We start from the raw sequence: 125,696 nt of genomic DNA, 5'->3' as shown, positions 1-125,696 counted from the left end.
TGAGGTTCCCTGAGGTTCGCTGAGGTTCCCTGAGGTTTGCTGAGGTTCACAGACGTTAGCTGAGGTTAGCTGAGGTTCACAGAGGTTAGCTGAGGTTTGCTGGGGTTAGCTGAGGTTAGCTGAGGTTCACAGAGGTTAGCTGAGGTTAGCTGAGGTTCACAAAGGTTAGCTGAGGTTAGCTGAGGTTCCCTGAGGCTAGCTGAGGTTAGCTGAGGTTCACAGAGGTTAGCTGAGGTTCACAGAGGTTCACAGAGGTTAGCTGAGGTTAGCTGAGGTTAGCTGAGGTTCGCTGAGGTTCGCTGAGGTTAGCTGAGGTTAGCTGAGGTTCCCTGAGGTTAGCTGAGGTTCGCTGAGGTTCGCTGAGGTTCCCTGAGAGACGTTTCTGTACGTCTCCTGAGCCTCAGCAGTGCAAAGAGGAACAGAAACACCTTCAGTGTGATAACGTGCAGCTCAGCAGCGTCACTGCTTTGAACGATGTGACACATCATCACAGCGAGGTTATGCAAAGAGGACCCAAATGCAGGACATTTTACAGATGAGGTCCAAAACAGAGTTTATGATGAGGCAGAGGAGTTACAGACGAGAAAAAAACTAAAAGAGGAAAACAGGAATATCAGAGAGGAGGCGTAATGGAGAAGGGCCGGATGAAATACACCAACCAAGAACACCAGGAGAATGACCACAGTGCGAAATACTGAGGTGAGTGATGACTAACGGGACGTAATCATTCAGAACACAGGACAGATGTGAAGCAGATGGCACCAGATTCTGGGTCCAGTTTGCAGAACAGCATTGAACCAGCAGACTTTGGGGGGTTACAGGAGGTCAGAGATGTGTTTAAGTCATGATGAGTGGAAAACAAACCCTCTGAATGCAGTGGGCAACCTCGGTGACTCTCTGTCCTCCGTTGGTGTCCCACAGGGCTCAGTTCTGGCCCCCCTTCTCTCCTCTCTCTACTTGCTTCCGCTTGGCTCCGTATTTCGGAAGTATTTTCATCATATATTAACTCTGCATTTATTAATTCTACCGTAGACTTTATCTAGCCTGACTTCGTCATACTCACGATTCTAGTCAGAATGTGAATCTGATACCGCTCGATAGAGTTTTGAGTATGGGGCGTGTTTCAACCGAACCAGGAGAAAAAATGCCTCTTCGCTCAATTGGATAGACCTTCAACCAATCAGAGCAACGTTAGGGCTGTCGCAATAACCGCAAAAATGAAATATCGCGATATGATGACGCCCACCGCGCTTCATGATGGGTCACCACGATCACCGCACGTATTTTCGATAGCGTCTGTGCAGGTTTCAATCTACATGCGCACGGTCCTATTAGCAACATTAAACGTTCGTTTTGCAAAGCTTTGAAACTTACCGAGTGGTCACTGTTGTTCATAGATGTTCCACAAAAAAAAATAGAGCAAAATATGCTTTCCAGCAGAAGTTTGACGATCGTTTTGACAAACTACTTTTTCATCACCGCACGTGACCTGATCTCGCCACAACTTAACGCACTTTAGAAAGAGAAAATGGAAGCCGCACTAGTATGGAAAGCAAATGTTACTTCGCCCCTTTGGGAGCATTTCGGCTTTCAACCAAATGAAAAGGGTGAACCAGCCAACTTAAACGAGGCGATTTGTAAAATCTGCCGAAAAACTGTTCAAGTGAAACGAGGGAACACAACTAATTTAAAGGCTCACCTAGGAAGCTATCATCCGGCTATTGCGGCACGGTTGCCGCCGCCTCCTGCCACACAGAGTCGCGGAGCAGCTCATGTTGGGGCGAGCCGACAACTTGGAGTCGGCGAAGCCTTTGCTCGAGTCGCCAAATACAGCAGAGACAGTGACAGACATAAACGCCTAACAGGTGCTGTTACACGGTATCTGGTTGAGGAGATGGTGCCGTTTGCTACTGTGGAGAAACCTGCATTCAAGTCACTGCTGCAGAAATTTGACAAGCAATATGAGTTGCCAGGGAAAACCTACTTCTCAGAAACTGCTGTGCCGAAAATGTACAATACAGTTAGAGCATCGGTTCAGAGTGAGCTCAAAAGTGTGGACTTTTTCTCTGCCACCACTGACATGTGGTCCAGTGTGAATATGACTCCTTACATGAGTCTAACTGTACATTACCTGACCCCCGACTGGACTCTTAAATCACGCTGCCTCGAAACAGTGTTTATGCCCCAGAATCACACATCCGACAACATCGCAGAGGCTCTACGCAGCGCTTTTGATGAGTGGTCCCTGGATGAGAAGAAGCTGGCGTGCATAACAACCGACAACGGGGCAAACATCGCCGCAGCAGTAAGAAGACTGAACTGGACGTGGCTGAACTGCTTCGGTCACAATTTACATTTAGCAGTCACAAACGCAATGGGAAGCGTGAAAGACCGCACATCCCGTGCAATGGGTCTCTGCCACAGCTTAGTGGCTGCGTTCTCCCAGAGCTGGTTGAAGAGGAGGGATCTGGCGAAAGCGCAAGCTGAGCTCGAAATCCCGCAGCACGGGCTCATAACGGACTACCCAACAAGATGGGGCTCCAAACAGAAAATGGTGGACCGAGTGTTGGAGCAAATCCCCGCTATAAAAAGAGTCCTGGATGATCGGCGGCACCAACATCTCATCCCCAGCTGGCAGGACATTGCAGTTTTGGAGTCGGTGAACGCGGCGTTACAACCAGCGGCTGAATTTACGGATCTGCTGTCTGGCGAGAACTATGTCACGGTGTCATCCATTAAACCTGTCCTGAAACTCTTCGCTGAAGATGTTTTAAAACCATCAGACGAGGACACCACTGACCTCGGACATCAAGCGGAAGATGTGCAGTGTTCTCGAGGAGAAGTACAGACCAGCTGCTCTACAAAAAACGTTGGCAAAGTCCTGCTTGCTGGACCCAAGATATCGGGGCAACAATTTTGATGATGATGCGAGGAGGAGACAAAGTGTGCACTGATCGAGGAGATCAGCGGGGGCAGGGCCAGCGCCAGACCAGCGATTTCTTCTCCTGCCTGGGGTTGAACGGAGGTTGATTTTACTCTATATCGCCACCTCCTGGCCAGAAAAACTGCCGGTCCGGCGCTATCAGTTAGCCTGCTAATTCTGCAGTAAAACTCAGCTATGCTGCGTATAAACTTTGGTTAGGACATGCCAGTAGGATTATTTCTGCACACTCTTATGGTATGTATAGGTGTTTTTTGTATGCAATACACTTCAAAATGACATAAAAATCGCACATTGTGCCTTTAATAGGAGGGTTTCACTTGACGTCACTTCCGTATTTTTCTACCCAGGTGGTGGGCAGCCTGAGCTGGAGCCCATTGAAAACACTGTGTTTTGTCTGCCACTTTTTGCCCAAAATACCTCAGTTTTGTGCCGTTTTTGGATGTAGCAATCGGTCTAACCGAGAGAAGGGAAAGGGTTACTATCGGGTACCGAAGGTAATCACCCATAGAGGTGAGAAATGGAAAAAAACTCACAGAACAACGCCGCAAAAAGTGGATAGTTAACCTACGTTTACAGACTGGAGGAGCTGAATCTGCAAATGCTCGTGTCTGCGGTGACCACTTTTCAAAGGTATGTGCGAAATCTAACTGTTTAGTAGTAGTGCAGTAAAGTATTATGTTGCTAAATGCCAATCAACAGTAATGTAATACGGGCTACGTTTGGGCTTTGTTTTGAAGGCTGCCCCAGCGCGTTGTTAGCTACTGAGTCAGTGGACTGGGCTCCGACGGTCAAGCTGGGTTACCAAAACACAAAGCTAACACACCGCCATCTGTGTTTCATGCGATCTCTGAGAGTGGTTGATCTAAACAAAACAAATTTGTCACGTCGTCACAATCTTCACGTTTCAGTAGTATCCACGAAGTGCTTAAGTGCTAACAGCGCACATTAGCTCCCAGGTTCTTGACAACAGAATCGCTCTCTCTCTCTCTCTTGTGCATTAGGCTAACAAAGACACAATGTCAGCATTTGGATATATGGATCTCGGCATTTTATCAAAACATGAATGCCAACATTCACAGCTCGGCATTCAACATGTTAAGCAGCTGGTCATGAACTGTGTTAAATTTTCATTTTAACACCCCCTTTTTTTTTTAAAAATCCCGGGGGAAAAACCCCCTGACCCCCGTTAAAAATTATTTTCATGTCTGGGCTACAGCCCCGAATGTTTGCTCAAGCTACAGACGCCCCTGCCTTGCGCGTATCAAGGACATGACCGAGGTATAATTTTTTGTGTGTGTGAAATTGTAGTGTCTGGTACATCTCACTTTGTATACTTAATTTAAAAAAACAAAACAAAACAGGCACTTGTTTTTTAGTTCATTGGGGGCCTAACAGCGAAGCTGCGAAGGCACCAATCAAGAATTTTCATGCCCCAAGAGCTTACTCTCTAGCGCCACCAACACGCCAAAGTTCAAAGTGCATTCAGCCTAATAACTTTGGACTACTTGGTCCAAATTTCACAAATGAGGCATCGTTGGAATCCTTGGATCATGACGAGTCCAACGCACCCTATGACGTCAATTTGCGTATGCCTAGAATTTCCGCCATTTTGAATTTTATCAAAAAGTTTAAAAAAGCATTTCAGGTCACAGAGATTGTTCAATTTTTACGAAACTTGGCACATAGACTCTTAAGACCAAGCCGCAAAAAAAGTTATCGTGTGGAATTTTTAATTAGGCTTCCGTTTTTCCATAAAAGCCAATCAAACTCGAGGTTGACGCCCCCAAACCGGAAGTGAGGCCATATCTTGGCAACCATTTGATGTTATGACGTCAAACTTCTAACACAGACTCAAAACCACTCCGGTAGGAGGCCCAAGAAGTTTGGTGACGTTTCGCCAATAGGTGGCGCTATATGTAGCCAAAATGCCTTTTTGCTCATATCTTTGGACCCCTTGGTCCAAATGTCACAAATGGGGTACCGTTGGAATCACTGGATAAAGACGGGGATAATGCACCTCATGACGTCATCTGCGCCATCGTGGATTGTTCGCCATTTTGAATTTAATTGAAAACCTTCAAAAAGCATTTCAGGCCACTGAGATTGTCCAATCTCGACGGAACTTGGCACATAGAATCTTCAGACCAAGCCGCACATAAGTTATCATGTGGATTTTTTTATTTCACTTCCGTTTAACCGCGACAGCCAATCAAACTCTACGCCGATGCGCAAACCGGACATTTGGCCGTATCTCTGCGATGCATTGATGTATCGATGCCAAACTTGTTGCATGGACTCACAACGGATTCCTGAGCAGCCCAAGCCTTCCCTATTGTGCCATACTGCTAGGACCCCCACATCGCTGCTTGCAGCTATATTTTCATATTTTATTTGCATTTAAAAGTTCAGCCTTCTCCTGAATTCTGTTTTTAAGTTCAATCAGTAGGAGAAACAACTTGCATCTCGCATCTGTGCCGTTACCGCCCTTTGTTCTGCTTTCAATAAAATAAAGTGTTATAAAGTTGCCATGTCTTTTTATAACCTTTTTTAAATGTGTAAGTGCTATGTTTCAGAGATAATATTGCAATGAGTTTAGTAATTTAGTAATTAACAAACGAACTTGCTAGATAGATAGATGAAAAAAAAAAAAAAAAAAGATATCGCATATCGCAATATTGAGCCGCCCTGACTCACCGCAGGGGGAATTCCTCAACCGCGACAGCCCTAAGCAACGTAGTGTGTGACGTAGATTAAGCGACACACACTTGTTGTAGGAAGGACGGCAAAAACATATTTTGTATCGATAAAAGCCTTTATCGCGTTCCTCTGTTCTTCTTTCAAAATGAATGCAATGTGGAGATCCTGTAGAACAGACTCGATGGCAGAATCTACACACCCTAGCTCTCCAGCGGCAGCCATGTTTGTTTCAAACGAATTCAAACCAAGCGCTCTTTAGTGACGTAGTCGATAATGTCCCTGTTGATCATCTGTCCATCATCGTATAAAGCCCGCCCTGGCAATCTGATTGGGTCGACTGTTTTGATGTTGAGCATAGAGATTTCCCAACTGAGCAGAGCCAGACCGAACTTCCCGACCAAAAATTTTATGGGTGGGGCTAAGTTCGGCTGGCACCCAGGCTAGACTTTATCTGCACGTTCAATAAAAATCCTCCAAATGGTGTTCTGACTCACTCTGTGTTCTGTGGTTTCTTGTGTCCTTTCTATGGTTTTATGTTTTTGGTGCAGCTGGCTGAAGGCTTCATGATACTTCAGAGAATTGAATCATAGTTTGTTCAACCATATATACAGTAGATGTGGTAGACCCCAGCCTCTACTGTTCTTGAGCTGCCATTATTAGTGCCTCTACTGTCTGTAAGAACAGTCTTTTTTAGCCACTGAGAGGACCACTTCTTCAATCTGCCGTTAGTATAAACTGTGCAGAGGCTTATCCTTCCTTCCATGATGGTTCCTCCACTTCCTCCTTGCCTCCCCAGGGTTTCAGCTGCCTGAGACATTCAGTAAGCTGTTCATCTTAAAAAAAACAATTAAAATAGTTATGCTTAATAAATATTTATTAAGCATTTTAGAAATATAAAATGGTAATTGGTCACTGAATGTCAGCTCCTCCTATTTTACATGAACATGCAACATATCCAGAGTCAGAGAACCTGGTTTCACTCACTGAGCTGTTAACCACTGTTTTAGCACCACTTAGGCCTTGTCCACACGTAGCCGGGTATTTTTAAAACCGAATGTTTCCCCCCCTCCGTTTATAAAATAATTTGTATCCACATTACCTCGTTTTCGAAAAAAACACCTTCCACACATAACCGAACATCTGCGTTTTCACCTGTCTTGACAACCCAAATGCATTTGCTGTTTTATGCAATCTGCCCTCGTCAGCTAAATAATAAAGTGTGCACGCCACTTTTTTGAGCACACGGACAGGTGATCGCATGACAGTGGACTGCCCCTCGATATGAGGACGTAATAATTCCGACAGCGACAGGAGTGAGGAGTACGACTTGGGCGTGTAAAATCAAGGCTGTAAACAGCGCCTGCACAATAACCACCACAGTTCTCAAGACATCCATGCTTCTTCAGTAAACAAAGGTCGCACTTTAGACTTTAAAGTAGATTTGTTGCTGTTTTGGCGCATATTGTGACGTTCGAAAACGCAAAACTCCGGTTATCTCTGTCTACACGCAGCTGCATAAACGGAGTTTTCAAAAATCTTCACTTTGCCCGGAGTTTTTAAAAACATTCGTTTACGATGCGTTTTTATGCGTTTTCATGTGGATGACAGGTCCAAACGTAGAAAAATATATTCGTTTTAGCAGATACCCGGCTACGTGTGGATGGGGCCTTAGTGAGATCTCCAAGTCAGATAACCCAAGTAGGAAAGAGATAATAACATTTAATTTAGCTCTTTCTGATGGAGCAGCAATCGGGGAGGGCACGTTTCAGCTGTCAACGCCAAGTTGAAGCGCTGTGGTCATACATGGCACTGAAAAAAGTGACTTTTTGGTGAAGTAAACTCTATTAGAGTAACTGTAAATCATTTCTACCTTGTATTTTTAAGATTCAGTAAGAACTAGAGCTTCTTAAGTAAAATTAAACATTTTATTAACGTAATATATGAATTATGGAGGAAGAGTAAGTTTTACTTAGGTTTCCTCATACAAGTTAAATGTTAAATGGTTGTATGTACATAAACCTAGGAATACTACATAAACTTTACTCTGAAAGTGGATCGTTAAAATCTACTAAGTTACTTCATAACAGCAAATACTACGGATATATAAAATTTACTTAAATTTTTAAAATGATGTTCCTGCCTATGAAAAACAAGTAGACTTTACTTAATTTGTTTAAATAAATATAACTTAAAACTTAGATGTAATTAAGTAAATGTTACTTAATATCTTCAAAACTGTTGTGTTTTATGGTAAGTAAAATTTTCTTGATATTGTAGCATTAAATATTACTTAAATCATTTGAGTGCAACTACTTACAAAGGGTTTTATTTACAAAGTAAATCTTTTGAGTTGTTTTTTTCAGTGGGTGATGAAATTACTTTAAATTGAATTTAGTCACTTCTCATTGAAAAATATTCAGGGGTCCACATAAATCCTGAACTAAACACAATTTAATGACCGAAATTATCATATTCAAAAAGTAATTCAAGTCGTGATATAATTTAAATAATTATCTGACTTATAAAATCGAAAGTATTAGGAAGTGGTGCACTTTTCCTTTGCATAATTTATGCAAACCGTTATCTTAATAGTTTATTAAATTATGAATACGTTGTTATGCAGTAACGTGTCGTCAAGTACAAGCCCTTTTTCATCGTTTCCTCTCCTTTCTGCTTCCTTTTACCGCTCGACAGAAAGCTGAAGCGGGTTTCTTGAACAGCACCGCCGCAGAACCGGATCAACAGTTTGGCCCGAGACGGGACAGCCGCAGTTATGCTTTCGCGCATGCGCCGTTCAGTCATCACACTAAGTGCAGCTCAGAAGTGGCTCCAGAGGTAAACAAGCTTTTATGTTACTTATTTACACGTCTAACGTCCAAAATTAACCTTTAAGCAGGGGGCAATAGCTTCATGAAAGCTTCCGGCTCCAGAGCAGCTCACTGCACCACGCGGAGCATGTAAGCTTGTGCAGCTGTCACTGTGACACTTCAGCCTGAAGCTAGTTCACCCTCAGCTGAGGCTAACTGTTAGCTGCGTTAGCTTAGCTAAGGCTAAGTGTTAGCTGCGTTAGCTTCAGACTGAGCTAGTTCACCCTCTTAGCTGCGTTAGCTTATCTATAGCTGAGGCTAACTGTTAGCTGCGTTAGCTTATCTATTCACTGTCAATGGAGACTCAACTCCGTTCAACTGCACGACCGACTGAGAAATTTTGAACATGTGGTTGTTGTCCGCCTTTAAACTGAAGTGTAGTTTAAGTTTAAGTGTTTCGCGCTTCGTCCCGTGTCACTTGCTTTCTGCTTTTTTTGAGGCTAACACTGTCACACAGCATTAGCATGTTAGCCGCTGTCAAATATGTGAGCGGATCCAGAGGGGCGGGGCTACTACTTTAGCTGACAGCCGAGGCGTCCAATGAGAAAGCGCCTTGGCTTTTCAGCGGCCAATCAGCTTCTGTCAAATAGAAGACCGACAAAATTTGCAGGAGTGTCAAACATACTTGAGCTGAGTTTCTGTAATTGATTTAACAGCGTTTCTAATGTTTGCTCTCTTATGATCAATACATGAAAATTTAGGAGAAACAAGCGAAAAAAGCTCGGCTGGACCAGTTATTGGAGACAGTGGGGATGTAATTGTACCGTTTGTGTATGCTGTGTACACGTAACACAACGTAGAGCGGACGTAACCGTAACGTCATTGCAACAGCTTTTTTTTTTTTGGGAGAAAAGAAGTCATGCTTTTGTACTTTTTTATGCGTGAAAGTCAAATCCCACAGTTTGTGATGTGGGGAATGAGAATTTATGGATATGTTTTACATCTCTTTTTAATGTCTTATTACTCAGAAATGAATATATATCAACATGTTAGACGTATAATCAGTTTAGGATCATTTCAATTTGAAACACATCTAAATCTTAAATGTAGTGGAGAAATATTTACCCCAAAATACAAATAAAAAAAGGGAAGTCTGCGTCAAGAAAACTACTTTCAGGTCGTCTGATTTCTAATGATGAGGCCATGGCAAATGGAACCTTTTTTTTTTTTAAAGCACTTTATTTATAGACCTTTTACAATTTACAGAACACAAAACAATACACTAATCCCACCCACCCACTCCCACAAGGCCAAAAAAACAACAAACAAACAAACAAACAAAACAAACAAACAAAAAAATGCGTATATCTTCTTAAACAAGTAAACTCACATATACAATATGTGTACTTTCAATCCAAAAACAAAACAAAAAACATGTTCGTACACCTGCACATTCCTAGTTACATTGATGCACTCTTAAGCCCTATTCGGACGGGACTAGTTTAATGGGGGGACCTGGGGTAAAGTAATAATAACCGGGAAATCTAGTCCCGTCCGAACGCGCCATGTCAGTAAAGATAGCGGAGTATGTCGGTAAACTTTGCCGAGAATTCTACCTCCTGTGAAACGGTCCGGAGTATCTACCATAGGTAATACTAATCCCGTGCGAATGCGACCTTCGGTAATAAGTACGGAATATATCGTCACATCCTTTTAAAGAGAGAAACAAATGGGTGTAAAATAGAAAATGACACTTAAGTTTTGTTGTGCAATCCTTTTTTTAAACTATACTTTACATTCAGGTAAAATAAGTATCCTGAGCAAAACTTTTGGTGAACAGTACTTTATATTAAGGTAAAAAATGAATAAATCTTCTGTTCTGTTATACTGTACAATACGTTTTAGTAATACTTATCATTCAGGTAAACAAACAAAAAAGTCTTCTGCGTTTGTATACAATAATTTTGGAGCAGAATGCTTTACATTCAAGAAAACTCCTCCCATGTTAGATGAATATTACAGGGATTTCTTGTCCCGTCCGAATTGGTCGTTTCTTCTCCCTGGCGTCGTCTGGTTAACCAACATTACCATACGTCCCCCCATTGAACTAGTCCCGTCCGAATAGGGCTTTACTCAAGCACATATAACCATACATGTGCACACAAGCACACATAAATATATCCATGCTTATACATACGAAAGTATACAGACACATGTACCCATATATAAGTGCATATCACTCCCTCCAGGAAATAAGCAACACCGGTCCTTCATACTGATGGATTTATTTCTCTCCCTCTCGTCAACTTCACCTCCTGATTATCAATCCACCGTCAAACTGTATTATACAATAATACAAATAAACACGTAATCATTAAATACAAAATTGACATGTTAAAACCAAACAGCACGACGAGAAACAAAACACACATACCTCGCTGGCTGCACATAAACCAGGGGGAATGAATTTTTCTTATCAAAAACCAAAAATTATCTTCCAAAAAAATCAAATATGGAAAAAAACCTGGCTTATACCTTTATAACTTAGCGTGAACTTCTTAAATCTTTCGTTTTCTTCCTTTTGTAAATTGCGTCCCCTGCGCAATTTACAAAAATTGCGCAGGGGACGCAAAAAAAAACAGGTAACTAACATTGGTTCCTACCCAGTACACAACACAAATAACTCTTTACAAAAAATAAACCACATAAATAAAATATATAAACAAACACAAATAACATACACAGCAGTTATAGTGCATACTCGCAAGTACATATGCGTCCGATCCACCCAAAAGGAGAAAATAGATAAATAAATAAACACCTAGCTTATGTAGGCTCTCATAAAGTACATTCCTTCACAGAAGACATGACAGGGAAATCCTATCTGTTACATAGATCCAGCTGGTTATTCTATATGAGCAAAGGCTGGCACGTTAGAGCGATGTCAGGTGAAAGATATGTTCTCAATAAACTCTATAATGGGAGTCCAGGTTTGAATAAATCTGTCTTTGTTACTGTTACGGCTATATTTCAGTTAGCATTGTCCCAAAGATGGTGATTACTGGGTCAGGGTCTACATTAACACCACGTACAGTATGTAAGATTTAGCTTCAAAATGTTTTTGTCCAGAAGCTGTTCAGAGACCTGCATGACCAAAACATGTGGCCCACTGTAGCTGGATTGTTGCTGCATCTTGGACATTCAGGATTGATGTTGGGGTATATTCTGGCCAGTTTCTCATTTGAATAGTGCAGTCTATGTCCAACTTTAAATTGGATAAGACCATGCTGTATGCAAAGAGATGTGGTGTGTATACGCTTTAAACTTTTTTGCCATGTCTCCTCGGGTAGTGCAATGTCTAAGTCCTTTTCCCATAAATGGAACATTTTTTATCAGAAACAACCCTGAAATAATTCAAACTCGTGTCTACAGCATCAACCTAAAGTATTGTGAAGTATCCAGGAGAGCTTCTGTTGCTCCTCCCGCTTCACATCTGTGGTACCGTCCGATTCACAGCTGACCTTCTGTTGAAAGGTTTTATTCTTTTCTGGGTGTTTTAGAGACAAAACGCACCTAAAATGTTCCTGAAAATGTGTTGAAGATGACAAGATAAATCTGCAAATGTGGGGAAGTTCAGACATTTTGTTCAGGCACTCTGCTGTTGAGAGGTTGTTGGCTCTGGTTATAAATACCCAGAGATGGGGACTCGAGTCACTGTGACTTGGACTCAAATCGACTCGGGTCGCTGTTTTGATGACTAGTGACTTGACAAAAAATAAAAGACTTGAGACTCAACTCGGACTTGGAAGTTAAAGACTCGGCACTTGACTTGAGACACGATGACTTCAATGACTTGAGTGTTAAGCATCTAGCATAACTTTGAACTTTGTTCGTCATTTGAAGATCCATTCTGACCAGTAAGTGCTTGTCAAATTAGCTAATATTATCCTGTTAGCCTAGTCGGTAGTTAGCTAACGTTAGCTTGATATGATACGGGGTGGACAGGTTGGACACATTGGCCAATGATGTTTACTGACAGTTACTTATATCTTTGTGTTTTCACTTTATTAAGATCAGATTCTGCAGGTGAAACTGCAATAATAAGGTGACTTGACTTTGACTTGACCAAGAAAAAATGACTTGGGACTTGCACGTGTGACTTGGTCCCATCTCTGTAAATACCCGACCTGGACAAATAAAGAGCCACCCAAATACCTGATTAAATGAGAAGATGAGAATGTAGAATCAATCAATTATTTTATCTGTAAAAAGAAAATACTTTAACTTTTCGTCTTTTTCCGGCAGATGAAGACTCCACCCGACAGGATGGGAATCACCTTTGAGGTCGGAGCTCAACTAGAAGCCCGAGATCGACACAAGAACTGGTCTGCATCACACACACACACACACACACACACACACACACACACACACACACACACACTAAAACAACAACATAATTTATACAAACAAACCTTTCAAAACTTCCCCACACTTTCTAAAAGCAGCTGCAGCCATTAATAATCTGCCTGTTCGGGGGTTAATAAGAATAGTTATCTGTTTGGTGATCTGTTAATAGTTAGCTGGTTAACAGTTGGTTTAAGGGACAGCCAGACAGACTGAAGTCAGTTTGGCTCTAAACCCGCAGACTGAGTCTAACTGTGTAACATGGAGGGAGAGTTTGAAGCTAAGAGGCAGTTTATCCACCAATGGTGAACATTTAACTGAGTATCAGGGAGCTTTGGTGGGTACTGACACGATTTTACTATTTTTAACTTGAATGAGTGACTGGAGCAGCTGATACATTTTATGGTTGCTTTCACAGACCTTCTTGGATTGTTCTGTAATTTACAGCTAAACTGGCTACTTTTAAATTTTGATATGAAGTTTTTCAGGAAATTAGCAGAAGAAGCCACCAAGTGTGAAATAAAATGTGATTTAAACAGAAAAATGCACCCATTACGAGTCCATTGATTTATTTATTTATTCTTTTAGGTAATCGAGTATTTCTTCAAGTAATTGGATAAAAAATATTTTTGCCCTCTTAAATCCCGAAGGCTTTCCCTGCACCTGCTGACACTACTCGGTGAAATCAAATCAGATTTACAGTAATATAAACCTTTACAAGGTCTTTACACCGGCTGCCTGTCCATCAGAGGATAGACTTTAAAGTTCTGATGCTGCTCTATAAAGCTCTGAATGGTCCAGGACCAGAATGCATCAGTGACCTCCTGACCCAGTATGAACCTTCCAGACCCCTCAGCTCATCTGGATCCGGTCTTCTATCAGTTCCCAGAGTCAGAACCAGACATGGAGAAGCTGCATTCAGCTTCTATGCTCCACATGTCTGGAGCAAACTCCCAGAAAGCCTCAGATCAGCTGAAACACTCAGTGTGTTTAAGTCCAGGCTGAAGACACACCTATTTTCAGCTGAATAAAGCTCCAAATCTGAAGCTTGAGTTTCAAAACTTAATCACATTTTAACTCCTGATTTGATCAATTGTTCTTATTTCTTTCTTTTTTGTTTAAAACTTAAATCGTGCTTTTTATTTTCACTGTTTTAATGTATCTGTAAAGCACTTTGAATCGCCTTGTTGTTGAATTGTGCTGTACAGATAAACTCAACTTTATTTAACCTCTTGAGGTTAGTTTTTCTCCGCTGAGCAGAGCACGCTGGCGGGCGTTAAACGAAGCATCGAAGCTGATCGTCTGTATCTGGGATTTTTTTTTTACGTGTTTTCAGTTTTAACCTGAAAGAGATTTCTGCGTTTGTCCTCCCGTCAGGTACGCAGCCACCATCGAGAAGATGGACTACGACAAGGAACGCCTCCTGATTCACTACCGTCAGTGGAGCCGGCGCCACGACGAATGGTTCCACTGGAGCTCGCCGTACCTGCGGCCGCTGGAGCGGGTCAGCCTGAGGAGGCAGGGCCTGAGCCCGTCTCAGGAGCAGCCGGTACGCAGAACACACACTGACAGCAGATCTGTGGAGTAACCACAGAATAACCACCCAATAACCGCAGAATAACCACCCAATAACCACAGAATAACCACCCAATAACCACAGAATAACCACCCAATAACCACAGAATAACCACCCAATAACCACAGAATAACCACCCAATAACCACAGAATAACCACCCAATAACCACAGAATAACCACCCAATAACCACAGAATAACCACTGAATAACCACCCAATAACCACAGAATAACCACAGAATAACCACAGAATAACCACAGAATAACCACTGAATAACCACCCAATAACCACTGAATAACCACTGAATAACCACTGAATAACCACAGAATAACCACCCAATAACCACTGAATAACCACTGAATAACCACCCAATAACCACAGAATAACCACAGAATAACCACTGAATAACCACTGAATAACCACCCAATAACCACTGAATAACCACTGAATAACCACAGAATAACCACAGAATAACCACAGAATAACCACCCAATAACCACAGAATAACCGCAGAATAACCACAGAATAACCGCAGAATAACCACCCAATAACCACAGAATAACCACAGAATAACAACCCAATAACCACAGAATAACCACTGAATAACCACAGAATAACCACTGAATAACCACCCAATAACCACAGAATAACCACTGAATAACCACAGAATAACCGCAGAATAACCACCCAATAACCACAGAATAACCACTGAATAACCACCCAATAACCACAGAATAACCACTGAATAACCACAGAATAACCGCAGAATAACCGCAGAATAACCACAGAATAACCACCCAATAACCACAGAATAACCACAGAATAACCACAGAATAACCGCAGAATAACCACAGAATAACCACAGAATAACCACCCAATAACCACTGAATAACCACTGAATAACCACCCAATAACCACTGAATAACCACCCAATAACCACAGAATAACCACAGAATAACCACCCAATAACCACAGAATAACCACAGAATAACCACAGAATAACCACCCAATAACCACCCAATAACCACAGAATAACCACTGAATAACCACCCAATAACCACAGAATAACCACTGAATAACCACTGAATAACCACAGAATAACCGCAGAATAACCGCAGAATAACCACAGAATAACCACTGAATAACCACAGAATAACCGCAGAATAACCACTGAATAACCACAGAATAACCGCAGAATAACCGCAGAATAACCACAGAATAACCACAGAATAACCACTGAATAACCACAGAATAACCACAGAATAACCACTGAATAACCACTGAATAACCACAGAATAACCACTGAATAACCACAGAATAACCGCAGAATAACCACAGAATAACCACTGAATAACCACAGAATAACCGCAGAATAACCGCAGAATAACCACAGAATAACCACCCAATAACCACTGAATAACCACAGAATAACCACTGAATAACCACAGAATAACCGCAGAATAACCGCAGAATAACCACAGAATAACCACCCAATAACCACAGAATAACCACAGAATAACCACCCAATAACCACAGAATAACCACAGAATAACCACAGAATAACCACCCAATAACCACCCAATAACCACAGAATAACCACTGAATAACCACCCAATAACCACAGAATAACCACTGAATAACCACAGAATAACCACTGAATAACCACAGAATAACCGCAGAATAACCGCAGAATAACCACAGAATAACCACCCAATAACCACAGAATAACCACAGAATAACCACCCAATAACCACAGAATAACCACAGAATAACCACCCAATAACCACAGAATAACCACAGAATAACCACCCAATAACCACAGAATAACCACAGAATAACCACAGAATAACCACCCAATAACCACCCAATAACCACAGAATAACCACTGAATAACCACCCAATAACCACAGAATAACCACTGAATAACCACAGAATAACCACTGAATAACCGCAGAATAACCACAGAATAACCACCCAATAACCACAGAATAACCACAGAATAACCACCCAATAACCACCCAATAACCACCCAATAACCACAGAATAACCACTGAATAACCACTGAATAACCGCAGAATAACCACAGAATAACCACTGAATAACCGCAGAATAACCACTGAATAACCACTGAATAACCACAGAATAACCACAGAATAACCGCAGAATAACCACCCAATAACCACTGAATAACCACTGAATAACCACTGAATAACCACAGAATAACCACTGAATAACCACAGAATAACCACTGAATAACCGCAGAATAACCACTGAATAACCACTGAATAACCACAGAATAACCGCAGAATAACCACCCAATAACCACTGAATAACCACTGAATAACCACAGAATAACCACAGAATAACCGCAGAATAACCACAGAATAACCACCCAATAACCACCCAATAACCACTGAATAACCACTGAATAACCGCAGAATAACCACCCAATAACCACAGAGTAACCACTGAATAACCACTGAATAACCACTGAATAACCACTGAATAACCGCAGAATAACCACCCAATAACCACTGAATAACCACAGAATAACCACTGAATAACCACTGAATAACCGCAGAATAACCACCCAATAACCACCCAATAACCACCGAATAACCACTGAATAACCACAGAATAACCACAGAATAACCACTGAATAACCACTGAATAACCACTGAATAACCGCAGAATAACCACCCAATAACCACAGAATAACCACAGAATAACCACAGAATAACCACAGAATAACCACTGAATAACCACAGAATAACCAAAGAATAACCACTGAATAACCACTGAATAACCGCAGAATAACCACCCAATAACCACCCAATAACCACAGAATAACCACAGAATAACCACTGAATAACCACTGAATAACCACTGAATAACCACTGAATAACCACCCAATAACCACAGAATAACCACAGAATAACCACAGAATAACCACAGAATAACCACTGAATAACCACTGAATAACCACCCAATAACCACCCAATAACCACAGAATAACCACAGAATAACCGCAGAATAACCACCCAATAACCACCCAATAACCACAGAATAACCACAGAATAACCACTGAATAACCACAGAATAACCACTGAATAACACCCAATAACCACAGAATAACCACAGAATAACCGCAGAATAACCACCCAATAACCACAGAATAACCACAGAATAACCGCAGAATAACCACCCAATAACCACAGAATAACCACCCAATAACCACCCAATAACCACAGAATAACCACAGAATAACCACAGAATAACCACTGAATAACCACAGAATAACCACTGAATAACCACCCAATAACCACAGAATAACCACAGAATAACCGCAGAATAACCACCCAATAACCACAGAATAACCACTGAATAACCACCCAATAACCACAGAATAACCACAGAATAACCGCAGAATAACCACCCAATAACCACCCAATAACCACAGAATAACCACAGAATAACCACCCAATAACCACAGAATAACCACAGAATAACCGCAGAATAACCACTGAATAACCACCCAATAACCACCCAATAACCACAGAATAACCACAGAATAACCACAGAATAACCACTGAATAACCACAGAATAACCACTGAATAACCACCCAATAACCACAGAATAACCACAGAATAACCGCAGAATAACCACCCAATAACCACAGAATAACCACTGAATAACCACCCAATAACCACAGAATAACCACAGAATAACCGCAGAATAACCACCCAATAACCACCCAATAACCACAGAATAACCACAGAATAACCACCCAATAACCACAGAATAACCACAGAATAACCGCAGAATAACCACAGAATAACCACAGAATAACCACAGAATAACCGCAGAATAACCACTGAATAACCACCCAATAACCACAGAATAACCACTGAATAACCACCCAATAACCACAGAATAACCACAGAATAACCACAGAATAACCACTGAATAACCACTGAATAACCACTGAATAACCACCCAATAACCACAGAATAACCACAGAATAACCACAGAATAACCACTGAATAACCACAGAATAACCACTGAATAACCACCCAATAACCACAGAATAACCACAGAATAACCGCAGAATAACCACCCAATAACCACCCAATAACCACAGAATAACCACAGAATAACCACTGAATAACCACTGAATAACCACAGAATAACCACTGAATAACCACCCAATAACCACAGAATAACCACAGAATAACCACAGAATAACCACTGAATAACCACAGAATAACCACTGAATAACCACCCAATAACCACAGAATAACCACAGAATAACCGCAGAATAACCACCCAATAACCACCCAATAACCACAGAATAACCACCCAATAACCACAGAATAACCACAGAATAACCGCAGAATAACCACAGAATAACCACAGAATAACCACAGAATAACCGCAGAATAACCGCAGAATAACCACTGAATAACCACCCAATAACCACCCAATAACCACAGAATAACCACAGAATAACCACAGAATAACCACTGAATAACCACAGAATAACCACTGAATAACCACCCAATAACCACAGAATAACCACTGAATAACCACCCAATAACCACAGAATAACCACAGAATAACCACTGAATAACCACCCAATAACCACAGAATAACCACAGAATAACCGCAGAATAACCACTGAATAACCACCCAATAACCACAGAATAACCACAGAATAACCACCCAATAACCACAGAATAACCACCCAATAACATCAGAATAACCACCCAATAACCACAGAATAACCACCCAATAACCACAGAATAACCACCCAATAACCACAGAATAACCGCAGAATAACCACCCAATAACCACAGAATAACCGCAGAATAACCGCAGAATAACCACCCAATAACCACAGAATAACCGCAGAATAACCACCCAATAACCACAGAATAACCGCAGAATAACCGCAGAATAACCACCCAATAACCACAGAATAACCGCAGAATAACCACCCAATAACCACAGAATAACCGCAGAATAACCACAGAATAACCACTGAATAACCACCCAATAACCACTGAATAACCACCCAATAACCACAGAATAACCGCAGAATAACCACAGAATAACCGCAGAATAACCACTGAATAACCGCAGAATAACCACAGAATAACCACAGAATAACCACAGAATAACCACCCAATAACTAACCACAGAATAACCACCCAATAACCACAGAATAACCACAGAATAACCGCAGAATAACCACAGAATAACCACAGAATAACCACAGAATAACCGCAGAATAACCACTGAATAACCACCCAATAACCACAGAATAACCGCAGAATAACCACTGAATAACCACCCAATAACCACAGAATAACCGCAGAATAACCACCCAATAACCACAGAATAACCACTGAATAACCACCCAATAACCACAGAATAACCGCAGAATAACCACCCAATAACCGCAGAATAACCACTGAATAACCACCCAATAACCACAGAATAACCGCAGAATAACCACCCAATAACCACAGAATAACCACAGAATAACCGCAGAATAACCACTGAATAACCACCCAATAACCACAGAATAACCGCAGAATAACCGCAGAATAACCACCCAATAACCACAGAATAACCGCAGAATAACCACAGAATAACCACTGAATAACCACCCAATAACCACTGAATAACCACCCAATAACCACAGAATAACCGCAGAATAACCACAGAATAACCGCAGAATAACCACTGAATAACCGCAGAATAACCACTGAATAACCGCAGAATAACCGCAGAATAACCACCCAATAACCGCAGAATAACCGCAGAATAACCACTGAATAACCACAGAATAACCACTGAATAACCACTGAATAACCACAGAATAACCGCAGAATAACCGCAGAATAACCGCAGAATAACCACTGAATAACCACCCAATAACCACTGAATAACCACAGAATAACCACTGAATAACCGCAGAATAACCACTGAATAACCACTGAATAACCACAGAATAACCACTGAATAACCACAGAATAACCACAGAATAACCACTGAATAACCGCAGAATAACCGCAGAATAACCACTGAATAACCACCCAATAACCACAGAATAACCACCCAATAACCACAGAATAACCACAGAATAACCACTGAATAACCACAGAATAACCACAGAATAACCACTGAATAACCGCAGAATAACCGCAGAATAACCACTGAATAACCACCCAATAACCACTGAATAACCACAGAATAACCGCAGAATAACCACAGAATAACCGCAGAATAACCACTGAATAACCGCAGAATAACCACAGAATAACCGCAGAATAACCACTGAATAACCACAGAATAACCACTGAATAACCACAGAATAACCACCCAATAACCACAGAATAACCGCAGAATAACCACCAATAACCACAGAATAACCACTGAATAACCACTGAATAACCACAGAATAACCGCAGAATAACCACCCAATAACCACAGAATAACCGCAGAATAACCACCCAATAACCACAGAATAACCACCCAATAACCACAGAATAACCGCAGAATAACCACCCAATAACCACAGAATAACCGCAGAATAACCACCCAATAACCACAGAATAACCGCAGAATAACCACAGAATAACCGCAGAATAACCACTGAATAACCACAGAATAACCACAGAATAACCACTGAATAACCACAGAATAACCACAGAATAACCACAGAATAACCACAGAATAACCACCCAATAACCACAGAATAACCGCAGAATAACCACCCAATAACCACAGAATAACCGCAGAATAACCGCAGAATAACCACCCAATAACCACAGAATAACCACAGAATAACCGCAGAATAACCACCCAATAACCACAGAATAACCACAGAATAACCGCAGAATAACCACTGAATAACCGCAGAATAACCGCAGAATAACCACCCAATAACCACAGAATAACCACCCAATAACCACAGAATAACCACCCAATAACCACAGAATAACCACCCAATAACCACAGAATAACCACAGAATAACCACCCAATAACCACAGAATAACCACAGAATAACCACCCAATAACCACAGAATAACCACCCAATAACCACAGAATAACCACCCAATAACCACAGAATAACCACAGAATAACCACTGAATAACCACAGAATAACCACAGAATAACCACAGAATAACCACAGAATAACCACCCAATAACCACAGAATAACCGCAGAATAACCACCCAATAACCACAGAATAACCGCAGAATAACCACAGAATAACCGCAGAATAACCACTGAATAACCGCAGAATAACCGCAGAATAACCACCCAATAACCACAGAATAACCACCCAATAACCACAGAATAACCACCCAATAACCACAGAATAACCACCCAATAACCACCCAATAACCACAGAATAACCACCCAATAACCACAGAATAACCACAGAATAACCACAGAATAACCACCCAATAACCACCCAATAACCACAGAATAACCACCCAATAACCACAGAATAACCACAGAATAACCACAGAATAACCACAGAATAACCACAGAATAACCACTGAATAACCACAGAATAACCACTGAATAACCGCAGAATAACCACAGAATAACCACCCAATAACCACAGAATAACCACCCAATAACCACAGAATAACCACAGAATAACCACCCAATAACCACAGAATAACCACAGAATAACCACCCAATAACCACAGAATAACCACAGAATAACCACCCAATAACCACAGAATAACCACAGAATAACCACCCAATAACCACAGAATAACCACCCAATAACCACAGAATAACCACCCAATAACCACAGAATAACCACAGAATAACCACCCAATAACCACAGAATAACCACAGAATAACCACCCAATAACCGCAGAATAACCACAGAATAACCACCCAATAACCACAGAATAACCACAGAATAACCACCCAATAACCACAGAATAACCACAGAATAACCACCCAATAACCCACAGAATAACCACAGAATAACCACCCAATAACCACAGAATAACCACAGAATAACCACCCAATAACCACAGAATAACCACCCAATAACCACAGAATAACCACCCAATAACCACAGAATAACCACAGAATAACCACTGAATAACCACAGAATAACCACCCAATAACCACAGAATAACCACAGAATAACCACCCAATAACCGCAGAATAACCACAGAATAACCACCCAATAACCACAGAATAACCACAGAATAACCACCCAATAACCACAGAATAACCACAGAATAACCACCCAATAACCACAGAATAACCACAGAATAACCACCCAATAACGCAGAATAACCACAGAATAACCACCCAATAACCACAGAATAACCACCCAATAACCACAGAATAACCACCCAATAACCACCCAATAACCACAGAATAACCACCCAATAACACCAATAACCACAGAATAACCACCCAATAACCACAGAATAACCACAGAATAACCACAGAATAACCACAGAATAACCACAGAATAACCACTGAATAACCACTGAATAACCACTGAATAACCACAGAATAACCACTGAATAACCACAGAATAACCACTGAATAACCGCAGAATAACCACTGAATAACCACTGAATAACCACAGAATAACCACAGAATAACCGCAGAATAACCACCCAATAACCACTGAATAACCACTGAATAACCACAGAATAACCGCAGAATAACCACAGAATAACCACCCAATAACCACCCAATAACCACTGAATAACCACTGAATAACCGCAGAATAACCACAGAATAACCACAGAGTAACCACTGAATAACCACTGAATAACCACTGAATAACCACTGAATAACCGCAGAATAACCACCCAATAACCACTGAATAACCACAGAATAACCACTGAATAACCGCAGAATAACCACCCAATAACCACCCAATAACCACCGAATAACCACTGAATAACCACAGAATAACCACTGAATAACCACTGAATAACCACTGAATAACCGCAGAATAACCACCCAATAACCACAGAATAACCACAGAATAACCACAGAATAACCACAGAATAACCACAGAATAACCACTGAATAACCACTGAATAACCACCCAATAACCACCCAATAACCACAGAATAACCACAGAATAACCGCAGAATAACCACCCAATAACCACCCAATAACCACAGAATAACCACAGAATAACCACTGAATAACCACAGAATAACCACTGAATAACCACCCAATAACCACAGAATAACCACAGAATAACCGCAGAATAACCACCCAATAACCACAGAATAACCACAGAATAACCGCAGAATAACCACCCAATAACCACAGAATAACCACTGAATAACCACCCAATAACCACCCAATAACCACAGAATAACCACAGAATAACCACAGAATAACCACTGAATAACCACAGAATAACCACTGAATAACCACCCAATAACCACAGAATAACCACAGAATAACCGCAGAATAACCACCCAATAACCACAGAATAACCACTGAATAACCACCCAATAACCACAGAATAACCACAGAATAACCGCAGAATAACCACCCAATAACCACCCAATAACCACAGAATAACCACAGAATAACCACCCAATAACCACAGAATAACCACAGAATAACCGCAGAATAACCACAGAATAACCACAGAATAACCACAGAATAACCGCAGAATAACCACTGAATAACCACCCAATAACCACAGAATAACCGCAGAATAACCACTGAATAACACCCAATAACCACAGAATAACCACAGAATAACCACAGAATAACCACAGAATAACCACTGAATAACCACTGAATAACCACTGAATAACCACCCAATAACCACAGAATAACCACAGAATAACCACAGAATAACCACAGAATAACCACTGAATAACCACAGAATAACCACTGAATAACCACCCAATAACCACAGAATAACCACAGAATAACCGCAGAATAACCACCCAATAACCACCCAATAACCACAGAATAACCACAGAATAACCACTGAATAACCACTGAATAACCACAGAATAACCACTGAATAACCACCCAATAACCACAGAATAACCACAGAATAACCACAGAATAACCACAGAATAACCACAGAATAACCACTGAATAACCACCCAATAACCACAGAATAACCACAGAATAACCGCAGAATAACCACCCAATAACCACCCAATAACCACAGAATAACCACAGAATAACCACAGAATAACCACCCAATAACCACAGAATAACCACAGAATAACCGCAGAATAACCACAGAATAACCACAGAATAACCACAGAATAACCACAGAATAACCGCAGAATAACCGCAGAATAACCACTGAATAACCACAGAATAACCACTGAATAACCACTGAATAACCACCCAATAACCACCCAATAACCACAGAATAACCACAGAATAACCACAGAATAACCACTGAATAACCACCCAATAACCACAGAATAACCACAGAATAACCACAGAATAACCACTGAATAACCACAGAATAACCACTGAATAACCACCCAATAACCACAGAATAACCACAGAATAACCGCAGAATAACCACTGAATAACCACCCAATAACCACAGAATAACCACAGAATAACCACCCAATAACCACAGAATAACCACCCAATAACATCAGAATAACCACCCAATAACCACAGAATAACCACCCAATAACCACAGAATAACCACCCAATAACCACAGAATAACCGCAGAATAACCACCCAATAACCACAGAATAACCGCAGAATAACCGCAGAATAACCACCCAATAACCACAGAATAACCGCAGAATAACCACAGAATAACCACTGAATAACCACCCAATAACCACTGAATAACCACCCAATAACCACAGAATAACCGCAGAATAACCACAGAATAACCGCAGAATAACCACTGAATAACCGCAGAATAACCGCAGAATAACCACAGAATAACCACAGAATAACCACAGAATAACCACCCAATAACCACAGAATAACCACAGAATAACCGCAGAATAACCACAGAATAACCACAGAATAACCACAGAATAACCGCAGAATAACCACTGAATAACCACCCAATAACCACAGAATAACCGCAGAATAACCACTGAATAACCACCCAATAACCACAGAATAACCGCAGAATAACCACCCAATAACCACAGAATAACCGCAGAATAACCGCAGAATAACCACCCAATAACCACAGAATAACCGCAGAATAACCACAGAATAACCACTGAATAACCACCCAATAACCACTGAATAACCACCCAATAACCACAGAATAACCGCAGAATAACCACAGAATAACCGCAGAATAACCACTGAATAACCGCAGAATAACCACTGAATAACCGCAGAATAACCGCAGAATAACCACCCAATAACCGCAGAATAACCGCAGAATAACCACTGAATAACCACAGAATAACCACTGAATAACCACTGAATAACCACAGAATAACCACTGAATAACCACCCAATAACCACTGAATAACCACAGAATAACCGCAGAATAACCGCAGAATAACCACCCAATAACCACAGAATAACCGCAGAATAACCGCAGAATAACCGCAGAATAACCACTGAATAACCACCCAATAACCACTGAATAACCACAGAATAACCACTGAATAACCGCAGAATAACCACTGAATAACCACTGAATAACCACAGAATAACCACTGAATAACCACAGAATAACCACAGAATAACCACTGAATAACCGCAGAATAACCGCAGAATAACCACTGAATAACCACCCAATAACCACAGAATAACCACCCAATAACCACAGAATAACCACAGAATAACCACTGAATAACCACAGAATAACCACAGAATAACCACTGAATAACCGCAGAATAACCGCAGAATAACCACTGAATAACCACCCAATAACCACTGAATAACCACAGAATAACCGCAGAATAACCACAGAATAACCGCAGAATAACCACTGAATAACCGCAGAATAACCACAGAATAACCGCAGAATAACCACTGAATAACCACAGAATAACCACTGAATAACCACAGAATAACCACCCAATAACCACAGAATAACCGCAGAATAACCACCCAATAACCACAGAATAACCACTGAATAACCACTGAATAACCACTGAATAACCACTGAATAACCACAGAATAACCGCAGAATAACCACAGAATAACCGCAGAATAACCACCCAATAACCACAGAATAACCACCCAATAACCACAGAATAACCGCAGAATAACCACCCAATAACCACAGAATAACCGCAGAATAACCACCCAATAACCACAGAATAACCGCAGAATAACCACAGAATAACCACAGAATAACCACTGAATAACCACAGAATAACCACAGAATAACCACAGAATAACCACAGAATAACCACCCAATAACCACAGAATAACCGCAGAATAACCACCCAATAACCACAGAATAACCACAGAATAACCACTGAATAACCACCCAATAACCACAGAATAACCACCCAATAACCACAGAATAACCACAGAATAACCACTGAATAACCACAGAATAACCACAGAATAACCACTGAATAACCGCAGAATAACCGCAGAATAACCACTGAATAACCACCCAATAACCACTGAATAACCACAGAATAACCGCAGAATAACCACAGAATAACCGCAGAATAACCACTGAATAACCGCAGAATAACCACAGAATAACCGCAGAATAACCACTGAATAACCACAGAATAACCACTGAATAACCACAGAATAACCACTGAATAACCACCCAATAACCACAGAATAACCACAGAATAACCACAGAATAACCACCCAATAACCACAGAATAACCACTGAATAACCACTGAATAACCACAGAATAACCGCAGAATAACCACCCAATAACCACAGAATAACCGCAGAATAACCACCCAATAACCACAGAATAACCACCCAATAACCACAGAATAACCGCAGAATAACCACCCAATAACCACAGAATAACCGCAGAATAACCACCCAATAACCACAGAATAACCGCAGAATAACCACTGAATAACCACAGAATAACCACTGAATAACCACAGAATAACCACAGAATAACCACAGAATAACCACAGAATAACCACCCAATAACCACAGAATAACCGCAGAATAACCACCCAATAACCACAGAATAACCACTGAATAACCGCAGAATAACCACAGAATAACCACAGAATAACCACAGAATAACCACAGAATAACCACCCAATAACCACAGAATAACCGCAGAATAACCACCCAATAACCACAGAATAACCACTGAATAACCACTGAATAACCACAGAATAACCGCAGAATAACCACCCAATAACCACAGAATAACCGCAGAATAACCACCCAATAACCACAGAATAACCACCCAATAACCACAGAATAACCGCAGAATAACCACCCAATAACCACAGAATAACCGCAGAATAACCACCCAATAACCACAGAATAACCGCAGAATAACCACTGAATAACCACAGAATAACCACTGAATAACCACTGAATAACCACTGAATAACCACAGAATAACCGCAGAATAACCACCCAATAACCACAGAATAACCGCAGAATAACCACCCAATAACCACAGAATAACCACCCAATAACCACAGAATAACCGCAGAATAACCACCCAATAACCACAGAATAACCACTGAATAACCACAGAATAACCGCAGAATAACCACAGAATAACCGCAGAATAACCACTGAATAACCGCAGAATAACCACTGAATAACCACAGAATAACCGCAGAATAACCACAGAATAACCGCAGAATAACCACTGAATAACCGCAGAATAACCACTGAATAACCACAGAATAACCACCCAATAACCACAGAATAACCACTGAATAACCACAGAATAACCGCAGAATAACCACTGAATAACCGCAGAATAACCACCCAATAACCACAGAATAACCACTGAATAACCACAGAATAACCGCAGAATAACCACAGAATAACCGCAGAATAACCACAGAATAACCACTGAATAACCACAGAATAACCACAGAATAACCACAGAATAACCGCAGAATAACCACTGAATAACCACAGAATAACCACTGAATAACCACAGAATAACCGCAGAATAACCACAGAATAACCGCAGAATAACCACTGAATAACCGCAGAATAACCGCAGAATAACCACCCAATAACCACAGAATAACCACCCAATAACCACAGAATAACCACCCAATAACCACAGAATAACCACAGAATAACCACTGAATAACCACAGAATAAATCCAGAGTGACACAGGAGGAAAGACTGAAATCTCTGCTCCAGGTTTAAAGGGACAGTTCGCCTCTTTTGACATGAAGCTGTATGACATCCCATATCAGCAACATCATTTCTGAACATCTTCTTACCCCCTGCTGCGTCCTGTGAGCAGAGTTCCAGCCTCGTTTTGGTGTTGATGAAGGTAGTCCAGCTAGTTGGCTGGGGTTTAAAAAATAAAGCGTTTTGCTTCTCAGAACAATATGCGTTCAACAGAGTAATACATTTGCATCACAAAATCGTTCTCCAGGAAAAAGTCAGACCTCACAATCGCTTGGCCCTATTTTCTCTCCCTTCGTATCACTGCCTGCTGCCGCCTGCCGACAGCCGCGCCTGTTACGGTGTTTGCTGCTCGGTCTGCACAGCAGGCAGTGATACGAAGGGCTAGAAAATAGGGCCAAGAGATTGTGAGGTCTGACTTTTTCCAGGAGAACCATTTTGTGATGCAAATGTATTACTCTGTTGAACGCATATTGTTCAGAGAAGCAAAACGCTTTATTTTTTAAACCCCAGCCAACTAGCCGGACTACCTTCATCAACACCAAAACGAGGCTGGAACTCTGCTCACAGGACGCAGCAGGGGGTAAGAAGATGTTCAGAAATGATGTTGCTGATATGGGATGTCATACAGCTTCATGTCAAAAGAGGCGAACTGTCCCTTTAAAGAGGCGAACTGTCCCTTTAAGGTGTCTGTGTTTGACAGGTAAGACAAACAGAGGCTGTTACTGGACCAGAAACTCTGAAACATTTGGGAATATTCTTTCTGTGTGATCTCAGGAAAGTGTTTAATGGAGCTTTCAGTGTTTTATTTCCACCTCTGCGGCTCCGTTATCTCAGGTTTGGTTTCCACATTTAGCTTTTGAGTCGTGCTGCGTTGCTCTTTTTAAACACAAAACTGAAACATGGCGGTGGTTTATCGAGCTCCAGAATAAACTGGCCATCTGAGCAACTAGATGTTCATCTCTAACACATTTTGAGTTAATTTATCCGAGGCACACTTCCTGCTCAGACTGATGGTGCTTTCAGTCTGAGTAGTTTACATTTCCTGTAGTTTACATTTAAATAGAAATAAATCATTGGAGCTTCTGTCTCAGCCCATTTTGTGTGTAAATCATGTAATGTCAGTTTTTTGTTTGTCTCAGGTGTTTGTGTCGGGGATGAAGGTTCTGGCCTGTTGGACGGACTGTCGCTTCTACCCGGCCAAAATCCTCCGGGTCAACAGGGACGGTGAGGCTCAACTTTGATCTTTCACCCCAGTTTTATCTTTCTGTGCGTCACAGCTGAAGCCATCGGTGGGTTTACTGACCAGCAGTCGTGCTTTTCTTCCTGCTGTTTCTCTGTTTATGGTGGCAATAAATCTGCTGAAAGCTGAAATTTCCACAGATTTTGGATTTTATAAACAGAATGAAATTAATCTGATGAGTATTTTTATGTGTCTCTGATTATGCCCGGATCTCGGGAGCTCAGATTCCTCTAAAAAATATAAGCCTGTTCTTAAAATAACCCCCCAAAAATCTCTAATTAAAGGTTAGTCCTGAATCTTTCAGGAGGATAGAGTTTTAGTTGCTGCAGGTTGCCTTTAGTTGTGTGTTTCCATCCATTCGTCATACAAATTTAAAGTAAAATAATCCAAAAATGTTCCTCGGGCCAGTTTCCATCAGCTGTTTGGAACGTGTTGCAGCCCTGAAACACACAAAGTGGATGTTTGTTAAGAATTTAATAAGATTTATGAGACAAAACATGAAATATTTTGGGTTCATTCTGTTTGCAATGATGTAATAATCAAATTAAACGTAGGAAACGACGCACGTTCTGTCTTTTCTGTGACACCACAGCTTTTCTTCCTCTTTTAGACTCCTGCACGGTGCGTTTCTTCGACGGCGTGGTTCGGACCGTGAAGCCCACCAAGGTCAAACCCTTCCAGAAGGTACGGAGAGCTGCTCTCTGATTGGTCACCTGGCTGTTTGACCAACCTGCTGCAGCCGTAAGTGTGTGAACATGTGTGTGTGTGTTTCAGAGGTCCAGATCTGAGAAGAGTGCGGTGGGAAGTGAGGGATGGGAGGAGGGCGAGAGTGAGGAGGAAGGAGGTCAAGGAGGAGAGGAAGAGGAGAAGGAGCCAAAGGAAGAAGAGGAGGCGGAGGAGACGATGACGTCAGAGGAGAAAGAAGGAGCCCAGGAGGATGAAGATGATGAGGAAGATGATGAGGATGAGGAGGAGAGGAAGGCAGAGCCCTCATCCTCTCATCTACCAGCGAAGAAGAAAACAGATGAAAGTAAGTCAGATGACCTCTGACCCCGGCAGATTGTTAATATTAGTCATTCTTTTTCACCTTTTTTAAGCGAAAACCTTTTATTTTCTGTCTTTCAGGCAGAGGAAATGGAGTTCAGAATCAGCCAATCACAGCTGACTCCGCCCTGGGAGCTCTTCCTAACCCCCCCCACATCGACAGAGGTACCCAGAATTTAAGCTGCTACTACACCTGAACTCCACCTGCTGACACGATAAATCACGATGATATCACAGTGAATAATAACTGAAAACCAGTAACTCTTAATCAGCTCCCAATCAGGACTTTGCAGAGATCAGAAACGTCATTTTTAATCCAGTCTGTTCAACAATCCGTCATAAGCTCAGCTGATACTTTATGTTTGATGGTCCCAAAACAACAAGAAAAGTGCTGACTCATGTACAAACCATGAGTTAACTATATTGAAATTGAAAGAAATGCCCATTTGGGTCGTTTTTTCTGAAACTTACTGCTTAAGTCTTGAGGAAAAGGTTAATTTTTAATCTCATACGGACCCCGTTCATGGCTGTCCGCCCTCCTCTCGTTGGTGTATCTTCACAAAGACACTTTTTCGGTCATTTTAACTTTTAGCTTTCTTTGTGGCCTCTAGTGTTGGACGGTATAGTGATACTAGAAAGGTATCACGATACCCTGACGCAAAAAAAGATGCGATACGTTCTTTTTTTTGGTATCGATACTGCTCTTAAAATAACGTTCTGTGCCCGTGCAGCGAGCTGCGCCAAGTCGTGGCACATACCATGTAGTGGCATGTTTTGTTTTGTTTAAAATAAAATAGTATTTTAAATGTGTAAGTCAGTCATTAATGTGTTCACTGTTCAAACGTTGACATTAGACAGAAAAGTAGCTTGTTAAGCAATATGCAAACAGAAGAGATTGTGCTCATACTCGCTCTGTAGTAATTTGCTCAAACAGCAGGAAAGGAGAAGCTGCTGAAAATGAAACCAAAGTGAGACCCAGCTGGACCATTATTCTTCTCTGTTCCAGATTTTTTTAGATTTTCGCCGTGGTATCGGTTCAGTATCGAGTATCGAGGTATTTATGGCAGGTATCGTATCGAAGTCAAAATTTTGGTATTGGAACAACACTTGGCAAGGCAAGGCAATTTTATTTATAGAACACAATTCGTACAGAAGGTAATTCAAAGTGCTTCACAGCTACATAAAATCACAAAAGGCAATAAAATCATTAAAAAAAATTATTATTTTTTTTATAAAAATAAAAAAAACATTAAAAATAATCATTAATTAATGAATTTAAAAGTGAAGAGTGCAGATAAAATACTTTCAGGTGTCATATTCACAGCTAAAAACTGTTTTCAGCCTGGATTTAAACATTGTCAGAGTTGAGGCCTGTCTCACATCTTCTGGAAGACTGTTCCAGATGTTAGGAGCATAAAACTGAAACGCTGCCTCACCTTGTTCAGTCCTGACTCTGGGCCCCAGCAGGAGACCCCTCCCTGAGGCAGGAGACCCCTCCCTGAGGCAGGAGACCCCTCCCTGAGGTTCTCAGAGCCCGAGTTGGTTCATAGATAAAATTCATGTGTACGGCTGCACGTGTGCAGGGCTCATTCAGAGGTTTGTTTTTATGTCAGCGATCCCACAACTGTAGGCGGAGCCAAATTCTCTAGTTTTACTTTAAATTAAGTTTTTAATTATTGTGTCAGATACAGGCTGTGTTTCATCAACCCTTGGCTGAAGGGTTTGAGCTCTCTGAGGGTGAAATGCAGAGTTTTGAGGACTTGGATTAAGGTTGAGCTCATGAATGTTTGCTAACGCTTCCTGTGTTGTTAAACAGTCTTGCATAGCAGCTGATTGTGCCACTCTGTTCCTCAGATGTCCTGTTGGAGCGTCAGGCTCACCTGCCGACCACACACAAGTTCAGCAGAGAGCCGCGTAAGTACCGTCAAGCTCCACGCTAACGCTAACCCGGCCGGGGCTTTTCTGTTTGCACAACCGGACCTTCTTACAAGCTTTTTTAGTTTGAACACCTTGTTTCAGGGTCATCCTTTAACATCCAGAAACCCATTCCATGCTCCTCTATGTTTTCTGTTTTCTCTGCAGCGTTAAAGCTTTGTTTTAGTATTTTAATCCAGGAGTTTCGAACTCTTGCTCGCTGTTTTTTTTTCCACACTCTTGTCACCATCACCAGGTCCCATAATTGCTGATGGTTGCTAGAATGTGCACGTGTATTCAACACGGCCATTTTAAAAGTGGACGTTATTGTGCTACAACAAACGAGTGATCACTGATCCAACATTTAAAGTCTGAACTTAAAGATGTGAGTGAAACTGTCAAAACGCTCTAAACTATGATGATAAACTTAATAAATGTCCGTTAAAGTTAATGAAAACCGAATCTTTATTTGGGCTTATCATGAAAGGTTAAAAACTAACTTTTGTGCTCGTAACGGCACAGCGGATGGCATATGTGGCTTTTTTTCTGTTGAAAAATGGAATTTGCATAAAACTTTGTACGACTACAGAAGAAACAGCATCACATCTGAGGTAGCTGGCACCGTCATCTTTAATGAGACGGTGTCAGCTAGCTTACATGTAGCATGTGTAGTTTCTGTCCCCCCTTTTAAATCTTTAACCTCGGTGTTAAATTAAAGCAATACTATGTAACATTTCTACCTTGAAATAACAGCTTGAAAAAAATTGTGCGGCTAGAATGAGTTTTAATACAGTGGAAACCGCTTATAGTGGTCACGGATATATATATATATATATATATATATATATATCTATGTATATAGACGGATATAGTAATCAAACGCTTATATAGATCAAAAGGCTTGGGACAGAATCATTTCTATACAAATGCTGTTTAAATAATTTGTAATATAGTAATCAAGAAATCCGCTTATAAAGTTCATTTTTGGCCATTTTATGAATGTAAACATCTGCAAAAATAACTACGTTTGTTTATGCGAAATGCTTCACTTTCTGAACAAACGAGTGGTGCGCGCTCGCTCCCGCGAGGGGGTGCATCTGACAGCAGGGGTACCGAATTCGGCACAAAACCGGAATGCCACACTTAGCCGCAGCAACTCGTTGGCTCGTTTTTGGTCATTTGTCATACGCCTCGAGGAGACTACGTTTTTCATTCAGAGAAAATGACTTCCTTTTTCCAGCCATGATTCGCGCGCTTGCTGCCCGGTGTCAACTTGTTACGTTGGCTAGCGAGGCAGAAGCAGACGTCCAGAAAGGAAACAAGGGAGGAAAAAATAAAATGGGAAAAAAAATAAAATAATACAAATTCGGTTTTAGTAATCAACCGCTTATAGTGTTCAAATTGGCTCTGGACCAACGTGGTCACTATAAGCGGTTTCCACTGTATTACGATTGGCCTGTCTCCTATGCCCTTCGGGGGTCTGAGTTGGAAAAACTGCGCTATGTAACTTTGCTGGAGCGGCCCGGGAGCTGAGCGGAAGTACTTCTGGCACACCTACCGCAAAAACAAATAGACCCCTCTCACGCTCCCAGGTACATTTGATTACTCTTACCTTCTCGGTCGACATAGCTTGCACCTTCTGACTCCTCGCCGGTTCATTAACAAACGTGAAACGTGAAAGCGAAAGGGTGTTGTATTTACGACAGTGTAACCGTACATTACCTCCAAGCCTGTAGGGGGAGCTCCATAGTGGGCTTTTTGAGAAGTTACATTGTATCGCTTTAAATGCTGGGATAAAAAGTCTCCATTAAAACACTTTTTTTCAGGATTGCCAGCCTTTAAGCCACAGCTGCAAGTCGGCCATCTTGATTGATTTTTCGATGACTCCCACCCCTACTTTAGTGCTTTCCCTCCAAAGAACATATCTGCTCTCGCGGGCTCCTGGTTGTAAACTGAAATAACAGAGCAAATTCTGAAAAAAAAAACATGTTGGTGGAGATTTAGGGAAACAGAAACACAGTTAACTTCCTGTTTGCCACTTTCATGGCATGAAAGGAGAAGGGAAAAGCATCAGTGGTGCTGGAGAGGAGCCACTGACTGGATTACTTTGAGCTGTTTGCAGGGAATAAATGACATAAATTACAACCAAATAGATTTGTGGGTATTTCTCACTTTCCACTCCAAGTGGTTTGAATTTGAATTTGCAACTTGCAGCTGCTCCGTTGTGCTGTCCATATGCTGACATCATCAACACTATTATCAATTAGGAATAGTTTGTTTCACTGCCTCGGCAAATGTGTAGATCTCCCAATGGGGGAAATTCAAATTAGTCAAGTAGCTCAAAAAATTATTAATATTTACAATGATTGTATATTAACAACAACAATAATACCAATTCTAATAAAAATACTACTACTAACTAATAATAATAATAATAATAAATGACTAAATAAATAATTAAAAAAAAAAATCTATTAATTTGAGAAGAACTCAGGAACAAAGGACCTCTTGAACCTCTCAGTCCTGCAGCCTCTCACTATTGTAATAGTACAATGGTGCAATATCACACATAGACCCATGAAGTTTATATTGAAAAAACAAACTAACAAAAGAAAAAACACATATAAAATGACTCCTTTTATATTAGTTGGCTGTAACTCCTGAAGCTAACAGTGTTTTAATGTGTGAAATGGGAGTAATGTGAGCTTGTGGAGCCTCAAGAGGAGCTTCCATCACAGTCTCTTTCCTGTTGGCGTTTAAAAACCGTCACTAATCTGGGTTAGACTGTGGACAAATACAGCTGAATGTCCTTCTCTCCTCTCTCAGTGTACCGGGTCATAAAGAACCAGCCTCCTCCGATTCTCTCCATCGAGCTGGACCACAACCCCTTCAAGTGTCCGGCGCCGGGCTGCTCCAAGTCGTTCAGGAAGGCGAGTCTGCTGCACTACCACATCAAGTACTACCACTCTGACCAGCAGCTGGACGGGGGCAGCGAGCCGGAGACCCCCAGGTGAGTTCTGATCCAACAGCTGGAGCCGTGCAGCGTGGGCGCTGAGTCCAACACTGACCCGGGTCCGTGTTGTTGCAGGAGGAAGCGGCCGTCCACCGAGGGGGCCGACTGCATGTCGGGCAAGAGGACGGAGAACAGCAGCTGTCACCGTGGCGACAGAGAGCAGAGCATCATGGGAGCAGGTGGGGCAACAGTCATGTCTGATAGAATTAAAGGTTTTCTCTCCCAAAATGACCAGGAGAAACTCATCCATGCATTCATCTCCAGTAGACTCCATCACTGTAAAGAGCATCAAACATCTGCAGCTCATCCAGAACGCTGCTGCTGGAGTTTTAAACAGGACTAAGGCTGTGTTCCATACCGCATACTGCATACTGCATACTACATACTACATACTACATACTACATACTACATACTACATACTACATTCTACATACTGCATACTACATACTGCATACTGCATACTACATACTACATACTACATACTACATACTGCATACTGCATACTACATACTACATACCGCATACTGCATACTGCATACTGCATACTGCATACTGCATACTGCATACTACATACTACATACTACATTCTACATACTGCATACTACATACTGCATACTGCATACTGCATACTGCATACTACATACTACATTCTACATACTACATACTACATACTGCATACTACATACTACATACTTCCATACTACATACTACATACTATATACTGCATACTACATACTTCCATACTACATACTACACACTGCATACTACATACTTCCATACTACATACTACATACTACATACCACTTACTACATACTACACACTACATACTTCCATACTGCATACTACATACTACATACTTCCATATTGCATACTCATCTATCAGACAGTATGCAGAGCGTTTACCCACAATGCATTTCGCTCCTGCCCGAGCCGAAATCAGCCGGCCTGAAGCTGATTTCTCTTAAGCTCTAAACTCTGTAAACTTTAGCAACATTTGAAACATTTTCAGGCGAGAAAGTAGTCGTTTAGATCCCCAACGTGTTGAAAACCTGACAAAATACCGGCTGTTTACAATTTTGTTCCCACGAATTTGGCGCTACTAAAGCTAGCCGCAGTGAGCAACGCACTTCCGGTTATTTTCACAAAATAAAATACCCGTTGCCTTTTATCACAGGGAAAGCCATTACGATACAATTGGTGCTTTTGTTTTGAAAACAGGAAGTGAACCTACCCTCGTTGTAGCTAGCTTGAAACTGCCGTTTTGAAAGGAAATGACGATCGGCGACGTCACGTTACGTTGCATCTTGGGTAGTTTGAGTATGAGTAGTAACCTCATGATGCATACCCAACATTTCGGAGAATCTAGTATGCATCCGGGAACTTCTGGCTTACTCAAACTCGCATACTAACTCAAAAAGTTAGTAGGAGTAGTAGGAGAAGTATGCAGTTTCGAACACAGCCTAACTGATCTGAACACATCACAGCAGCTTTAAAATCTTTACTCTGGCTTCCAGTCAGTCACAGAATAGATTTTAAAAGCCTGCTGATGGTTTACAATCTGTGATCTGTTCAGAGAATATAAACCCAGCAGAGCTCTTAGATCCAAGGACTCAGGTCAGCTGGTCCAGTCCAGAGTCCAGACTAAACATGGAGAAGCAGCATTTAGCTGTTATGCTGCAAACAAGTGGAACAAACTGCCAGTGGAGATTAAACTTTCACCAAATGGAGACATTTTTAAATCCAGGTTAAAAACATTTATTTTCTCATGTGTCTATGCATGAAATCTGCACGCTATCTTTGAACTTATCTGGACTGTTGCTTTTTTTTAAATTAATTTAAATGATTTTATTTGTTTCTCTTTATATTCTTTTATGTATTTTTAATGCTTCTTCCACTCCCTGCTGCAATGCTTTTATTTTATGTGAAGCACTTTGAATTGTTTTGTACATGAAATGTACTACAAATAAACTCGACTTTGACTTTGATGACCACAGCGATCGATGTGAAACACAGTCCGACCGTCTGACTTCTTTTTGCAGGGATGAAGAAGGAGGGAGGGCGGGAGAAACCAGGAGGGCAGGACAGAAAGGAGAGGAAGCACTTCCTGAGAGTCAAACTAAAGAAGAAGAAAAAGAAGAAGAAGAAGAAGAAAAGCCAGTCAGGTAGGAGTCGGTGTCCTCATCGCTGTTCTGTGACTTCTTCCTTACAAAATGAAAATAAAAATCAATATTCATGAAGAAGAAACCTTCATTTAGGGGATAATTGAAGGTTATTATAATTTTATTATTGTTTTATTATTATTATAATATAATATTATTATTATATTAATATATTAATATAATATATATATTATAATATTATTATTATTATAATTGAAGGAGACAATTTGAATCAAATCTGCTGTGGGCGTGTAGCTCCTCCAGGGATAGGCATGAGGCAAGATATTCTTTATCAAAATACTTGGCTTTATTGATGGTCAACCCGTGAGAACTGGGTAAAAGAAAGAAAAAATAATGCCGTATGCATGTCTCATACATCTTTCATCATAACATAGGATAGATTAAGCTAAACACTTTACAGCTTGCTTGAATGACTTCAAAATGGCGGATGTAAACACGATAATATTCACACAAATTACACCTTCACTGCAGATAAATATAAACATCAGCTAACCTGATCACAAAAAGTGCTAAATGTCTTTGGAATCCTCCGTCTTTTCTTCTATCTTCTGTCTATTTCTGCTTCTTATTCCATGTTCCAAAACCACAACAGACAGAAATTATCACGCTTTCGCCGTGGTTCGTGACGGTGCGTCGCTAAAATACGCTCGGGTGAAACACACTCGGAGGAACAAATAATAAGTTCCGTCCACCTGGAGACATACGATCAGAGCATGTGAACGGAGCGGAGCGCAATTCCCGCTCCCCGCTCAGGAGGATGTTCGCTCATTCGCTCCCCGCTCAAAGTTGTGCCAGGAAGCTCCGCTCAAAACTCCGCGCTCACCTTAATTTTCCTGCTGCTCAGGTGAAATCGCTCCACGCTCGCTCAAATTTTCAGGAGAAGGAATTTTCTGACATTTTTACTTTACGTAATTATGACAGGGCCCTGGGACACACGGCGTTTGATTTAATGATGTGACCGGTGTATTGTCTTATTTAACTGGCTGTTAAATTATCGCCACTGTAACGGTGGCTCTGACGTACAAAAAATAATGTTTAGAAAATGTTGGGCACCAGGTAGGGTTAGAACTAGCACCTGAGCAGTCAGCTTAATTCAGACAATCAGAAAGGGGAACATGTCTTCACGGTACCTGACCTGTTCCGAGCGTTCCCGTGTCCCAAAACTCCAGACGAAATACACAATCCACGCTCGATAGCGTTTGTAGGCCCTACAGTTCGGGCGTTTCCCTGTTTATTATCCGCACTCTCTCTGTAACTAATGCTAGTTCCGCCACACATAGAACACACCATTGCGCCCTCGACTTGAATTGCTCACTTCCTCATTTACTACGGGTAACAAGGCCCGCGTGGCTGCTTGTCCCCAGCTGTGAACGTAACATCTCGCTCCATTCATGTTGCCCCACGTTTCCTATTTAATTATTAATTTATTACACTAGCCTACATTAAATCAAAAATGTTATTTTACAAATTTTATAATCCGACATTTTTAATTGACGTTGTGAGCGCATCGGAGTGAACTGGAGCGGAGCGAAATCCTCGCTCCGGCTTTTGAATGGAAAACCGCTCTCCGCTCTGACCATATTTCACCGCTCCGCTCCGTTCACATGCTCTGCATACGATAGAGAATAAACTAAATAACAAAGTGCTGATACAGAAAATAAACTGGAGACAGGGGCAGTTATACAGGGCGGTTCGAATGAAAGCTGAATAACCTGTTTGGGAGCTTTTCAGCAACCCTTTTTGGTCAGTTTCTCAGATATTTGTCATATTTTTCTCTCGTGGACATGAAATCTCAGAAAAACCTTTGGCATCACGTCAGCTTTGGCACAAACACACATTGAAGGGTTCAAGAATAAAAGTAAAGTTTTATCATTCGTCTTCTTTCTTATCAGCAGGACTTGGCAGCAGCGACGATGAGAACTCTGACAGACCTCCCATCACTCTGAAGCTTTCACATCCACATGGTGGGAACTCACACACACTTATACAATACAGTGCTGTGAAAGAAAGTACACCCCCCTTCGCATCTAAGGTTTTACATATGAGAAATGGGAAATTAGCAGAAAACCTCAGATTAACAACACATGACATATTACACTGTGCCACTGTGTTCTGTCTCAGTTTTTCTTCAGTAAATAAAAATCTTTTCCTCCTTCAGTTGACGATGGCAGTGATTGGTCAACGCTGACAGCAGAGAGTGGAGAGGACACGCCCTCTTGGCTGGCTGCCATGGAGACGGATGAGTGTGAGGTGGTGAGGTGTGTGTGTGAGGTGGATGAAGAGAACGACTTCATGATCCAGGTGAGACACAAACTCATAAGTTCTGAGCCGTCTTCATGTCCGAGTGTGTCCGTGTGCAATGAATATGAAATAAAGATTCAATATAATGAAAATAAGAAAAATAAATAAGAAAATAAACACACATATAAATAAAAATAATAATAAATAAATAATAATAAATATATAAATAAATAAAAAATAAATATATAAATAAATACATAAAAATAATAATAATAAATAAATTTTAAAAAGTATCCAAATTGGCTTCAGCAGCTTTACTGTGGAGCATCAGCAGTGATGTTTGGAGCTGCGTTCATGGCTCTGTCCTGTTCTGTGTGTCTCTGCAGTGCGAGTCCTGTCTGTGCTGGCAGCATGGCACCTGCATGGGTCTATATGAAGACAACGTTCCACACAACTACATCTGCTACTACTGCAGACAGACCTCAGGTAACACCTGCACTTTGTTGCTTTCACACCTGTGACTGTTCTGTTTATTTCTTTATATTTTCCTTCCAAGCATCTTCACAGGAATGTGTTTTTTCTTTGTTAAGCCACTTTAACTCTGAGCTGTGAACCATTCAGGCAGGAAAAAGGCTCCTAACTCAAGGGATGAACCAGTGTTGTGTCCACACAGAACAGACAACTTAGCAAAGAAGCCGTTTTAAACTGGATCTTTAGGCACTTTGTTCCCAGCAGCCTGTCACAGAGACACATCATTTGTTCCCATTTCTTTAGTTGCATCTGTAAAAACAGCTTCATAGTTTCAACTTTTTTGTACATTTACGTTTAAAACTGCTTTCAGTTACCAAAAGAGTCAAATTAATATATGAAATAATGGACGTTAATAATCACGTCGATTTTATAAGGGGTCGGCGTCATCGCTGGACGGAGCGACATCGCTCGCGGCATGTCAGGACAGGCTGATTGAAAAGTAGCATTCTGATCACTTTTTATCAATCGCTCGCTCGTGTTCAGTCAGGATGAGGTGTGAGACATCAGAAAAATGTGGAAAAGGGTTTGTTGTAAAGCCCCAGATGATTGGCCGTCACAGCTGGAACGAGCCAATGTTTTGTCCATTTCTTCTTCTGCGCAGCGCTGAAGCTAAAGTGAAGCCGGAGAAAAATCAGCGCTTAGCTAGCTGACAAATGTTCGGTGTGTTCGGTGTCTCTCAAACTGTTTCCTCTCCCCTCAGGTTGGAGGCGAGCTCAGCGCTTCATGTCTGAGCCGGACGTGCTGATCTCCGGTCACATGTTCGGCCTGTCCTGCGTGAAGGAGAACTACTCGGAGATCAACGCCTCAAAGATTTCCCACACCAGCCACCTGTTGGCGCAAACTCACGGCCTCAGTCAGGTCCTCAGGGGCCTGCAGCTGAAAATCAGCCTGTTACAGTGAGTATACGGCCTGTTACAGTGAGTATACGGCCTGTTACAGTGAGTATACATCCTGTTACAGTGAGCATACGGCCTGTTACAGTGAGCATACGGCCTGTTACAGTGAGCATACGGCCTGTTACAGTGAGCATACGGCCTGTTACAGTGAGTATACAGCCTGTTACAGTGAGTATACGGCCTGTTACAGTGAGTATACGGCCTGTTACAGTGAGTATACAGCCTGTTACAGTGAGCATACGGCCTGTTACAGTGAGCATACAGCCTGTTACAGTGAGTATACGACCTGTTACAGTGAGTATACATCCTGTTACAGTGAGCATACAGCCTGTTACAGTGAGTATACGACCTGTTACAGTGAGTATACATCCTGTTACAGTGAGCATACGGCCTGTTACAGTGAGCATACGGCCTGTTACAGTGAGTTTATGGCCTGTTACAATGAGCATACGGCCTGTTACAGTGAGCATATGGCCTGTTACAGTGAGCATACGGCCTGTTACAGTGAGTATACGGCCTGTTACAGTGAGTATACATCCTGTTACAGTGAGCATACGGCCTGTTACAGTGAGCATACGGCCTGTTACAGTGAGTATACGGCCTGTTACAGTGAGTATACATCCTGTTACAGTGAGTATACAGCCTGTTACAGTGAGTATACAGGCTGTTACAGTGAGCATACGGCCTGTTACAGTGAGTTTATGGCCTGTTACAGTGAGTATACGGCCTGTTACAGTGAGTTTATGGCCTGTTACAGTGAGTATACGGCCTGTTACAGTGAGTATACGGCCTGTTACAGTGAGTATACATCCTGTTACAGTGAGTATACATCCTGTTACAGTGAGTTTATGGCCTGTTACAGTGAGTATACGGCCTGTTACAGTGAGTATACGGCCTGTTACAGTGAGTATACATCCTGTTACAGTGAGTATACAGCCTGTTACAGTGAGTATACATCCTGTTACAGTGAGTATACATCCTGTTACAGTGAGCATACGGCCTGTTACAGTGAGTATACGGCCTGTTACAGTGAGTATACGGCCTGTTACAGTGAGTATACGGCCTGTTACAGTGAGTATACATCCTGTTACAGTAGGTATACAGCCTGTTACAGTGAGTATACAGGCTGTTACAGTGAGTATACGGCCTGTTACAGTGAGTATACGGCCTGTTACAGTGAGTATACGGCCTGTTACAGTGAGTATACGGCCTGTTACAGTGAGTATACATCCTGTTACAGTGAGCATACGGCCTGTTACAGTGAGCATACGGCCTGTTACAGTGAGTTTATGGCCTGTTACAGTGAGCATACGGCCTGTTACAGTGAGCATACGGCCTGTTACAGTGAGCATACGGCCTGTTACAGTGAGCATACGGCCTGTTACAGTGAGTTTATGGCCTGTTACAGTGAGCATACGGCCTGTTACGGTGAGCATACGGCCTGTTACAGTGAGCATACGGCCTGTTACAGTGAGTATACGGCCTGTTACAGTGAGCATACGGCCTGTTACGGTGAGCATACGGCCTGTTACGGTGAGCATACGGCCTGTTACAGTGAGCATACGGCCTGTTACAGTGAGCATACGGCCTGTTACAGTGAGTTTATGGCCTGTTACAGTGAGCATACGGCCTGTTACAGTGAGCATACGGCCTGTTACAGTGAGCATACGGCCTGTTACAGTGAGTTTATGGCCTGTTACAGTGAGCATACGGCCTGTTACGGTGAGCATACGGCCTGTTACAGTGAGCATACGGCCTGTTACAGTGAGTATACGGCCTGTTACAGTGAGTATACGGCCTGTTACAGTGAGTATACGGCCTGTTACAGTGAGTTTATGGCCTGTTACAGTGAGCATACGGCCTGTTACGGTGAGCATACGGCCTGTTACGGTGAGCATACGGCCTGTTACGGTGAGCATACGGCCTGTTACGGTGAGCATACGGCCTGTTACGGTGAGCATACGGCCTGTTACAGTGAGTATACGGCCTGTTACAGTGAGTATACGGCCTGTTACAGTGAGTATACATCCTGTTACAGTGAGTTTATGGCCTGTTACAGTGAGTATACGGCCTGTTACAGTGAGGATACGGCCTGTTACAGTGAGTTTATGGCCTGTTACAGTGAGCATACGGCCTGTTACGGTGAGCATACGGCCTGTTACGGTGAGCATACGGCCTGTTACAGTGAGTTTATGGCCTGTTACAGTGAGTATACGGCCTGTTACAGTGAGTATACGGCCTGTTACAGTGAGTTTATGGCCTGTTACAGTGAGTATACGGCCTGTTACAGTGAGTTTATGGCCTGTTACAGTGAGTATACGGCCTGTTACAGTGAGTATACGGCCTGTTACAGTGAGTTTATGGCCTGTTACAGTGAGCATACGGCCTGTTACGGTGAGCATACGGCCTGTTACGGTGAGCATACGGCCTGTTACGGTGAGCATACGGCCTGTTACGGTGAGCATACGGCCTGTTACGGTGAGCATACGGCCTGTTACGGTGAGCATACGGCCTGTTACGGTGAGCATACGGCCTGTTACGGTGAGCATACGACCAGTTACAGTGAGCATACGGCCTGTTACGGTGAGCATACGGCCTGTTACAGTGAGCATACGACCAGTTACAGTGAGTATACGGTTTCAGCTCGCCTGTCTGAGTCTGCAGGGACGTGTGTTCAGTCTGTACCTCTGTCCGTCCGCACAGCTCTCCATCCCACCCCGACCTGCAGCTGTGGAGGTTGCCGTGGAGACAGGAGGAGGGTCTCAGATTGACGTCCGGCCCGCGAGGAGAGCCGCCCATCTGTTACGTCAGCAGCGAGCACTGCTATCAGAAGCCCGGGGCATCGTGGGTAAAAGACGAGGAGAAAGACGAGGAGAGGCCGATGGCCGCGGTGAAGCTGGAGGCCGACACCGAGGAGAAGGTAGAGACACGCAGACCGGAAGTGTCCGAGTCTCAGGACGTTCTGTTCATGACAGCCTTTAAAGCAGCGGCGTCAGTCAGATAAACACACCGTCATAATGTGCGTGATTTATATGAGTCACATGCACAGTTTATTCATTAACAGGACAGTGCATGTTAATAACAGTACATCTGCAACATGCCAGAGTTAGCCAAAGGCTAGTTTTCATCTGTAGTCCTGGTTGTACAATGGCACCCTAAAAAAAAACGTGGAATGTTGAACAATAAAGTCATCAACAATAAAGAACGACATATTAAAACAGTGTTAGTTCATAACAGAGAGAGAAGGTAGGAAGATGGTAGGAAACAGTGAGATACAAGTAGAAGTAGTTCTGAGGATCAGCTGTTCTTTAAGCACATGTAGCAGCAGCAAAGCGTTTAAAGGTGATAGAGAATGGTTGAATGGGGCATTAATCCTTGTTGTGTGATGTGATATGTAGCCCAAAAAAAATTGGTTGGGTCTGTAATGGCTCAGAACCTCCCTAAAAGGCTCTCTGAAACAGCTATGCTGGGTTTAGAATGCGTCTTTTTCCGTCGTTTCAGAGCTTATCTGGCAACCTCATTATGAAATGCAGGTAGGTGTTGGCGCTATTCGGTTGCCGATGCTTGATTGGCTGCCCTTGCTCTCACTGAAAACAGAGCTATAGAGAAATACACTGACTGAAAAGAAAGCTCATAAGAATCAGAATTCGTTTTATTGCCATTGTTAGTGAACAGTGTTCACTAACTAGGAATTTGCTGCGGCGTAAGGTGCAAACATGTAACATAGGATATTATAATGAAAAATAAAGAATAAAAATGTATGAATATAAAATGTACAAGGTGTGTACAACAATACACAGTATCCAATATACAGAGCAACAACAGTGCAGCTTCATTAGTGTAATTTTAATAATGGTAAAGTGACTGGGGCAGGTTATGAGGTGATTACGAAGTGTTCATAAGTCCAACTGCAAGGGGGAAAAAACTGTTTTTGTGACGGGAGGTTCTGGTCCGAAGGGACCGAAGCCTCCTGCCCGAGGGGAGTGGTGCAAATAGAGAAGGGTCAGCTGTGATCCGACCTGCTCGCCCCATAGTCCTGGAGACGTGCAGCCGATCACCTTCTCAGCGGAGCGCACAGCTTGCTGCAGTCTGTCTGTCCCTGTTTGAACTGACCATCTACTGAGCAAAATTCCGACTGAAGCCTGCTCGGAATCGTGCAAGCTTTGTGAAACTTTACTCCGTGAAATGCGCAGAGCAAAGGAAAAGTCGGCGGTTTGGGATGCTGTTAAAAATAAATAAAAGCCATTGATCGCGAACATTGCTTTCCGGGGGAAGAATATATAACGATCGTAGTCCGCTTTCACAGCCTTGGAAGGCTCACCTGTTCCTGTTTCTCGCCGAAGGGGCGTGTCTGAAATGGAGTGGCTGTGGACTTGGGTGCGGGGGGGGGGTGATTGCTGAAAAAGTGACGTCACTTTTTCACAAAAACGGATTGGGGGATATATATTAAAAAGGGGAGTACTTGAAACAGAGGTTCTGACACTTGCTGGCACTTCGTGTGTACTCCCCACAGCGGGGAGACTCAGAACTAACACCAAAAACGGGAAAAAGGCGATTTTGATTCTCTATCCCCTTTTAAAGGGATAGTTCGCCTCTTTTGATATGAAGCTGTATGACATCCCATATCAGCAACATCATTTATTTTTTAAACCCCAGCCAACTAGCCGGACTACCTTCATCAACACCAAAACGAGGCTGGAACTCTGCTCACAGGACGCAGCAGGGGGTAAGAAGATGTTCATAAATGATATTGCTAATATGGGATGTCATACAGCTTCATGTCAAAAGAGGCAAACTATCCCTTTAATAAGAGCATAAAATCATCACTGAGTATGAAGCATTGATAAAACCGATTAAAAGATTTGGTAGATGCGTGATAATTTAACAAACAGTGCTGATAAAATCATAAAAACAAGAGGTTTGGGTGACAAGAGAATCACACATTCACAAGTAAAACACGTTGTGTCAGCAGCAGCAGGGTTTAATGTTTAAGTCTGACTACTGATTATTTGGCGACTTTAAAGTCGCTGACTGACTAAAATCACTTTTCCTTAATGGAATAATACAGTCAGATGTTCTTAGACTGATAAAATCCCTAAGAGGAGGTGGGGCCATCCCATGTAGGATTCTGTATGTCTGACAGACATTCGTGTACTTATTAATAAGATTGTCCCAACTTAAAAGACTGTATTTTGATAAAATGAAGCAGTGATGACAGTGTTTTGGTTTCTTGTCGAGTGCTTTCAGTGTCTGCTTGTATAAAGACTGTAACGGTTTCAGAGAGGTGGGGTCAGTCTGAGACCAGCTTGTTAGACAATATGTGAAATGAGAAAGAATCATTGAGTGCACGAACATTTTGGCAGCTTGAAAGGACATAGAATTTTTTGTAAATCTGAAGTTACGTTCACCAAAGCAAACCTAAGATCAGTTTCCAAGAGTTTGGGCTCAAAGTGCAGACTGCTCGCCTCACTGAGTAAAACAGGCTGAAAGCTCTCAGATCTGGTTTCTGCTCACCACCACTAGATGGCAGACATGTTTTATTTGGAGTTAAACCACCATGTGGAAACAAGTTGTGGACTCAAAGGGTAAAACCCACTTTTTCCGTGGATCCAGAAGCTGTTTCATGTGCAGGTGTGCTCTACTCCTCCTTTGTTTGCTCGTTAATTAAGGTTTGGAGTTAGTTTCAGGTGTTTTTCAGGTGTTTTTCTGTGTGGAAGCTGCTGGTGTTTACCTGATACTTAGTGACTGGGGTCCACAGAACGGGACACCCCTTAATGAACAGAATCTAAAGAATCTAACAGAACTGGTGTCCAGATGGATGTTTTTAAACCCAGGTAATCCCCCTAACGGGCCAATGAAATGATGTCCTGTATTTACTGTTTACTGTCCTCCGTTAACAAACTGTTAACAAAATAATTAGTTACAGCTCGTAGAACATGAACTCCACCTTTCCCAGTATCTTGTATGTTGCTCAATCTTAAGGAGAATGTTAGTTTTTGAATTTCATCAACAATTGTGAAGCAGTCATTTCTTGATGGTAGCTTTGTCTTTAGCCATTTGTGTAATGGCCTTGCTTGCAGTACGTTATAAAGGTAGTTGTACTGAGCTATAAGTCCAACCAGGATTCTACCAAGGTACAGTGCAACTAAAGAAAAATCCAGTTCTATTCCAAAGATTGTTCGTATTTCTCCGGCAAATTCTTGCTAATATGGTTGTATAAGGGGGCACGCCCAGAATATTTTAAAATAATCAGCCATTGATTGTCCATACTGTCACCAGAATTGATCCTGTCCCTGGAAACCTTGCTGTTTAAATTTCACAAATAATCTAATGTTCCTCCAGCAGCCTTTTTAAAACATCTGGCAACATGTCTGAGGTGGGGGATCTGACAAAGTCCCTCCGACTGGACGCATTGACGTGTCCTCGGAGAGGGCGTGGACGGCGTGTCCGACCGTTCCAGCTGCAGGGCGTCTGCGCTTTAAGCCTGTGGCCCTTATCTGTAAAATAAGAACATGTTACGGTGTCCAAATGTTTCTGGCCCCAAACAACACCTGATAACTTGGTTAAAAAATTACACATTGAGCTCATCCTCATGTGGAGTCCAAGCTCGTTTGAGCTTTAAACCACAGTTTCAGTTCCACAGAGCTGCTTCTGCTCTTTTTGTTAAAGCAAAATTTAGATTTATGTCGTTTGCAGCCTCCCTTGAATGAGTAATAAACGCTCTCCGAAGTAACAACGGAAGCCAAAGGAAAGCCAAAGTGAAGAAAAGAACAAATCTTGGCCCAAACCTTCAGTAGAGGCAGCTCATAACAGCAGCTCGGAGCTCCTTCTGTTGCTATGAGACCACTGGCAACCAGTTTGAGCTTTATTCTGGTTGATGTGGAACTATTTTTGCTTTCTGCCGCTCTGAGCGTGTGAGGGTGATGGAGAGAGCTTCAGGGGACTGTGTGTGATGATGTTAAAACACAAAACTGCGGAAAACATCCCGAATCCCGAGATCAGACTGAAATTCGTTGTTTCCCGGTTTATTTACGAGTTTATTTACGAGTTTATCTACGAGTTTATTTACGAGTTTATCTACGAGTTTATTTACAAGTTTATTTACAAGTTTATTTACGAGTTTATTTACGAGTTTATTTATGAGTTTATTTACGAGTTTATTTACGAGTTTATTTTCGGGTTTATTTTCGAGTTTATTTTCAGGTTTATTTTCGAGTTTATTTACGAGTTTATTTTCGAGTTTATTTACGAGTTTATTTTCGAGTTTATTTACGAGTTTATTTACGAGTTTATTTTCGAGTTTATTTACGAGTTTATTTACGAGTTATTTTTCGAGTTTATTTACGAGTTTTTTTATGAGTTTATTTACGAGTTTATTTACGAGTTTATTTTCGGGTTTATTTTCGAGTTTATTTACGAGTTTTTTTATGAGTTTATTTACGAGTTTATTTTCGGGTTTATTTACGAGTTTATTTTCGAGTTTATTTACGAGTTTATTTACGAGTTTATTTACGAGTTTATTTTCGAGTTTATTTACGAGTTTATTTACGAGTTTTTTTCCGAGTTTATTTACGAGTTTTTTTATGAGTTTATTTACGAGTTTATTTACGAGTTTATTTTCGGGTTTATTTTCGAGTTCATTTTCAGGTTTATTTACGAGTTTATTTACGAGTTTTTTATTCGAGTTTATTTACGAGTTTTTTTTCGAGTTTATTTATGAGTTTATTTACGAGTTTATTTACGAGTTTATTTACGAGTTTATTTTCGGGTTTATTTTCGAGTTTATTTTCAGGTTTATTTTCGAGTTTATTTACGAGTTTATTTTCGAGTTTATTTACGAGTTTATTTTCGAGTTTATTTACGAGTTTATTTACGAGTTTATTTACGAGTTTATTTTCGAGTTTATTTACGAGTTTATTTACGAGTTATTTTTCGAGTTTATTTACGAGTTTATTTACGAGTTTTTTTATGAGTTTATTTACGAGTTTATTTACGAGTTTATTTTTGAGTTTATTTACGAGTTTATTTACGAGTTTTTTTTCGAATTTATTTACGAGTTTTTTTATGAGTTTTTTTATGAGTTTATTTACGAGTTTATTTACGAGTTTTTTTTCGAATTTATTTACGAGTTTTTTTATGAGTTTATTTACGAGTTTATTTTCGGGTTTATTTACGAGTTTATTTTCGAGTTTATTTACGAGTTTATTTACGAGTTTATTTACGAGTTTATTTTCGAGTTTATTTTCGAGTTTATTTTCAGGTTTATTTACGAGTTTATTTACGAGTTTATTTACGAGTTTATTTTTGAGTTTATTTACGAGTTTATTTACGAGTTTTTTTTCGAATTTATTTACGAGTTTTTTTATGAGTTTATTTACGAGTTTATTTTCGGGTTTATTTACGAGTTTATTTTCGAGTTTATTTACGAGTTTATTTACGAGTTTATTTACGAGTTTATTTACGAGTTTATTTTCGAGTTTATTTACGAGTTTATTTACGAGTTTTTTTCCGAGTTTATTTACGAGTTTTTTTACGAGTTTATTTACGAGTTTATTTTCGGGTTTATTTTCGAGTTCATTTTCAGGTTTATTTACGAGTTTATTTACGAGTTTATTTACGAGTTTATTTTTGAGTTTATTTACGAGTTTATTTACGAGTTTTTTTTCGAATTTATTTACGAGTTTTTTTATGAGTTTATTTACGAGTTTATTTTCGGGTTTATTTACGAGTTTATTTTCGAGTTTATTTACGAGTTTATTTACGAGTTTATTTACGAGTTTATTTTCGAGTTTATTTACGAGTTTTTTTCCGAGTTTATTTACGAGTTTTTTTATGAGTTTATTTACGAGTTTATTTACGAGTTTATTTTCGGGTTTATTTTCGAGTTCATTTTCAGGTTTATTTAAGAGTTTATTTACGAGTTTATTTACGAGTTTATTTTCGAGTTTATCTACGAGTTTATTTACAAGTTTATTTACGAGTTTATTTACGAGTTTATTTATGAGTTTATTTACGAGTTTATTTTCGGGTTTATTTTCGAGTTTATTTTCAGGTTTATTTACGAGTTTATTTACGAGTTTTTTTTCGAGTTTATTTACGAGTTTTTTATTCGAGTTTATTTACGAGTTTTTTTTCGAGTTTATTTACACGTTTATTTAGTCACTGATTCGGTGGAATGAAAAACCTATGAATACCCTCTAATTTTCAGAATAATATGGGAAAGGATTTCACCAGTTTTAGGTCAGCAGTGTTTGCAGATATTTATCGGCTCCACCCCCGATCGTCATTGATGGGAACACAACATCAGGCGTACATTTTGATTTCCCTGATGACGCGGATATATTCCAAGATGACAATCTCAGGGTTCAGGGAGCTTTAGACGTCCTTTTCACTCATGAATCAGACCTGAACCCCCACTGAGAATCTGTGGGAGGGGTCTTTGAAGATCTTGTAATCTGAGCTTTTTTTTTTTAGCTCTGAAGGAAAATGATCATCGTGACATGACATTTCGTATGAATTAACGCCGTAATCAAAGCTAAAGGTGGTCCAACAAATGTGTGTGAGTGACTTGATGTTGTTTTACACTCGTTGTGCTTCTGTGGACGGTTTATATTTCTAATAGCGGTAAATAACCTGATGGCGTCCGTCTGTTTCTGCAGGAGATAAAACACGAAGATGTCGACGAGCAGCCAGCCGACGCCACCGCGGGTACGAACGCCGTGATGCACCTCGACATAAAGGAGGAAAACTGCGACCTGGCGCACTCACTGACGCACACGGCGTCGGTGGCCGAGTGTCAGCTGAACCTGCTGGAGCACGTGGAAACGCTTCACCACCAGATCAGCGCCAGGATGGACCTGATCGAGAGGGAGCTGGACGGTAACACACACACATGAGCGTTATGCTAACAGAAGGGGGCGTGAATCTGAAACTGTTTTATTTATGCTGCACCAAATCACAACAGATGTCATCAGAGATGGAATCCAACCGGAACGCAATCACGATCCAATCAAATCTAAGATCACAAAATGGTCAAAAACCCCGCAGAACTCCAGAAGCCGCTCTGGTTTTGGGAGGAAGATTCTTCGTTTTTTACAAGAACAAACTGGAATCTGTCAGATAAATCCGACTTAAACCAGCCTAATGCAGCTCCTTTAATCCCAGTAACACAACTCACCAGCTCACCACAGCTGCCGCGCTAGTTTCCTGTTAGGACTTCTTCTTCTACTGAATTACAACTCAGCCTATAGCGCCCCCCTGTGGCGACTTTACACAGCCGGGTTTATTCAGTCCAAAGCAGGTAATGAATCCACAGCACTAATCACAAGAATTCTGGACAGAACTCATTTCTCCCTCCTCTCTTCCTGTAGTGTTAGAGTCCTGGTTGGACCACTCGGGCGAGCTCGAGCCTCCGGACCCTTTGTCCCGCCTCCCGCAGCTCAAACAGCGAATCAGGCGGCTGCTGAGTGACCTGTGTGTCGTGAGACGCCTGTCGGTCTGCCGCTGACTCCTCCCAAACCCGCGGCGGGCCCGAAGGACTTCACCGACACCGAGAAAACCGGGTTGTTTCCGTTCGGTTTCGGGACAGCGGCGCCCTCTGGTGGAGAAAAGGTGCGCCGCAACACAGAGTGACTAAAACGCGCATCACGAGCCGCCACCAGCAGGACTCCCCACTGTGTGGTGGTGACAGGGCTGATTACGGCTCTCTGTCCGCTCCTGTCCTCCATGTTTGTTTGTTTGAGCCGACACGGACTGCTCAACAGTGTCGTGATATTTTCTAGCATCAAATTGTAGCAAAATGCACAAAAAGCTGAGTTGGATAAATGAGGTTAGTTTAGTTCAAAGCAGTAACAGAGAGATAGTTTTATAAGTCGGATATTTCAAAAGGCAGAGATTTTTGTAATTGCACTAATGTCAATACTAACTTACTATTTTCCTTTTGTAATTTAAAACAAAAAAAGATTTTTAAGGTTTGTTCAGACCAGAAAGTGTTTATTTCACTAAAGATATTTCTACAAACCAACAGCTTTGCTTTTGCATTGTCCACTTCTCTAGGATATTTGTTTGTTTTTGTTTAAGCTTAGTTTCATTCTTTGAACAGAAGAGAAGCTTTAGACACACCGGTGCAGAAGTGCCTTAAATCTGCTTTATTTCTGATGGACAGCAGGGGGCGATACGTGGGAAACGTATGACAAAAATACCCAATTACGATTCCTCCCCTCGATGCTATCCCTCCATTTTTGGGATGAAAGAGTAGTGACCACATAGCCCATCAGGAGGAAGGAACTGGGCTTTTTTAATTTTTACCTCCTCAAACAATTCCTCTGAAGTGTAATCTTCTCGTCTCGTGTTTGTTTGTACAGATCGATGCTCGTTTTTCTTCATTTTGGTCCAATTTAGATCGTATATGTTCAACTTCTGAGGCTTGTGTTTATAGGACTGACAGTTCGAGCTGTGTTATGAGAAAAGATGAAGGTTAACTCCGTTTAACTCCTTAAATCACTGTGAGCTGAAAATGAACAAAACACTTTGAGTGTTTTTTAGATGCATAAACTGCATTTTCCTTTCCTGATTTATTTGTATATTTATACTTTCTTAAGATTCTGATTATTTTTCTAAGAACTATAATCAACTATATGCGTTCTAAGTTTAGTATTTTTTATTATTATAACCTTTTCTTAACGGGAGGATTCCCCTGAACACGATGGTAGCATCGCATCATTGTTTAACTGTGAAAATAACATCATCCATTAAAAATAAATATATAATTAGATATTTAATCTTCTCCAAACTCCACCAGCAGTCTTTGTCCCCCTTTATGCACCAAAATCTTTTTCCCTTTTTTTACTCATCTTGCAGGACAATCGTTTTCTAAAAACCTTCGACTCAAAGTATAAATTAAAGAACGTAATAAAGTTATTTTTGAAAAGTTGTTCATATTTGGTTCAGACCAAAGTCTGCAGAGAAGAGGCGGAAGCAGCCGACATGATGATCCCGACCACGGCTGGACAGAAACGTGCAGCTGGACAGTGATTCTTAAAGGGATAGTTCGCCTCTTTTGACATGAAGCTGTATGACATCCCATATCAGCAACATCATTTATGAACATCTTCTTACCCCCTGCTGCGTCCTGTGAGCAGAGTTCCAGCCTCGTTTTGGTGTTGATGAAGGTAGTTCGGCTAGTTGGCTGGGGTTTAAAAAATAAAGCGTTTTTCTCCTCAAAACAATATGCGTTCAAAAGAGTAAAACATTTGCATCACAAAATCGTTCTCCAGGAAAAAGTCAGACCTCTCAATCGCTTGGCCCTATTTTCTCTCCCTTCGTATCACTGCCTGCTGCCGCCTGCCGACAGAATAAGAATCAGAAAAGGTTTTATTGCCAAGGAATTTGGCCTGGTCTGTTTGGTGCCATAAAAACAAAAAATATAATAATAATAAAATAAAGTAATAAATGTAAATAAATTAATCAGCCGCGCCTGTTACGGTGTTTGCTGCTCGGTCTGCACAGCAGGCAGTGATATGAAGGGAGAGAAAATAGGGCCAAGCGATTGTGAGGTCTGACTTTTTCCTGGAGAACCATTTTGTGATGCAAATGTATTACTCTGTTGAACGCATATTGTTCTGAGAAGCAAAACGCTTTATTTTTTAAACCCCAGCCAACTAGCCGGACTACCTTCATCAACACCAAAACGAGGCTGGAACTCTGCTCACAGGACGCAGCAGGGGGTAAGAAGATGTTCAGAAATGATGTTGCTGATATGGGATGTCATACAGCTTCATGTCAAAAGAGGCGAACTGTCCCTTTAAAGGAATCGGCCATCGCTCGTATTGCACTTTAAGGCACTTCTGCAGCTGCTTTACGTCTGATGGGACACATCTTTAACATCTTTAACATGCTTGTATGATATTTATCTTCTCTTCTGGGCTCCTCTCGGTCCTCTTTGACTGAATCTCACACTTTCGGGCCTCTTTCAGCAGACCGAAGCAGGTCTGAGTTTGGTGTCCACACATTTGAACCGGAGCGTCCTGTAATGTTTTCAGTCTGTGTGTACAGAATGTGTTCGTCGTTGGCGTGGCGTTCTGAGTCCGGCGCCGTTTTTTCCCGTTACACGAACAGACTGGTGACGTGAACAGCTTTATTGTGTATATACGTCTAACTGAATGTTTCAAACACTTGTACGAGAAGCTGACTGTGTAAAGCCGACTTATTTTGATAGAGATTGTTTTGAATCTACGACGGAGAGAAAAAAACAGCAAATGTGTCGAACTTTTTATTCATTTATTCCACTTTTTCTGTTCCTCACAGCAGCAGTCTTAACTCCGGATCAAAGCTGATATGTTTTAGAACCTTTCTGTTGCTTCTCGTCTCTCATTTGTTGGATTTTTTCCCGCTGTAGTCCAGTCCAGATGTTCCTCATCAGCTCAGACCAGCATGTTACAGTTTTTCTACCCAACAGGGGGTCACAGGCTCACCTCCACCTGAGTCCCAACATGTGATCGGGTGGTGTCAGCTGGTCTCTTTTTTATGTTCATGCTGTTTAGAGTTCAAGGAAAGGTTTTTTCTGAGGAATTTCAGCTTTGAATAAAAATGTCAAATTTCAGTGCATGTTGGTGTCGTATGTTAATGAGTCCTGATTCTTCACCAGAACCTGAAAACATACCAATCAAACTATTTATTTAAACATTTTAAATAGCGCTGGGCGAGTTAACTCGTTATTATTGCGTTAACGCATTAGTTATTTAACGCCGATAAATATTTTATCGCGCATTATTGCATGTTTTTTTAAATTAGGGCTATTGTGCCTTTAATGGATAAGACAGTTCAGAGAGACAGGAAGCAGGGGGCAGAGAGAGGGGGAACAACACGCAGCACAGGACCAGCTGCAGCGAGGACTATAGCCTCTGTACATGGGGCGCCTGCTCAACCCACTACGCCACGGACCACCCCTGTTTTATTATTTATTTTATTATTGTAAAAGTCTGTTGCTCACAGGCTTTTATTTTGTAAAAGTCTGCTGCTGAACAGGAAAAGAAAGTAATCGGCGGATCCACCAAACATGGAGAAGGGTACGGAACTTTTACTCGGCCATTTTCATTTTAAAGTTCTTCCAGACGGCGGAGTCGACAGAACCAAAGTCATCTGTAAACACTGCCAAGTTGAATTGTCTTCTCAGCGTAGTAGTTCCAGTCTAAAATATCACTTAAAGGCAAAACACACAACTGATAGCAGCAAGTCATTCAAGGAAACAGACAGTGGAGCGAGGCTTCTACATAAAAACTACAGAAAGATGCTGATGTTAAAAGTGTGTTTGCACAACAAATGTTATGGCACTTTCATTCATATGGCAGCACATTTAAAATAAAGCTAAATGCTAAAAGCTATACACTACTTTTGGATTCATTTTTGGATTTTACGTACAAATGCGATTAATCGTGATTAATCAGGGAAATCATGTGATTAAAAGTTTTCATCGTTGCCCAGTCCTTGTTTTAAACATTTACAGAACTGTGCAAAAGTCTCCAAAAGCTCCCATTTCTGTATTACATTTATTGAAACTTCAACACAGCCTGAACCCTCTTCGACGAGCTTACTTGTCATTTCTGTAACTAGTCTTCAGGAAAAGGTTCTACGAGGCAGGATTAGTGTCTCAGAGATGGAGATCCTCCCACAGTGCTTTGCACATCTGGATCTCTGACAGCGTTGGGCATCATCTGGGTTGATATTGGCTCTTGGTATGACACCAAGAGCCTGGGTAACCTGGGTTACAGATGTTTCCCAGATGTAAAAGCGTGGCTTTAATCTGGGTTCTGGTAAGTGTTGTGAGGGCCAGACCCAAAGTCTGAAAGGAAATACAGATGTGGGTCATTTCTGATGGGCATGTGGCCGAGCCACGGTCATCCTGAGTCCATGCTGCCCATCAAAGCCAAACATGGCACGGAGAAATCTGCAGATGTGGGAGTAATTTAGGCCAAATCTTCTTTGTGCAGCCCCGAGAGGGACCGGTGACCCATTCAGGGTCTGGGCTCCAGCCCCCCGGGTGTAGAAGATATCAGATGATGTCCGTATGTTCTTGTTCAAACACATCCACCTTCTAAAAGCTTTTTTATTTAGCATTTTATTTGATTTATTTATTTTTAACTTTTTATTTATTTACAAGGAACATGGGGTCATCGTGGGTGATACAGAAAATATTATTTTACACATTCATACATACAGGGCCGCTGACAGGTTTGGCTGGGCCCGGGACAAAATTCTCTGAATGCACCCCCCCCCCCCCCCTCCCCGTAGCAACCCACCCACACCCACCTCTACTTTCCCAGTCTCTCATTTATTGCGGATAAACCAAATGGATTATTTAACACTTTGCCTGGATATGGATATGGACTGAGTGAAGTTATGGCTTTCAAAATCCTACCAGAATAAAACTCACGCTATTTTATTCATTTAGAGCTCATAAACTGCACATTTCATCAACCATTTTTCACTTGACCAAGGGAATCATGTTAAGGGTACTTTTATGTGTATGTCCGCTGAACTTTCTGAGAATGTTCGGGGAACAAGGCGGAGCCCATTCATCTGGCGAGTGTCAAGTTAAATCAGTCTAAACGAATTCGTTACATTCCACTCTATCTAAATGGCAATTTCACACATTGCCATGTCTATACTGGCTTATTTTAAGCAAAGTAAGGTTAAACCAGAGCCGCGTTACACTGGCTGTCATTCAGCTGACCGGGGATGATTCTCAAATCAATTCAGCCTGATTGGCGTGTGTGCCTGAAACATTTGGACATATTTGCGGACTAATGCGCATATTCCTTTTTTTTTTTTTTTTTTTTGGGCCCCCCCCATTCCTGGGCCCGGAACAAAATACCCGTTTGTCCCCCCCTATCGGTGGCCCTGCATACATACATATATACACATACATCATAGCCGAATGTCTCACTATTCAAGGTGCATACCGGATCCATTTTTCCCAGCGTGCCATGCCATGCTCAAACTGAAGTCTGAAAACAAAAGCAAGACTCTCCATACAGTAAATTTCTTGAATGATCCCATGCCGCTGGTTCAATGTTGGAGGATCTGGTTGCAACCACCTTCTGGTTATGGCTTTCCTACCACTTGCCAGAAGAATTTTCAACAGGTACCCGTCCTTGTGCAGGACTGTTTCCGAGATTTTACCGAGCCTGCCGACAGCAGCGCCTGTTACGGTGTTTGCTGCTCGGTCTGCACTTCGGTCTGCACAGCAGGCAGTGATACGAAGGGAGAGAAAATAGGGCCAAGCGATTGTGAGGTCTGACTTTTTCCTGGAGATCCATTTTGTGATGCAAATGTATTACTCTGTTGAACACATATTGTTTTGAGAAGCAAAACGCTTTATTTTTTAAACCCCAGCCAACTAGCCGAACTACCTTCATCAACACCAAAACGAGGCTGGAACTCTGCTCACAGGACGCAGCAGGGGGAAAGAAGATGTTCATAAATGATGTTGCTGATATGGGATGTTATACAGCTTCATGTCAAAAGAGGCGAACTGTCCCTTTATGTTCTCTGCTACTAAAATTGGGAATTATTAAGTCTCTAAAGCTGTAAGGTGAATGTAGCGGAGCAAAGAGAGTTATTTTCCCCTCTGAAATGTTGAACAAAAGTCTAAATGCTCCAGGCGTTACACTGGTCCCGCAGTGGTTGCTGGGTGAGCGAGTCGGTGTGGGGTTGTAAGCTACGCCTGAGATCTCTGTACCGTGATGTAACGCGGTGTTGTTGGGTCCAGTCGAGCAGATGGTCCCGCTGCGTGTTCACTGGTACATTTCCTGCTGGCTCAAAGTGTGTCACATGGTGCGGTCCACTGAACAATACCCTGAAAGTATGTTGTTACTGTATCAGAGAGGCTGAGGAACAAAGGCGGCAAACAGACTGAGAAGTCTGGGTCTGAGATTGCTGTTGCTGTTGCAACTTAAAGGGATAGTTCGCTTCTTTTGACATGAAGCTGTATGACATCCCATATCAGCAACATCATTTATGAACATCTTCTTACCCCCTGCTGCGTCCTGTGAGCAGAGTTCCAGCCTCGTTTTGGTAGTCCGGCTAGTTGGCTGGGGTTTAAAAAATAAAGCGTTTTGCTTCTCTAAACAATATGCGTTCAACAGAGTAATACATTTGCATCACAAAATGGTTCTCCAGGAAAAAGTCAGACCTCACAATCGCTTGGCCCTATTTTCTCTCCCTTCGTATCACTGCCTGCTGCCGCCTGCCGACAGCCGCGCCTGTTACGGTGTTTGCTGCTCGGTCTGCACTTCGGTCTGCGCAGCAGGCAGTGATACGTTGTACTGTATACTGTTGTAACCGAGGGTCTTCTTCTGATTATATTGAGGTATATTAAAGAACCACACGTGGCGTTTCACATTCGCTGGCTCGAATGGCAGCCACCACTTTATTCCCACCTTGAGTTACAGGTTAACACCGGAACTATTTCCTGTCTTGTATACTAAATAAAAGCTTTTAACATTAATACCGGATGTTATGTTTCCCTGCTCAAACATGCCTCCATCCAGGGCTCATAACAATAGCGTACACTGTATACAAAGGGTATATATAAAGAGGTCATGTGACACTAAGATTGCACACAGGTGGAACCTATGTTATGACTTCTGAAGGTATTTTGCTCCATTTTTTGTAGATTTTTTTTGTTTGTTTACAAAAAATTCCCCCTAGAATGCATTCAAATTACAAGGTGTAACGCAAAAAAATAGGAAAAACACCAAATGAGGTGAATTATTTATTATAATTATTTTGTAATTTGCTGTATTAAGTTTAATTAAACTTGCGGTTTGTCTGTAAACGCAATAAAAGTCAAACTCCTGTTGTGATTCGGCGGCTGACCTCGTGACCAACTGTTGTTTACGCTGACGTAGCTCCGCCCCCTGACCGTCCGCGTGCTGCTGACAGTCTTCAGTAGAGGAGCCTCGCGACCAGGTCTGCTGCATTCTGCTCCCAACGGTCATCTTTTAAACCTGCGAACCAGTTGGATTAAACGGATCATTTCAGTTGGGTTCAGAGATAACGACTGACGGTGAGTAGCGGAAAAACGGCTGGAAAAAAATCCGGTTCGGTTCGGTTTCCAATGAAGCGGGTGCGAAGCTTGTAACGGCTCGTTTGCTACTTAGTCAGCTAACGGTCAAGTTAGCCGGTAGGCTAATGTGTCGTGTGTTTGTAACGGTAACAAACGGTTCTGTCCTCTACACCTAACGGTCGCCAACATGGTGATGACATATCTGGTTACAGGTGTGTGTGTGTGTTTGTGTGCGTGCGCGCGCGCGTGTGTCTCATAGTAACGGTCCGTTGCTAGGGCTGTGTGTCAGTCTGTCTGTGCTGAGGTCATATTATCATCCAAACCCATTAATTAGGGAGCGTTTAACGTCGGCTCTCCTCTTTTTTTTTTTCTTTATTGAAAACTACAATGTTACAACAACAACAATCTACATTGCCATACAAAACTTGAATTCTCAATATACAAGTGCTTATATCAATAAATAGGCAATAAGAAAGAAGAAAGAGAGGAAAGAAAGAGAGTATGCTTTCTGAGTTCGAAACATGTTCCGATAGCTCTTATGGCTTTGGGTTTCTTTGAGTTCTTGATTGAAAGGATGTACTGTTTAAATGTATTATAAAATGCTATAAAGCTTGGCTTCTTCCCTGAGTACTTGCAACAATGAATATAAAATTTAGAAAGTATAATCAAAAGGTTAATCAGGTACAATGCATCACTTTTGATTTGGCTCTTCTTGTGTATACCAAACAGTACATCCTTCGAGAAAATAACAAAGTTTTCCGCAATATTATTAACAACAAAGTCTCTGCCAAAAGTCTTTCACAGCAGGGCAATGCCAGAATAAATGTACATCAATTTCAGGACAGTCATTACAGAAGGTACAGTTTACATCAATGTCCTTGTTAAATCTAGATTTAATATACATTTTGGTTGGATAGAATCCATGTATAAGCTTAAAATAGTTTTCTCTAACCTTGTTAGTAATCATATATTTATTTGGAAATAGCCAGACCTTTTTCCATGGTATCCCAACTTCTAGGTTGTCCCAATAATTTTGAACATAAGGTAAAGACGTGATGTCTTTTTGAATAACGTCAGCTCTCCTCTTTCTGTGTGTGCATGTGCGCACGTCGGAGGACAGCTGAGCTGGGAGCATCGCACATCCGGTTCAGTGTTAAATCGGTCCTTAGATCCTTTGATCGTTTAACCGTGCTTTATTTATAAATTAAATTCACTTTCCGCTCGCTTTATTTGCCTTGACTTGCTTTTTCAAAATGGAAAACACAAGCTGAAATTAAATTACAGGTAATTACAGGTGAATTATTTATAAAACATACATTGGCTGTGATCATTTGTAAGTTATAAGTTTTTTAATTGGATTTTAAAGGTGACTTATTGTGTAAAAATCCCTTCTTCCTGTTCCTGGAAGACTCCCCCAAAACACAACCATGTTTTTTTTTTTTTTTTTTAAAGTTCCTCTTTGAAAGTTCCTCATTTAACGAGCAGCTCTGATTTTCATTTCTAAAGTACGTCTGCTGTTCCAGCAGAGTTAGCTAAAGACTGTGGATAAACTCTATCTGAGGCTAATGTTCCAGCAGAGTTAGCTAAAGACTGTGGATAAACTCTATCTGAGGCTAATGTTCCAGCAGAGTTAGCTAAAGACTGTGGATAAACTCTATCTGAGGCTAATGTTCCAGCAGAGTTAGCTAAAGACTGTGGGTAAACTCTATCTGAGGCTAATGTTCCAGCAGAGTTAGCTAAAGACTGTGGATAAACTCTATCTGAGGCTAATGTTCCAGCAGAGTTAGCTAAAGACTGTGGGTAAACTCGATCTGAGGCTAATGTTCCAGCAGAGTTAGCTAAAGACTGTGGATAAACTCTATCTGAGGCTAATGTTCCAGCAGAGTTAGCTAAAGACTGTGGATAAACTCTATCTGAGGCTAATGTTCCAGCAGAGTTAGCTAAAGACTGTGGGTAAACTCGATCTGAGGCTAATGTTCCAGCAGAGTTAGCTAAAGACTGTGGATAAACTCGATCTGAGGCTAATGTTCCAGCAGAGTTAGCTAAAGACTGTGGATAAACTCTATCTGAGGCTAATGTTCCAGCAGAGTTAGCTAAAGACTGTGAATGAACTCTATCTGAGGCTAATGTTCCAGCAGAGTTAGCTAAAGACTGTGGATAAACTCTATCTGAGGCTAATGTTCCAGCAGTTAGGGCCATTTCAGACCAGGGCAGCAAAGCGTGGCGGAACGGAAGCGATTTTCACCGGCGGAGGCGAAAATACATGGAAACAGATCTGTCCTTGCACACCGACGCGGCGGTAGTCAGGCGGTAGTCGGGCGGTAACGGCGCGGGAGACGCCTCCGTCCCGCGCTGCTTTTGGAAAATAGAACTCGAGCGGAATTTGGACGGCAGCGGCCGGCGGTGTCCCGTTGAAATGAATGGGGAATGCAGACAGGGCTGGAGCGGAACTACCGCGGCCGCGGCCTGTCCGGTGTGAAAAGCCAAGTAGAACACACCGCCTGATAACCGGCGTTAAGACTGCCGTCGTCTCGCTGCCGCCACGCCACACTCTAGTCTGAAATCGGCCTTAGCTAAAGACTGGATAAACTCTATCTGAGGCTAATGTTCCAGCAGAGTTAGCTAAAGACTGTGGATAAACTCTATCTGAGGCTAATGTTCCAGCAGAGTTAGCTAAAGACTGTGGATAAACTATATCTGAGGCTAATGTTCCAGCAGAGTTAGCTAAAGACTGTGGATAAACTCTATCTGAGGCTAATGTTCCAGCAGAGTTAGCTAAAGACTGTGGATAAACTCTATCTGAGGCTAATGTTCCAGCAGAGTTAGCTAAAGACTGTGGATAAACTCTATCTGAGGCTAATGTTCCAGCAGAGTTAGCTAAAGACTGTGGATAAACTATATCTGAGGCTAATGTTCCAGCAGAGTTAGCTAAAGACTGTGGATAAACTATATCTGAGGCTAATGTTCCAGCAGAGTTAGCTAAAGACTGTGGATAAACTCTATCTGAGGCTAATGTTCCAGCAGAGTTAGCTAAAGACTGTGAATGAACTCTATCTGAGGCTAATGTTCCAGCAGAGTTAGCTAAAGACTGTGGATAAACTCTATCTGAGGCTAATGTTCCAGCAGAGTTAGCTAAAGACTGTGAATGAACTCTATCTGAGGCTAATGTTCCAGCAGAGTTAGCTAAAGACTGTGAATGAACTCTATCTGAGGCTAATGTTCCAGCAGAGTTAGCTAAAGACTGGATAAACTCTATCTGAGGCTAATGTTCCAGCAGAGTTAGCTAAAGACTGTGGATAAACTATATCTGAGGCTAATGTTCCAGCAGAGTTAGCTAAAGACTGTGGATAAACTCTATCTGAGGCTAATGTTCCAACAGAGTTAGCTAAAGACTGTGGATAAACTCTATCTGAGGCTAATGTTCCAGCAGAGTTAGCTAAAGACTGTGGATAAACTCTATCTGAGGCTAATGTTCCAGCAGAGTTAGCTAAAGACTGTGAATGAACTCTATCTGAGGCTAATGTTCCAGCAGAGTTAGCTAAAGACTGGATAAACTCTATCTGAGGCTAATGTTCCAGCAGAGTTAGCTAAAGACTGTGGATAAACTATATCTGAGGCTAATGTTCCAGCAGAGTTAGCTAAAGACTTTTCATCCCACTGTTTTAACAACTTGGTCCAGTTCAGCGCTGGCCTGAAGACGCTGAGACGCAAAGAGGGATCAGCTCCAACTGTTCCAGCATGTAGAGGTGGTCAGGACGACTCGCTGAAGTTCAAACCGAGCACCAGAATGGGGAAGAACGGGGATTTAAGGGACTTGGCATGGTTGTTGGTGCCAGACGGGCTGGTCTGAGTATGTCAGAAACTCAAATAAGTTCCACTCGTTCCAACCAAGGAACGCAGAACACGTGGAACCTTGAAGAAGATGGGCTGCAGACCACCCCGGGGGCCGCTCCTGTCAGCTAACAGCAGGAAACTGAGACTACAATTCACTCAGTCTCACCAGAACTGGACCATAGAAGGTTGGAAAAACGCTGCTTGGTATGACGGGTCGATGGTCGGGTCAGAATTTGGCGTAAACAAATCAAATCAAATTTATTTGTAGCACATTTCATGTCCAAAACAATTCAAAGTGCTTTACATAAAATAAAAGCATTGCAGCAGGGAGTGGAAGAAGCATTAAAAATACATCAAAGAATATATAAAGAGAAACAAATAAGATAATTTAAATGAATTCAAAAACAAGCAACAGTCCAGATAAGTTCAAAGATATCGTGCAGATTTCATGCATAGACACACGAGAACAGAAATGTTTTTAACCTGGATTTAAAAATGTCTCCATTTGGTGAAAGTTTAATCTCCACTGGCAGTTTGTTCCACTTGTTTGCAGCATAACAGCTAAATGCTGCTTCTCCATGTTTAGTCTGGACTCTGGACTGGACCAGCTGACCTGAGTCCTTGGATCTAAGAGCTCTGCTGGCTTTATATTCTCTGAACAGATCACAGATTGTAAACCATCAGCATTCTTGGTGGGGGGGATATTTTCTTGGCACACTTTGGGCCCCTCAGTACCAACTGAGCATCGTTTAAAAGCCGCAGCCCACCTGAGTGTTGTTGCTGACCACGTCCATCCCTTTATGACCACAGTACCCATCTTCTGATGGCTGCTTCCAGCAGGATTACGCACCATGTCACAGCGCTCCAAAGGAGGGGCAATCTTTTACTTGTACGGTGTTTACAGTTTACAGTTCCACAGTAGCTTATCCATCGCTACGTTACACAACACTTATGTCCTCTATTGTTTTTGTCTTTGAAGAGCATCTGAGGCAGAATCTTCTTGTAATTTGAATGGTAATGCTTCAAGTTTTTATTAGCATCAAGCACAAAAACAGGAATAAGCAAGACACATTTGGGACAGCTGGATTGGTCTCAACATGAGCTCAGCAGAGTGTCGCTTCTTTATTTAATGTCTTATACCGACGACAGAGAGAAAATTAACATTTTTATCAATAATTCAATCCAATTAGGAACCGTTATTGTTATATTTAGAATCAATCAAATGAATCAATCAAACTTTATTTATATAGCCCTTTACAATAGCCAACTGGTACTCAAAGTGCTTTACAACAGGATAAAAACAACAATACATAAAACAAAACATAAAACAAAACATAAAACACGATTCAGATATGGTAAAAGTGCTGCAAGGCATTAAAAGCCTTCCACAAGTGCAATAATATTAATTGAATAAAATTTGTATGAAATTAGAATAATTAAAAAAGAGAATGGATGCATAGTGGCCCTAATCAGAGTTCGAACGCCAGTCTAAAAAGGTGGGTCTTAAGCTTCGATTTAAAAAGGCCGAGAATCCCATCATGGCTTCTAGTTTTTGCCTCGCATTCGTTTTGTGTTCCTAACCAAAGCCTGATCAGAGTCAGGTTGCCCACAGGAAGCTCAACATCCATCCAAACCGTTCTGCTGAAACACCGTGCGCCCAATCTGGCCGCCCACACACACACACACACACACACGTAACTGGATGGCCTCCTGCCAGAGAGAGATCAGTATTTCCATTAGATCCACACAGTTGGATAACACTGTGAGCTGCCACACAGGCTGAGTGAGACTTTTTACTTTTATTAAGACATGTTCTTAATCTTCAGGATGTAATGGATTTAAAGTGGAGTCCATGAAGTTCCTTTATGCTGATTTAATGTTAATACTAGGGCTGGGTAAGATTAAAATGTTTAATCTAATTAATCACATGATTTCCCTGATTAATCGCATTTGTACGTTAAAATCCAAAAATGAATCCAAAAGTAGTGTATAGCCTTTAGCATTTAGCTTTATTTTAAATGTGCTGCCATATGAATGAAAGTGCCATAACATTTGTTGTGCAAACACACTTTTAACATCAGCATCTTTCTGTAGTTTTTATGTAGAAGCCTCGCTCCACTGTCTGTTTCCTTGAATGACTTGCTGCTATCAGTTGTGTGTTTTGCCTTTAAGTGATATTTTAGACTGGAACTACTACGCTGAGAAGACAATTCAACTTGGCTGTGTTTACAGATGACTTTGGTTCTGTCGACTCCGCCGTCTGGAAGAACTTTAAAATGAAAATGGCCGAGTAAAAGTTCCGTACCCTTCTCCATGTTTGGTGGATCCGCCGATTACTTTCTTTTCCTGTTCCACAGCAGACAGCAGCAGACTTTTACAGAATAAAAGCCTGTGAGCAGCAGACTTTTACAAAATAAAAGCCTGTGAGCAACACTTTTACAATAATAAGAAAATAAATAATAATATTTATCGGCGTTAAATAATTAATGAGTTAACTCGCCCAGCCCTAGTTAATACTATTTATATTTATGTGGCAGCCATCATTCAGAACAAAAGCAACTGAAATGGTTGCAGATGATCCAGATTTAGTCAGGAATCACCAGTTAAAATGTGAATTAGTGTGGAACCAGCTGCTAAAACCTCCAACCACACGGGTGGTGGAGAAAAGCACCGCATAATGGAGATGGCTGAGGCAGTGGGACCTTTAACGAGTCCAGCTGCAGTAAACACAGGAACAGAAACTTAAATCTAAATCACTCTCATGTCTGGACCATATTCTCTGTTGCAAACGTATTTAACACATTTCACTGGAGACAGAAGAAGTCATAAAATCTACAGAACTACTGTGTGAAGAGTGGTGGTGCAACGGATCAATAGCTTCGGTTCGGCCCGCACATGATCCGCGGATTGATTTAAAGAAAAAAATGTTCAGTCCACTCACGGCGAGCGGCGGAACGCATCATTTGAATCGCCTGTATGGGAGCATTTTGGCTTCCCTGTCAAATATAATGATGAAGGAAAGAGGTTGGATGTGGGATGGGATCAACCGTGACGGTGTGTCGGCACTGTGGCACAAGAAAGCCACATGACAGTGGAAACACATCATGTTTATGCTTATGTTTATTTCTCTTGTCTTGTCCTTTTTTTTTTTTTTGCTGATCCGAAAAAATGAGTTTTTTGATCCGTTGCACCCCGAGTGAAGAGGCAGAATGTGATTATAAATGTCATCTACAGCATAACTATGGATGGACTGAGACTTTTGGCGTGTTTCCACTATGCAGTCCGGTATGGGTCGGTTCAGAACGGTTGCTTATTTCAGTGTTTCCACCACCACCAAAGCATACCGGTCCCATGGAACCCGTTACCATGGTACCCGTTACCATGGAACCCGTTCCCATGTCTGTAACCCTTCTGCTTGGGGTACCGAGCACACAGGACCGGTTCCAGGCTCTGCTCTCCGGTGTTGGTGAGGAGGCTGTGCAGCGGGAGCTCGATGGCGCTGTGCCAAACCAAAAAGTTTTCCAGCTGATTGCCGCAAAAATGTAGCCTGGTAATTCCCATGCTGCTTTGCGCGCGATTTCATTCTCACTGCAAAGGCAGCCTGGAAACCACTGCCCTTATTTTTGCCTGAGTTAGGGAACCAATCACAGAACGGGGGGGGGCAGCAAGACGATGACGACGTCTATGCGCTACACCGAAGCTTGTAGAGTGTTAATCCAACAAGGCAGCGGACACAACGTTACCGTTCGATGCAGCCTTAGAAAGTGTTTTAAGTAGCTTAGAACGCAAGTTTACTTTTAAAAAAGCGCAACGTTTGGCGTTGAAAGATTTCATTGCCAAGAAGGATGTATTTGCTCGTCGAATTTCTGTCGCTCTACGTACGTCATCTGGTATAAGTGATACAATTGGCTATGAATCGCGCGCAAAGCAGCATGGGAAGAACCAGACGCCATTTGATAGACATTCATAGCGCCCAATAAACGGCTCTAGGCAATCGTAAACCACGCCTCAAATACGAGAAAATGCACACCTAGTTCCCAGACCACCATCTCATCGAGATGTGGATGCGTCAGCCAGGCTAGCAAAAATGTCAGAGAGTGATTTCAACCGGACTGCGAGCCGGTGTGGCATTAAGCTGAAGAAGCTCGGAGGTGGTTCCACGTTATGGATGTTATTTGTTATTCTGAACCGACCCGTACCGTACTGCATAGTGGGAACGAGGCTTAAACCACAAGTTGTGTGGATGGGTAACTGTGACGTGCTTTGATCAGCGGTTATGGAAAAATATATAAATTTAGTCTGTTTGCCATCCTCACATTTCTGTAAAGACTTATTCAGACTGAAACCTGCCAGCTTCAGAAGGAGCGCCCTGTATTCACACCTCTGTGGTCAGGCTGGAATAACCAAAGACAAAGACATGGTTCAGTTATTAGAATGACTTTTATATCCTACATGCATATACAGACGGATGAAGAGGCCGTGTATTTGATTCATGGAGGGATGGATGTAGTCGTAGGTTCTTCAGACATTATCCCTGTGGTGGCTTTCAGTTACCAAGATGCTCTCACAGCATCTTCCTCGGGTGTTCTGTCGGGCTGCTTTCATTCACTTCAGATCACAGAGCTGCGGAGCTCACTGGATTTATGAGGAAAAAGAGATCCAGTGGCTGTGATTCCTTTAGAGCAGAGATACTCACTATTTTTTTCACAAGAGCCACATTGGCAGCAAAATCAAGGGAAGACCACTTTTACCACAACATACTGAAGTCCCCTTTTGCAAATTCTTACATTCTACATATAAAACATCCCACAAAAAAGAAACAACACAGCCAATACATTTTCAATTCAGACCACATTTATCTTAATACTGGGCTGAGCTGAAGCTGGCGTGCATGTGCTCGACTTTCTTCATGTTGTATTTGTAGTTTGTTGTTGTAATCACAGTGAGACATTCAGGATGAGCATGGTTTTTGTGCTGGTTTTTGCCCTTTTTTAATTAAAAACCGATCCATTGTGCCTGCATCTCGCGCTGGCTAAAGGAGCTAGCTGCTCTGAGGTCAAGTGTGATGGTGGTTTAAGCGGGCTGCGTTGCCAGGTTTAACAGTTCCCCCTTTAGGAAACACCATTAATACTTAGTAAAAACACTTAATACTGTGCAGTATTCGCTGTGTGTTATTTGAGAAAATGTATTGTTAGTAGGGGTGGGCGATATGGGCAAAAAAAAATATCTCGATATTTTTTAGGATTTTCACGATAAAGATATTTTGACGATATTAAAAAAAAAAATTAAAACTTGCGTTAAGATCACAATAAAATGAACACAAGCATGCAAGTCTAAGCACACACGGCCGGTACAGTGAAACTGCGAATGGCTCATTAAATCAGTTATGGTTCCTTTGATCGCTCTACCGTTACTTGGATAACTGTGGCAATTCTAGAGCTAATACATGCAAAACGAGCGCTGACCTTTGGGGATGCGTGCATTTATCAGACCCAAAACCCATGCAGGGTGCCCCGGCCGCTTTGGTGACTGATAACCTCGAGCCATTTCTCTTCTTCGTTGTTCTCGGCGCAGCCAAGTTACAAAAATCGACTGGTGCACGACAACGCGCTGCGCCGTCTTTTCAAGTGAAGCGCCATGCCTGAAACGTCATTTTGACGTCACGGTGCGACACCGCCGTGACAGACGCGGCAACCATGCTAGCGCCTTCAGGCTACTTCTCCCTCCGGAGAGGGAGCCTGAGAAACGGCTACCACATCCAAGGAAGGCAGCAGGCGCGCAAATTACCCACTCCCGACTCGGGGAGGTAGTGGCGAAAAATAACAATACAGGACTCTTTAAATCCTTTAACGGGGATCAATTGAAGGGAAAGTCTGGTGCCAGCAGCCGCGGTAATTCCAGCTCCAATAGCGTATCTTAAAGTTGCTGCAGTTAAAAAGCTCGTAGTTGGATCTCGGGATCGAGCTGACGGTCCGCCGCGAGGCGAGCTGCCGTCTGTCCCAGCCCCGGCCTCTCGGCGCCCCCTCGATGCTCTTAGCTGAGTGTCCCGCGGGGTCCGTAGCATTTACTTTGAAAACAATAGAGTGTTCAAAGCAGGACGTGGCGCCATGGTAAGGGCAGAGGACCACTGGCACCGCACTTTATAGATTTTTGGTGATTTGAAAAAAATAATATATATATATATATATATATATATATATATATATATATAGCCTATATCTCGATATTGCAAAATTACTCATCGTCAAAACAACATTCACGATAATTTCACAAACGATACATATCGCCCACCCCTAATTGTTATGTTAGCATATTGTATCTCTGGTTTAGAGGCTGAAATGCCTTCCACAGCGGCTCAGTCTTAGTACATAAATCCCAACTCTCATCACACCTCTAGACAATATTAAAGCGATCATCCAGTTATTATCCGCATTGTGAGAAGTGAATATCGGGTATTTTTGCTCTGGATGTCCAACTTGTGGCTGTGAACAACAGCAATGTGTCACATCTATGGAAGTGGTGCCTTTATTCCACAAGCTGTTTACTTCTTAAATCTTGTTTTAATTCACCTTTAAGTCACTGACCGTGACCGTAATAAAGTCAGCTGGTTATGAGCTCTTTTCCTCCTTACAGCGACCGCTGCTAACCCGAACTGTACTGTCTTCCCTCAGGCTGTGTCGGTGGTAAAACGGTCCGATTATGGAGGAGCTTCATGACGTCCAGCTCACTGAGATCAAACCCCTGCTCACAGGACAGGTGAGGGGGCGGGGCTTAACCCAGGTCATGACCTACATTCACTCGCAGCTCAGAAAGTCAGATGTGCAGCACAGTTTTACAGTTATAATCACATTTTAACTACTGATTTGTATCTATTGTTCTTATTTCTTTCTTTTTTGTTTAAAATTTAAATCGTGCTTTTTATTTCTACTGTTTTAAAGCATTTTGAATCGCCCTGTAGTTGAATTGTGCTGTACAAATAAACTTGCCTTGCCTTGATAATTAAGTTAATAACAGCAGTTTCTTATGTGTTTCTGCAGAATGGCAGAAATCTCCAGGACTTTGATTGTCAGGTAAGTTATTATATTATATATACGCAACACAAAAGCTGGAAAAAATGACTCTGTAAGTGGTTTTAAGGAAAAGTTGTGTACAGAAAGTCCAGTTCAGTCATCCAGCACGAAGCATGAAGCTGGATAATCATCATCCGACGCTCCAAACACTGAATTATCAACTTCTTTTGTCTTTACGTCCAGGATTTTCTTTTCATTTTGGAACATTTGCTTTGATTTCTCTGTTGAATTGGATGCGTTGGTGAGAGGAGGAATAAAGGAGGAGATGAATGAAAGCAGGCGGAAGTAAAATTAAGCCTGAGAGACAGAATGTAAGAAGCAGTTAAGACATTAAGACTTTCCACCTCTCTCAGCCAATGACTCTCCAGATTATTCCTGTTGATCCAATCACACCACCTCCACTGTCCGTGTCTCTGTTCCCTTGGCAGAAGGCTAAAGGACAGCAGCACACCAAACTTGTGTTTCTCCCGGCTGTTTTCTAAGCCTTTTTCCTCTTGTGTGTGACACCATCTGAGACTGAAACTCTCTTACACTCCTCCTTGCCTTCCTCCCGTCCTCTCAGGATGAGTGACATTCTGGATTTGCACCAGATCTCCTGTTCTTTAGGAGTTGGGGTGGTGAGTTAGCCAGTTAGCTGTTCATTAACCCTCCTGAGTCATGCTTCACCAGCTGCTAGCTTAAAGGAGTCCAGCTTTTAGACGTAGCCTGCTCAGCTCTTTCCTGCGTCCCGTTAGCTGGAAGGAGCTCGGCTGCTTTTACCTGCTGTGATATCACTCGTTGCACAGGCTACGTGTCATACGCCATGAACTGAAGTTTAGCAGTTTAAAAGCATCTACATCCAACCTCCTCCTCCTTTTTGGCAGGTATGTTGGAGAACCTGCTGTTCTTCTGTGGATTTAGCCTGAATGTGTCTTTTCACATTATCCCAGACTGACCTGATGATGTTAAGCTCACAGACCTGTGGGGACCGCGTCATTTGGTGCCTGAATAATCGTTCTTCCTCTTTTCATTTTAACGACACACACAGAGATGTTTCAGCTGACATCCTGTCACAATAACAAATTTTGCTGGACGATAAATTGTTAAATTATTGCAATAAGCGATAATATTGTCGTTCTGAGATCATTTTCATCTAGATTAGATTAGATTGTACTTTATTTATCCCACAACCGGGAAATTCAGTTGTCACAGCAGCAACAGACATGAAACAAGAAATTAAAAAAGGAGATTTTTTTAAAATTTTTTTAAAAAAAAGAGAAAAAGCAAGTACTAAAAAGTAAAAAAAAAAAAAGTAAGTACTAAAAAGTAAAGTGACCAAAAAGTAAAGTGACCTAGTATGAATAATATTGTACGTTGTGAAGTTGAAATGAATAAAATATAAATAATACGGATAAAGAAAAATCTTTATATGATCATGGGAAAGGCAACAACATGATCAGTGTGTGCATGTGTTGAAAATGATACTGGTATAATAATGCAGGTACACCTTTTCAAAGAGAAATAAACTTTTATTTTTAAAGAATATTTAACACTAGAACACAATAAATGAACAAACAACCAAAAACGATAAATAAAATGGACTACAGTCTGTCAAATGTTTGCAGCATTCGTTGAAATGCCGGCTTTTCGACGACGCTAAAGGTTAGCATCTCTTTAGCAATGAAGCGAACTACACTGTCTGTGAGTGGAATCCATTTCGCTCTGTTCTGTTTGTACTCCGTTTGTCGACTAAACGCCCCGGTGACTGCGCTCTGTCGGGAAGAGGAAGACGGCCCACTTGTGTTTTTTTTTTCCCCAACTGGGAAAACTGCAGTGGATGATTGTGTTTCAGACGCATGTTTGTTGTGTTGCCGCTTTTAATTGCGACTGTTTTCCAACAAATGCGACACACCGACTCGCACACGTTCAGTGGTTCACCACCGGCATTCGGTTTAAATCCCAAACGCTCCCACACTGCAGCTGTCGCGTTTGGCTTAGAAACCAATTCCATCTTTTTTGTCTTTATTAGGTGTAGCAACTCGAACTCGAAGCTAGCTTTCTCTCTGCCCAGTGCCTACCGGTATACTTCGAACACAGCCTCTGTGGTCGGCTACGCCAGTAGTCCCGCCTCCCCACACACCATGCGACTGACATGAGGGTTCCCTCATCATTACTCTTAACGACCCGAGAGAGACGATGAAAACAAACAAGCATGCAAATGGCATTTATCGCGGCCAGAAAAATGATCGAGCTAATTTTAATTATCATGTGATTAATTGATTTATTGAATATCGCGACAGGCTTACTGACATCTAACCTGTCATCTATCACTGCAGCCTTTCAGTTCCTCCTGTTACAGCCAGTAACAGAGTCTGAACTAATCTTGACTCCTCAATCCTAACCACACCTCTGTATCAGTGTCCCAGGGGTTTAGGTCAGTTTGAACCGGCTGCACCACCAGGCGTGTTATTTTTCTGCTCACTCCTGCCATGCTGTGAGATTTATTTTGGACAAAACAGCAACTTATCAAGCAGCTTCCCCCTTTTTTTTGTGTTGCTGTCCCACACCCAGTTTTATCCTTTTTTCCGTTCAACCTTAATGTTACATTCGGGTTCTCTCTCACTTCCTGTAACAGAAGCAAATGGGTTTCAGTGAGTCTTTTTTTAATAATATGCAGCTGAACCAACTCTTTATGCAAATTAATTTTAAATTAATGTCAGTGACACTTAGATTTAAGTGCCTGGGGAGACATTTGGGTTCTCTCTCACTTCCTGTAAGAGAAGCAAATGGGTTTCAGTGAGTCTTTTTTTAAATAATATGCACATAAATGTCAGTGACACTTAGATTTAAGTGCTCGGGGAGACAGTGCAGTGTAAACAAACAACCAGAATAACACACACTATGGCAGAGAATGTTTCCATCTCCGGTTAATTAATCAGATTACTTTACATTGACAGCTCAGCTTCTGAATCTGAACATATGAAGTCGTTCATCTGTCAGAGATCCACAGACGACTGTGCGGTTTTACTTTAAATCCTATAATTCCACACTGATTCCTCAACAGTCGATTTTAAATGCATAAAGTTTGGATTTATGAGCGAATAAATGTTGTTTGATATCCAGATGTTTGAAAATGAAAGCTGGGGGTCGGAGGAACTCCTCACTGGGTGTTTCTTTTACTGATGGTTGAGTTTGAGTTGAATCTGTTCACCCCTGAGGCTCCTGCTGCTGCTGTTGTTGTTCAGGAGCACGATGTGGAGACGGCCCACGGCGTGCTGCACGTCACCATGAGGGGGGTTGCCAAGGGCAACCGACCAACCATCCTCACCTACCATGACATTGGACTCAACCGTCAGTAAAGCACGCATGTCATCACCACCGTCCAGTACAAACAGAAACACGCAGAACTGAAACTTATTGTGTGATTTTTATCTGTTTGTGTGTGCAGATAAGTCTTGTTTCAACAGCCTGTTTAACTACGAGGACATGCAGGAAGTGACTCAGCACTTCTCAGTTCTCCACGTTGATGCTCCCGGACAACAGGAGAACGCTCCCATATTCCCCACAGGGTAACACACACACACACACACACACACACACACCTCTGCTGTTTTCCACCGTTTAACACACACAACGTTTCTGTATTGTTGTTCTTCAGCATCGATCTGTTAACGTTCAAAAGATTTTTGTGTGCCTCTGATGTCATGTATTAAAGTTAAAAAGATGAAGAAAATGTTAATAACAACGTCTCCTCTGCTGTAAACAGGGTCGTAAGTAAAGTATAACTTTTAAATGGAAACAAACTGTGAGTCGATAAATACGTTTATTCAGCACGACGACATCTTTATACGTTTTGGTTCATACACGAACACAGTGAGTGGGGTCACATGGCACTGAAAGGATTGGATTATTGGCTAAACTACAATCAGACTGAGTTATTAAGTGCATGTAGACACCTTAATCTGACTAAGAATTGGATCGGATCGGATTCAGACCCCGAGATAACTGGGTTGAAAGTCACTCTAAACCTGCTTGTAGACGCTGAAGCACGTGGTGAATCAGACTTTGCGTTCTGCTAGGCGTGGGCGATATGGAAAAAATGTTGTATCACGATTTTTTTTGCATAAAATCACGATTTCGATTTTTTTTTTTATCACGATCTTCCATCCAAAAAAAAAAAAAAAAAGACCAATTACAGTAGAGTTAAGTCGACATGCTGAACCACAGAAGAGCTAAGGAGTAAAAGAAAGAATTTGGCAGTCAACACATTGTAATTCAACTGTAACCCAATTCAAGATGAAAAATAATGATCCAATTGATGACATCTGACACAGTGAGAGTGAAGCAACCGGAAATAGAAAAACGAACCACTGATGACGACTTGACTCCACCTCATGATGCCATTTAGCAACAGATGAGCAACACTGCATGTTCATTTACTGCAGTCACAGTCACGCACTGCCATCACCAGAGCGCCCTAAAGGAATACTTTTCAACTGTGTAATGTTTGTCACGGTCGCGGTGCATCCCTTTTCTCTTGCACCGTAGTTAGCTTACGAGCTAGCGGTTTCCTCATCCGACCCGAGAGTGCTGCTGCTGGCCGTGAGTTTCTCCCGTGCGCCGCTATGTGCTGTGCATGGTGCCGCTGCTGCTGTTCCCATTCCTCTTCGCTATGATTGGTCGGTTAGGTTAAGGACGCCCTACGTCTGCCACTGGAACCAGCATTAAAAAAATAAATAAATCATTGCGCTGATTGGCAAAGGCGATCTATACGGTTTCTCTAATTTGGTAGATCGCCTGCGATTCTCCACTCTTCCTCGCCAGTCACGATTTTATATCGTCAGATCGCGCACCCCTACGTTCTGCGCATGCTCCAGATGTTTTCCCGGGGTCGTGACCCGGAAGTCAAAGGAGACGATATTCCTGTTGTTGTCGCCGTCAGAAAGAAACAAACAACGCGATGGAGAATGCTCCGTTGGGCATCGAGTTTGTGCAACAAGCAGCTCATCACAGACCAAATGTAGAGGGACGTAGCTTCATCTGGCTCTGCGTTCTCCATCTTTCTCCAATGCCTGAGTTTGTTGTTGTTGTTGGTGGTGAAGAGGTCAACAGGAAGTGGCTCTATTAGCAACAGCTGGAATGGGTACAGCGCCACCTATCATACCGGGGTATGACACGCTTTGTGCCTCTGATCCCATTCATTCACCGCCATATTTCCAAGGAGAATTACCCTCGCTCAGCTCATTCTGATTGTAATTTAGCCAATAATCCGATCCTTTCGGTGCCATGTGACCCCACTGAGTGTCTGTAGGTGGAGTCCCTGGGTTTGGGTGTAGCCATAACTCCCAGGTGCTTCAGTTAATGACGTGTCTGTGTCTGTGTGCAGGTACCAGTATCCCACCATGGATGAACTGGCGGAGATGCTTCCATCTGTCCTGACGCAGCTTCAGTAAGTCTTCCTCCTTCTTTGCTGTGAGGTGAATGATTGTCGGCTGCCGGTCCACTCTGACGTGTGTTTTTGTGCGTCGTCAGGGTGAAGAGTGTGATCGGCATCGGCGTCGGGGCCGGAGCCTGCATTCTCACCAAACTGGCTGTGAGTAAATTCACGTCACCGGTTTAAAAACGATCGAATGTCCTCTGTGCGGATCGCTGATCATTGTTGTCGTTTCAGCTAAATGAGCCCAGTTTGGTGGAGGGTTTAGTTCTGATCAACATCGACCCCTGTGCCAAGGGCTGGGTGGACTGGGCTGCCTCCAAGGTAACACACACACACGTGATCCTTTTAACATGCATTTACATGTGATCAATGACGGAAGAGCTGGCTCTGCTGCCATTATGCCCTCATTTAAAGTCACGAGTGTAACAAAAAGTCAGTTAAAAAGACTTTCATGTCAACTGTCGGGCAGTTTATGAACTGTTCCAGCTGCTGAAATCCTCTATAAACTCTAAAGGAGGCTGAGTACAGAGGCTGCAGTTCCTCCATGCAGCCGGCCCGGGTTGGAAACCCAGCCTGAGGCCCTTTGCTGCATGTCGTCCCCTCTCCTGTTCCCCTAATTTCAAATAAGGGCCACTCGGGCCCTTACAATCACTGACCAAGTTGGTAACCTCGGAGTGTTGATAGACTCAGATCTGACTTTCAGCAGCCACATCAAAGCTGTCACCAAGGCAGCTTTTTACCACCTCAGAAACATCAACAGAATTAAAGGTTTCCTCTCCCAAAAAGACCAGGAGAAACTCCTCCATGCATTCATCTCCAGCAGACTCCATCACTGTAACGCTCTTTTAACTGGACTTCCCAAAAAGAGCATTAAACATCTGCAGCTCATCCAGAACGCTGCTGCTGGAGTTTTAACCCGGACTAAGAGATCTGAACACATCACAGCAGCTTTAAAATCTTTACTCTGGCTTCCAGTCAGTCACAGAATAGATTTTAAAAGCCTGCTGATGGTTTACAATCTGTGATGTGTTCAGAGAATATAAAGCCAGCAGAGCTCTTAGATCCAAGGACTCAGGTCAGCTGGTCCAGTCCAGAGTCCAGACTAAACATGGAGAAGCAGCATTTAGCTGTTATGCTGCAAACAAGTGGAACAAACTGCCAGTGGAGATTAAACTTTCACCAAATGGAGACATTTTTAAATCCAGGTTAAAAACATTTTTGTTCTCATGTGTCTATGCATGAAATCTGCACGATATCTTTGAATTTATCTGGACTGTTGCTTATTTTTAAATTCATTTAAATGATTTTATTTGTTTCTCTATATATTCTTTGATGTATTTTTAATGCTTCTGCCACTCCCTGCTGCAATGCTTTTATTTTATGTAAAGCACTTTGAATTGTTTGTACATGAAATGAATAAAGTTGATTTGATTTGATTTGAAAAACCCTTTTAAAAAACCGACTTATTAATTGATGAGTTTATGTTGAGGTGTCATATTAAAAGCAGATTTTGGTCCCTGCAGCTGAGCGGCTGGACGAGCAACCTGGTGGACGACATCATGGGACACCTCTTCAGCACTGTAAGGACGGCAGAGACCATTATCATCACCTCTCATTGGAGCCACAGCCTCGTATTTGTGTGACACCCGCTGTTAATGTGTGCTGCAGGAGGAGTTAACGGACAACAAGGAGATCATCCAGACCTACAGACTGCACGTCTCTCAGGACATACCGCAGGATAACCTGGCCATGTTCTTCAGCAGCTACGACAGGTGAGCCTCTGCTGACCGTGGCGTCAGAGCTGATTACAACGAGTCGGATATATTCTGCATTTACACGTGTGACTGTGTGTCCGTCAGCCGTGCTGAGCTGCAGATGGAGCGGCCCGTCCCCGGTCTGAATGAAAACACCGTCAACACCCTCAGGTAACGCCTCGGCGCCGTCACATGGTCACATGACTCGTCCTCCTGTCACTCGCTCTGATTCTGCGTCCGCGTTTGTTTGTCAGGTGTCCCGCTCTGCTGGTGGTCGGAGACACGTCGCCCGCCGTGGACGCCGTGGTGAGGCTCTGCTTTGTTCCCATGACAACAGACAGTCTGTGATGTCACATTGTGGTAATGACGGTATGTGCGCTGCTCCGCAGGTGGAGTGCAACTCCAGACTGAATCCCACCAAGACCACCCTGCTCAAGGTCTGTGTCCCATCCAGATAAACTCAATGTAGCGTTTAGTTTTACTTTGTTTATATTGTTTTTATTTATGTTTTATTTTCAGTGTCAGCGGGGAAAAGGTTTTTATTAGAAACTGATGGAATATAAAGACGAGTGTACGTTTAAAGAAAATAGAAAAAGGAATTTATGATTAAAAAAAAAAGATGTAGTAGAAAAGATTAAATCTGTAACAAAATTTAAAATGTAGTAGAAAAGATTAAATCTGTAACAAAATTTAAAGATGTAGTAGAAAAGATTAAATCTGTAAAAAATGTTAAAGATGTTATAGATGAGATTAAATCTATAAAAAATGTTAAAGATGTTATAGATAAGATTAAATCTGTAAAAAATGTTAAAGATGTTGTAGATGAGATTAAATCTATAAAAAATGTTATAGATAAGATTAAATCTATAACAAAATTTAAAGATGTAGTAGAAAAGATTAAATCTGTAAAAAATGTTAAAGATGTAGTAGAAAAGATTAAATCTGTAAAAAATGTTAAAGATGTTGTAGATGAGATTAAATCTATAAAAAATGTTATAGATAAGATTAAATCTATAAAAAATGTTAAATATGTTATAGATGAGATTAAATCTATAAAAAATGTTAAATATGTAGATGAGATTAAATCTATAAAAAATGTTAAAGATGTTATAGATAAGATTAAATCTATAAAAATTTTTAAAGATGTTATAGATAAGATTAAATCTATAAAAAATGTTAAAGATGTTATAGAAAAGATTAAATCTGTAAAAAAAAATTTAAAAATTATAAATCGATTAAGAATAATCTTAAAAATCAACAATGACAAAAATATTAATTAAAAGCCGGACGATGAATGTGTCTCAAATGATCAATAATATATGATGATACTTTTAAAATATGCATGTGGTCAGTAGTTGGCCTCCTTAGATAAATGACCAGCACAGGCAGCAGATGTTCTTATTTGGGTTCCAGTTGAGGTCCAACTGTGACGTCCGGCTCACTCAGAGAAGATGTTTATTTTTTATACTGCTTTCATTTAGCAGACACTTTTATCTAGGGCTGGGCAACGATTAAAATGTTTAATCTAATTAATCACATGATTTCCCTGATTAATCGCGATTAATCGCATTTGTACGCAGAATCCAAAAATGAATCCAAAAGTAGCGTATAGCTTTTAGCATTTAGTTTTATTTTAAATGTGCTGCCATATGAATGAAAGTGCCATAACATTTGTTGTGCAAACACACTTTTAACATCAGCATCTTTCTGTAGTTTTTATGTAGAAGCCTCGCTCCACTGTCTGTTTCCTTGAATGACTTGCTGCTATCAGTTGTGTGTTTTGCCTTTAAGTGATATTTTAGACTGGAACTACTACGCTGAGAAGACAATTCAACTTGGCAGTGTTTACAGATGACTTTGGTTCTGTCCACTCCGCCGTCTGGAAGAACTTTAAAATGAAAATGGCCGAGTAAAAGTTCCGTACCCTTCTCCATGTTTGGTGGATCCGCCGATTACTTTCTTTTCCTGTTCCACAGCAGACAGCAGCAGACTTTTACAAAATAAAAGCCTGTGAGCGACAGACTTTTACAAAATAAAAGCCAAAATAAAAACCCAGTTTGAGTCCCGCATCGGACAGCCCTGTGCTGCGTGTCGTTCCCCCTCTGTCTGCCCCCTGCTTCCTGTCTCTCTGAACTTTCCTATCCATTAAAGGCACAAAAGCCCCCAAAAATAATCATAATAATTATATATAAAAAAATTTTAAACTGCGTTAATGCGCGATAAAATATTTATCGGCGTAAAATAATTAACGAGTTAACGCGATGATAACAAGTCAAGATTCGAACCCCGGTCGTCCACATGAAAGGCAGCAGCCGCTGAATATTCCTGTAACGTTATTTGCAGTTTTGTGGCTGTGAGTTTGTGCAGCATGAAACTCTGATATGCAGGTTTACGGTGTTATTCCTTCTCTCTCCTCTAGATGGCAGACTGTGGAGCACTTCCTCAGGTGGTTCAGGTGAGGGCCTAAAACAGCTCAAATCGGATTATTCTCAGACTCTTTTCCATCCTGAAAGATGCCTATCAGACGTTTCTAAATCACTCATGTGAACTCTTCTCTTTAGCCTGGAAAACTTGCAGAGGCCTTCAAGTACTTTGTCCAGGGGATGGGCTACAGTGAGTATATCCTCTGTGATCTTCTCCATGAATCTAAATGCAGTTCTCACTCGTTTCTGTCATGTTCTGACCTCTGAAATAACTCATTTTCATTGGTTCGATCAGTTTTAGTGGAGCTTTTAGTTCAGTTTTATCCGATTAGAAGTTGTTTCTTTGCCTTCGTCAAATGTTAAAGATGCTCAGAGTCAGTGATGGAAAAAGAAATGAAAACTACAGAGCTGTAGCTACTAAAGTTTATGAAGGTTGTAGATTTAATCACCTCAGTAACATGTGACATCACTGATGACATCACTGCATGGTGGCGCCTTGGGTTCCACAACTTGTAGTGAAGATTGGATTTTAAACACATTTCCACTTGGTTTTCTTTTTTTTTTTTTTTAATCCTTTTTGATCATTTTATGGACTCACGAACAAAACTATTCAAAGTTCTGATATTTTTCATGTTTTTTTTTGTCATTTTATCCACATAAATTTATTTTTATTATTATCATTTTATTTATTGTGTTTTTAATGTGTTGTAAAGAGTCCTTGAGTGTTGAGAAAGGTGCTTTTTTTATTTTATTAAATGTATTATTATTATAAAAACAACAGAAAATCAGTTAAAAGAGTGTGAGTCAGGGTGAGGGTGTTGGCGAACTCTGAGCCTGACGTTGGGGTCTTTATGTCACGGCTCCTCAACCAAAACGCTGTAGAAAGTAATAACTGCTCCTAACTTTGGTTAGAAAAGGTTTAACGGTGAATCAGTGTTGTCATGCAGCTTGTTTACTTTGGTGCTCCGTTAAAATCTGTGTCTGTGCGTCTGTTCGTAGCTCTGCGCTCTAGTTGTTGTGTAACTGTAAGTATGAGTCTGCAGTTTCTTACACTACACAGCATGACCTGCCTCAGGATGTCCTCAGCACACCTCCTGGTTTTTGTTTTGTGTGTCTGGTTGAGCTGCACTTCCTCTGTTTCTCAACCTGTCCTCCCTTCTTTCTGCTCCCGTTTCCTCCTCCTTCTTCTGTTGTTCCCTCCAGTCCCTCATGTTGTATTAAACCCTGTGAGCGGCCAATCAGGTATCATCTGAACCCCTCTCCTCCTTGCTTTACTTCATCTCCAGCTTTATTCCTTTGTTGTGTCTGCATGTCGTTTGTCACCTGAACACGATGATGCTCTTCTTCTTCTTCTGCAGTAAAGTGAGCAGCAGGCTGTCCTGCATGCCGGTGCTGCCACTTTGTTCACAGGCTCAGTTCTGACCTGCTGCTTTTTATCTGTTTGAGCCTGTTCGTGTCTACTTTGGGATGGAATTCATTTTCCATGCTCTTATGAACTGAAAGCCACCAGAAGAGTAAATCAGCAATGATTGACTCATAAAGAAGCTGTAAGGCTTAAACTTCTGTACACCGTGCATCGCTAACCATATTTGTTCTGGTAGGCAGAGGTGGGCAGAGCAGCCAAAAATGTACTCAAGTAAAAGTACTGTTACTTCAGAATAATATGACTCAAGTAAAAGTAAAAAGTAGTCATCCAAATAATTACTTGAGTAAGAGTAAAAAAGTGCTCGGTGAAAAAACTACTCAAGTACTGAGTAACTGTTGAGTAACGTCTGATTTATTTGTTAACACAAGCATTCAATCAGACAGACAAAAATACTAAATAATCATCTTTAGGCAAATTAGAGTTCATCCAACTGATAAAATAAATTAAAATGAATTAATTAACAACAAAATAGCTTAAATTAAAATAATACAGGTAAATTCAAGTATTTCAATAAAAGAGACTTAGGAAATGTTTAAAACATATGTAACCCATATGTAACCTGAAAAACAAACATTCACCTATCCATGGGGGAAAAACGAGTTTAGGAAACTTACCGCTACATGTTTCCTCAAGTTAGATGTTGAGTTTCTGCTGAAATGTGCGTTTGTTTTGGTTTACACAGAAGACACATAATGTAGCTGCTGTTTCTCACTCTTTGTAAGGTAAACATGCTTTCAGTATGAGGCCTCGTCTGCGTCTTCATTTCCCACTGTTGGTTCTGACATTTTTCATCTGTTTCTTTGTTTGTTTGCTACGACTGCTAATGCTAAAGCTAACCCGTCCCGCCGCTGAGATTGAATACGGTCACGTGACCAGACTGCACGGCTGCGTCTGATTGGTGGAACACAGTCAGGTGGTAGAGCCTTTGGTGGAAGTCTCTCTCTCTGTCAGAATAAAACATTAAAATGAGGCGTACGCGGGGGGATAAAAATAATGAGGCGTAGAATACCAAAGAGGTAAGAAGAAAAGTAACCAGCTCATTGTAGCCTAATGTAGCGGAGTAAGAGGACAGTTTCTGCTGCACAGATCTACTCAAGTAAAGGTAAAAAGTATTTAAAACTACTCCTAGAAGTATAATGTTTTCAAAAACTTACTCAAGTAAATGTAACTCGTTACTACCCACCTCTGCTGGTGGATTATATAGTGTTACACCTGTGCACCGTTTAGTAAGAAGCAAACGTCTAACAGATGCAAACACATATGAACCGTTCAGAAGTCGAACAGACCTCAGATCTTATCTTCCACTCACACAGAAGCTTTTGGAGGATTTTATCCAACAAAGTAAAGCATGTGGTTTCAAGAGCCGTCTGAACATCCAACGAGCAGTTTGAAAGGAGTCTAAATTAGACGCCAAAGACTTAAAGCCATGATTGGAACTGAGAAAGTAACCAATGGACTGAACTCAGACACTCCTTTCTTCATTTTATAGTTCAGCTTTATGAAGCTTTTTAAGTGTAAATTACGCTGCGGATGGTTTTTAAATCGCTTCCCTTTATGCTCTCTACAGTAAACACTTTGAGTTTCCAGAACAAACCGGTTCTGAGAGCCCACACACCTGCCCATCCTTTACAAACTGTGAATGTTACACAGAACTGAAGTTAAACTGCTGATGAACACCTGCTTTACTTCAGGACGTTGGCCTCCGTGTCCGTGGCAGCGCAGGGACTTTGGATCCGGCATCACCTGCTGAAAGATTCAGTTCCTTCAGAGCGAACGGAGAACAGTGGAGACTGAAGCAGAACCTCTGAGGTTACCCAGAAGGCCTGAAAGTTCTGTTCCGTCTGCACTGTGTGTCTCGTGTTACTTAAAGGGATAGTTCGCCTCTTTTGACATGAAGCTGTATGACATCCCATATCAGCAACATCATTTATGAACATCTTCTTACCCCCTGCTGCGTCCTGTGAGCAGAGTTCCAGCCTCGTTTTGACGTCTAGAGGAGTGTGTTCAGTGGCAGACTGCCGTCTCAATCCTGCTCCACCAACAGACTGAAAAACACTTTTGTTCCTCCGGCCGTCAGGCTGTACAACAGCTCTCAGTGATGGCACTTCTGAATTTCACTTTGCATTTCACTTTCATCTTACTTCACTGTTCACTTTATATTTTTTAAATGTGTAGCCCTTCCTATTACCGTTCAGATAAATAAGTGGACAAAGTGGGTTCGTGCTGAGCTATAGTAAGTATGTGTACCTGGTAATCCAGTTACCCTAAAGTGAGTGGAGTCTGACAAGTTATACAATGAAATTCCAAAAGAAAATATTTATTTAAGCACCACTTATATCTTCAATAGAAAAAATAAAACTATGTAATAGGTCAAACAAAAAATGTACAAATGGGTAATCTCCCACTCTCAACTACTATGTTGCCCCCTTATAAGCTCACAAAATGAAAAAACAATAAAGCAAAGGTACTCAATAGTACACTTCAAATTATATGTCACTATATTCACTGCTTTTACCGACCACACCTCTAAACCGTGGCCACACTCCCGAAAGTAAAACGTGAGGCTTACGTCACCCTTTCAGTTACAACACTCGTACAAAAATGCACCGGTGCACCAAATAAAAGAAACAAAAAAGCCGGCTATGAAAAACAACAAACGTTGCAGGCCTGTTAATTCTCTCAAGTTTGTTCCCGTCAAAGTCTGTCTTTACTCACGACCCCAGCGAGCTGCAGCGGGTTGTCTGTGGTGTCGCACGTCTCCCATGCAAACGTGGAGACACGAAGCGCGAGCCTCCCTCGGTGCCCGGAGGAACCACTGACTTTATCCTGGTCGCCAGTGGCGCTATCCGGGGCGCGTTGATCCCTCGATGGTTAACCTGGTGGAACCTCAGACGTCCCTGGTAGTCTGAGGCGCTAACCAAGCAACATTTGTCCTGCTATCAAAATAACCAGCAACACTGCCCGCGCTGGTGTACACTTCTTTTACTTTGGCTAGCTAGCATGCACCACTCTGTCATGTGCGTTGCCTTATGGCGGTGTCTACACTTGTAGTACTTCACCAATAGTAAAAACCATGTAATAAATCAAATCCACAAACCCGGATTGAGCTTGCGCCATAAAACACAAAGTGTCACAATAAATGATAAGTGACGGCTTAACAGAGGAAAATAATCGTGTAACTCTCCAACACTTCTCCTAGCAAACCTGCCTGCAGCTTCTTCCTCCCGTGGTCTCTCTCTTTTTTCTTTTTCAATTCCCGCGATACCCTCATGAACTCGCGTATATTTCACAGTTATGTTATGTTCCAATTCAATATTTCACATTATATCCTATATAGTGTAACTATTCATTTATTACTGAGAATAAATTGACATACTGAACTGAAGTCACGTGACTCGGGGATACCTCCGGGTTACAAATGTTTTTTAAATTGTTTTTTAAATTCTTAGATTGTTTATAATTGTAGAAACATTTTTATTGCTTTATTATGTCTGCTACTGGATGCTTGAATTTCCTTCGGGATCAATAAAGTATCTTATCTATCTTGACGAAAAGTAGTCCGGCTAGTTGGGTGGGGTTTAAAAAATAAAGTGTTTTGCTTCTCAAAACAATATGCGTTCAACAGAGTAATACATTTGCATCACAAAATCGTTCTCCAGGAAAAAGTCAACCTCACAATCGCTTGGCCCTATTTTCTCTCCCTTCGTATCACTGCCTGCTGCCGCCTGCCGACAGCCGCGCCTGTTACGGTGTTTGCTGCTCGGTCTGCACTTCGGTCTGCACGGTCTACACAGCAGGCAGTGATACGAAGGGAGAGAAAATAGGGCCAAGCGATTGTGAGGTCTGACTTTTTCCTGGAGAACCATTTTGTGATGCAAATGTATTACTCTGTTGAACGCATATTGTTTTGAGAAGCAAAACGCTTTATTTTTTAAACCCCAGCCAACTAGCCGGACTACCTTCATCAACACCAAAACGAGGCTGGAACTCTGCTCACAGGACGCAGCAGGGGGTAAGAAGATGTTCATAAATGATGTTGCTGATATGGGATGTTACACAGCTTCATGTCAAAAGAGGCGAACTGTCCCTTTAAAGAACCTGAAATCAACCCGGTTCTGATTTGATGCCACAGATTCACATTTTTCTGTGTTTGTTCTTCCTCACGAGTTCTTAAAAATGTGACTCAGACAGAAAATCAGACATGTTTGAACCACCTTCATCCGATTTGAATCCGGCTGCTCGTCGGTGTGCACGATTCAAATCAGCGCACGCTGCTGATCTGCCGTCACACGGCCCGGTTCCGCTCTCACGTGTCCCCCTTTCGCCCTGCAGTGCCCACGGCAGGAATGACCCGGCTGGTTCGCTCCAGGACCCACTCGGCCTCCAGCGTGGGCTCCACCGACGGCGCCCGGAGCCGCAGTACCACCAACTCACACCCAGAGGGCGCCAGCTGCCCCGAGCACGCCGTCGTGCGCACCATAGAGATGACGGCGTAGGACCCCCCCCCCCCCACACTCTGCTTTCTGTCTTCACACTCGGATGTTTCCGCCGTCAACATTCTTCCTAAAGAGCCGAAGCTTCCCGTAGAGTTAAAGGTCGTCTGAAACCCCCCCAACACAACTGCCCCCCCACACACACAACTGCCCCCACACACACACACACACATACAACTGCCCCCCACACACACACCTGCCCCCCTGCTGAGTTTAGGGTTTAGATCTGAGTGGTGTCCTAAATGTTTTGGTGATGGCTTTTTCTCATCTGGTACTTCTTTAGACGCTGACGTCGGTTTGTTGTTTTTAACTCGCGCCTCCACCGAGCCATGCTGTTGCCATGGTGACCCTTTTAGCTGTAACCGTACATGGAGTTTGGTTTGTTTCATATTTATAGGCCGTGGTGGTGATCCCCTCTACAGATTTTTACCTTTTCTCTTCCTTTTTATTGTGATCTTGATCCCCCTTGTTTTTATATTACTCTTATTATCATCATTATTTTATGTTGGTTAATACGGAATAAACCTTTTTTCTGACCATTTAAGGGAATATTTCACCACAGACACGCGCAGATGTACTTGATCCAAATATTATCAGTTGCTGGTTGATTTACAAGTGACCACAGTTTAATAGGCCTGATTTAACAACAGAAAAATGGCATCAAAATATAAAAATGGCATCAAAACATTGCTATAAAACCCATTAAACATGAACAGTTTGGAGCTTCCTGCTGTTTCCTGGTGTCAGAAACTTCCTCTGATCAGCTTTACATCCGAGTCAGGCCCCTAAAGAATCCCCCGACTCTTCTGGGATTAAGATATTCCCACTTAAAATCCATTAAAATCTATCAATAAATCTGATTAAATTTTACATGCAAGACAATAGAGCAGATGGGCTGTGATTATTTTCAGATATTTATTAAAGAAGAGGCACAACTTCAGAAAACATCGTTTATTTTTTATTTAAATATTCTCTCTGTCATGTGCGGCAGACTCTAAACTCTGAGTTTAACTTTCCACCTCTTGCCTAAAACAAACACTTTATGGATTTATCGTCTTTTTTTCCTCCAGGAGGAAGCAGAACTCTGACTTGGATGTAGCAACAGATCAGAGGCACAAGTTGGCACTTAATTTCATTTCAAAGGCAGAAAAAGAAAATACTTTAACCAACTCTGTCCCAAAAAAACACCATAAAACACAGACCGTGGCGCACATGTGTGATTTGATGCTGTTAATCCGATGTTAATTCAGAGCTTTCGTTGGATCAGAAATCGTTTTTATATTTTTCAGTCCTGGTTTTATTCTCCGAGCTCTTCACGTGATGAAAGATCCCCAAACGAGTCCCATCCCGATGCCCCGTCTGTGGCTCCGTGGATGAGGTTTTTCCCTCTGAAGCTCTCTGTTCGTTAGCCGGTCGACAGCATGCAAACTGTGCAGTGGCTTTGTGTGGTGATGGTCGTAAAGCTGCCTCTGTCAGCTCCCACATGTGGTGAGGCGGAGCTGAAGCTCAGAGCTTGTTCCTCTGGACTCTCAGCTGCTGGAAACCTGACATCTCTTATATATTCTTAGTTTCCATAATGTCCTGAAGAAAAGTCCTCACAGTTTGGGTTCGAGTCGATGGTCCTACATATATATATTCTGATTTATTTATATAAATATACATTTTTATTTATATACATATATATATATATATATATATACATACACACTGACTCTGAGTAACAATACATCAAAGAACTGTTTTATTTGATTAGTTTTGTGTTTGAAGTTGAAGAAATGCTGTAAAATTCCCGCAGAGTTGGGCTGTAGATGACGGGACTCTTTTCCTTTCTCAGGAAACTGAGGAATCACTTAATATAACATATTATAATATGACACTTTCTCTCCTAATCGGACCCAAACTGTGGGACTGAATCGGCAAAACCAGATGTTTGATAAAGTGCAGCAGCCAGCTGTCACCTGCGTGCTGCTGCCCCCTGCTGGAGGAAACGAACCCTGTGGGTGAGTCCAGGAGCTCAGAAAACCGACAAACCAACCGATTCCTACAGTCAGAAAACACGAGGCAAACGTTCACTTCTTTAATTCTACATATTGTTACCGTGATGCTGCTGTTAGTATTTATAACTGCTGTTACTTTGGTGATTTGTACTGGAAGCGTTGGTAGCTGTTCTGTTACAGAGGTTTGTACTTTTACTGGATGTTGTTCTGATTTATTTAGAATGTAAACCAGGTAACTAAATAAAGCAGATTAACCAGAGAGGAGCTTCGACCTGAATATTCTGCACAAGTTTTGGTGGGTTTAAATTAAAATAAAAAATAAATAAAAATCGGCTGGAGTCGTGTGTACAGAAATGTTAAAGAAACATTTTCTGTCCATCAGCAGGAGGGAAACCAGCTTCCTGGGAATGATTTGCAGGAACATCTCACATCTTTAGTTTTATGAAGGAAGACACCGTGTTTGTTTTTAACTTGTTTTTACTAAAATCAGGTTGGATTCATTTGGACCTTCAACAGAAAACTGAAGCTTTTGACTCGACTGTCAGTAAAAAAAAAAAAAACTGAGAATATTATAATTCAGCCTTTTTGAGTTTAGTTGTGACTCTTTCAGGTTTGTTAAAGCTCACATTCTGGGACTAAAACATTGTCAGATAATAATTTTAGGGTACCATTTAACACATGGTGCCTATAAAACAAAGAAGAAAAACTGAACAAATTAACCTGATAACTGATCCCTGTGATAATCACCGGTTTAACAATAAGGAGCAGAAACTGACCGTTAACCAAAGTGATGCCTGAACTCTACTGTAAACGTGCCGAGATCAACAAAACCAGCTAAGTTTAATCTAAAAGTCGTCCGTTTATCATTTCCACATCCCAGCAGCAGCTCGCTTTAATGATGTTTGTTCATGGCACAAAAAAAACTTTATTCATTCAACTTAAGAGGAAATTTGGAGGTTTTCAGAGCATTTAAGACCTGCAGGTGGAGCAACATCCAGGCCGAGAGGCTCCGCCCCTCCTGCAGGTGGAGCAACATCCAGGCCGAGAGGCTCCGCCCCTCCTGCAGGTGGAGCAACATCCAGACCGAGAGGCTCCGCCCCTCCTGCAGGTGGAGCAACATCCAGACCGAGAGGCTCCGCCCCTCCTGCAGGTAGAGCAACATCCAGGCCGAGAGGCTCCGCCCCTCCTGCAGGTGGAGCAACATCCAGGCCGAGAGGCTCCGCCCCTCCTGCAGGTGGAGCAACATCCAGACCGAGAGGCTCCGCCCCTCCTGCAGGTGGAGCAACATCCAGACCGAGAGGCTCCGCCCCTCCTGCAGGTAGAGCAACATCCAGGCCGAGAGGCTCCGCCCCTCCTGCAGGTGGAGCAAAATCCAGCCCGAGAGGCTCTGCCCCTCCTGCAGGTGGAGCAACATCCAGACCGAGAGGCTCCGCCCCTCCTGCAGGTGGAGCAAAATCCAGCCCGAGAGGCTCCGCCCCTCCTGCAGGTGGAGCAGTGAAAAACAAAACAAAACCCAGAACGTAACAAATCGGTGAACATTTATTGCAAATATAGTTTATTTTACATTGTGAGAGTGTCTGCTGCCAGTGTAACATCTGGTCCGATCACATCTGGCAGCAGGAGACGGGCGACAGTCCGGCGCTGTGGGAGGTGTGCGGGCCTCAGCTGGCAGCAGGGGGCGCCGTCTTGCTGCAGAGTCGCCCCAGCAAACCGGCCATCTGCAGCAGCGAGTTGACGCCTTCGGTCACCCGCATGTGAGTGTATCCGATTTCCTGGAAGAACGAACCACAGAAAGAGGTGAGACGGAAGTTACCTTTAGATTATCCCGGGGGGGGGGGGGGGGGGGGGGAACTGGGGAGGTGGTTATGTGCTGGAACTATCCATCCATCCATTTCCTGCTCCACTTTTATCCCATTCAGGGTCAGAGGGGCAGCGACTGCCTGTGTGCAGTGTATCCATCCGCCACAGAAACTAGGACTTCACAATAAACCACCTGTTACAGTCCTTCTGTGTTTCACCTGCGGGACGAAGCTTTTCTTTTTCATACTACATACTTCCATACTACATACTCATCGATCAGACAGTATGCAGAGCGTTTACCCACAATGCATTTGGCTCCTGCCCGAGCCGAAATCAGTCGGCCTGAAGCTGATTTCTCTTAAGCTCTAAACTCTGTAAACTTTAGAAACATTTGAAACATTTTCAGGCGAGAAAGTAGTCGTTTAGATCCCCAACGTGTTGAAAACCTGACAAAATACCGGCTGTTTACAATTTTGTTCCCATGAATTAGGCGCTACTAAAGCTAGCCGCAGTGAGCAACGCACTTCCGGTTATTTTCACAAAATAAAATACCCGTTGCCTTTTATCATAGGGAAAGCCATTACCATACAATTGGTGCTTTTGTTTTGAAAACAGGAAGTGAACCTACCCTCGTTGTAGCTAGCTTGAAACTGCCGTTTTGACAGGAAATGACGATCGGCGACGTCACGTTACGTTGCATCTTGGGTAGTTTGAGTATGAGTAGTAACCTCATGATGCATACCCAACATTTCGGAGAATCTAGTATGCATCCGGGAACTTCTCGCTTACTCAAACTCGCATACTAACTCAAAAAGTTAGTAGGTAAGTTAGTAGGTAGTATGTAGTATGGAAGTATGTAGTATGCGGTTTGGAACACAGCCAGCGACTCATCACGCCTGCGGTCGGGCGTCTCACCTTGATGAACTCCAGTTTCAGGTACTCGGCCATCGGGTGCGTCTTGCACACCCTGAAGATGTTTCCGATGATGTCCTCCGGAGAGTAGCCCAGCGCCCACAGCTGCTCCACCACCTTGTAGGCCTCGTCGATGTTTCCCTCCACGCAGTGTCCCAGCATGCTTTTCACCAGAAGGGGGTGGGGCTCGTCGCACACCTTAAACACGTTCTCGCTGTTGACGTAGCCGAAGCCGGCGTTGGTGGACTGCAGGTTGTTCAGCGCCTGCGAACCAAAAAGGCGTCAGCGGCGCGCCACTCTGCGTCCGAGCAAAGAGCTCCGCCTGTTGTGTTCACTCCTCCAGGGAGGTCGTATCTTTTGTTTATTCATTTTTGAATGTTGTAAACAATCGGGAAATGTGTTTTTTCTATATGGGTTGTTTGGCAGATTAGCATTATGCTATTGTAATATTCTAGCTGTTTCTAAGGGTTCTGTACGTTAGCGGCTAGTTAGCGAAATGCTAACTAGCGAAAAATGCTAGCACTTGTTTAGTGCATTAGATAGATAGATAGATACTTTATTAATCCCAATTTGGGAAATTGTTTTGTTGCAGCAGCATACACTAAAAGATATGAAAACAATTAAAATAGTAAAAACAAGCAAGTAGAATAGAATAAAGAAATATAAAATAAAATAAAAATAGTAAATATAAACATTCACAATGTACAAATCTACAGTATTTTTTTATTTATATATATATATATATATATATATTTTTTTTTAAACAGATTGAGGGTGATGTGTTCAAAGGGGAATTATATGTGGCTTATAATGTTGTAAAATGTGAGTTAAAGCCAGCTCAAATTTGGCTGTGATATGATCATATGTTTTACTGTGAAGCTTTAAAATGTATGGTTTAAAATTTGTGTTTATTTATAGTACAAAACAATTTCCCAATTTGGGATTAATAAAGTATTTATCTATCTATCTATAAAATGCTAAATATTGTAAATGTAGTTGTTTACAGTTTAACCGTGTAATGCAATAAACAACAACAAAGACTAGCTTATGTTATTCGTAGCACCGCCCCTCACCTGTCGCATGTCCCCCTGAGCGGTGAAGATGACGGCCTCCAGCCCGTCGTCGGACACGGGCAGGCGCTCCATCTCCACCACCTCCTGCATCCGGGCCAGGATCTGCCCGTCCGTCAGTTTGGAGTAACGCAGCACGGCGCAGCGCGACTGGATCGGCTCGATGATCTTATCCGAGGCGTTGCAGGCCAGAGCGAAGCGCGTCGTCTTGGAGTAGATCTCCATGATCCTCCTCAGCGCCTGCTGAGCGCCGTCCGTCATGCTGAAAGGACGGAGCTGGCCGTCAGTTTACGCTTCACTTTTCAGACTTTCAGAGATCTGACAATCGTCCATTTCATAAGAGGCTAACAAGTCGAGCTTAATGATCTGTTTTTTAATCTTTAATCATCAGTTCATCTGCGTCTGATCTGATGTACGCATCATCAGCTGCAGCTCTGTTACAGAAGCAGTTAAACAGAGATGGGACCAAGTCACACGTGCAAGTCCCAAGTCTTAGCTTTCAAGTAAGTCCCAAGTCTTAGCTTTCAAGTAAGTCCCAAGTTTTAGCTTTCAAGTAAGTCCCAAGTTTTAGCTTTCAAGTCTCAAGTAAGTCCCAAGTCTTAGCTTTCAAGTCCCAAGTCTTAGCTTTCAAGTCTCAAGTAAGTCCCAAGTCTTAGCTTTCAAGTCCCAAGTCTTAGCTTTCAAGTCTCAAGTCTTAGCTTTCAAGTCTCAAGTAAGTCCCAAGTTTTAGCTTTCAAGTCCCAAGTAAGTCTCAAGTCTTAGCTTTCAAGTCCCAAGTAAGTCTCAAGTCTTAGCTTTCAAGTCCCAAGTAAGTCTCAAGTCTTAGCTTTCAAGTCTCGAGTAAGTCTCAAGTCTTAGCTTTCAAGTCCCAAGTAAGTCTCAAGTCTTAGCTTTCAAGTCTCGAGTAAGTCTCAAGTCTTAGCTTTCAAGTCTCGAGTAAGTCTCAAATCTTAGCTTTCAAGTCCCAAGTAAGTCTCAAGTCTTAGCTTTCAAGTCTCGAGTAAGTCTCAAGTCTTAGCTTTCAAGTCTCGAGTAAGTCTCAAATCTTAGCTTTCAAGTCCCAAGTAAGTCCCAAGTAATTTTTTCTTGGTCAAGTCACCTTATTATTGCAGTTTTACCTGCAGAATCTGATCTTAATAAAGTGAAAACACAAAGATTTAAGTAACTGTCAGTAAACATCATTGGCCAATGTGTCCAACCTGTCCACCCCGTATCATATCAAGCTAACGTTAGCTAACTACCGACTAGGCTAACAGGATAATATTAGCTAATTCGACGAGCACTTGCTGGTCAGAATGGATCTTCAGATGACGAACAAAGTTCGAAGTTATGATAGATGCTTAACACTCAAGTCATTGTGTCTCAAGTCAAGTCAAGTGCCGAGTCTTTAACTTCCAAGCCCGAGTCGAGTCTCAAGTCTTTTATTTTTTTTCAAGTCAAGTCACAAGTCATCAAAACAGCAACTCGAGTCTCCATCTCTGGGGTTAACTGGCCGCCGCCGCCTCACCTGTCGGCTTCGTCCAGGATGATGATCTTGTGCCGTCCTTTGGGCAGCGTGACTTTCTGCTGAGCAAACATCTTGATCTTGTTCCTCACCACGTCGATGCCCCTGCAGACACAACGCCCACCGTCACGGTTCACCTTAAACCCGACAGAAAAGCCCCCCTGCTGGGACAACACCCACAGCCCAGAGGCTCACCTGTCGTTGGAAGCGTTGAGCTCCAGCACGGCGTCCTTCATGGAAGCTCCCAGCAGCGCCCGGGCCAGACACAGGATGCTGGTGGTCTTTCCTGTGCCGGGGGGGCCTGAAACACAACAGTTTCTCATAAATGTTTATGTTTAAGCAGGCAGAGGAGTGGGATCTTTGCTTCGTCTGCACAAAATGAACCACAAGAATTAAAAATGAAAATCTAACCAGAGGAGAAATCACTACATGAACCCTGTTTATTAGTGGTGCAACGGATCATCATTGATCCGTGATCCGTTCGGATCAATTATTTCGGTTCGGCACACACATGATCCGCGGATTGATTTATGAAAAAAAAAAAAATTGTGCGCATGTATTCTGTGTCTGTTCAAGCTACTGGATCCTTAAATTTCCCTCGGGATTAATAAAGTTCAGTATCTATGTTCAGTCCTCACACAGCCGTTACCCTTCCTGCTAGTTCCAGGGACAGAGCTACTTTCCACGCTCTGGGTAAAAGTCTGCATTTGCAGCGACATCACCCCCGGTGTTTCACTGACAGGAGTGAAACCGAAAGCGGCTCAACAACCACTCATCACCGCGGCATTTAAGCAGCCCCTTCCTTCACAATCCGACCGGGCTAAAGCGATCACAAACGCTATCGGTGTGTTTATAGGTGCAGACATGAGGCCATATTCAGTTGTGCAAAACAAGGGCTTTAAACACATGCTGAACGTGCTCGAGCCACGTTACGACATCCCGTCGCGCACCCACTTCAGCGAAAAGATTGTGCCAGATCTTTATGAGCAGGAGAAGAAAAAAGTTTTGGATTAATGGTCATTGGTCCATGTTTAAAGGAAGGAGATTTGCCTTTTTATGTTGCACTTTAAGTTGTTTTTCTTTGATTATGTTGAAAAGAAGATGTTAATTGTGCACTTTAAGTTGTTTTTCTTTGATTATGTTGAAAAGAAGATGTTAATTGTGCACTTTAAGTTGATTTTATTTATTTCAATTTAATAATTTAAAAGTGTTGATAAACAAAAAGACAAAACATGTTTATTTGTCTTATCTATTTTTTTTTTGCTGATCCGAAAAATGATCCGATCCGTGAGTTTTTTGATCCGTTGCACCCCTACTGTTTATTCTGATTTAATCATGAAACAACCTTTCTGTCGTTTAGCTATGATAACAGGGTGCAGGATAACTTTACGCCACTGGAAATCTCCCATCTTGTCCACTTTTGAGGGGTGGATCGAGGTTCTAAGCTCAATGGAAAGCTAGGAGCGTGTCACCTATAGAGTGGCTGGGAGGGAAGATCTATTTATCTATTTAATGAAGTATGGGGCCCATTCCTGCCCAACTGCTGGATATGTAAGGATGACACTACCTACCTCTATCTATCTATCTATCTATCTATCTATCTATCTATCTATTTTTTTTCCCCCAGGTACAGGATATGTATGCTATAGACTTCCAAGGGTGTTATGTTTTTGTTTTTTTGTTTTGTTGACCTACGTCTTGTGTTGTAAGTCTGGCTTGATGTGTATGTTGTTGCTGGACTGTCGTTTTGTTTTGTTTTATTTATCTGTTTGTTTGTAAAGTGTAAAGGAGAAGCAGCATTTAGCTGTTATGCTGCAAACAAGTGGAACAAACTGCCAGTGGAGATTAAACTTTCACCAAATGGAGACATTTTTAAATCCAGGTTAAAAACATTTCTGTTCTCATGCGTCTATGCATGAAATCTGCACGCTATCTTTGAACTTATCTGGACTGTTGCTTGTTTTTAATCATTTAAATGATTTTATTTGTTTCTCTTTATATTCTTTTATGTATTTTTAATGCTTCTTCCACTCCCTGCTGCAATGCTTTTATTTTATGTGAAGCTCTTTGAATTGTTTGTACATGAAATGTGCTATATAAATAAATTTGATTTGATTTGGATTTATAGATATATATATATTTTTTCAGGTACAGGATATGTATGCTATGTAGACTTCGTAGGGTGTTATGTTTCTGTTTTGTTGATCTAGGTTTTGTATTGTAAGTCTGGCTTGATGTGTATGTTGTTGCTGGACTGTAGTTTAGTTTTTTTGTTTGTAAAGAAAAAAAAAAGGAATGGGCAGATACTGAAAAAGAATACATTGTTTCCTATTCTTACCATGTAACTGTAATAATGAAACTGTTAGTTTTTTGCATCTGTCTGAAATAATAAATAAATAATAATATTTAATAAATAAATAATAAAAATAAAATAACCTTTCTACTGCCCTGTGGTGGTGCAGAACTACTGATCTGAGTTCACACACCAGCTTTTAACCTTGTAGCACCCACAGTTGCAGATATGCAACAAGCTTTTTATTTATTTACATTTTTATTTACATACATTATTTACATTCATGTGTAATATTATTTTACATAACATTTTATGTAAAAATGGGTGGGAATAAATCAAGAATTTTTGGTTTATTGGCAGTTGCATATCTGCAAACTGTGGGTGCTACAAAGTTTTAAAGACATCTCACACACGGAGATGAACTTTCAGGGGTGCAGATGAGAGGATGAGCACCGACCTGCTATGATGATGTTGGGGACGTTTCCCTCCCTGGCGAACACTTCCAGCCGGCTCACAGTCTCCTCGTTCCCCACGATGTCGCTCAGCTTCAGGGGTCGGTATTTCTCCACCCACGGCAGCTCATGGGAGCTCCCGGAGCTCTTGGACGAAGACTCGCCGGCCTCAGCGTCTGTCTTCGGCCCGCTTTGTGTCGGTTTCTGCTCGCATTCCGTCTCCGCCATCTCCACATCCATGATGTCCACTTCGCCTGTCAGTCAGCCCGCGAACTTTCCCTCTTCTTCTTCTTCTTATTTTCTTCTTCTTGTAACTTATTGGCAGTTAGCATCCGTAATGTTACATTACCGCCACCAACGGTACAATTATGTAACTGCGGGTGTGGAGCGTCGACGAAGGAGCGACAAAATAAAAAAATAAATAAATAGACAAATAAGTAAACAATTCACTAAATAAAAAATAAACTAAATCTTTTCAAAAAGTCCTGTAGCCTTTAAGCACTTTCCCTCCCTCCGGCGACCTCTCAGTATACTGACACCTCATTGGCTGAGCATTTATGGGCGACGAAAATGATTGGCCCAAGAAAAGCTCGCGAAATTTTACAACCGCAACGGTTTTCACTATAAACAAACTGCTAATAAACGGTCATAATATGCTGGAAATGAGTTGTTTCTTTCAGACTAAAATGCAAATAAATCAACTAAAACTGTAGAGTGGTTTGATTTTTAAAGGTACAACAAGTTTGTAGCAAGTTAGTGACAAGAATTTCTTTGATAATCAATAGTTTGGATAGATGAATTTCAAGCAAAAGTGGCGCATATTAGTATTTTGGTGTTTAGAAAACTATATAACATAATTTATACTAATATATTTGGGTAATATATGAGGTTTTTAGTCAGTTTGTAGGCCAAACAGAATAGGTGAAGACTACTGATATTTTAGACATTTTTTTCTATTTTAATGCTGTGTTATGGGAGCTTTTGTAGCTCTTCTTTTGTTTTTTTCAGGGCGTTTGTCATATTCTCATGAAACATAAACTTGTAAATGTACTTTATTTCTACAGCCCTTTACAGACAATCCTTACGATGTACCAACAAATTTACAGCAGGTAATAAATAAAGAGAAGAATAAGTAAAAACAATAAAAGAACAGTGAAAGCAATAAAATACAACAAAATCGAATAAGATAAAATAAGATAAAAGTGTCATCATACTACAGGGTATTAAAAGCAATCCTAAATAAGCAGGTTTTTAGCCTAGATCTGAAGAGGCCACCCCAGGGTTTGTATTCTGACCTCCAGCAAAAAGTGATTTGTTGACCTCAGAGCTCTACTAGGATTATATTGTGTGTATATATATATATATATATATATATATATATATATATATATATATAATATTGTAGCAGTATGTGTTTACCTGCTTTGAACTGATATTAGAAGAGTCTTTTAGAACTGACAGTGCAATCTTTCTAATACAATCTAATAATACAGAACAAAGAAAGGCAAATACAAAGTACAAGCACCTGTTTACAATTCAATTCAATAGTACTTTAATACTTTATTTCACTGCTGTGTAAATTATTATTAAAGATATTGTTATTTCTATGTGTATATAACAAGATAGAATAAGATAAGATGCCCTTACAGTCTTAAAGCTGAGCAGAGAGCTGTTGCTGCAGCCATTTGATCCCATGATGATCCAGGGAAGGCACGGTTTAAACTTCTTCCTCCTTTTTATCCATTTTGTTCCTGCTCCGCATCCACAGCATCCTGCCTTCACCCATTCTCGTTTTGGGGTCTTATTCCATGCATTACTTTCACTTAGAAAGCTCAGTCAGCTGCTCCAACATGCAAACAATTTTCCCATCGCCACAGTTATAATCTTTATAACGGGTGTAAAGTACCAGAGTTACCAGCAAGAATCACTCCAGCAGCATCCAAACCAACTCAGAAAGAGTGTTTAAAAATGAGTTTAGAAATATCAGTTTGAGCTTAAGTGCAGTGGCCTTTAATAGATTTATGACATTCTGTGTTATATAAACCACCATGTTCTGAAAAGCCTGTATTTTTCTGCAAACCTTACAGAAACATGTAGTGAAGTAAAAACTGTAGGAACATGGTGAGAAATTAGTCTAAATGGAAGCAAATAAGCACCTGAAGACTGAAGTTACAAGCAACATTAATACATATTAAAATGTATTCAGTCATTTATCCTTTTATTTTTAAGCAGAATGTTGTAAATCCACACATTCATGTCAGATGTTTTTCGCGTGGTTTTTGCAGAACTACGCCCCCTGGTGTTTGTTCTGGTGAAGTGCAGGTGTTCAGGAAGTCGTCATCGCCCGGGCCCGAGCCGCTTCCTACTTCCGCAAACAGAAGCTGCCCGCTGCCTCCCCCGATCATCGGCTGATCAATGCGGCGGTTGGCTGCTGCCTTTCGCTTCCTGCCTCCGTTTAAGTACTCGTTTCGGTTCCGACATTTATGAATAATTGATTGGTAATCATGACGGCCAACAGCGGCTGCTCCGCCGCGGAGCCTCCCGGTCTGAAGACCCAGCGGCGGGAGATCGAGTGTCTACTGCAGGAGTGCGAGCTCCGAGCTGGGGAGAGTTGGTGAGTGTCCGCCCGCCGCCGCCGCCGCCGCCGCTCGGCTTCACACACACACAGAAACACAGTGACAGGACCGACAGGACCGACTGGCAGGGTTTACGGCCAGTTGAGCGGTTCTGGTGCCGCTTTGTTGGTTCGTTGGGGCGGTTTAACAGCGGTTTAACGGCTCTGTGCTGTTAGCCGCTGCGGCGGTTAGCAAGCAAGCTGGCCGTTAGCCTTAGCTGCTAATGCTAATGCTAGTCTGACAACCAGCTGTGGTTGTTAGCCTTAGCTGCTAATGCTAATGCTAGTCTGACAACCAGCTGTGGTGAAATTGCTATTTTTAGTATTATTGTTGTTTTAAATTATATAGCTGTTTTGTGCCTTTTAATTTTATTCTTGTATTTTATTCTTTTAAATTTCTTTGTTTTTATTTTTTGTACAGCACTTTGGTCAACTGAGGTTGTTGTAAAGTGCTTTATAAATAAAAATTGTTTTGGATTTATCACCTAAGCTGATTTTGATACCTATTTGTATTCTCTGCTCACCGTTCCAGTATATTTGAGTGTTTAAAAGTGGACTCGGACACGAACTATGTTCACTTTCGTTTCTCAGTCAGGAGTAAGTTTGTATATGATAAAAAAAAAACAGTCTGGGGAAAAAGTCCAAAAGTTATGTCAACAAAGTGTAATTAAACCTTGTGTTCAGCAGAAAGGTTTCTACTTTGTTCGCTTTCTTACTGTAATTTCACTCTTAGATCAAAAATGAAAGTAACCACTGTTGGATTTCGTCATATGACGACATGTCGTCTTCACTCTAATATGTGGAAGTACTAAAGATTAAATGGACAACTGGGTTCATTGAAATGCCACGAGGTGAACAGTGAAACTGGTTAAAATATACTGAAGCACAGCCATGTTTTAATCACTTAGTAAAATAAATAATTTAGCCATTTCCAATTTCAGTAAAAAATAATTACTTCTTTCAATTGTAAATGGTATATTTGCTTTTACTGGCAACTAATGATGAATTATGGTGACATTTTTGCTTGAAAAAGATGTCAACAACTTGTTCTGAAGGTTTATTGACCAATTAAATAATAATTTAATTGTTAAATAAATAGTTTTCCTTTGTTTAAGCCACTTAACTCTGAGGTGTGAAGCATTCAGGGAGGAAAAAGGCTATTTTAAAGCCATTTTAAACTAGCCTGGTAATTCCCATGCTGCTTTGCGCGTGATTTCATTCTCACTGCAAAGGCAGCCTGGAAACCACCGCCCTTATTTTTGCCTGAGTTTGGGAACCAATCACAGAATGGGGGGGGGGGCAGCAAGACGATGACGACGTCTATGCGCTACACCGAAGCTTGTAGAGTGTTAATCCAACATGGCAGCGGACACAACGTTACCGTTCGATGCAGCCTTAGAAAGTGTTTTAAGTAGCTTAGAACCCAAGTTTACTTTTATTTTACTTTTTTTTCTTCTTCTTCCTCGTTGAATTTCTGTGGTTCTACATACGTCATCTGGTATAAGTGATACAATTGGCTATGAATCTTTAGGCACTTTGTTCCCAGCAGCCTGTCACAGAGACACATCATTTGTTCCCATTTCTTTAGCTGAATGTGTGAAAAACAGCAAAGATAACACAGTGTGACAGACAGAAAACAGGATTTCTGCAGCAACAAGGTGATTCCCAAAGAGCTGTTAGCTGAAAACTTGACATATCTAAGCATGGTGTGCAGTGTGTCCTTAAAACATTTGAGGAAACTGGACAAGTGGAGGACAGAAGAAGAAGTGTCAGGCCTAAAGAACTATCTACAGCAGATGAACAGGATCTGAAAGTGATGTCCTTAAGAAAGAGGAAAACATCCAGCAAAGACCTGACACAGGAGCTGAGAGATGCATCTGGACCTTCAGCTGATCCATCTGCTGTTGGCCCAAGCCCAGTGTTGGGTTACTTGTTACTTTTTAGTTACTTTGGAAAGCAGTTAATTAGGTTACAACGTTACTATCGATTAAAAGTAATCAATTACATTGCAGCGTTACCTATTTATAAAAGTAACGCGTTAGAGTACTCCTGTGTTACCTCACACATGCTGCAGCTTAACTGACGTCCTGACAATGAATAACATCAGTCATCCAACCAAATTAACTCTGCAGGGTAACAATAACAAGAAAGACAGTCAGTTATATGCCACATAGCATTTTATTTTTATTTTTTTGTGATCAAAATTCAGGAGTTGCCTAACGTTTGGAACCCAGCCCAGGCAGCCGATATGATGCGGTTCTGAACCTGCATTTAAAACAGAATCTGAGGTAAACAGGCTGCAGATTCAGATCCATTTATAAATGAACCACCAATCAACCATCTAACAAACATGCCGAATAAAACGAACAATAAAATCGCTCACTGGCACACGGCAGGAAAATGACAAATATGTACTATTCAAGTATGACAGGCCTGAACTCGCTTTACCTTCATCCACTTACATTTACTCTCCAAAGTAGAGAAATGTAGCAAAAGAAGATAGAGTGGTGCTTTGATGTTTTTTTACATTCAAAATGGAATTTTTTGAGGTGGACAGAAGCTTTTCACCAACACAGAGACACACGCATTTTACCGTTGTGTTGTTCTTGTTCTTGTTCTTTTCGCTGGTGAGGAAAGTCTCGTGTGTGTGTCGCAGGTACGTGGTGGATCGCCGCTGGTTCGAACAGTGGAAAGAGTTTGTGGAGAAGGAAGACCAGAACTCGTCGTCCTTCCCGGGTCAGATCGACAACACCGAGCTCTTCGAGGGTCAGTGAACGCCTCGGTTTGCTTCGCTGGCATCAGTGGCGGTAGGAACCGGTGGCTCTAAAACGCTGTGTGCTGTTTTCAGATCTGGACTCCTGCCACCTGAAGGAGCGTCTGGTGGAGAACGAGGACTTTGTGTTGGTGCCGGCGGAGGCCTGGCACAAGCTGCTGGCCTGGTACGGCATGGCGGAGGCTCAGCCGCCGCTGGAGCGCAAGGTAGCGCACGCCACACGCACGCCACACGCACGCCACACGCACGCCACACGCACGCCACACGCACGCCACACGCACGCCACACGCACGCCAGATACACGCACACGCCAAACGCACGGCGTCACGAGAAGGTGTCTGTCTGAGTTCTGCTGCCAGGACGTAAATCTCTGTGTGTGTGTGTGTTTCAGGTGGTGGACCTGCCCAGCACTCTGAAGGTGGAGGTTTACCCCGTCGAGATCTTCCTCTGTCTCCATAGCAACATGGAGAACGTCATCACCGCGCAGTTCAGCCGCACCGACAGCATTTGTGAGTTTATCATCACTTAAAGTGACCTGGAAATGGATTTCTGGTCGTATATCAGCGTTATATTTGGAAAGGAATCAGGTGTCTCTGGCTGTGTTTGAAACTGCATACTACATACTACATACTATATGCTACATACTATATGCTACATGCTATATGCTACATGCTTCATGCTACATGCTACATACTGCATGCTACATACTGCATACTACATGCTACATGCTACATGCTACATACTACATACTACATACTGCATACTACATACTGCATACTACATACTACATTCTACATACTGCACACTACATACTGCATACTGCATACTGCATACTACATACTACATACTTCCATACTACATACTACATACTACATACTACATATTACATTCTAAATACTGCATACTGCATACTGCATACTGCATACTACATACTACATACTTACATACTACATACTACATACTACATTCTACATACTGCATTCTAAATACTGCATACTACATACTTACATACTACATTCTACATATTGCATTCTAAATACTGCATACTGCATACTTACATACTGCATACTGCATACTACATACTACATACTTACATACTGCATACTCCATACTACATGCTACATACTACATACTGCATACTACATACTGCATACTACATACTGCATACTGCATACTGCATTCTACATACTGCATACTACATACTTGCATTCTACATACTACATTCTACATACTGCATTCTAAATACTGCATACTACATACTTACATACTACATACTTCCATACTACATACTACATACTGCATTCTAAATACTGCATACTGCATACTACATACTTCCATACTGCATACTCATCGATCAGACAGTATGCAGAGCATTTACCCACAATGCATTTTGCTCCTGCCCGAGCCAAAATCAGCCGGCCTGAAGCTGATTTCTCTTAAGCTCTAAACTCTGTAAACTTTAGCAACATTTGAAACATTTTCAGGTGAGAAAGTAGTCGTTTAGATCCCCAACGTGTTGAAAACCTGACTAAATACCGGCTGTTTACAATTTAGTTCCCACGAATTCGGCGCTACTAAAGCTAGCCGCAGTGAGCAACACACTTCCGGTTATTTTCACAAAATAAAATACCCGTTGCCTTTTATCATAGGGAAAGCCATTACCATACAATTGGTGCTTTTGTTTTGAAAACAGGAAGTGAACCTACCCTCGTTGTAGCTAGCTTGAAACTGCCGTCGGCGACGTCATGTTATGTTGCATCTTGGGTAGTTTGAGTATGAGTAGTAACCTCATGATGCATACCCAACATTTCAGAGAATCTAGTATGCATCCGGGAACTTCTCGCTTACTCAAACTCGCTTACTAACTCAAAAAGTTAGTAGGAGTAGTACTAACTACTAGCTTTGTTCCGCTTCACGTGCTGCATTAATAGACCTAAGCGGAGCTTCCTGGTTCTGCTTGTGAAGGCGGACCCCTTAAAGATACAAAGTGTGTGTGTGTGTGTGTGTTCAGGTGCCATCCAGAGGGCCATGTGTGAGGCCTTCTCGGTGCCTCCGGCCTCAGAGTGCCGTCTGTGGATGAAGAGTTCGGACAGCAGCTGCGAGCGCCTCAGGAACGTCCACGTGAGCGTGCTGGACGCCTGTCTAAGCTCAGGGATGGTGAGGACGCGCTGACATCATCACCCTCGGGTGATGACATCATCGGACGTGTTAAATAATGACGTGCAGCTCGTTCTCCTTTGAAGATAAGAAAGTTTCCAGAGATTGAACATGCCTCTTTGTGTGTGTGTGTGTGTGTGTGTGTGTGCGTGTGCATGTGACAGACGGTGATCATGGAGATGAGGAATGCTGACGGCACCTGGCCGAGCTCCAGACCTCAGATCATGTAAGAAGAGTCTCTTTTCCAGCTGTTTGTTTGGTGCTTTTTCCTCTGACTGCTTCCTGTTTCCGTCCCATCCAAGGTTTATCTTCCTGCCTGATGAACCTCTGTGTTCCACCCGGTTTACTGGTTATAGAGCCGGTCTCATTGGTGCAGAATCCCATGAAAATGACCACAGTTGTGTTTGTGTTGCCTCATCAGTTCACAGCCTGATGCTGTGCTGTTCTCTGCAGGAGGAACTCTGGGGAGGAGCAGGACCCGTACAGAGGGCAGCCGGGGGTCTGCGGCCTCACCAACCTGGGGAACACCTGCTTCATGAACTCTGCTCTGCAGGTCCGACAACACACAGAACAGAGAACAGAACCAGAACCAGAACACACGGAACACAGACCTTCCTACCTACCCACCTTCTTTCCTTTGTATCTACCTTCCTTCTTTCCTACCTACCAACCTTCCTTCGTACCTACCTAACTTCTTTCCTACCTACCTACCTGCCTTCGTACCTACCCACCTTCTTTCCTTTGTATCTACCTACCTGCGTTCGTACCTACCTTCCTTCTTTCCTACCTACCAACCTTCCTTCGTACCTACCTAACTTCTTTCCTACCTACCAACCTTCCTTCGTACCTACCTAACTTCTTTCCTACCTACCTACCTGCCTTCGTACCTACCTTCCTTCTTTCCGACCTACCAACCTTCCTTCGTACCTACCTAACTTCGTTCCTACCTACCAACCTTCCTTCGTACCTACCTACCTTCTTTCCTACCTTCCTTCCTTTGTATCTACCTACCTGCCTTCGTACCTACCTTCCTTCTTTCCTACCTACCAACCTTCCTTCGTACCTACCTAACTTCTTTCCTACCTACCTACCTTCCTTCGTACCTACCTAACTTCTTTCCTACCTACCTACCTTCTTTCCTACCTACCTACCTTCTTTCCTACCTTCCTTCCTTTGTATCTACCGACCTTCCTTCCTACCTACCTTCCCACCTCCCTACCTTCGTACCTACCTTATTTTCTTAGTTTTGATTTAGGAGTCCAGAGAACTTTGTTTACAGATGGTTCTTTCTTTGCAACAACTAAACTGATTTTAAGCTTTTCCTTAAATATGAAACTCTGTTAAGAAGAAAATGTTCCGATCAAAACCCTAAACTGATGTGAAGGAAAGTTAAACTCAGGCTTAAAGGTTCAGTTTTTATCCTGGAAAAGAGTTTTTCAGCAGCAGGAGACTAAATGTTTCACTAAATCAGTCGGTTTGTCTGGATCAGTAAATCAGTCGGTTGGAGGACTCGTATGTCCCCCCCCCCCATCTTAACGCTCTCCTGGTCTCTGCAGTGTCTCAGCAACACTCCTGCTCTGACCGAGTACTTCCTGCTCAACTCCTACCTGGATGAGCTGAACTTCACCAACCCTCTGGGGATGAAGGGGGAGATCGCCGAGGCGTACGCCGACATCATCAAGCAGATGTGGTCCGGGAGGCATTACTCCGTGGTGCCGCGCGTCTTCAAGGTACCGGCACGCCGCACGCACTCTGATGCACTCTGATGTCACACATAAGACAGGAAGTGGTGCGTTTCTGGCCAGAAAAGAGCCGTGCAGCCTGAACACTTTCCCTCCTCTACATCTGCCTTATTTCTGCTTTATTACTCAGTTTATCTTTTTGAATTCAAGTTTTTATTGAACTTTTCTCAGGCTTGGTACATGGCAAATTAAACATGTTTCTCTATACAGTATATGAGTAAGAATTGATTATAATAACCAACTTCGCACATATTTGTCTCAAAAATAGGCAGCTGATACAAAGACAAGTGCATAATGATATCTGACTGCTGAGGCACACAGGATTACAGGATCCCACTTGGGGAAAGCACAACAAAACAAGAAAACCAGTCCTAGTGGGGGTCATTATTTACCTTTTATATAGTTCCAAAAGCTGCCCCAGGGGGTCACCCCCTCCTCCCTATCACCACTCAATCTACTAAGCACACATTCATAGGATGCCGTTTCAGTCATTGCACACGCCCATTCTTTCACATGTGGAATTTCTGATGTTTTTATGAATTTTATGAATTTCCAATGTCTTAAGATGACTCGACGAGCTGTTGTTGGACCCACTGAGATTAGAGAAAGATTACATTTGGTTATAGTATTTATGTAATTACTCAATTTTTCTGAATATATTTACTGATTTTAGCTCTGACAGAGAGAATTAATGAAGTACGAGATGTTTCTGCTGACCTCGGCAATCGATATTAAGGCCCCGTTTACACGATAGGAAGACGCAGATATTTTCCTGCGGTTTGGCCTCTCATTTACACCAAAACCCCGTTTTTATCACAGAAAACGATTATTTCTAAAACCTCCGGCCAAAGTGGAGATTTCTGATTACGCCGGTTATGTGTTGCCGTGTCAACTGGGAGAAACGGCGTTTTAGGTTCTTAAACGTCACATTATGCGCCAGAAAATACTTAACGTCATGCGAGCGCCTTACGTTTACAGTTTGTTTGGCTACTGATCAGGATTATCATGGATGATGTTAAAGTTCTACTAATTTCTACGTTTGTGCAAACGATTCTGGCCTTATTGCATTTGCAACAACTGCTCTACATGGAGGAGCAGAGGCGAAGGATTGCACGGAGGTCAGCATTTTTGCTGCATCTTTTGTATCTTTACAGCTGTTTTGAAAGGTACAGGAAGTCGCTCGTGTTATTTGTTGGTGTCGATTCTGAGGATTTTGATTGGCTTGCATGGCTTTATTCCTTTCCCTACACTGCCGCCAACAGTTATTATGGCGCTTGACGGCATATTTATGCGGGTTGATGTAAATGACACGTTTTTTGAAAACGATGTTGTGTGCACAATGTTATTATTGAAAACGGAGGGGGGGAAATATTCGTTTCTCTAAATACCCGGCTATGTGTAAATGTGGCCTCAGAGTGACTCCTTCATGTTGATCTGTCCTTCAAACCAAAACAGCAGCTTTATAATATTTCTCTCTTTTATCAGGTCACTTAAAGTCTGTTTTCTCTGTAAATAAAGACTAATTTTGTCCTCCAACAAACACCATCAGGGCATTTACTGCTAGTCTTTCCGTAATGACAGTGAAGGCAGCACGGCTGAGCAGCACGTTTCGGCCTGTCAGACCCTCGTGGCGCCGCCGGGCTCTCTGGGAAACGCCGCTCTGTCCTGAGCTTGTTTTTGTCTTTTCTAACGTGGTTTAATGCTAAAGGTGAACCTTTGTGCGCAGACCAAGGTGGGCCACTTTGCGTCCCAGTTTCTGGGCTACCAGCAGCACGACAGCCAGGAGCTGCTGTCCTTCCTGCTGGACGGGCTGCACGAGGACCTGAACCGGGTCAAGAACAAGGAGTACATCGAGCTGCGGGACGCCGCCGGGCGGCCGGACCAGGTGAGCAGCTGCCTCTGAGCGGCTCGGGGGGGGCAGTTTTTACAGCTTTATGTTTTGGTGCAGTCACTTTGAACCTTTCTTCTTTGCGTGTTGCAGGAAGTTGCGGGGGAGGCGTGGCATAATCACCGGCGGCGGAACGACTCGGTGATCGTCGACACGTTTCACGGCCTCTTCAAGTCCACGCTGGTCTGTCCCGAGTGCCACAAGGTGTCGGTGACCTTCGACCCCTTCTGCTACCTGAGCGTCCCACTTCCTGTCAGCAAGGAGCGCGTCATGGAGGTCTTCTTCGTGTCCTTGGACCCGCACGCCAAACCTGTGCAGGTAGGAGCTGAACCTGCCCGCACAGCACAGTTTCCCTCGCTTCCAACGCGATGCGAGATGAACATCGGTTTATCTGATGAACGTTGTTTTATTTGATGAACGTTTGTTAATCTGATGAACGTCGGTTTATTTGTCCGCAGCATCGCGTCGTGGTTCCGAAGGCGGGGAAAGTGACGGACCTCTGCGCTGCTCTGTCAGAGATGACCGACGTACCGCCCACACAGGTCAGAGTTTCACGTTCAAGTTTATTTTACTTTGTTTTACAGCAGACGATTTGAAACTGAAATAATTAATACTTTGTTTCATAAGCGTTTAATTTAATTTCTTAGCTAACATCCATTTAAGCATTCGGGGCAGCAACAGTTTAGATTAGTCACCAGGTTTGGTCCTACAGCCTCCATGATGAGTCTCTGAGTTTGTCCTCAGATGTGTTTAAAACAAAGTTCCTCAGAGAAAGACTGGAAGGGATCTGCATATTTCTCCCTCTGCAGAGCAGAATATCATGAAAGCATTCAGGGAATCTTGAGGAGTTTAGGGAGCGAGCCTAAGCTGGACCCCCGTGACCTCTGTACCGGCAGCATTGATGCAGAACAGCTCGCTGTCCTGACTTTTATGGGACGTGTTGCAGGTCCGAAATTTGTGTTTATTGACAAATTAAAGTCTGGAAAGCTGCAGGATACAGCTCAGGTGGAGAGTTTGACCAGTGGAGCCACGCCGGGCATCATGGGAAACAGCAGGCGTGTTTTCATGGAAGTGTTTGTGTGTCTGTTTCAGATGGTCGTCGCTGATGTCTTCAATCATCGATTCTATAAGATTTACACCACTGAAGAGTCTCTGAGCTGCATTCTGGATCGAGACGACATCTTTGTGTAAGACAAAAGTCTGCTCTGTTGTTTACAATATGTTTAAAGTTCAATTCACTTTAATTCATCACCATCAGCTCACAGCAGAAGTCATCTGAGGGCGTTTAGAGGCTTTTTATGGGTGAGGCCTGCAGTCAGCCCAGATCATCAATCTGAGGCCTGCAGAGTCTGAGATGTAGCTCTTTGGGTTTCTGACCTTGGGGTGACCTTAGTGGGACGTCCACTCCTGGGCAGATTGACAGCCGTCCTGAATGTTTTCCACCTGTGAATAATCTTTCTCTCTGTTTGCTTTGTTTGTTTCTTTATTTGTTTCAAATCTGTATACAGTATAGAGTTTCACAATTAGCTACAACACTGCGATTTAAAAAGGGGATGGAGGAAAGCTTTGCTTTTAATATTCCAACCCCTCACTCAACCGCTCACAACAAAACAAACATAAAAACACAATTCTCTACAATAACTCTCAACACAAACACAGGACAGAGACAGAGACACAGACAGGCCCAGACAAACTCCAACCCTACACCCCTCTACCCACAGAATATACATGTGTTTTTACATATACATACACACATATATACACAAAATCTGTATATTAAGAAAAAATTAATTAATTAATTAAAAAAATAGAGAACATGTCACATCATACTACATCAGTAGTGGTAGTTGTAGCAGCAAGAGTAGTAGTAGTAGTTAAAAAATAAAATAAAAAATAAAACTACCAATAGTTAATACAATAGGTTTTTGGGCATCAGTCACTCTCCTCCTGGTATTTCCTCATCACCTTTCTTTTGAACATTATTTTAAACTTTTCCAAATTTGTACAGGTTTTTGTTTCTTCTGTTAGACTGTTCCATAATGTGACTCCCCTCACCGAAATACACATGGCTCGTTTTTGAAGTGTGATTAAAGGTAACAAATTTGTCTTGTAACAGTTTCCCCAGATTTCTATACAATAACTTAAATATGACATTATAAAGGAGTGATATAGTATAAATAAAGCACTTTGATTTAAAGGTAGGGTAGGAGATCCTGGATTTTGAGTCCAGCGAAGCTGCATTTTGAAAATACACAGGTAAAAAGTCCCAACCCTTTTCTTCACTTTCCCCCCGAAGGCACGCCTCTAGAGTACATGAACGCGCACGAGCACGAAGGTGCACGAGCGCTGTTCTGACAGCAAGCATCGATCGTTGCCGTATTTAGTATTTAGTATATGCTAACTATACGTTTAATAATGCTAGGTGCTAGCCAAGCTGGCTCTAGTTTAGCTTCCTGCCAAGCTTCTGGACGCGTAATTCGTTCACGGAGCAGGGTACGCGCACAGGGGGAAGGAGGGGGGGGGGGGGGGAGCAGATTGCAGTTTGATAGACGGCATCAGAATCCAATCATTGTGAACGGACCGTTCAGTATGATTGAATAGTGTTTTTCCTAGATTGTACGTTCTGGAGGCCACTAAAACTTTTCATATTTGTGTCAAAACTTTTAATTAATTGGTTGCAATGGGGGTGTGAAGAGTATTTCAAGCAATATGTAAAAAAATGTTCCAGAAAAAGATCCCCTACCCCGCCTTTAATACAAAACTACAGCGTTTCATCACACCGACACATTTAGCCACTTTTGATCGTACATGTGTTATGTGAGGTTTCCAAGATAGTCGTTCTGTAGAACAATGGACTCCAGATAGTTTAGAAACGGCCTTATAACCCTTCCCAGGTGGATGGGCAGCAGCAGCTGCTGATGTCTTTCCTCCTTGGCTCGGTTGTGTGTTTGGGCCGTGCAGCATCTTGACTTTGTGCTGTAACTGGGTTCCTTGTGTTCAGGTACGAGCTGAGCGTGCTGGAGGAGCAGCCGGAGGAGCCGGTGCTGCTGGCGCTCTACCTGAGGGAGCGCTCTCACTACCGGGACTACGGCTCCGGCAGCAACTCGTACGGCACCACGCTGTTCGGCCACCCGCTGCTGCTCAGCGTGGCGCGCAGCAGCTGCAGCCGGGAGGCGCTGTACAGCCTGTTCCTGCAGAGACTGGCGTGAGCAGCACACCCCGACAGCTCCTGAACCCATTCAATCTGCTTTAGTTTGAGGTTGAACAGTTCATCAAAGTGTTTTTAATGTGTTCAGGCGCTACGTGCGAACGCCCGACCCCTCTGAGGAGCTGGAGGAGGAAGAGGAGGAGGAGGATGAAGAAGAAGAGGAGCTGTACAAGAGTCAGACCAACGGCATCAGTGATGGTAACCGTGTTGCTGCTTATTAACCAGATTCATTCAGTTCCAAATGAGTCGGATTCAACAGGAAGAAGCCTCCATCAGCTAATGCCGTTATGAGTGGTGGGATTCTGTATTCATGACCCCCCGATACTGATGATGATATTTAAATAATTAGGGCTGGGCAACGATTAAAATGTTTAATCTAATTAATCACATGATTTCCCTGGTTAATCACGATTAATCTCATTTGTACGCAGAATCCAAAAATGAATCCAAAAGTAGCGTATAGCTTTAAGCATTTAGCTTTATTTTAAATGTGCTGCCATATGAATGAAAGTGCCATAACATTTGTTGTGCAAACACACTTTTAACATCAGCATCTTTCTGTAGTTTTTATGTAGAAGCCTCGCTCCACTGTCTGTTTCCTTGAATGACTTGCTGCTATCAGTTGTGTGTTTTGCCTTTAAGTGATATTTTAGACTGGAACTACTACGCTGAGAAGACAATTCAACTTGGCAGTGTTTACAGATGACTTTGGTTCTGTCGACTCCGCCGTCTGGAAGAACTTTAAAATGAAAATGGCCGAGTAAAAGTTCCGTACCCTTCTCCATGTTTGGTGGATCCGCCGATTACTTTCTTTTCCTGTTCCGCAGCAGACAGCAGCAGACTTTTACAAAATAAAAGCCTGTGAGCAACAGACTTTTACAAAATAAAAGCCTGTGAGCAACAGACTTTTACAATAATAAAACCTGCATTAATGTGCGATAAAATATTTATTAGCATTAAATAATTAACAAGTTAACACGATAATAACGAGTTAACTCGCCCAGCCCTAATAATAATAATTAAATATCGATCATGTGATCTGACAGAATACATTTTTTAATGCTCCCTTTTCTCCTTTTTGAGCGATTCAGTGACCATAAAAAGAAGAAAAGATGTCGTCAGAACACGTCTGAATCACTCTTTTTGTTCAACTCTTCTGTGTTTCTCAGACGAGCAGGAGGAGGCGGAGCCTGCCGGACCCTCCCAGACGGAGCCCAGCCACAGTGACGAGTCTCCAAACAGCCAATCGGACAGCGCCTCCACAACCGAGCCGCCGCAGGACCGGCCCAGCCACGCTCCGACCTCACTGGAGCAAGGAGACGCAGAGACCAGCAACGGCTGCCAGGCCGAGCCCGCCGCCGCCGCTGGCAACGCAGCCGGAGGCAACGCAGCCGGAGGCAACGCAGCCGGAGGCAACGCAGCCGGAGGCAACGCAGCCGGAGGCAACGCAGCCGGAGGCAACGCAGCCGGAGGCAACGCAGCCGGAGGCAACGCAGCCGGAGGCGCCGATGACATGAACGCCTGTGGGGACCTGGGCGCCGCCACCAACACCGCCGGCAGCTCAGAACCACCGGCGGAGCAGCTGCAGCAGCAACCCTGTGAAACCACAGAAGAAGAAAAGGAAGAAGACAAACAAGAGGAAGCCTGCTCTCCCAGCCCGCCGGCCAATGAGCAGCCAGCTAAGAGGAGGGCGTGTCGCAAGAGGAGGAGGAGTCTGTTCACCATCCAGGCCGTCAACTCCACCGGGACGACCGAGAGGGGGATGGGCGAGGGAGGGAGCGCCGTGTCCTTCAGCTGTGAGTCCCACCGATCAATAATCAGAACCCAATCAGTAACCAAACGGTGTGATCAGAACCCGATCAGTAACCCGATCAGAACTGTTAAAATGTTAAAGGTTCTGAATGTGGTGGGTTTGTAGAAACGGTTCTGAACGCATCAGGAGTAAAGTGTTGCATCATGGGTATTTCTGTCTGGTTCTGCAGCTCAGCCGTACGTGGCCATCGACTGGGACCCGGACATGAAGAAGAGGTTCTACAACGAGAACGAGGCCGAGGTCAGTGGAGACGCCATCTGGAATGAACACGCACATCTGACAGGAGGAACATTTTTAATCAGGATTCTGATTCACAGAGAAACACTTTTGTGTTAAAATCTCGTTGTTTTAAACAAACTAAACTCCATGTTGTTGGGATATCTGAGCTATCGTCAGTGATTTACCTATCAGCAGTCAGCTCTGCAGACGGATGATATTCAAACTGTTGATTTAGAACAGATAAATGTGGTCAGTTCATCCCTGCAGGTTCATTTTCAGACTTAATGTGAAGGACTCTGCTCTCTCTGCTCCCTCTGCTCTCTTTGCTCTCTCTGCTCTCTCTGCTCCCTCTGCTCTCTCTGCTCTCTCTGCTCTCTTTGCTCTCTCTGCTCTCTCTGCTCTCTTTGCCCTCTCTGCTCTCTCTGCTCTCTCTGCTCTCTTTGCCCTCTCTGCTCTCTCTGCTCTCTTTGCTCTCTCTGCTCTCTCTGCTCTCTTTGCCCTCTCTGCTCTCTCTGCTCTCTCTGCTCTCTTTGCTCTCTCTGCTCTCTCTGCTCTCTTTGCTCTCTTTGCCCTCTCTGCTCTCTCTGCTCTCTCTGCTCTCTTTGCTCTCTCTGCTCTCTCTGCTCTCTTTGCCCTCTCTGCTCTCTCTGCTCTCTCTGCTCTCTTTGCTCTCTCTGCTCTCTCTGCTCTCTTTGCCCTCTCTGCTCTCTCTGCTCTCTTTGCTCTCTCTGCTCTCTCTGCTCTCTTTGCCCTCTCTGCTCTCTCTGCTCTCTCTGCTCTCTCTGCTCTCTCTGCTCGCTCTGCTCTCTCTGCTCTCTATGCTCTCTCTGCTCTCTTTGCTCTCTATGCTCTCTCTGCTCTCTCTGCTCTCTCTCTGCTCTCTTTGCTCTCTATGCTCTCTCTGCTCTCTCTGCTCTCTTTGCCCTCTCTGCTCTCTCTGCTCTCTCTGCTCTCTCTGCTCTCTCTGCTCTCTCTGCTCTCTCTGCTCTCTCTGCTCTCTCTTTGCTCTCTCTGCTCTCTCTGCTCTCTCTGCTCTCTCTGCTCGCTCTGCTCTCTTTGCTCTCTTTGCTCTCTCTGCTCTCTCTGCTCTCTCTGCTCTCTCTGCTCTCTCTGCTCTCTCTCTGCTCTCTTTGCTCTCTCTGCTCTCTCTGCTCCTGTGTAGAAGTACGTGAAGCACGCCAGCATGGAGGTTCCTCAGCAACAGACGACGGTGCAGCTGCAGGAGTGCATCGAGCTATTCACCACCGTGGAGACGCTGGAGGAGGAGAACCCATGGTAACACTCAGAGCTACAAACACAACTCAGAGCTACAAACATGCATACTACATACTATATACTGCATACTACATACTACATACTACATACTGCAGACTACATACTGCATACTTCCAGACTACATACTGCATACTTCCATACTTCCATACTGCATACTACATACTGCATACTACATACTACATACTTCCATACTTCCATACTGCATACTACATACTGCATACTACATACTGCATACTACATACTTGCATACTACATACTGCATACTACATACTACATACTGCCATACTAAGTACTACATACTACATACTGCACACTGCATACTACATACTTCCATACTACATACTACATACTGCATACTACATACTTCCATACTGCATACTACATACTTCCATACTTCCATACTGCATACTACATACTACATACTTCCATACTTCCATACTGCATACTACATACTGCATACTACATACTTGCATACTACATACTACATACTTCCATACTGCATACTACATACTACATACTGCCATACTAAGTACTACATACTACATACTGCATATTGCATACTACATACTTCCATACTAAGTACTACATACTACATACTACATACTGCATACTGCATACTACATACTGCATACTACATACTACAAACTGCATACTACATACTTCCATACTACATACTACATACTGCATACTACATACTTCCATACTACATACTACATACTGATCGATCAGACAGTATGCAGAGCGTTTACCCACAATGCATTTCGCTGCCCGAGCTGAAATCAGCCGGCCTGAAGCTGATTTCTCTTTAGCTCTAAACTCTGTAAACTTTAGCAACATTTGAAACATTTTCAGGTGAGAAAGTAGTCGTTTAGATCCCCAACGTGTTGAAAACCTGACAAAATACCGGCGGTTTACAATTTTGTTCCCACGAATTAGGCGCTACTAAAGCTAGCCGCAGTGAGCTAACGCACTTCTGGTTATTTTCACAAAATAAAATACCCGTTGCCTTTTATCATAGGGAAAGCCATTACCATACAATTGGTGCTTTTGTTTTGAAAACAGGAAGTGAACCTACCCTCGTTGTAGCTAGCTTGAAACTGCCGTTTTGACAGGAAATGACGATCGGCGACGTCACATTACGTTGCATCTTGGGTAGTTTGAGTATGAGTAGTAACCTCATGATGCATACCCAACATTTCGGAGAATCTAGTATGCATCCGGGAACTTCTCGCTTACTCAAACTCTCAGTAGGAGTAGTTGGAGAAGTATGCGGTTTCGAACACAGCCGATGTTTCCTCCGACTGGAGTTTCCGCCATATTTGATGTGGTCATCCTGCTTCATCACGGAGATCAAACAGTGCTCCTCTCTGATGGAACCTTCCTGTCGGCTGGTTTTAAGCGTCTCAGTTCACTTCCTCCAGTTTCAGCTTTAACTCAAAGCTGTAATTGATCTGTAAACGGTTCAATATTTGTCAGCATTACAGAAACATCAGCTCTGAGAAGTTGTAATTGAGAGATGAACCGTGTTTTGATTTGTGTTCAGGTACTGTCCGGTGTGTAAGAAGCACCAGCTGGCCACCAAGAAGCTGGACCTGTGGTCTCTGCCGGAGGTTCTCATCATCCACCTGAAGAGGTTCTCCTACACCAAGTTCACCAGAGAGAAACTGGACAGCGTGGTGGACTTCCCCCTCAGGTTTGTCTCTTACTTTCAGCCGAGTCGCTCAGTCTGAGCGGCCCGGCTGATCCGTGTTGGCGTTGCAGGGACCTGGACTTCTCCGGCTGCCTCCTGAGGAAAACGCTGTCCAGCGACGAACCCCCGAGCCGCTACGACCTCATCGCTGTGTCCAATCACTACGGAGGACTCAGAGACGGACATTGTAAGACCGACCGCCTGCCCGCTCGTTCCTGTTTTGCGCTGCTCACGTGACTCCTGACTCTAACTTCTGTCTTCTTCTTCGTTGGTGCAGACACCAGCTACGCCCAGAACAAGGACAACGGTCAGTGGTATTACTTTGATGACAGCAAGGTGACCTACGCCACAGAGGACCAGATCATGGTCAGTATATCGCACATGGGTCAAAGAGTGGGAGCAGGTGTGTAAAAGCACCTGTTCAGGCCCGGTTAGAGGAGATGTTCTGAGCTGCAGACCCAGCAGAACCGCACAGTGTGAGAATATACCCGGTAGGGGTGGCACGGATCACAAAACTCACGGTTCGGTGTGTATCATGGTTTGAGGTCTACGGTTTACGGTTTTGTACGGTTGGCCGGACATATTTGAAGTGTTTCCACTAGCGTATGCCACTAGCCCCTTGTCATGCTATCACGGCTGAAATGTTTCCTCATACGACACAGACACAACCGGCAGGTGTTTAATAAGTTAAACTTACACTTTGTCTCCTTTTTCTGCGGTGCTCTGCTCTCCTTTCTTCCTTCATGAAATGAAAAAGTATCATCTCCTGACTCTCTCTGTGAGCTCTTCCAGCCTCGATATTAGCTGATGTGATCGTCCATGATTAATATCACCATCATGCAGACCATGAACACGGTGGCCTCCCCGCTCTCCATGTTAGCTTCTTGGTGGTGTTTTTTCTTCTTTAATTACTTTTACCGGTTCTGTTTTGTTGTTGAATGTGGCGCTAAACGGCTAACACGTCCCTATCAGGTCCCGACTCATGTGCGAATGCAGACTGAAACAGAAGGATAGTTATCAGAACGAAATTCGAGTAGGACAGTTCTGATAACTGCGTTCTATAGAACGGTCTGTCCGAAAGCGGCTATTAGCCGAACGTCGAACGTCTGGACACACAAAAAAAATAAATAAAAAATTAAACCGTGGACCCCGTACGGTTTGCACACGCCCCGCCCCGTGAGAAGCAAACCGTACGGTTCGGAGCGTCCACCAAAACCGTACCATGCCTAATAACCGGGCACGGAGACTGCTGGTTTTAGTGGTTTCAGTTGAGTTTCAGTTGGGTTTCAGTTGGGTTTCAGTTGGGTTTCAGTCGGGTTTCAGTCGGGTTTCAGTCGGGTTTCAGTTGGGTCTCAGTCGGGTCTCAGTCGGGTTTCAGTTGGGTTTCAGTGGGGTTTCAGTCGGGTTTCAGTTGGGTTTCAGTTGGGTTTCAGTTGGGTTTCAGTCGGGTTTCAGTCGGGTTTCAGTCGTTTCAGTTGGTTTCAGTCGGGTTTCAGTGGGTTTCAATTGGGTTTCAGTCGTTTCAGTGGTTTCCAGTTGGGTTTCAGTTGGGTTTCAGTGGGTTTCAATTGGGTTTCAATTGGGTTTCAGTGGGTTTCAATTGGGTTTCAGTCGTTTCAGTGGGTTTCAGTCGTTTCAGTTGGGTTTGAGTTGGGTTTCAGTCGTTTCAGTGGTTTCCAGTTGGGTTTCAGTGGTTTCCAGTTGGGTTTCAGTTGGGTTGCAGTCGGGTTTCAATTGGGTTTCAGTCGTTTCAGTGGTTTCCAGTTGGGTTTCAGTCGGGTTTCAGTCGGTTTCAGTTGGGTTTCAGTCGGTTTCAGTTGGGTTTCAGTTGGGTTTCAGTTGGGTTTCAGTCGGGTTTCAGTCGGTTTCAGTTGGGTTTCAGTCGTTTCAGTGGGTTTCAGTTGGGTTTCAGTCGTTTCAGTTGGGTTTCAGTGGTTTCCAGTTGGGTTTCAGTTGGGTTTCAGTGGGTTTCAATTGGGTTTCAGTCGTTTCAGTGGGTTTCAGTTGGGTTTCAGTCGTTTCAGTGGGTTTCAGTTGGGTTTCAGTCGTTTCAGTGGGTTTCAGTGGTTTCCAGTTGGGTTTCAGTTGGGTTTCAGTGGGTTTCAATTGGGTTTCAGTCGTTTCAGTGGGTTTCAGTTGGGTTTCAGTCGTTTCAGTTGGGTTTCAGTGGTTTCCAGTTGGGTTTCAGTTGGGTTTCAGTGGGTTTCAATTGGGTTTCAGTCGTTTCAGTGGGTTTCAGTTGGGTTTCAGTCGTTTCAGTGGGTTTCAGTGGTTTCCAGTTGGGTTTCAGTGGTTTCCAGTTGGGTTTCAGTGGGTTTTAATTGGGTTTCAGTCGTTTCAGTGGGTTTCAATTGGGTTTTAGTCGTTTCAGTGGGTTTCAGTTGGGTTGATGATGTATGAAACAAACATACATACATACATACATTCATTCATACATACATACATTGAAATATACATTCATGCATTCATACATGGAAATATAAATCATACATGCATTCACATTCATGCATTCATACATGGAAATATAAATCATACATGCATTCATACATTCATCTATTCATACATACATTAATACATGGAAATATACAAACATACATTCATGCATTCATTCATACATACATGCATTCATTCATTCATACATACATGCATTCATACATACATACATTGAAATATACATTCATGCATTCATACATGGAAATATAAATCATACATGCATTCACATTCATGCATTCATACATGGAAATATAAATCATACATGCATTCATACATTCATCTATTCATACATACATTAATACATGGAAATATACAAACATACATTCATGCATTCATTCATACATGGAAAGATACAAACATACATTCATGCATTCATTCAAACATTCATTCTTGGAAATATATATTCATACATGCATACATTCATTAATTTATTCATGGAAATATACATTCATTCATACATTCATTCATGGAAATATACATTCATACATTCATTCTTGGAAATATAAATCATACATGCATTCATACATGGAAATATAAATCATACATGCATACATTCATTCATTTATTCATGGCAATATACATTCATTCATAAATTCATTCTTGGAAATATACATTCATGCATTCATACATGGAAATATACATTCATGCATGCATTGATACATGGAAATATAAATCATACATGCACTCATACATGGAAATATAAATCATACATGCATTCATTCATGGACATATAAATCATTCATGCATTCATACATGGAAATATAAATCATACATGCATACATTCATTCATTTATTCATGGAAATATACATTCATTCATAAATTCATTCTTGGAAATATACATTCATGCATTCATACATGGAAATATACATTCATGCATGCATTGATACATGGAAATATAAATCATACATGCACTCATACATGGAAATATAAATCATACATGCATTCATACATGGAAATATAAATCATTCATGCATTCATTCATGGACATATAAATCATTCATGCATTCATACATGGAAATATAAATCATTCATGCATTCATACATGGAAATATAAATCATACATGCATTCATTCATGGACATATAAATCATTCATGCATTCATACATGGAAATATAAATCATACATGCATTCATACATGGAAATATAAATCATTCATACATTCATTCTTGGAAATATAAATCATACATGCATTCATACATGGAAATATAAATCATTCATACATTCATTCTTGGAAATATAAATCATACATGCATTCATACATGGAAATATACATTCATTCATAAATTCATTCTTGGAAATATACATTCATGCATTCATACATGGAAATATACATTCATGCATGCATTGATACATGGAAATATAAATCATACATGCATTCATACATGGAAATATAAATCATACATGCATTCATACATGGAAATATAAATCATACATGCACTCATACATGGAAATATAAATCATTCATGCATTCATACATGGAAATATAAATCATACATGCATTCATACATGGAAATATAAATCATTCATGCATTCATACATGGAAATATAAATCATACATGCATTCATACATGGAAATATAAATCATTCATGCATTCATACATGGAAATATACAAACATACATTCATACATTCATTCATAGAAATATACATTCATGCATTCATACATGGAAATATACAAACATACATTCATGCATTCATACATGGAAACGTACATTCATGCATTCATACATGGAAACGTACATTCATGCATTCATACATGGAAACGTACATTCATGCATTCATACATGGAAACGTACATTCATGCATTCATACATGGAAACGTACATTCATGCATTCATACATGGAAACGTACATTCATGCATTCATACATGGAAACGTACATTCATGCATTCATACATGGAAACGTACATTCATGCATTCATACATGGAAACGTACATTCATGCATTCATACATGGAAACGTACATTCATGCATTCATACATGGAAACGTACATTCATGCATTCATACATGGAAACGTACATTCATGCATTCATACATGGAAACGTACATTCATGCATTCATACATGGAAACGTACATTCATGCATTCATACATGGAAATGTACAAACATACATGTATTCAGTCATACATTGAAATGTACAAACATACATGTATTCAGTCATACATTGAAATGTACAAACATACATGTATTCAGTCATACATTGAAATGTACAAACATACATGTATTCAGTCATACATTGAAATGTACAAACATACATGTATTCAGTCATACATTGAAATGTACAAACATACATGTATTCAGTCATACATTGAAATGTACAAACATACATGTATTCAGTCATACATTGAAATGTACAAACATACATGTATTCAGTCATACATTGAAATGTACAAACATACATTTATTCATTCATACATTGAAATATAAATCATACATTCATTCATTCATTAAAATATACAAACATACATACATACATGGAAATATAAATCATACATTTATTCATTCATACATTGAAATATAAATCATGTATTCATTCATTCATACATTGAAATATAAATCATACATGCATTCATTCATACATTGAAATATAAATCATGTATTCATTCATTCATACATTGAAATATAAATCATACATTCATTCATTCATACATTGAAATATAAATCATGTATTCATTCATTCATACATGGAAATATACAAACATACATTCATGGAAATATAAATCATACATGCATTCATACATGGAAATATACAAACATACATGCATTCATACATGGAAATATACAAACATACATGCATTCATACATGGAAATATACAAACATACATGCATTCATTCATACATGGAAATGTACAAACATACATGCATTCATTCATACATGGAAATGTACAAACATACATGCATTCATTCATACATGGAAATGTACAAACATACATGTATTCATTCATACATGGAAATGTACAAACATACATGTATTCATTCATACATGGAAATGTACAAACATACATGTATTCATTCATACATGGAAATGTACAAACATACATGTATTCATTCATACATGGAAATGTACAAACATACATGTATTCATTCATACATGGAAATGTACAAACATACATGTATTCATTCATACATGGAAATGTACAAACATATATTTATGGAAATATACATTCATGCATTCATACATGGAAATATACAAACATACATTCATAGAAATATACATTCATGCATTCATACATGGAAACATACATTCATGCATTCATACATGGAAACATACATTCATGCATTCATACATGGAAATATACATTCATGCATTCATAGAAATATACATTCATGCATTCATACATGGAAACATACATTCATGCATTCATACATGGAAATATACAAACGTACATTCATAGAAATATACATTCATGCATTCATACATGGAAACATACATTCATGCATTCATACATGGAAATATACATTCATGCATTCATACATGGAAATATACAAACATACATTCATACATGGAAATATACAAACATACATTCATAGAAATATACATTCATGCATTCATACATGGAAACATACATTCATGCATTCATACATGGAAACATACATTCATGCATTCATACATGGAAACATACATTCATGCATTCATACATGGAAACATACATTCATGCATTCATACATGGAAACATACATTCATGCATTCATACATGGAAACATACATTCATGCATTCATACATGGAAACATACATTCATGCATTCATACATGGAAACATACATTCATGCATTCATACATGGAAACATACATTCATGCATTCATACATGGAAACATACATTCATGCATTCATACATGGAAACATACATTCATGCATTCATACATGGAAACATACATTCATGCATGTATTCAGTCATACATTGAAATGTACAAACATACATTTATTCAGTCATACATTGAAATGTACAAACATACATTTATTCATTCATACATTGAAATGTACAAACATACATTTATTCATTCATACATTGAAGTGTACAAACATACATTTATTCATTCATACATGGAAATATAAATCATATATACATGCATTCATTGAAATATAAATCATACATTCATTCATTCATTAAAATATACAAACATACATACATACATGGAAATATAAATCATACATTCATTCATTCATACATGGAAATATAAATCATACATTTATTCATTCATACATTGAAATATAAATCATACATTTATTCATTCATACATTGAAATATAAATCATACATTCATTCATTCATACATTGAAATATAAATCATACATTCATTCATTCATACATTGAAATATAAATCATGTATTCATTCATTCATACATTGAAATATAAATCATACATTCATTCATTCATACATTGAAATATAAATCATGTATTCATTCATTCATACATGGAAATATACAAACATACATTCATGGAAATATAAATCATACATGCATTCATACATGGAAATATAAATCATACATGCATTCATACATGGAAATATACAAACATACATGCATTCATACATGGAAATATAAATCATACATGCATTCATACATGGAAATATACAAACATACATGCATTCATACATGGAAATATACAAACATACATGCATTCATACATGGAAATGTACAAACATACATGCATTCATACATGGAAATGTACAAACATACATGCATTCATACATGGAAATGTACAAACATACATGCATTCATACATGGAAATGTACAAACATACATGCATTCATACATGGAAATGTACAAACATACATGCATTCATACATGGAAATGTACAAACATGCATGCATTCATACATGGAAATGTACAAACATACATGCATTCATACATGGAAATGTACAAACATACATGCATGCATTCATACATGGAAATGTACAAACATACATGTATTCATTCATACATGGAAATGTACAAACATATATTTATGGAAATATACATTCATGCATTCATACATGGAAATATACAAACATACATGCATTCATGGAAATATACAAACATACATTCATTCATTCATACATGGAAATATACATGGAAATATAAATCATACATGCATTCATTAATTGAAATATACATGGAGATATACATTCATTCATTCATTAATTGAAATATACATGGAGATATACATTCATTCATTCATTAATTGAAATATACATGGAGATATACATTCATTCATTCATTAATTGAAATATACATGGAGATATACATTCATTCATTCATTCATTCATTAAATTATACAAACATACATACATGGAAATATGCATTCATGCATTCATACATGGAAATATGCATTCATGCATTCATACATGGAAATATGCATTCATGCATTCATACATGGAAATATACATTCATGCATTCATACATGGAAATATAAATCATACATACATACATGCATTCATTCATTGAAATATAAATCATTCATTCATTGAAATATAAATCATACATGCATGCATTCATACATGGAAATATAAATCATACATGCATTCATTCATACATTGAAATATAAATCATACATGCATTCATTCATACATGGAAATATAAATCATACATGCATTAATTCATACATGGAAATATAAATCATACATGCATTAATTCATACATGGAAATATAAATCATACATGCATTCATTCATACATGGAAATATAAATCATACATGCATTCATTCATACATGGAAATATAAATCATACATGCATTCATTCATACATGGAAATATAAATCATACATTCATTCATTCATACATGGAAATATAAATCATGTATTCATTCATTCATACATGGAAATATACAAACATACATTCATGGAAATATAAATCATACATGCATTCATTCATACATGGAAATATAAATCATACATGCATTCATTCATACATGGAAATATAAATCATACATGCATTCATTCATACATGGAAATATAAATCATACATGCATTCATTCATACATTGAAATATAAATCATACATTCTTTCATTCATACATTGAAATGTAAATCATACATTTATTCATTCATACATTGAAATGTAAATCATACATGCATTAATTCATACATGGAAATATAAATCATACATTCATTCATTCATACATGGAAATATAAATCATACATTTATTCATTCATACATTGAAATATAAATCATACATTTATTCATTCATACATTGAAATATAAATCATACATTTATTCATTCATACATTGAAATATAAATCATACATTCATACATGGAAATATAAATCATACATTTATTCATTCATACATGGAAATATAAATCATGCATGCATTAATTCATACATGGAAATATAAATCATACATTTATTCATTCATACATGGAAATATAAATCATATATGCATTCATTCATACATGGAAATATAAATCATACATTCATTCATTCATACATGGAAATATAAATCATGCATTCATTCATTCACACATGGAAATATAAATCATACATTCATTCATTCATACATGGAAATATAAATCATACATACATGGAAATATAAATCATACATGCATTCATTCATACATGGAAATATAAATCATACATTCATTCATTCATACATTGAAATATAAATCATACATTCATTCATTCATACATTGAAATATAAATCATACATTCATTCATTCATACATGGAAATATAAATCATTCTTGCATTCATACATGGAAATATACAAACATACATGTATTCATTCATACATGGAAATATAAATCATACATTCATTCATTCATACATTGAAATATAAATCATACATGCATTCATTCATACATGGAAATATAAATCATACATTCATTCATTCATACATTGAAATATAAATCATGTATTCATTCATTCATACATGGAAATATACAAACATACATGTATTCATTCATACATGGAAATATACAAACATACATGTATTCATTCATACATGGAAATATAAATCATACATGCATTCATTAATTGAAATATACATGGAGATATACATTCATTCATTCATTAATTGAAATATACATGGAGATATACATTCATTCATTCATTAATTGAAATATACATGGAGATATACATTCATTCATTCATTAATTGAAATATACATGGAGATATACATTCATTCATTCATTAATTGAAATATACATGGAAATATACATTCATGCATTCATACATGGAAATATACATTCATGCATTCATTCATTGAAATATACATGGAGATATACATTCATTCATTCATTAAAATATACAAACATACATACATGGAAATATAAATCATTCATTCATTGAAATATACATGCATTCATACATGGAAATATAAATCATTCATTCATTGAAATATACATGCATTCATACATGGAAATATAAATCATGCATGCATTCATACATGGAAGTATACAAACATGCATGCATTCATACATGTTTTTATTGTTATACTGGTAGACGGATGTTCTCTGAGTCCCGTCCCTGGAGGTAAACCTTAGAACGGTTCCTCCCCCGGAACCCGTTGTTTCAGGTCAG

At 41.4% G+C, this 125,696-nt stretch overlaps 4 protein-coding genes across 7 annotated transcripts in view; 3 read left to right on the top strand and 1 right to left on the bottom strand.

Moving 5' to 3' along the window:
* The first annotated feature begins 8,427 nt into the window (after nt 1-8,427).
* On the top strand, nt 8,428-53,904 carry LOC142390489 (PHD finger protein 20-like). 2 transcript variants are annotated; one of them, XM_075475955.1, is made up of 18 exons: nt 8,428-8,476; nt 12,754-12,833; nt 14,233-14,404; nt 29,897-29,981; nt 30,608-30,681; nt 30,772-31,027; nt 31,123-31,206; nt 32,896-32,955; nt 35,782-35,965; nt 36,044-36,147; nt 38,010-38,132; nt 40,046-40,114; nt 40,309-40,451; nt 40,778-40,877; nt 41,623-41,818; nt 44,522-44,738; nt 51,478-51,697; nt 52,189-53,904. In XM_075475955.1, exons 2-18 carry the CDS (start codon nt 12,754-12,756, stop codon nt 52,323-52,325), a joined length of 2,304 nt encoding a protein of 767 aa, XP_075332070.1. In that variant the 5' UTR covers nt 8,428-8,476; the 3' UTR covers nt 52,326-53,904. The 2 variants fall into 2 exon arrangements, with proteins under 2 accessions (XP_075332070.1, XP_075332071.1); XM_075475956.1 differs by having other exon boundaries at nt 8,444-8,476; nt 40,043-40,114.
* A 5,837-nt stretch (nt 53,905-59,741) lies between these two features.
* Nucleotides 59,742-87,957, top strand: LOC142390488 (protein NDRG3-like). 2 transcript variants are annotated; one of them, XM_075475954.1, is made up of 17 exons: nt 59,742-59,885; nt 70,391-70,475; nt 70,757-70,789; nt 74,014-74,119; nt 74,217-74,337; nt 76,155-76,217; nt 76,301-76,361; nt 76,440-76,526; nt 77,729-77,785; nt 77,874-77,977; nt 78,065-78,130; nt 78,214-78,265; nt 78,349-78,396; nt 80,379-80,414; nt 80,521-80,572; nt 81,382-81,407; nt 86,141-86,248. In XM_075475954.1, the coding sequence occupies exons 2-17, from the start codon at nt 70,419-70,421 to the stop codon at nt 86,156-86,158; spliced, it is 987 nt and encodes a 328-aa protein (XP_075332069.1). In that variant the 5' UTR covers nt 59,742-59,885; nt 70,391-70,418; the 3' UTR covers nt 86,159-86,248. The 2 variants fall into 2 exon arrangements, with proteins under 2 accessions (XP_075332069.1, XP_075332068.1); XM_075475953.1 differs by lacking the exon at nt 81,382-81,407 and having other exon boundaries at nt 86,141-87,957.
* Nucleotides 87,958-89,910: 1,953 nt separating this feature from the next.
* Nucleotides 89,911-96,646, bottom strand: rfc2 (replication factor C (activator 1) 2). The gene is made up of 6 exons (XM_075475532.1): nt 96,335-96,646; nt 93,780-93,885; nt 93,588-93,689; nt 92,084-92,342; nt 91,014-91,274; nt 89,911-90,070 (listed from the first exon to the last, which is right to left on the bottom strand). Exons 1-6 carry the CDS (start codon nt 96,567-96,569, stop codon nt 89,960-89,962), a joined length of 1,074 nt encoding a protein of 357 aa, XP_075331647.1. The 5' UTR covers nt 96,570-96,646; the 3' UTR covers nt 89,911-89,959.
* A 2,057-nt stretch (nt 96,647-98,703) lies between these two features.
* Nucleotides 98,704-125,696, top strand: part of usp11 (ubiquitin specific peptidase 11) — a 27,908-nt gene continuing 915 nt past the window's right edge. For both annotated transcript variants that reach the window (XM_075475952.1, XM_075475949.1), the window contains exons 1-20: nt 98,704-98,943; nt 101,600-101,709; nt 101,792-101,922; nt 102,108-102,225; nt 103,728-103,873; nt 104,038-104,099; nt 104,327-104,426; nt 105,430-105,603; nt 107,342-107,500; nt 107,597-107,821; nt 107,962-108,045; nt 108,596-108,690; nt 110,505-110,708; nt 110,800-110,909; nt 111,881-112,507; nt 112,694-112,764; nt 113,906-114,018; nt 115,562-115,711; nt 115,780-115,895; nt 115,986-116,074. In XM_075475952.1, the coding sequence (XP_075332067.1) occupies nt 98,834-98,943; nt 101,600-101,709; nt 101,792-101,922; nt 102,108-102,225; nt 103,728-103,873; nt 104,038-104,099; nt 104,327-104,426; nt 105,430-105,603; nt 107,342-107,500; nt 107,597-107,821; nt 107,962-108,045; nt 108,596-108,690; nt 110,505-110,708; nt 110,800-110,909; nt 111,881-112,507; nt 112,694-112,764; nt 113,906-114,018; nt 115,562-115,711; nt 115,780-115,895; nt 115,986-116,074 (2,994 nt within the window). In that variant the 5' untranslated portion in view covers nt 98,704-98,833. The remainder of the gene's footprint in view (nt 98,944-101,599; nt 101,710-101,791; nt 101,923-102,107; nt 102,226-103,727; nt 103,874-104,037; nt 104,100-104,326; nt 104,427-105,429; nt 105,604-107,341; nt 107,501-107,596; nt 107,822-107,961; nt 108,046-108,595; nt 108,691-110,504; nt 110,709-110,799; nt 110,910-111,880; nt 112,508-112,693; nt 112,765-113,905; nt 114,019-115,561; nt 115,712-115,779; nt 115,896-115,985; nt 116,075-125,696) is intronic.

The sequence above is a fragment of the Odontesthes bonariensis genome, chromosome 10 (genome assembly GCF_027942865.1).
Source record: "Odontesthes bonariensis isolate fOdoBon6 chromosome 10, fOdoBon6.hap1, whole genome shotgun sequence".
Lineage (NCBI taxonomy): Eukaryota > Metazoa > Chordata > Actinopteri > Atheriniformes > Atherinopsidae > Odontesthes > Odontesthes bonariensis.
Note: the sequence above shows the minus strand (reverse complement) of the source record. Positions and strands in the feature narration are given on the sequence as shown.

Bases quoted from the DNA above. Each gene is read 5' to 3' on its own strand.
- LOC142390489 (XM_075475956.1), top strand. From the start codon at position 12,754: ATGAAGACTCCACCCGACAGGATGGGAATCACCTTTGAGGTCGGAGCT. The intron at 36,148-38,009 runs GTGGGGCAACAG...TTCTTTTTGCAG, and splicing joins GCAGAGCATCATGGGAGCAG to GGATGAAGAAGGAGGGAGGG. The intron at 38,133-40,042 runs GTAGGAGTCGGT...CTTTCTTATCAG, and splicing joins GAAGAAGAAAAGCCAGTCAG to CAGGACTTGGCAGCAGCGAC.
- LOC142390488 (XM_075475953.1), top strand. From the start codon at position 70,419: ATGGAGGAGCTTCATGACGTCCAGCTCACTGAGATCAAACCCCTGCTC. The intron at 76,362-76,439 runs GTGAGTAAATTC...TTGTCGTTTCAG, and splicing joins GCATTCTCACCAAACTGGCT to CTAAATGAGCCCAGTTTGGT. The intron at 77,786-77,873 runs GTAAGGACGGCA...TGTGTGCTGCAG, and splicing joins TGGGACACCTCTTCAGCACT to GAGGAGTTAACGGACAACAA.
- rfc2 (XM_075475532.1), bottom strand. From the start codon at position 96,569: ATGGATGTGGAGATGGCGGAGACGGAATGCGAGCAGAAACCGACACAA. The intron at 93,886-96,334 runs GTCGGTGCTCAT...GTTGTGTTTCAG, and splicing joins CCCCAACATCATCATAGCAG to GCCCCCCCGGCACAGGAAAG. The intron at 93,690-93,779 runs GTGAGCCTCTGG...TTGTGTCTGCAG, and splicing joins CTCAACGCTTCCAACGACAG to GGGCATCGACGTGGTGAGGA.